Source organism: Malus domestica, chromosome 08 (assembly GCF_042453785.1).
Source record: "Malus domestica chromosome 08, GDT2T_hap1".
Taxonomy (NCBI): Eukaryota; Viridiplantae; Streptophyta; class Magnoliopsida; order Rosales; family Rosaceae; genus Malus; species Malus domestica.
In genome coordinates this window covers 7,174,195-7,284,791 of record NC_091668.1, presented here as the reverse complement: position 1 = coordinate 7,284,791, position 110,597 = coordinate 7,174,195, and the positions used below count along the sequence as shown (strand labels likewise).

At 36.5% G+C, this 110,597-nt stretch overlaps 4 protein-coding genes and 3 long non-coding RNA genes across 8 annotated transcripts; 3 read left to right on the top strand and 4 right to left on the bottom strand.

The window, feature by feature from the left end:
• Positions 1 to 29,950: 29,950 nt before the first annotated feature.
• LOC103441081 (probable isoaspartyl peptidase/L-asparaginase 2) lies at positions 29,951 to 32,585 on the top strand. The gene is made up of 4 exons (XM_008379775.4): positions 29,951 to 30,376; positions 31,024 to 31,257; positions 31,705 to 31,791; positions 31,888 to 32,585. The coding sequence occupies exons 1-4, from the start codon at positions 30,215 to 30,217 to the stop codon at positions 32,380 to 32,382; spliced, it is 978 nt and encodes a 325-aa protein (XP_008377997.1). The 5' UTR covers positions 29,951 to 30,214; the 3' UTR covers positions 32,383 to 32,585.
• Positions 32,586 to 49,225: 16,640 nt separating this feature from the next.
• On the bottom strand, positions 49,226 to 51,596 carry LOC103428759 (uncharacterized). Of its 2 annotated transcripts, XR_011583595.1 has the most exons (4): positions 51,565 to 51,596; positions 49,910 to 51,433; positions 49,441 to 49,813; positions 49,226 to 49,372 (listed from the first exon to the last, which is right to left on the bottom strand). It is a non-coding gene; the product is annotated as an uncharacterized lncRNA (long non-coding RNA). The 2 variants fall into 2 exon arrangements; XR_528494.4 differs by having other exon boundaries at positions 49,226 to 49,813.
• A 3,725-nt stretch (positions 51,597 to 55,321) lies between these two features.
• On the bottom strand, positions 55,322 to 57,310 carry LOC103441080 (probable carbohydrate esterase At4g34215). Its single transcript, XM_008379774.4, has 3 exons — positions 56,550 to 57,310; positions 55,710 to 55,914; positions 55,322 to 55,523 (listed from the first exon to the last, which is right to left on the bottom strand). Exons 1-3 carry the CDS (start codon positions 57,171 to 57,173, stop codon positions 55,501 to 55,503), a joined length of 852 nt encoding a protein of 283 aa, XP_008377996.3. The 5' UTR covers positions 57,174 to 57,310; the 3' UTR covers positions 55,322 to 55,500.
• An 8,839-nt stretch (positions 57,311 to 66,149) lies between these two features.
• On the top strand, positions 66,150 to 69,030 carry LOC139198376 (uncharacterized). The gene is made up of 4 exons (XR_011583829.1): positions 66,150 to 66,355; positions 66,484 to 66,648; positions 66,751 to 66,812; positions 68,765 to 69,030. It is a non-coding gene; the product is annotated as an uncharacterized lncRNA (long non-coding RNA).
• Positions 69,031 to 84,187: 15,157 nt separating this feature from the next.
• Positions 84,188 to 85,558, top strand: MYB5 (transcription factor MYB44-like). Its single transcript, NM_001300879.1, has one exon. The coding sequence runs from the start codon at positions 84,301 to 84,303 to the stop codon at positions 85,258 to 85,260; it is 960 nt and encodes a 319-aa protein (NP_001287808.1). The 5' UTR covers positions 84,188 to 84,300; the 3' UTR covers positions 85,261 to 85,558.
• Positions 85,559 to 86,151: 593 nt separating this feature from the next.
• On the bottom strand, positions 86,152 to 87,728 carry LOC139198242 (uncharacterized). Its single transcript, XR_011583594.1, has 2 exons — positions 86,679 to 87,728; positions 86,152 to 86,570 (listed from the first exon to the last, which is right to left on the bottom strand). It is a non-coding gene; the product is annotated as an uncharacterized lncRNA (long non-coding RNA).
• A 2,586-nt stretch (positions 87,729 to 90,314) lies between these two features.
• LOC103441078 (protein MRG1-like) lies at positions 90,315 to 93,842 on the bottom strand. Its single transcript, XM_008379772.4, has 10 exons — positions 93,386 to 93,842; positions 93,206 to 93,256; positions 92,912 to 92,925; positions 92,409 to 92,554; positions 92,000 to 92,040; positions 91,793 to 91,894; positions 91,623 to 91,702; positions 91,133 to 91,305; positions 90,848 to 90,932; positions 90,315 to 90,702 (listed from the first exon to the last, which is right to left on the bottom strand). Exons 1-10 carry the CDS (start codon positions 93,599 to 93,601, stop codon positions 90,612 to 90,614), a joined length of 999 nt encoding a protein of 332 aa, XP_008377994.1. The 5' UTR covers positions 93,602 to 93,842; the 3' UTR covers positions 90,315 to 90,611.
• Between the last annotated feature and the right edge of the window lie 16,755 nt (positions 93,843 to 110,597).

The window sequence follows — 110,597 nt, the reverse complement described above, 5'->3', positions numbered from 1 at the left end:
AAAATTGTGTTTATATATATATATATATATTTAGATCAGCATTCAGTAGGGAGGATTAGGAAAGGGAGGGAGGGGTTGAATGTAGAAAATTTTCAATGTGTCAGAAATACAATTCAATATACCGAGTGTTATATACAATTGGTTGGAGATTTGTTTCTAAATTTACAAACGTATTATTACATTTGATATATCAGACCGAGCTTCTTACACATTAAAAAAAATCTGACGATTGAATGCATCTAGTTAGAGGGAATTGGATCCCTTCCGGATTTTAGTGTTCGGAATCTATGAATCAATTCATCTGGACCATACAAATTCAATCCAACGGTCTCCATTAACTTATTTTCTTGGCTCATCACACAAAATCAACGATTCTGATTTCTTTTATACACCAATCAACGACTCAAATGAATTGATTCTTAGGATCCGGGCACTAAAGCTCCGAACGGATCCAATTCCTAGTTAGAGAAACATGTCGTCGGCCAATAGTATTTTTGGTGTTCTAAATAAGGTTTGACCTCGATGGATGAGCTAAAATCTTGTATGACTTGGGGTTTGAAATTTTGCCCTAACGCTGGAACAAAGACCAACAGTTGTAAACCACCCAAATCTGCAGCAACACCGTCCACATCGTGTTTCAATGCACACCTATTTGACTAGTATTGTTGCCTATTTAGCATTTATGCTCTATTTTAGCTTAATTCATGATATAATTACTTTAAAGCGCATACGGACTAAGGGCTCGAATGAAAATGCCTACGTGTAAAACGCTTTTGTGTAAACTTTTGCTTTGAGCGCTCTTAACAGAAGCACAAGAAAGTTTTTACTAGCTAGCAAAACAAATGCTTTCTAGAAATGTAGTTCGAAGTGCTTGATGATCTGTGTAATTTTTTAAAACACGATGGTGTGTTTTTATTGTTTAGTAACAATTGTAGTTATTTATGTCAAATACTGTTAGAAACGCTTTCTGATAATCAAAAGAAATATCAAACAATTGCCCTATGAGTGACCCTTCAATATTTCCAAAGAGCAAAGGGGACATGTAGTAGCACACCCCCACCAAACAAGTGAAGACCTTTGTACTTCATTATGGTCATATATATATACATATATTTTCCTCAAACCCTTTAGTTAACTTAGATTTATATATGACCGTTGTAACTAAATATTAATATCCACTTACTTAATGTTTTTATAAGTTCTATCCCAATCTTTTGTTTGTTCATTAGATTGCTGCCACTTGTAGTTAAGAATTGAATTTACCAATTGATCTCACTAATTAATTGTCGATAATGCACAAAAGACACTCACAATAAGCTGGTAATGTTAGGAAAACTAAATTTGGAAAGAGTTTTGAAAACTAAAGGACATGAAAGTTGATGATTGATTTATTACTTAAATGTTGATAGACGTACTTATTCTTATTGGTGACACATCATTTAATTTGTAAATTTAATCTCTCTAGCATTACTCTTAATCACAATAAGCACTGCATGTGCTTTCTACTTACTTCCCCTTTTGAGAAAAATTGCATGCTTAGTGTTTAAGCTTAGCTTAGGCACAATTGAATAATTAAATATGTTGATTTGCTCATGCACCGCGATTGTCGGAGTATTATAAAATATGAAAGATACAAAATTTTAAATGAATGTTGTAGAAGAATAGATTTTTTAATGTGATTGGTACATAAGATGATATATCACATGCTATTATGTAATTGGAGGAACACTTGAAGAAAAAAAAAAAAACTTTCTTTAAGTTGTATAATGATATGTGATGTATCGTATTTCAGTTACACTGAAAAATTTCTATTGTAAAACATGTTAGTTAGACATTGAGAGATGTGCAAGTGCAGTGCATGAAAGGTGGGAATTATGGGAAAGAGGAACCAAAAAAGAAAGTGGAGAATTAAGCCAGATTATCAACATAAAGGGGATGGATTAGCACTTATAAGAAGATTAAAAAGAAATAATTTTACATAACCAAAAGAACATGGATAGAAAAAGCAGAAAAAGGTGAAAGGGTGGGGTGGAGGGGGAGATTGCTGAAATCAGGGAACAATATTTTTTGATTTTGTATGAGATGTCTTTGTTGTTCCTTACACTTTGGTTTGCTTTTAGGGCAAAGACTGTAGCGTATTTCAACCTAAAAAGAAAAAGGTAGCAAGACAATGATAAGATATGAATTGTTGATAAATGTCCAGAGAGAACTCAGAGAGAGAGAGAGAGAGAGAGAGAAATGGGTTCCAGAGGTATAATATCTCTTCTTTTATGGCCGATGTGCTGCTGCATGCCATCTTTGAACTCTTCAAAGTTTACCCTTTTCTTTTCTTTTCCCTTAATCAGATATTCAGCATCCAGATTAACAATTTGCAAGCTCCTTGTATATATGTTTACTTTGTTAAGTACGCAATTAGTAAGTATACTACATGCAACATTATACTTTATCGAGATTCAATTTATATAGGGTATATTGTTGCATGCATATTCAGTAAATACTATATATGTAACATTTTTTTTTATGTTAAGATTAAGTTTATGATGATATGATATGATATATGTAACTCGCTAGGGTTTGACAAGATTGTAAGCTCTATTGTGTTTCATGCTTATTAAAACACCATAAGAGAACACGTACACGAGGATAGGGTAGGTGAGGGTTCTTTTATGGACTTCTGCTCCTTAGTCACGAACTTATGGGGAGTTCTAGGGTTTGTGATTATAATAGCGGTATGCATGGGAACCTCTTCCTTATCCAGTGCTCAATCCTACCCACCAACGGAATGAGCCTATAACTAGAATACTAAAGTCCATAGGATTACTTTCTTTACAAGAATCCCTTATTGCCTTAGTAATTAAAACCAGTCATCAATATTACTTGTGGCACCAAAAATAGCTAACCATATACAACCCTAACTCTTATTTATCTCGATCACAACTATGTAAATCAATTAGAATTGAGCTTTAGAGTTCAATTCCAACAAGGGTGAGAACTTGATAACTATGTACCCTATAATATGATACATACGTCTCATAAAATGGAAAGTCACGTAAACAATAGTTCTAAACACAAAAGAAAAGATTGCGTATGTACCGTATAAACATGATCCAACAATCATATCAAATAAGGTTGTAAAATTTAATGAACAATTGGAGGGGATAAATATTTAAAACGTTTTTTTTATTGTTCTATTATTGTTCATGCTGATTAATTTTGCCATGCATGCAGGTTCATTGGGTTGCGAATCATATGGAGAACAGTTGTTGAGATCAACCAAAAGGCTAGCAATTTCAATCAGTTTCTATGATCATGCAATTATTCGATTAGCATTCAATGTGAGAACTAATTATTTTCTGAGTGGATACTGAATTATAACTACGGAGATTGGAGACCCTCAATTATGTTTAGAATTATGGAAACGGTGAAAACATTGTCCTTGATTCAAAACACTAGTAACACGAACGCGTTGCAAAGTAGAATTGGGTCAGAAATGATCCTCAAAGACAGTTTTAGAGGGAATATTTTTGCTCACCATCCTGAAGTGGTGATGATGTTCACTACTCTATTTAATGCCGTTAGATGAATTTAAATTTCGAGATTTATGTCGAAAAATGTGTAATGGGTAGATACAAATCTCAAAATTTAAACTTATCCAAATATTATAAGTAATGTAACGAGCACTACCACTACTTGAGGGCCATGAGAAAAAAAATGCGACAAATTCAATCACACTCCACCAGCACACTACTTATTAATGAGGAATGCCAGTTATGTTCTCTTGTGTAGTTACTACCTTCTCCTTTCCAAACAACAATGAGACACTTTAATCACACCAATACCTTGGATGCTTATTATCCAGCATGATCTATGATTCTCTACCTACTAAACCAGGCACGTCTGTTGAGGTTAACTATATGAGTCACGTATTTTGTTGAAGATTATCTATGACAAAATTCAACCAAATTTGAAATCAATTAAATGCAATATTTCGATTAAACATTGGATTATCACAATATTAATCAAATAGTTAATGATTAAGAATTTTATGAATGTTATTGATCAATCTCTTACCACCATATATTGCTACAAAAGGTTCTTCAGATTGTGATATGAACAACATTATTGTAAAAAATTTATTATTAATAATCTCATGTTTATGCATACATGACTTTCAATTATTGATGCAAGTGCGAACTATGTGTGCATGGTCAACTATCCCATGCACGCACTATCAACTTAAAATTTCTATATTTTCAATTAATGTTCTTAAAAATGAATTGTTTCAGTCATCATACCGCCACTAGAACCCTAATCTAGATTCGAAAGTGCATGCACGCAGTGGACCCATTGTTCCATAAATTATTACAGATATGAGAGACGAGACATAGGACATTGAAATCCATGAATATTTTGCAGATGAATTTAGAAGAAGAATGCACATTCGACTCGTGAGTGGTTAATGGTATACTTCTTCTATGTTTTATCCCTCCCAAGTATATCCAACCGGACGGTTTAAATTTGCCATCGATCTTTATTCCAGGTTTTGTTGCAGTCTTGCAGTTGTAGCAGAAGCAGCAGATAGCCAGTTGGATACGACACAAACCGCAGGATTGGTATCCAATGGCCTTTGCTGGGCTGGCTCCTTAACAAGTCACTGTCTCATGAAATGCCAAACGTACAATTTTATAGAGTCCATAGGGAGGGAATGAAGACAGCTCTGCAATCCTGCTCTGCCTTTCGCTATGGTTGTTCTTAATTTGTTGTTTTAATGGAAGATATGCAAAATAAAACAAACTCCATTATTTCTTGTACAAACCATGCGCCCAATGCCATCGACAGTACGAGGTGGTCCATATGACATGATTATGATTTATGATAGTGTTGTGGTCCAATATTGCTCTCGGTTTAGGTAATTTTCTGTTTCATTTTATGGGTTTCAAATTTCCCAACAAGCATTTGAATTGAAATAAGTAATCTGAAAAATGCGTGTTAGATCAATTGGTTAGTCTATGGTATAGTGTTTGTCCTCTTACATACAAGTTTGAATTATTCTCTTCATAAATTAAGGTAGTTTCGGGAAATAATTTTTGCACTCCGTTTTCTCCCCCCGTGCTTCTCCTCTTTTCTTATAGTCGTTGAATTGAATTAATCAAAGAAAATCAACCGACATAAATTAGTCAAACTCCTCCTATTTTTCTTTTCTTATTTAACATTTTGCTGTAATATATGAGCTTTTTTCACAAGGAGATTCAAGGTAAAAAGCATACTAATAACAAGTACACTAAAACAGAATCATAACTGAGTGTTATGGGGGCAGTAGTGTTGTACTGTGGTGTCAGGGATACAAAATTCGAGCTAGTACCATCATAAAACTCTATCAACTATCTCTCAATTTAGCCTTCTCAAGTGTTCAAAGGAAAAAGAACGCAAAAGTACTGAATTTTATGTAGGTGTTTCAAGTCCACCTCTCGGGATTAGGATATTGGTGATAAGCAATAACCATATATATTTTCCATAAGGTCACTGTGCTAATTCAATTTGGCAGCTTGTCTGACCCTGTATCGGTAATTATCTCAAGGGTATATGTGCCCCACAGCCTTGTGCCTTAGGCCTTATTGAACGTATCCTGTGTCTGTTTTCTCACTTTTCTCCATCCTTCTCTTTGTCTCGTGCTTGTAAGTTCCGATCTAGAACCCAGAAACCAGCCAATTTTCACTGTCAGGCTAGTGATCATAAATTTACAAATATGCAGAGATCTCGAAAAGCTGTCCGTTTGGATTGTTTGTGAGGAATACTTGTCTATATAAGTGTTTTCCTAAAAACATCTTAAAAAGAACTTCTATGACTCAGAAATATAGGTTTTTTGAGTAAATGTGAAATTACTTTTAATTGTCAGAAATCGTTTTTATCTCTTTCAAAAGTAGTCTCACGTAAGTTCTAAAGCATGTTATAGTTAATGTGATTAACAAAAAAAGAGATGTAGATGTAGTTCTATTTTTGTGAAAACCATATGATCATGAGATATTCCGTATTTATCACTTATTCAAATTTTTGGGATCCGACACTGAATTTGCCCAGCGATTAGTAGAGATAAAAGAGCAAAAAAATAGAGGGGGCATCAAACCGACCAAAGTGATCGATCAGAACTTTTTTGGTCAGTTTAATTTGATTTTGACTAAGAAAAATGTCAGGCAATTTAAAAATCAAAGCGAACCAATTTTTTTTGGTTTGATTCATTTTAATACTTTTGAAACTGACCAAAACCAAACCGAACATATAATATATCTTTTAATCATTAATTTTATTTATTTTACACATATTATAAGTTATTTGAGGTCTTACCCTACACATTATTAATGCCAACATAAGTAGTATTCACAAGTACGAGATTTGTTTCTATTTTATGTTTACGCAATTGTAACTAATACTTTGTTAGCTAGCATGAGATTTTATTTAGTTGAAACTAGTCTTACTTGATGACATTTTCATGTTTTGAAAAACTAAATCTATTGGTCGAATTGAAATGTATGGATATTTAAAAAAATTAAAAGCCTACAAATGTGGGACATTTTTATTGATGTGTTGAAATAAGCTTAAACCAACCGAACTACCAGTTTACAATAGGTCTGTTTGGTTTAGTCTTAATAATAGTATTAATCAAAACCAAACCAAAACGAACCATTAAATGTTTTAGTGTCAAACTAAATTAAATTGAATAGCGCCCATCCAAAATGTTCTAAAAGATGCCCTGCGGAATTGAATTAAAGCCCACGGAAATATATAGACATTCACGGATAAAGCACCAAACTTTGGCCACAAAATTGGTCAATAAAATGGTGTTGTGATTAGCCTCAGGTTGACGAATCCAAAGCCCAAACAGAGTAACGCACACTGAAACCTGCGCAGATGAATTAGACAATAGAACTTGGGCTTCACATGAAAGAAGAAAACTAAGGGACAAACTCCATCGATCATCGTTTGAAATGAGAATGTTTAAATTTGTAGTGTTGAGCCCATTACTAAGTCCAAGTACGCATTCATTGTATCCCTCGTCTTAACTATTTAGGTCAATGGACCTCTTGGTGCGAGGTTTAAACTTACAAGTCTTGATGCAGTTTGTAATGGATTACCTACTTTTAATCGGTAGATTGTTGTTGAATCAAACTACTCCAACAATCTCCAACTTAGCAAGATTCAAGCCAAGATAGCCCCTGTACCACTTTCCTTAAGAGTGACATGGTCCCTTGCTCCAGTTAGTTAGTCTTACCGCCCCTAGGATTTCCTTAAGCTCTGCTCCACCAGCTCTTGCTCAATTAGCATGCTCCAACTTTCTTCATCGGTTTGGGAAGTTGCTTAGTTGCCTCTGAGTGTACATGGTGAAGCCATGTAATAGAGCCATGCTCTAATCCGCCTTTTTAGGTCTGGTTTGGTAAACATTATGCTTCAGTTTTTTTTCACAGTTTTGGGTGAAAAAAAGTCAAAAACAAGAAGCTGCAAAACCCAGCTTTGAAAAACCGGCTTTTTTCACATCTGTTTTACATAAAAGTTTACCAAACACTATAATACTGTTTTTTTTTTCAAAAGCATTTTTACAAAAAAGTTTACCAAACACTCTACAGTTTTATTTCACAGCTGCTTATTCTTACAGCACAACAAAAACAACTTTTTTTTTTTAAAGTACAGCAATACCAAACCAGTCCTTAATCTAGTACGACTATTTGATTGAGTTGCCTCTGCGTGTACGTGGCAAACCCAGTAATCACAATTTCGAAGCAGGCTCTAATTAACATCCATTGTTGTGTCACGAGCCCGACCATAGTCCACTACTAAGTCCAAGTATGCACTCATATTCTCTTCACCTTAGTCATCTAGGTCCAATACATTGAACATGTTCTTCCTAAACAAGGGCTCCAGGTGCAACCGCCCATGGCTTCAAAACCAAAGGGGCTCCAAATTTTATTCGATGCAGAGGTCATTTGTTAAAACTGTTTTTTTGGATAGTGCTATTTGCACACATCTTTTTATATCTCACACACTCATGTGAATTTTTGTCCATTGATATTATTCAATATATTTGATCCTATGACTAGAAATTGGAAGGGGTGTGTGAAAGGAAAAAATTGATGTTTAGATTGCACAACCCTTTTTTTTTCTTTTAATGACCCAACTACAGGCACCACTTAGTGGAATAATGTTTTTTTTTTGTTGTTGTTGTAATGACCCAACTCTTATGTGGTATTCTTTTTCATTTAAATCATTTTATTTTATTGAAGCTATGTTGAGCCAAAGAATCATGTACGTATGAGAAATAAAAACTGTATTAAGTCTTTGCAGGTTTTCGTCCTGAGCCACTGGAAACTCATGAACATTCTAACAAACCTCTATGTGCGGGGTTGTAACTCAAAATGCTTCGTTGCAATTAGTAGCAGACCACCTATGTACTTTCAGACTATATATAGTTGACTAGTAACAGCACTCCTGTAGGACTTGCACACTAGCAGCAGACCACCTACCGTTAAACCCTAGGTTATTAGTGTAAGACATATTATGAAATCACAACAACAAGCCATTAGGATCACGAATAAATCAAATCAATATGAAATAGAGATCGACTAATTATATTGAACTTATCTGTAGAATTCGGAAGACATGGTTATGAAGGTGAAACCATTGATCCTTACGAACAAAGTAGAAGTAGTCTTCTACTTCCAGTACCTCTCAATGAACTCTACTATTGAAATAGGCTTATAGTTTCCGTGAGTTTCTATCGGTATGGAAGCAGGGACTGCTCCTAGGTTATATAGCTAGGGTTTCAATCAATTCCTCCCTATTATCGGAAAGGATATCAACCCAAATCATATCTGATCAATTATAGTCCCATCATGACTCTTATTCCTTGTATTTACTTAATAAAGGCCCTTAATTGATTGCATGTAATTAGGACTCCAATATGTTTATTTCCTTAAGGCACCGAGAGTTCTAGAGATTTCATTAACTTGATTGCCAAGTCAATATTCCCTCAATTATTCTCGGCATAATCATTGTCATTCACAAAATGGTTTTACAATTAGTACTCCTCCGATCTACGACTAATACACCATGGCTTCTAGTATCAAAGCTAAACTAACACCAACAAACTTCTAGTAAGTTAAGCTTGTTATACACCCTCCAAATTGTGCGGACTTCATCTTAACGTAGTAGTGCATGTAATTGGATGGTGAGGAATAAATCATATTAGTTGTGGGCTTGTTCTCCCACTGGCCGACCTCTCTGGCTGTGTTATCTTTTTCTTTCTTTCTTTGTTCTGGAAGATCCATGCTCGTTCAGTGTAGTCCACCGGACTTTGCCATTTCTGTTTCAAGCTACCTGTTCCGTCTCTTTCAAAATCTAAATTTTATCAGCTCCAACTATACTCAAAGATTTTAAAGAGCCAAGTTGCTTTGGATTGTTTTCAATGAAATTTAGTTATCACGATTGTTGTCCCACGTTTTGGCTCTTCGCGAACCCGACCGACCCACTAGCAATGTGAAGGATTAAGTTTGAACACTCAAAATTTGAGCAATATTGTACAAGTTGTTTTGTATATAATTATAGATAGTATATAATATAAAGCACCTGTCCTATTGTGTCCTATCATTGATAGGTAGTTAATTGCATGCGCACCTCACGCCTGCACACTGTGACAAATATGTATTGGGACCTTAGTGAACCATCCATACATGTGACATCCTATTGGTTCGTTCGTTGATATTTAGGTTAAACCAAACAAAATTGTCATTCCATGTTTGCCCTTTTTTTTTTTCAGAAGTCCAAGTGCAAATTCTTCCTTCTTTTTATTTTTCAGACGGTGATAGGAGAAATTGACATGCTTCATTTTGTAAACTGAGCTCTCTCTCATGGTCTTACCATAAAAGCGAGGGAATAAACTCTATTTTTGGAAGGCCAAGAACAAAACTCATATTTTGACATATATAATATGTATATAACTTAAATAAAAAATATATTTGATTTGTCACAAGAAGAAACCAAACTTAATTATTTGTCTCCAAATTTTAGATAGGATAAATATATACCTACCTAATTAGTCTTTTGTTTTTTCAATTTCTAATCCCCAGTGAGGTGAAAGTTAATGGTTCTTTCTACGTCCATCAAATTTGATAATCCAACTAGGTTACAACTCGCAATGTCTTATCTAATCGGGGATGATAATAAATCTAAGTTTTGAGCAATCACTGACACTCCGACCTAAAAGTATAGACCGGGCTTGTGGATGGCTCTATATAATGTGTTTGGTGTTTACAAACATCTTGTTGTAACATGTGTTTAGTGCTAACCAACATGGTCAATTTTGCTAATTTCTTGTTTACTTGTATAATCTAATAGGTCTCTTGACGCACTGTATAATCCTAATCAATTGTTAAAAAAAAAAAAAAAATCTGCCCATACATTTGAGGAAGCCACCATACGGTAAATTGTGTTTGGTTTTGAAAATTTTAGCTCATAAGTGAGCTATTATTGACATTCATGCACTCCTAGAGAATTTTTCAAAGTGTCAATTTCAGATCATAATATAAATTCTTAGTTTAATATCAGAATTAGAGTTGAGATATTTTAATTTCTAATGACAAAGACCTCTGGATTTTTCCAAGTAAAAAAGGTAGTGCTAATTTCGTTGAGTATGTGCCACTTATTAAGAGACTTAACTCACTCCTCACCCTATAATATAAATAATATCGTTTGTTTAAATAAATTAAAAAATTTCGTTAAGTACCTACGTCGAATATAATTGTCAAAGATCTGTGGATCCATTAGCAAATCAAGAATCTTACACTGCACATGAGATTCGTCATGAGTTTTTCATTTCCCTAATTACGGGTTTTGTTAAACATATCTTCTTTGTAGTCACTGTTTAAAGAGAAAAAAAAATAACTTTAATTGCCCCACCCCAAAGACACGAAAAAAAAAAGGAAAAAAGAATATAAAAGGGCCAGGATTAGGGGCCAAAATTAGGAATCCGGATCCTTCTTGTGAGGATCTGAGAATTCGCGAATCATATCCGTTCATCGTGTGGTTAGAAATAATTTTAAATATTTTTATTTAAAATAAAATATAAATAGTACCTGACAAAAATTTATTGCACAATGTACTTTGAACAGATACAATTTACGAAACTCTAAAATCTTCACAAAAAAAAATTCGGAAAGAATCCTGTTGGCAAAATTAGGAGACAAAAGACACTTTAGTTAAATTAATCAATTAATTAAGTTGAATATTTTAACTCGGCGGCAGAAGTTTCACACCGAGTAGCGGAAAGTTGGGAGATACTCTGCATGGCAATAAGACAGAACATGTGATGCGAATCTTTTGGAGCGCACAAAAACAACACAAGACAGCACACTGGACACTGTGGGGCCATCAGTTACACAGTAGGAGCCGTGGCCAACTCAGCAAGTGGGTCCTGAAAGCGATTGGGGGAGAGGAATCATCTTCGTGGATTCCGTGGCTGTCAGTGTGAAATTCTAGTGTACGAAACCTCAACACCGGATCTTTTCCACCCACATCCAAATAAAAAGAGATTTTTTTAGTATGATCGGTACATGATGTGATACACTACATATTATTATATAAATGATGAGATATATGTGCTAAAAAATTAATAACTTAAAAAAATAAAATTTCTCATCACTTTTATTAAAACACGTGGTATACCACTTGTATTCCCGTCATAATTAAAAATTTCTCTCAAATAAGGACCCACTCGTTAGTGAGTATTTTGTGTACTCTTTTTTTTTTAAATTGGTGTAATGAAAAAATTTCTCTTGTTCTCTTTTTTTTTTAAACTTAAGAAAAATTAATAATATATCTATTATTTTCTAAAATAATAAAAAGAAGTGTTGAAAGAGTTGAATATCAAAGTGCTACAAGACTACAAAATAATAAGAATATTATTAAATAAAAAGGAATGCTGAAACGGCTATAAAACTTCAAAATGGTACATCGTCTACCAACTTGTTATTCATCCAATAACCATAAAATACTAATATTTTTCCAACAAAAATATGATACACAAAATTAAAAGGTAAGTACTCACAAGTGAGTACCTAAGTGATATCCTTAATAACCACTTAGTATTATGGTAAAATGATATCCCTCTTCACTTATAATTTAGAGGTCTTAAAGTTCGATTCTCGCCAAAAAGGAATTTGAACCATATTATTGCTAGTTCATTGTGAGATTTAGCCAACTCCCCCACCAACCTTTGTGTAGATAATATCGTTTGTTAAAAAAAATTATTATCCTTAAAAAAAAAAAAACCTAATGAATAGTACTTGAAAAAAAATTACTATCGAAACCTAATCCGTGAACCGCAAACTACAACACATAACTATGAATTCCCAAACTGTCCAAAAAATGGGACAATTCAAGAATTAATTGGACCGCAGTCATGCTTTTGCATCCATGCACGAAATCCAACTAATTCTCAAACGGGAAACTAAGATTTTCTTGAAAAAAGTGTACGAAGTTAAGTAGTATTAACTTCGTACAACACAAAACAATTTTGTACGTGATGTACAAAAATATGTGCATACAAATAAATTAAAGGAGTAATTAGGTTTTCATCCTTATTTTTACTACTCTATTGTTTAAAACCTTGTTACTTTTCAATTTTTGATCAAGGTCCTTTGTATTAATAATATCATTAATTATTTCAATAATAAAATATTTTTTATTTATAAATATATTCATTTAATATTAAAAATGTTACAATTAGTATATTTATATTTATGGCTAAATTTTTTATCATATATTTTTATTTTTAGTTTGTACCCATTTTTAATTTGCAACCCTTTTTTAATTTGTACCAATTTTCCTTTCAATTTTAATTTGTACCCATATATTAATTTCTTTTTGTGCCCATATTTTTTAAAGTTTTATTTGTATTGTACCCATATTTTTTTTATTTATTTGTACCCATTTTTATTTTTGCTAAATGTACCCATTTTGAAGAATGTACCCATGTTTTGATACAATAATTTTTTGGTTATTTTTTATGAATGTACCCATGTTTACACACACACACACAATAGTATATTTATATTTTAATATTTTTAATCCCACAAATTATGTTTTTTATTTAAAATCTCATTAATATGAACAACTATAAATTTTAATTTTTAATTTAAAAAATATAGTAACGTACATAGAAATAAATTATCAATTAATTTTAGGGACTTAGATCAAAAATTGAAAACCAACAAAGTTTCAGTCAAAGATTGTTCATAACTAGGGACCGCATCCAAAGTCTCCCTAAATTAAATCACAATAACTAGTGAAACTAAATAAAATAGATACAAAATATTAATACTTCTAAACTATAATGTGATGGCCTTAGTTTTTATTTGTTTATACTAATTATATCATAGAATATACATATTCTAGTTAGTTACACTCGAGTAATTTTGGTGGTGAGATTAATGTATTGTTAGAATATGAACACAAGTGTACGCGTATTTTGGCTAGATATTGGTTCTAAAAAATCTTATTGAAAGATGTTTTGGTTGTCTTCAAGTTTACAAAGGATTGAGACTGAAAATGAATCCTTAATTACTTACTTGTATTAAAATTGGAAGACGATATTAATTTTCTACAAGGATTTAATAGGAGAATCGTAGCCATTGTTTATCTACATAAGTATGGCATATGCTCACAAAAATCAACCCCCTCATTATTGAACTAAAACATGTTGTCTTAGCATTGAGAATTTAATAGTGATGATAAGATTAGCTTTGAAGTTCATGGCTTTTGTAGGTTTTCTATATAATTCTTAATTACCTACGGTGCATTGGATTTACCCTCAATTCAACCGTATAGCACAAATTAAGGAAATTTCAAGGGGAAACCAACATTTCTTACAATTTCTTCTATGTAAATATATAAGTTAACCCATATGCAAAATTAATAAAGATTACTAAAGGGCATAGCAAGTAGGCAAAAGTACCTAATAGGTAAAATTAATAAAGATTACTTCAAAATTCAATCTCACAAAACTCAAACCATTACCAAAAAAGGGCATAGCAAGTAGGCAAAGGTACATATACAAAAATCCCATATGCAACATGAAGAAAATACCTTCAAATTCGTTCTTCAATGATAATTGTATACAAAAATCCTGTACAAAACAAATTTAGTAGTTTTAGTTTGAATTCTCAATTCAAAGTTACATATACAAAATCAAATCGCTTACCAGATAGAAAAAGATTGAGGAAATGAGAGAATTGGAGAATGTTTTGAAGAGAGATGGGGGAGGGAGGTAGCTGCTGCAACTAGTTTGCAGCTTCTACCTCCCAAACTGATTAAATGAAGTAAGAAAAAGTCGTTGACTTTGCGCGACGCCACTTACGTCACGCAAAACAGCTTTGCGTGACGTAGGTCAACCTCCGTCACGCAAAGCTGTTTTGCGTGACGTAGTGGCCTTGCGTCGCGCAAAGTCAACGAAAAAAGCGGCCTTTGCGTGACGACAAGTTGCGCGACGTCGATCTTGGTCGCGCGAAACAAGTTTGCGCGACGTAGGTTCAGTTGAGTCGCGCAAAACACTTTTGCGTGACGTCGGTCTTCGTCGTGCAAACTGCCGTCGCGCAAAGTCCGTTTGCGCGACGCTTTGTGTTTAACGTCACGCAAACATACTTTGCACGACGAATTTGGCTGCGTCGCGCAAGTTTTCGTCGCGCAAAGTATTTTTTCTACTAGTGTTGAGTTTTAACGATAAAGACAAAATAAAGGGTAAAGTGAATAGTACCAGGATTGACTTTTTAGTGTAAAAATATGATTTTTCATTAAAGTGAATAGTACCGAAAGCTTTTCGTTAAAGTTTCTTGAAAAAAAACCCCGACCTCTTTGATTTGAGACTCAGTCTTACTCCAACTTTTTACCCCACCTCTCACCCAATTCCCATTATGTCTTTCGCAGAAGAATCACTGAAGCGTTGCGAGAAGGGCTTATGTGCGGGAGACAAAGTGAGGATGGTACGAGAGAGGGTGTGATAAAACAAAATGAGATAATTGTGGGTCTCAATTCAAGAGGTGGGCATGGACTTTTTCTTAGTGTGCTGTCGGAATTCGGTAGTCCGTTTTCCCTAAACGCTAAAATTTCTCCTCACAGTGGCCATGACCGACGTGACATTTACCAATTTACAACGTACGTCTTCAAGTTCCCCTCAAAAGCGTTTGTAGTATTTATGTTTATGTTTATATGTTTATTGCCAATGCAGATATGCATGATTGGCTCGAATGCACCACCACCTTAAAGGTCTTTGGAAATGCGTTCTGCAGAGTTCTCCATTAAGTTTACAACTTGCTCTACTTATCTAGCTTAGCTTCTTGATGTTGATCGTAATAGTATTATGTATAATACATTACTTTTTTCCTAAGTTAGTGGAGATGTTAGCATCAGTCTCAATGCAAATGTATCTCATGCTAGCATTAGTCACGTGTAGCATCAGTTGTGCTTAATACAAGAACACAACCCTTATTTAATTTATTCGTGTTTTTATTTCCAAGTTTTTTACTAATTAATTAACCTAGTGTACGTACCTCTCACATTAATCTATGTACTATTACGTATGCACACTCTATAATGCATGATGTCACTACCATAATTTTTTTTCCAAATTGTATGGTAAATTTCAGTGAAAGTTCACTCCTTTATTCTTATTATTAATTATCATATGTTATGTTTCCACCATTTTACGTCAATGATTATGACACTACCCCATCTCCTTGGAACTCAGCATGCATGCTTACATATTAATAATTGTGTTGCGTGGTATGTTTAGTGCCGAGGAAAGTAGCACAAGGTCCAAACCCACGTCCGAAGACGGCTGTCACTCTCCAACAATGACCTTAGTTGGCAAAAAATGACGTACATACAGTCATACTTTAGTTGTGGGAAATACATAAGCTTGCACTAAATATAACGTGTGGATTCCAATTGGTCCATCATTTAGTGATGATTAGGTTGAAATTTGAGTTGAATTAAAAAAGTTTTAACGAAAAACTTGCGGTACTGTTCACATTAACGAAAAATAAGGTTCTAAAAAACGCTAGGCGCTAGTTGAATTAAAAAAGTTTTAACGAAAAACTTGCGGTACTGTTCACATTAACGAAAATCAAGGTTCTAAAAACGCTAGGCGCTAGTTGGGCGGCGGACTAGCGCCTAGCGCTTAGGTGGCTAGGAGGCGCCTAGGCGGATTTAGGTAAATTTCTTGTAAATAAGTGCATATTGACACCTAAAAAAAAACTATACTTGTATGGATAATAAAATAATGATAAAATGCAAATTAGGTACACTATTTCCATAAGTATTGGATGAACTTTTAGTAAATCCATCATTTGCAAATTAGATACACCATTTCCATAAGTATACCACCATGAAACCAAAAAAGAAAAAAGCATGCAATTAATAAAAAAATAAATTAAAAAAAAACCTCCTAGGACCGCCTAGGAGCGCCTAGGATCGCTTGGGGCCGCCTAGGACCGCCTAGGACCGCATAGCCCGCCTAGGACCGCCTAGCCCGCCTACTCGCCCAGCCCGCCTAGGCCCAACTCGATTTTTCCTCCCAATTTGGCCAAAAACGCCTCGGTTGCTAGGCGCCCAGCGCCTAGGCAGCCGCCTAGGGCGTTTTTTAGAACACTGACAAAAAATCATATTTTTACACTAAAAAATCAATTCTAGTACTATTCACTTTACCTTTTATTTTGTCCTTATCGTTAAAACTCAAAGTTTTCAAGTCATTTTCATTAGTTTTCCTTTGATTAAACCTCATAATACATCTGTAATAATTTGACAACAATTCATAAAAGTTAAATTTACGACGTCCCATTATAAGTGGAAGATTTATACGTCACAAGATTTAGCGGATGTTTACATGTTCAATAGGCATGCAACAATTCTAGGGAACAAGTAACAAGGTACAAAACGAAAATTCCTAACAGTTACAAATGAGGCTAGCTCTAATTTTTCAGGCTTTTCCCCCACCTATTGGAAAGCGAGGCCAAGATAAATAAACCATAGATGGCATACAGTATTACGTACGGGGCAAGATGACACTTCGATAAAGGAAAATGTTATTTTCTCAACCTACATGATCACACTACACCCACACATTTTAAGAGGAAGAAAAACTAACTGCATCGATCAACACATGTTAGCTGGTTACTTTGGTTGAGAAAAACAGAAAATTGTTAGTAAGATGATCGGGTTGTACATAAATAGCATTGAGTGATCATAATTTCCATGTAACACACATATTGTTCTACTAAATGGAGAGCTGGACACAAATATTGTTTTACTAAATTGAAAACTTGATGTTAGATATCCTTCTTCCAAAGTTATATTCAAGTTTTATTGTATGCATATAAGAAAAAAGGTTGACGATAATTTACATCCTCTATGTTAGGGTTTTTAATTATAAAAAAATAATGACAATGAGGTTTTTAATCTCTCACATTACACCCTAAGATTTTGAAAACATACTCGTTTATCTTTCGTTTGTTTGTTTCTAATCCCCCGTTAAACTGATGAGGATTCATTTATTGTGCAAAATTAAACCACACTTTCACCACTATAACCAAATTGTACCATTGTTTATTGTTTTTGGGATACGAAACGTCTACTATGATAAAACTTGATGATGGTTATTTTTGTTCCGGGTTGTTAATTCCACATTAACCTATAAATGAGTCCTCATGATCATCATGTCATCAACTTAACGAATGACCACAAAGTTCAACATCTAAACCGCATAAATTGATATGATTTTAAAACATCATAGTACAATGTTAGCAAATTAGATCCATTTCGAAAATTACAAGGTGTAGCATGCAATTAACCTTAAAAAGAATATAAGATATATACTAGAAAATTAACTAATTACAAAGATATCGTTTGCATTGGTTTAAAAGAGTGCAAAATATGATAGGCATGGATACATATACCTATATATTCATGTGCACAGATATACGTATACCTGTTAGATTTAGGTGATGTAATTCGGAAAAGAAGATGAATGCACTGATAGAAGAAAATGGCTGCTGCTTCTTCTCTCTGCAAATCACAGAGGAATAATTCTTTTTCATTGATTACTACTCTCACATCACACAAGGTGTGTAAAAAGAGAATAAAACCGTTAGGACTCTTTGCTGGATCACTCTCTCTCTAGAGGTGAATCACAACCATTCATTTAGCTAACAACTAGGATCATTACACATGACACTCATGACCTTACATATTTGAGCCCTACACTTGGCAGTTTTAGCACAAGTGAATACACAATTCAGCACATGGCTTATTTTCAAAATCCTAATCCTCACAGCTTATAATTCAACACTCCCCTTTAAGCTTTGAGCTGATTTGACTCCAAGCAAATCTCTGAGGTAGTTGAATCGGTCCTTGGTCAAAGCCTTGGTGAAGATATCTGCCAATTGTTCACTTGTAGGGCAGTACACCAGATCAATTATACCATCCTGAAATGCATCCTTGATGAAGTGATATCTCCTATCAATATGCTTTGTCTTTTGATGAAACACTGGATTCTTAGTGATGGCAATTGCATATGTGTTATCACACTGCAATGGAATTGCTTCAGTTTGAAGTTCTCCAAAGTCCTCCAGTACAAATCTTAGCCATATTGCCTAAATTGTAGCTTCTGATGCATTGATATATTATGCCTCTGCAGTTGAAAGTGCAACATAACTTTGTTTGACAGATGCCCATGAGAACACTCCGCTTCCAAAACAAAATGCATAGCCTGAGGTACTCTTACTGTCTTCAATTGATCATCCCCAATCACTATCACAGAATCCAATTAGAACTGCTTTCTTCCCTTTCACATACTCCAAGCCATAATCCAAAGTTCCCTTTATGTACCTAAGTACTCTCTTAGCAGTTCAATAATGTTTGTTAGTAGGACAATGTATGAATCTAGCAAGTAGACTAGATGCATACATGATATCATGTTTGGTAACAATGAGATACAACAAGCTTCCCACAATGCTTCTATATTGTTCTTCATTTGCAGATCCACTCCCATCATTTTTACTCAATTTCTCAGTTGTTACAAGTGGTGTAGTCACATATTTGCATTCATTCAAACCAAATTTATTCAACAGAGAAAAGTCATACTTCTTTTGATGAATAAAGATGTTGTAGTTAGTTTGAATAACCCCCATTCCTAGAAAATGGTGGAGTATACCCAAATCTGTCATCTCATAATTCATCATCATGTCCTCTTTGAATTCTCTCAACATCTCCATGATACTACATGTGTAGACAATGTCATCTACATAGATATAAACAATTATGTATCCTATACTCCCCTTGACTTGATATATAGTGTTGGTTCACTTACGCTCATTTGAAAACCACACTATGAGAAATATGTATCAATTTCCCCATACCAGGCTCTAGGTGCCTATTTCAGTCCATAGAGAGCTATGGAGCCTATACACTTTATCTTTCTTGCCTTTCACTACAAATCCTTTGGCTGATCCACATACACTTCCTCCTGCAATGCTCCATTTAAGAAAGAAGATTTAACATCAAGTTGGTACAACTTATAGTTCTTCTAAGCAGCTAAGGCAATGAGGGTTTTAATGGTGTCCAATCTAGCCACTGAAGCATAGGTTTCATTATAATCCAAACCAAGCTTCTGAGCATAACCTTTGGCATCTAACCTTACCTCGTTCTTTAAGACTGAGCCATTAAGGTTTAATTTGGTTTTGTAAATCCACTTAACTCCAATAACAGGCTGCATTGTTGGTCTGTCAACTAATTCCCATATGCCATTCTTTTCAAACATGGTCAACTCATCCTGCATTGCTTTTAACCAAGATTCATCTTAAGCTATTTTTGCATATTTTTCTGGCTCCACAATGCACTAATTGTATTGAGCAAGAACATCATTCAAATTCCTCTATTTCAAAGGTGTGTGATCATAAGACTGAGTGACATAAGTGATTTATTGACTGCTACTAGTTGATTCCCTTAAATGTGGAACACAACTAGATACTAGTGTTCATTCAATCTCATTCATTCTACGCTCAACTTCATTCTGACTTTCTAAGTAGGTTACAGAGAATTGGCTGCTACTAGTTAACTTCCAATCCTAGCTTGAGTCTTCATCAAACACTACATCTATAGACAAAATTAGATTCTTAGAGTTTGGATCAAATACTTTATAGCCTTTCTCACATGTTGCAGATCCAACAAACACCTCTTTTATGCTCTTCGATTCAAGCTTATGTCTTAGTTCAGTTGGAACATGTACATAACACTTTCAACCAAATATTCTCAGATGAGCAATACTTGGTTTTCTCCTACAATAAGCTTCAAATGGAGTGATGTTGTCCAAAGATTTTGTAGGAGACCTATTTAGAATGTAGACTATAGTGTGAACGGCTTTAGCCTAAAGATAGTAAGGCATTCATTTATCATGTAGCATTGATTTTGCCATTTCCACCACTATTTTATTCTTTCTCTCTACCACTCCATTTTGTTGAGGAGCGTAGGCTAGTGTAAGTTTCCTTTGAATGCCTAAATCATCATATGATTGAGTGAATTCAGTGGACATAAACTCTCCCCCTCCGTCACTTCTCAAGCATTTCACTTTGAAACTAGATTGCAACTCAGTCATAACTTTGAACTTCTTAAAACAGCTTAAAGCTTCAGATTTGTGCTTGAGAAAATACACCCATGTCATTCTGGTGTAATCATCAATGAGCAACATGAAATTCTTATTCCCTGCAACATATTCAGTTATCATAGGTCCACATAAGTCTACATGCACTAACTTCAGTGGTGCACTAGCTCTCCATGCTTGTTCTTTTGGGAAATCATCCCTATGCTGTTTTCCAAGTTAACACCCTTCACACACTTCACTGTGTTCTTCTAGGTATGGCAAACCATGTACCATATTTTTATCCCTTAACTCATTGAGCCCTCTAAAATGCAAGTGACCCATTCTTTTGTGCCAAATCCTTGTTGAATGAGACACATTGGTTTTCAACACCATCTGATCATTTGACGACAGTGACTAAGGATAACATCTATTTCACTTCATTTCTAACTTAACAATGAGACAATCAAGTGAAAGTCCATCAAATACACAACACATATTTCCTCCAAACAGTAAGTAATAGCCATGCTCATCCATTTGTCCAACACTCAATAGATTTTCTTTTAGGCCAGGTAAATACATAACTTCTATAATGTATTTCCTGCCTTTGTTAGTGTTGATCACTAGTGAACCCATTCTAGCTACATTCACCAGTGCTCCAGTTGGAATTTGTACCTTTTCTGCTATATTTATTCTCACATCAACAAGAAGATCTACATTTCCTGTCATGTGATTACTACAACCACTATCAATATACCAATGACCATTCACATTTGACTTTGAGATAACATTATTTGCATAGAAAAGGTTCCATGTCACTTCCACCTGATTTGCAGAGTTTGCCTTTTGCATAGTCTTTCCTGCAGTGCATTCTCTAGCCCAATGACCAAATCTGTCATAATTGTAACATTTTGGTTTCCCCATATGCCTACATTCTCCAAAATGAACTTGGAGCACACTTTGCATTGAGGTTTTGCACATGCTTGACTCATAGATTGTGATGAGTTCAAATTTTGTGCAAGTGTGCCAAATGGTTTTTGTTGAAACCTTGGCTTTGAATCCCATTTCTTGCCCTTCGAGTTCCAGTTTTTTTTGTGCCTGATAATTACTAGATTGAGTATTGCTCTAACTCTATCCATTGTTACATATAGATAAAGAAGCAAAAACCTTCTCAGTTGCATCAGATGAGTGTAAATCAAAACGATGCTCTTGACTTTTCAAAATTGCAATCACTTATTGTAGCTCAATAGTTTCAAGGCATTTAGTATTTTCAATCACAAGGCATATAGGATCATAAGCTTTACTCAGACAAATCAAAACTTTATGTACCATTCTTTCATTTGAAAATGTTTTTCCAGACGTTTTCATTTGATTAATCATCTCATTTAAACGAGTAAGATAACTAGACAAAGATTCACCATCTCGCATCCTAGCATATTCAAACTCACGCCTGAGATTTTGAAGTTTTACCGATCGTACCTGATCACCACCATGGTATTCTCCATACAATAGATCCTAAGCCATTTTAGATGAGTCTGTGTTAGCGATTCGAGGGAAAATCTAATCGGAAACAACATTTTGAATAATCTCGAGAGCTTTGGCATCCTTCATGAACATCTTAGCAATCTTTTCATCATCTTCATCCACAATTTCAGCTTCATCAACCTTCGTTTTCTTCTTCTTTGAGTCATTAGGAAGTGTAATCATTTTCTCTTCCAACTTCCACAGTCCATGAGACTTGAAAATCATTGTCATTTTGATTTTCCAGAACTCGTAGTTTTCACCGAAGAAGATCAAAGTCCTTACTTCTGAACTTTCAGATCCGGCCATCATGGGCTTCGATGTGATAGGAAAACAAACTCGATTTTGATTTCTATGGAATTCCGGCGACTTTACTAGAACGGGAGTAAGCTTGAATGTAGCTCGAATGCTTCAACGTCAATGACGTTTTCAGCTTCACAGTCTACACCCATATATCAATTGATCCAACCTAGTTGTAACATTCCGCATCGACCAACGGAGATGGGGTGATGTGCCTTATATGTACATGCCCACCTCCATATAGCACAAGGCCTTTTGGGAACTTACTGGCTTCAGATTCTATCGGAACTCCAAAGTTAAGCGAGTTTGGGTGAGAGCAATCCTAGGATGGGTAACCCACTGGGAAGTTCTCGTGCCAAAACCTAAAAACAAAACCGTGAAGGAATGGTAAGCCCAAAATGGACAAGATGTGACATAATGGTATCAGAGCCATTCTGTCTTGTGGTGCGATTGTGCCAACGAGGACGTCGGGCCCCTAAGGGGGGTGGATTGCAACATCCCACATCGACCAACGGAGAGGAGGTGATGTGCCTTATATGTACATACCCACCTCCCTATAGCACGAGGCATTTTGGGAACTTACTAGCTTTGGATTCCATCGGAACTCTGAAGTTAAGCGAGTTCGGGCGAGAGTGATCCTAGGATAGGTGACCCACTAGGAAGTTCTCGTGCTGAAACCCAAAAACAAAATTGTGAGGGAATGGTAAGCCCAAAGAGGATAATATCATGCTATGGCAGAGTCGAGACTGGGATATGACACTGGCTCTGATACCTTGTTAGGGTTAGGTGATGTAATTCGGAAAAGAAGATGAATGCATTGATAGAAGAAAATGGTTGGTGCTTCATCTCTTTGCAAATCACAAAGGAATAATTCTTTTCATTGATTACTACCCTCACATCACACAAGGAGTGTAAAAAGAGAATAAAACCGTTAGGACTCTTTGCTGGATCACTCTCTCTCTAGAGGTGAATCACATCCACTCATCTAGCTAACAACTAGGATCATTAAACATGACACTCATGACCTTACATTTTGAGCCCTACACTTGGCTGTTTTAGCACAAGTGAATACACAATTCAGCACTTGGCTTATTTTCTAAATCCTAATCAGCTCACATCTTATAATTCAACAATACCAACAAAGGCAAACCTTAAAGAGAGCTAAGCTAGGGAAAATATCATGATATTATTTATGAAGGGTACTGTTAAATATGGTCATGTGGCATTGTATAATTAGCTTATGTGCTGATTTTATAAATCAAAGATGAGCCCATCTATTCCGTGCATAATGATGTATATATTAACATTGTAAAAGTCTTGGTTTTTTTTTGGGGGGGGGGGGGGGGGGTTGGAAACAAATGTATTTGTTCATGTCCCACCGACGATACACAAGACAAACTATTAGTGGGTACGACGTCCATGAGCAATAAAATGTGTAGCTCTCGTCCCCAACTTTGGGAGTTGATGCATGTTGCATCAATCAATATTTGTTTAGTCTTATGGTAAGCATTTTAAAAGTCCCCGTTGGCAGGCCACCGTCATAATTCTTGGATGTTTAAAAAAAGAAAGTCGTTTAAATTTGTTTAGGTGTCCGTTTAGCTCGTTTAGACTCGTCTAAACCACATAACTAGGTCGCGACTTTCATTTAGACTTAAAATAGAAAACTTCCATTTTGTACTTTATTTTTTCATATATTGTAAGAGACTTATTGGATACTTGGATGGCGACTAAGCAGCCTAGCTAGGTTGTGACTCTCACTTAGATAGAAAATAAATAACTTCAATTTTGCATTTTATTTTTTCAATAAATTGTAAGAGACTTGTTGGGTACTTGGATGAATACTCATTATATGTTTAGTCCCCATGTTCTCAATATATTCTAGTACTTTATAATTTATATGTCAATTCTATTTTGCAATTTATAATGTATCACAATACAATTATGTATTTTTTTTAAGTATAAGTAAACATTTATTTGTATTTTATATGATTATTTTAATTAAAATTAAAAAACTGCCTAACCCTTCGCCTAGGCCCGGTGCTTTAGCTAAACCCTTGCCTACCGTCTGACTAAGGCTTAATACCTTTTAGAACCTTGATAGCAAGAATTAAAATTTTTTATTTAAAAACACTTTGTGTGTGTTTGTATGCAAAGAGAAGAAGTTCTTGGGTGCGTCTGCCTCTTAAGTGAGATCTTTAGGTTCCATTTTACCTTGATAGAACTGCTCCATGCAAAAGCTATAACAAAGAATCTTCCTATAGATATATACTTGATGCCCTAATATACGTACCCATGAAAATCAACGTTGTGGAGTTTAATTGATGTAATCTTTACGTAATTAGCTAAGAAGGTTTGAATGACCCTTATGTATATCCGCCAGCTTCATCCTCAATACATTGTCATCAGCCTAAGCAAGACCATTTAACCAATCATCATCAGTCTTATCATCTCATTATCCAGTGCTAATTAGATCGATTATGCTCATGTGGGGATATACTTAAACAAAATACAGAAATAATCCAGCACCGTTGGGACCCATCTCACCTTTGAATTTATGAGTAGGTGTCCGCCGCCAGGCCCGCCATACCTACTCCGGCTTTATATATGGAAATGAGTAGAAGAAAGTCACATGAAATTACCAGAAATTTAGAAGTCACATGAAATTTGAAATGTTTAAAGCAAGTGACTTGACAATAAGTGGTTAAATGATATGTAAATCCTCCAGGCAGAAATTAATAGGGTAGCACCTATAGCATGCAAGTCTAGGTCGGGGCTGGTTAACATCACTTTCATAATCAAATTCACGAGAATTAACATTTGACTGTGAGATGACAAATAGTTTATAAAAAGTTTTTTTTTTTTTTTAAGAGTCCACTTAACATTTCTCTTCATATTTAAGCATGAAGGCAAGATAAATTTTTTTGTGTGCTAAAAATACGGCTCTGTACACCAAGTGTGTAACAAACAATTGGTAATTTTTTTTTTTAAAGTTTCCAACAAATTGTATAATTACACTTGGTGTACCGGCTGTATCCCCGGCACACTAAAAAAATCTCTCCGCAGGCATGGCAGTGAAAAATTACAGATTTCTGTTTTCAACTATAAATTTATACAGAGAAAACCTACATATACTGGGCATTATATTTGAAATTAATGAAAAAAATTAAAATCGTCTTCAGCGATCAATATAAAATATTATCAGATTCTGTAAGAACTATAAATTAATAAAATAAAATCTGTTCATATATATAATGCATTTGCAGTAAAAATCTACATATACCAGGCATTATATAATTCGAGTCACGCCACAAACAAAGGAAGAACAAACGAGAAGAAAAAATCAACAAGGAGAAAAGAAAACAAAATAGTTTATGATAACGATGATTTTTCTACTAAACTATTGTAAAGAGTTCTTGTACGTATCTGCACGACATTCAAAGAAAAAATGTATTTTTTCTCAAAAATACGATTTACTTGCGTACAGGTGTTTAGTTGTTCATGACCAGACTGCCCTGGCCTGGCCACTCCATAAGCTGCTCCAAACCAGATCGCTCTCGTGAGTTGGAGAAAGTTTTATGAATTTGAAATTTGTAAAATCTTGAAATATATAGTGTGGATGCACTCTTATAGTAACGTTTATCGCCAAAGTATAACGTTATTACAGAGATAAACTTACATACACTATTCTATTTATAAAATATCATAATAATTGTATATCCGTTTTATGTAAGTTTTTATAGTGAAAAATAATCCTTTTTTCTTAATTGGAAAACCCACATAAGTCATTTCATTTAACTCGCTTCCTTATCAAGTAAATTTGAAATACATGCAGTCAATGGTAAAACTTAAATTGGTTCTCAAATTCCAAAATTACCTTCATTGCTCAATTTCATGCTAAGGAGACTCAAAAGTCTATTGATTATCCACCACATCATGTTTTTGGTACAATTTTAATGCTAACATTATAAAATATTATGTCAAAAACATGAGATGATGGAGAATCCATGATAATCCAGTTTTTAAGAGAGTCTCTTTAGCATTTCTCTTTCACAATTGGGTTGGGCTAGGCTACCCTTGCATGCTAAAAATTCATGACATTAGTGGCAAAAACAAATTAGATTAGAGCATTTACGTAAAAACAAAAGATGTATTGGGGCCGGCTAAGAGATTATAAGTTGGTTAAGGGCTAGTTTGAGATTGTGGTGCATTTAAAAAAGGCCAAATCGGATAAATGATCCATGTGGTCATAAAGTATTTAGAAAATAGCCCATGTGCTAAAAAAACTCGGATCTAAACCCCTGCGGTGTACTTCGTTAGCAAATTTAGTCCAAAAGTGATTTTTCCGTTAACTGTTTGTTAATATATGGGTAAAATTGTACTTTGATGTGTGCACCTTCTTCTTCCTGCATCTCCCCTACGCAACCCCCAAACCCACTTCGCGCAAGAGAAAAAGGAGAGACCATTTTCAGTTTTTCACAGAGCTACCACCGCAACCATGGCGGCCATCGTGTCCCTGTGGGTGCGCTTAAGTGAGTTTTCCACAATTGGGGTTTTTTTGAACCCCTGATTCTGATGCGATTTTGGGCGACTTCAGAGGAAATCGAAGCCGTCTCAGCTTGGGTTTTTTTTATTCAAACAATTACAACCTTTTGGGGTGTTTTGTTCTCGAATTGGTGTATGTAGCATAGGAAATCTCTGTTTTCGCATAGGTGTGATATATTAGATGTGAAATTTTCTATCTTCCTGTTTGGTTGCCTAGAAAGTCCAAGAAAGTAGAGAATGATCAATCAAACAATTAGAGGGGGGATAAAGTTTCTGGGATTGATTTTGTTCTGTCTTTATTTCTGATTTAGTAAACTTAATCAAATTATTATCTCGTTTCTACAAAATATATGTGTGCGTGTGACTTTGATTAATAATTTGGGTAACTTTTGTTTTCCAATTAAATTGAGGTTTAGTGTGTAAGATGAACAATTTTATGATTTTCCTTGGATCTGGAAGATGATGGGAAAGTTTATCTGATTCGTGATTTTCTTTGGTGGGCTGTGAAGAAAAAGGTGGATGCATGAAGAAGAAGATGCACATGTCAAAATACAATTTTACCCATGTAATAACATATAATTAACGGAAAAATCACTTTTGGACTAAATTTGCTAACGAAGTACACCAAAAGGGTTTAAATCCAAGTTTTTTTAGCACATGGGATATCTTCCGAATACCTTATGACCACATGGATCATTTATCCGATTTGGCCTTTAAAAAAACTAGCTTATTATAAAATCTGCAACATCAAACGTGTTTTGTAAAAAAAAAATGTTTTTTTTAAAAAAACAAAGTAGTTGTCAATAACAGTATAAAAGAAGAAGCTAAAAAAGTAGATTTTTTTTTCAAAGCAGAGTAATCAGTCCCCATTTAATGAAATTTTCAAATAGCAAATATACCTCACATGTTTTACAAAATTACAATCATTGCCCCTACTTTAGGTTCTTTTTAGCCAAAATGGTCCATGAGATTTGAAATCAATAGAAGTGGTCCCTAAGTTTGTCCACCATCAATCATTTTGGTCATTACATGAAAAATTATATTAAATACCAAAATGACAAAAATACCCTGAATTTAATAAACAATGGGCCAAATGATTTGACAAAAATTGAGGGTATTTTTGTCATTTTAGCCTTATTTAATGGAGATTTTTTATGGAATGACCAAAATAATTGATGATGGACAAATTCAAGGACTACTTCTATTGCTTTCAAATCTCAAGGACTAAAGTCAGGAATTATACAAATCTCAATGACCATTTTGGCTAAAAAAACCACCTACATTATTCTCTTTGACAATTATTATATCACATTAAATACCATATCCTTTTTAATCATTTAACATATCTACAACAATTTATATAAAAGTTTACCGTACAATCAAACACATTTTTTTGTTTTGTTAAAAGCACTTTTACAAAAAAAAAATTATCAAACATTTAATAACTTTATTTTTACAACTGTTTATCCTCACAACATAACATAAGTAGTTTTTTGTTTATTATTGTTTTAAACACAACAATACCAAACTAGAGGAAAAGACAACCCAAAAATATGGAAGACCGCAAAGTTTTTTTTTTGGGAACAAAATGAAGGGTTATTAAACCTTAAACACAGATGGGTTGGAGATTCGTGCGTCCCGTCGTTCCCCATTGGACACAGTTAACACTAGAATAACTTCCCGCAACAAGTGGGGCACAAAACAAATGCAACGCAGGGGAATCCTAATTAAGTTTGATTTTAATCGAGAAATCTTAATAAAATTAAACGAAAATAACAAATATGATTAAACATAGGTGTGTAAAAGGACATACAAATGTGATTTTGGACTCGTTTGGAAGTGCATTTAAAATGATTGAAATCACTTTTGATGAAAGTGTTTTGGAACCAATTCTTAGTAAAAATACTAATGAATCCTGGAAAATCAAATGACGTGCTTCTTGAAAGAAGCACATAACTGATACTCTTGCATAAAACACTTCAAGCGCTTTTCAAATCCAAAAACAATTTCATCAAAAGCACTTTCAGTTATTTTAAAACACACTTCCAAATGAGTCATTTGTCATTTTTCATTATTCAAAATATAGAGAATGAATATGAACTTGGAGACATATAAAAGAGCACATTGTGCTAATAAACTTAGTCAAGTCTAGGCCTATAGAAAAATCCACATATCCTATTGTTTTACTCCTTCATATTGATTTGTTATTTATTTTATTAGCAGAATGATAGAGTTAGTGGATTAAATAGTTAGTTATTAGGAACGAAGAGAAGTAGTGGGATTAAACTCCCACCAAGTACATAGTTATGATTTGTTGTCAATATTTTAGTTACAAGATGAGTGGGCATACATATGCTCTTTAAAACTAAGAATTATTTTCGCACGCATTTGATCTCTCTATCATTTTTCAAAGGCCTAATTGGATTGTTAGTCCTTGTGGTAATAAGGTAGTCGGAAGATATTCCATTAACTCTCCGTTAATTATTAGCACGTGAGCCACATATATAAGGCTAAAACAAAATTCTCCATTAGTTGTCAGCACATGAAGCTTACATGTAAATCTAATTTTATCTTTTAGCCTCACATGAGCCTCATGTGCTAACAATTAATGGATAATTGATGAAATTTTTAATTTTGGGCCTAAATCTTAACATACTTCACTACAGGGGCTTAAATCCTTAATTTTTTGGACTAGGTTTATCTCTCCTCCTCTTTCTATCTCCTTCTCTCCCCTCCTCTCACATTCTCTATTTTGTCTTTCTCTTTCTATATAAAATTAATATAAGATGTTGACGTAGCTTAACCGTGACCGTTCAAATAGAAGAAGTAGGAAAGGAAGGAGAAAAAAGATAGGAGAGAATCCTACCCTAATTTTTTTACTACATAAGCAATTTTTCGACCACCTGAGCTCTTTTCAAATGAAAAAGGTAAGCAGCATTCCCTTTTTATATTCGGGCCAAACCTTGGAAATCAGCACGCCCCAATATAATTAAATTTTAGGATCCGACCCCAAGAGGCAATTTGGAATCCGCCCCTGCCTATAAAATCACCGCAACCTGGCATTTCGTAGCCACAACACAAACAAAGCAAAAAAGAGGGCGCGCACATAGAGAGATCTAGAGTCGCACCAAAGCAAGTCCAGAGAGGGACACAGAGAGAGCTAGTAAGAGGCAGAAAAATATGGGTGGTTGGGCAATTGCGGTTCACGGCGGAGCGGGTGTCGACCCAAACCTCCCCATGGAGCGTCAGGAGCAGGCCAAACAACTCCTCACCCGGTGCCTCAATCTCGGCATCTCTGCTCTCCGCTCCGATCTCACCGCCATCGATGTTGTTGAACTCGTTGTACGTCTCCTCCCTCCCCCTCTTGACATTTCTCTCCATTTCAATCCCATAAAAATGGCATTCATGTTTTCCGTCATATCTTACAAGACGGTATTTTGAACTACCCTAATTTATAACATGATATTAAACTCAAACCCAGCTAACCTAACTTGCATCTGCATTTTTATTCTTTGCTTTTATCCCTTTGATTTTCATGTTCAATATCTTTTACTGCCGATTTAATCCCATTTCTGTGTTTGTCTTATGTGTTTTTTACATGACCAAACAAGCCGTAATGATTTTCCAAACACTGAAAACTTTCTTGTTATGTTTTCCGAGTTTTTAGTCACGTTTTTAGTTTGCCTGGTTACCCTAAGCTGGCGGTGCATGATGCATGCTGGAATTTCTCTTCTAGTTTACACTCCTCAAAAACTATTTTATTTTTAATTATTTTTTAGGAGTTTTAACAAAACACTTCCGGGGTACTGTTCATTTTTAATGAAAAGCCACCTTTATATATTTCTCTTGTACTATTCACTATACTTTTAAAAAAGATTTTTCATTAAAAGAGAAGTTTTTTTGAATTTTTCATTAGTTTTCCTTTATTTTTTTTCACTGAATCTTGGTTTTATTATTAATTTTTGTGAAGTGGTTTTGTCAAAAAATAGGTTCGGGAATTGGAAACCGATCCCTTCTTCAACTCTGGCCGTGGATCCGCTCTCACCGCTAAAGGGACGGTTGAGATGGAAGCCAGCATCATGGACGGACCCAAGAGACGGTGCGGCGCCGTTTCGGGCTTAACCACGGTTAAGAATCCCGTTTCACTCGCCCGCCTCGTCATGGAAAAATCCCCTCATTCCTACCTCGCCTTCTCCGGCGCCGAAGACTTCGCCCGACAACAGGTTTATAATATTTTCACTTTAACCCCTTTCATTATCTATAATAATATTTAATACGCAAATGCAGAACCAAAATTCAAATTTGGATTCTTGAAAAAAATAATAAATCCTTATACCAAGAAATTTGAATAAAATATAAACTCGTGTCTTGTACTGCAGGTGTAATGAATCTGAATCTAGTGCAAAGATTCCACCTTACTGTTCATAGTGTCACACGTTTACTTAATTATTATTTTAGTTGATCTCCTTCCACTACTATCTCATATAGAAAAATAATATGAACTTTATTTTTAGATCCTATTTTGTAAACTGAGTATAACGATAGTTGATTGTTATATTTTATTATTAATCGTTAAATCATGTGGTTTACAAATATAATCTGAACAAAGATTTCATTTGTATATATTATTTTTCTGTGGAATCTTAATGGGGTTTCGTGTAATATTTTAGGGCGTTGAGGTCGTGGACAATGAGTATTTCATCACGGAGGATAATGTGGGGATGCTCAAATTGGCCAAGGAGGCCAACACAATTTTGGTACGTATATTCTGTTTTCATCAAGGGTAATTAATTAACGGATTAAGTACTTAGTATGTTTTGGGTCCTATATTAATTAATTTTGGTCGCGTGCAGTTTGATTATAGGATTCCATTAGGATTGGAGAGTTGCAGCGCAGGCGTGGAGAGTCCGTTGGTCATGAACGGGCTTCCCATTAGAGTTTACGCCCCTGAGACCGTTGGGTGTGTGGTGGTAGATAGCCAAGGGCGTTGCGCTGCAGCTACATCCACCGGTGGGCTCATGAACAAAATGACTGGTCGAATCGGTGACTCGCCACTCATTGGTGCCGGTACCTATGCATGTAACCTTTGCGGGGTCTCGTGCACTGGAGAGGGCGAGGCAATCATACGCGGGACACTCGCGCGTGAGGTGGCAGCAGTTATGGAGTACAAGGGCCTGGGGCTGCAAGATGCAGTGGATTTTGTGATCAAAGAGAGGCTTGATGATGGCAAGGCCGGACTCATAGCTGTGTCTAACAAAGGTGAAGTAGCTTATGGGTTTAATTGTATGGGAATGTTTAGGGGGTGTGCTACCGAGGATGGGTTCATGGAGGTTGAGATTTGGGAGTAGGGAGGGATTTTGAAAGTGAAAAATCTCTCTGGGTTTGCTTTGTTGGGAGTCTTAGATACTAAATAATCCGTACCTAGGCTTTGTTTTGATGTTGGCGGAGGCTTATATCAGAAATGGATGCCTTTCATTAGGTGTAAACTTTAGTTGAAGTGGGACGTATTTTTCTGATTATCGTTAAATAAACAGCCAAAGCATCTCCGTAATCTTCATTTCTTTTTAAATCACAGCACAATATTAATTCTGACGGCGTATATTCTAAATTATTCTTATTTACAGAGACAGAATTTGAATTTGAAAATAAAAAGATCTGTTGGCAGACGTATTTCATTGACGAACTAACATGACACAACTTTTCGTAGTCTCTACTAAAATTAGATGCCATTTCGTGATTGAAAGGTACAGATTTTAGGTAGGGCATCCGAAAATTCTTGTTGTCAAAAGTAGCCAACTGAATGAAGATTCCTGAAACCACTTTTATCATGAACCTGCTGAGGCTTTGTGTTTGCCAGATTGCTGATGGTGATTCCTCTGACATGTTTGATAATTTAGGTCATCTTCAATCAACAGGACTAAAGGTTTAAAAATAAAAAAAACATCTAATTTGTCTAAAATCTTATCTCCATTTATAATTGGGCTATAAATTATGAAGCCCAACAGGTTATTATTTAGTCAAAAGGGCATCATGCTCGACAAATGTAGCCTTCTCTTAGTAATTTATTTGGGCCTCGCTCCTCATTTTCAATAATTGATTAAAATTTAACGATTATATTTGAAAACATCTAAAAACAGTATAATTAAATTAACCAATAAATTTAAAGTATAAACTTAAAATAATAAATTATCAAGAAGGCTATATGCAGTCATTCGGTTACCGATGATATACAAGACATGACACTATTTATTTACAATAATTTTTTTATAAAACTATGATTTTAAACATAACTATATTTAGCCCTTTCCGTGAATACAACCAAGGACCTCAAACAAGTTAGGCCTGAAATTCTCATCAGAAGAATATGAAAAAGCAGAAAGGGATTCACATGTATTGCTGGCCCATATTGTTTGTACTAGAGACTCACTCACACAATTTACGTCCGATGAAACAAAAGATTTCAGAACAATATGGTCCTTTGGACAGTGGTTAGTCGGCCATAGGCCCATAGCTTAACGTGTCAAGATTTCAGATGAACCTGCCAATTACCACATGCGCAACACTGCACGTGTGAGAACTACGGAAAAGATGGCACTGAGCTAAAAGTAGGAAAGGGATCTTCTCCAGATTCCTTCATCCTAATCCATCAAGTTCGGAGATCGGATCATTGAAATTTGATTCAACAGTTAAAGTTATTATAACTTTTATAGTATGTCCCTGTTTGTAGTTTTTGGATCAAATTTCAACGGCTCAGATCCCCGGACTTGGTGGATTAGAAGGAAGGAATCTGAAGAGGATCCCTTTCCGTAAAAGTAAGGTTTAGAAATACTAAGAACATCTTCAAATGAGATGTTAAAATTCTAGGTGTAATGCCACTATTCATATTTGACATCAAAAGTCCCTCCAACTGAAGTGTTATTTGCTGACTGAATTTGGAGGCTTTGTGTTTTGGAGTTAAATTTGACATCAATGTCAAATTTATTTTTAATTCATTTTAATGGTGGGTCTCTTATTCCACTAACATTTTAACCAATAAAAATTTTGTTTCAACATTTTTTTAATAATAATTACAACCATTTAAAGTTCTATTTAAATAACAAAATAACATTTGATAATTTAGTTGGAAAAGTACAAAATTTGACATAATACTTTAGATTGCCACATCAGTCATCAATTGTAATTTGACATTTCCTTTGGAGATGGTCTAATGAGACTCTCAAAAGTATGACTCTTTTTGGACTCTCTTTATAATAATAACATGTGAATTAACGTTAAATTGTGAAGTGTCAGAGAGTTCATGGAGAGTCCAATTTTAAGAATCTCCTTAGCATTTCTTAAGTAGGGTTTAGTAAAGTAGCCTAAATTTGAGAGTGACTCTATAGGCTTGTGGCTTATGCATGTCCTCTCTCACATTGGAATCTAATGCTGTTAATTAGGTGCTTACAAGAGCGTGGAAGAGATGATAGATGATTAACACCAATACTATCCTAACTTAATCATCTGCTAGCCCAATAAGAGTGGGGTTATATCTTAAATGGCCTGAGTGTCATTAGGAACAAAATCATATAATGAGAAGTTGTAAATTGTTTTGTCAAGCTTCCGATATTAGATTTCCAACAAAGAAGAAGATATGAAGCAATTGATTGAGAATGCGCTAATGCCATATGTACTGGAGCAAACGTAGAGGGACAAGGATTGTCTGCCTCCCTTTTTCCATGCCCTTCCATGCCCTCCTGTTTGTGTGGTCACGGTTAAGTCACGTTAACATTTTATATTACTATTCATTTTTGTCTTATTATCTTTATAAAAAAAATAATGTAAAATGTTAACGTGGCTTAACCGTGACCACACAAAACAGGAGGGCATGGAAGGGCATGGAAAATGGAAGGGCAGACAATCCTTGTCTGACATAGAGAGATATTTGATCTGAAGCTGCAATATGCCAGCACATTCGTTAGCTAGACACGCCCTAATAACTTGTGCTGCATAATCATGTCAATCTTCCGAAGTTCTGGCCTTGTATCATTTCACGTGAAGGACCCGGCTTCTCTGCCCTTCCACTCCTCATACATTCACATCCCCTTCTATTTTGTGCGATCACGGTTAAGTCACATCAACATTTTATATTAATTTTTTATAGAGATAATAAGACAAAAAGTAATAGTAATATAAAATATTAATGCAACTTAACCATAACCGTACAAATAAGAAAGGATGAGAATGTATAAGAAATGGAAGGGTAGAGAAGATAGATCCTCACGTCAATCCATGGAAACCAGTTTTACTAATTAGAAAAGATGACTGCCCATTTGTAACGTCCACGTACTTTCAATTGTTTGGGACACGTATTTTGACTGACATAAATAATAGCGCATATTACATTGATATTGTTGCATACTTTACCGTACATTCAATATTAGATTGGACATGCTCAATACACATCTAGGTGTAGGGTGTTCGTCAAAGAATCGTTGCACTACGGAGAGGGCAACCACATAATGTGCCCAGTCACGTCAATTTTTTTGAAGTACGACGGATAATCAAAGATTCCTTAAATCAGTTGCTATTTGGTACTGGATACGATCACGACACTCTTCATTAAGTGGTCACAAAGGAACATATTGTCATAAATACCCAATCTGAAAAATAAAAAGTCTCTACGATCACATCAGGAATGCAAGTGCTACCAATTTTACGGAATAAGGTAGGATAAGTGTATAAGGCTTGGGCTTTGAAGTATATTGAGTTTCATGAAGAAAAAAATGTTTATTTAGGCTCAAAGGGGCTTACTAGTGAGTAAAATAATAGGACATTGGCAAAAAATGACAATGGTGATAAGTCCTAAGTGCCTTTATTATCTTTAAGGTATCACAGGAATTGAAAGAAGTTCATGAGGTTTAAAGCAAGTTCTAAAGATATATAGAGTTAAAGATACACAATTTTGCATTTTAATATGCCATGCCACAAGGTTGTTTTTTTTTTTTTTTTTTAGAAGAAACGATAGTATTTCATTAACATAACCAAACACTTACAAGGATGTCAGACGGGTACATATACTTCAGTGATCAATTTCTTGATCTGAAGGTAATAAGCACAAATACAAATGATTTGAAAGACCCCTATACGGCCATCACACAAAACACACCACTGGAGTGAGGAGTTCCGAGATTGACATAGTAATGGCAAGAAAAAACAACAACGACATGGGTTGTAAAGGGGTTGCCAAGCCAATACCCCCCATGCCACTGAACCGCCATCCCCACCACCACCACGAACCCAAAGATGACATAGTGATAGATCTAAGGGCAAAGCCCTCGGATGTCCAAACAACCGAGAGAAAGACGCTGACAAATATGCACACTCACCCAACAGGAGACCAGAAGCCGCCACCGGGCAACTCCGTGAGCAAACCCCACCCATGAGTTACACGAAGCCGAAAAACAACACCCCTGGAGGCGAGACCGCCACCAACCATGAAAGAGGCCACTGCACAAATTTGGAGTCCTATCAACAAGTCAAAACAAGGCAGCGGAGCTGCACAGCGAGACCCCGATGACAAAGACCCAGATCTGGAACAACAGTGGACAGGCACAGGAAGGCGGAGCATCCAGGGGGCGGCACGGGGAAGGGGAGGGAGTGAAAACGCGAGGGGAAGGGGGCGGCGAAAGATGGTGGGAAAAGTCGAGTGTGGTGAGGGGTGGAGAATGGCTGAGATGGGGAAGAGGGGAAAGAGGAAGAGAGGAGGAGCTAGGGAAAGAAAGGGAGAGGCTACCACCGGCCCCCAACCATAGCCAGAGGCCGGCGTTGATGGGGAAAAACTAGGGTTTGGTTGATGCCACAAGGTTGTTTGCCATATAAAAGCATATTCCTTAGGTGCGTCCAATCCGTATCTGAATAACCTGCAATTTCAACATTAATCAAATGAATAGTAAATTTCATAATTCACTGTCCCACGTACATATCTTATTATTCTTTTCACAACAGTGAGATGAGATTCTTTGTGACATAATTGAAATCTAGCACAAACGTCAATGCTAAAAGAGATAACAGAACGACTAGTTGTAGGTAGAGTAAAGTAAACTCCATATCATACTCCTGTATAGTGTAGGAGAGCCATCTTTTCCGGATGAGTCCTTGTGAAGTTTGGATGTTGTGCTCATGCGATTGTTGTCTGATGGTGCATTTTCCAATCCAACTTTGATACTAACCTTTTTGCATTCTTAGATTGAGATAGAAACATCCCATCTTTTAATGGTTGAACCTGCAATCCAAGGAAGTAAGTTACTTCACCACTCATACAGTCATACTCATTTCAAATTTATTGTGCATAACTTTAGTAACTTCAGAAACTAAGGCATAAGAAGGTGAAAAGAAAAAAAACAATATCATCCACACATTTTTGTGCAACCATTAGATCATTGTCTACATTTTAGACAAACAAAGTTTTAAACTCAGGAATCTCTTTCTGAAGTAAGTGCAGTGATTAACTTGTTTTGGTTTGATGGATTGGACCTTATACCATTTCTAACTTTTCAATCCTGTCCTTTTCATTAGATTTTTCATTTTTTCTTTCAAATCAAAAACTGTGATTTCTGAATTTTTTTATAGAGGCTAAATAAAGCTCCTTGTATTCGCAATAACCTCATCAGCATTAAATCATCTGACTCTTCCGATTTATTAGAATTAGTGAATGCAACAGCGTCTTTTTCCGAATCAGTGTCATCGTCAGACTCGCTGTCACTGCAATTGTCATTCATTCATTTCTTCTTCTCATATTTTAGCCCTTCAAGAGTGTTTGCAGAATATTTTGCGTCACGACCATAACCTCAACACTTATAGCACTTTTTCGTATCTTGTTGATTTGCAAATTTTAAAGTCTTATCAACATTAAACTTTTCAGGTTTGGATTGGTTAGCTCCTGATCCAACGTTCTTACCTTTAAAGTTTTTAGTCTTCAAAAACTATAAAAATTGACGAGAGAGAAGAGTAAACTGCTCATCATCCAATTCCTCAACTCCCCTCATTTTCATTTTTTACAGCTTTTAAGGCCATGTTCTTACTCTTCTTACATCAAGAAACTCTATTTCATAGGTTTCATAGGTTTGCAAAGCACCATTTAAATCTGCAATTTTTTGTTGAAACCTAGTAGGCAAAGACCTAAAAACTTTCTTTACAACTCTAGCTTTAGGAATACTCTCATCCGAGTTAGCAAATGGAACTTAATTTTTCATAAAATTCCGCATAAGTTTCATTCTCACTCACCTTAATAGTTTCAAGTTGAGTTGTGAGCATTTGCAATTTTTAATACTTTTACTGTGTCATATCCCTTATGAGTGACCTGTAAGATATCCCAAACCTCCTTGGAAGTCTCAACCTTGAGATATAATTGAATTGATCAGCACACGAAGCAGTGAATAGGGTCTTCAATCCTGTTTTATTGCTTATGCAATGAGTTTTCTCATCAAGAGACGACTAGCAGTTTTAGGAACAACACTTCCAGTTATGATAACTTCTGCTTCACTTTCACCAACTTCTGTTTTCTTTTTCCCTTTATTTTCCAGAGTTTTCACAGGTGCAGTGATAGGCTTTTTACCACACGCACAAAAGGGTTAAAAAAAACCTATAATACTTACAAGAATGACAAGGATATTATAGTATAAATAGTTATAGCAAGGTCGTTCTCCACAAGATTATTAAATAATTCTTATCAAACCAAATTTCGGTTAATTATTGTAAAGCCAAGATTTTGGGATGCTTGATTTTATGACCTAACTTAATAAAAACGAATTTAATTAAAGAGAGTAGACAAATCTGCAATATTTAAAATGAGGAAAAGGAAACAGTTTTTTAGAAATCAAATTAAGAAAGCACTAAGGATCCGTTGTCACCTTAACAATCCTATATAGATCTTCCAATTACTTATGACCGATACATGCATATTTCGAAGGTTAGGTTTTCTTATTATATGCCCACCTGGACCCTTAAAATAGAGCATATATCAAACATGCAATCCGTCTGTGGTATTCAAATCAAATCTAAACATGCATGACTCATTAAGTTATGTGAAACCTTTTGAAAAACCATGCAACCATTGAGACGTGTTATTCATCCTAAGTGAACTTGCACATGTTAATCACAAGAAGCCTTCGTCAATTTTAGAGACCGGCCTTTGACCAAAATTGTATCAAATTACTTTTTTAAATATCCTGATGGTCACGAATCACTAAGACAAATAGATAGTTTAAACCAGTGATTAACAATTCAAAACATGCATGCATATAATCATAAGCAAATTGAAGAAAAACTACATATTTATGCTAAAGCTTGTGGCCTCATCCTAGCAATTATGGAATTAGTTATGCATATTCATAACAAAAATCATAAAGTTATTTATTTAAATAATAAAAGATCGAACGTAAAAGTCTGAAAATCTCTACGCTTGGTTAATTTCCTCTCTCAACATGACACAGAGAAGAAGAAATTAAAGTTAGGGCCGGCCAAGCTTATTTATCCTACTAAAAATTAAATCCTCCTAAAAACAGGCCTTCCAATAAGACTAGGAAACCAAATAATTAAAATAAAGGGTAAATTACATTTTCATACCTCAGGTTTGGGGTCTATTTCAATTCCATACAACAACTTTAAAACATTTCACTTTCATACCCCAAGTACTATTTTATTTCAATATAATACATCCGTTAGATTTTCCATCCATTGATCTGTTAAATGTTGACGTGGCTGCCACATATATGCCACGTGGCTGCCAAATGTCTGCCACGTGGCAAATAAAAATAATTTTTAATTTTTTTTAAGAAACCTGAATTTTCTCAAAAAAAAAAGAAAAAAATTGAAATCGACATCTGCAAGAAGAAGAAGAGGAGGGAGGAAGAAAGAAAAAGAAAAAAAAAATAGAAACCCACTGCAAGAAGAAGAAGAAGAGGAAGAGGAAGAAGAGGAAGAAGAAGAAGGAGGAAGAAAATTAAAAAAATAAAAATAAAAATAGAAACCCAGATCTGCAACAAGAAGAAGACGCTAGGCGCCGGGGGGGTCGCTAGGCGCGTGCGGGAGGGGGGGGACGAGAGGAGGGTCGTCGGGCAGGAGGGGGTACGGGAGGAGGGTTGCCGGGGGGGGGTTCTTCTTCTTTCTTCTTCTTCTTCTGGTTGCTGGGGGAGGGACAAAATTTTTTTTTTCTTTTCCTCCATCTTCTCCTTCTTTTCCTCCTTCTGATCGTTGGTTGCAGATGTGGGTTTCAATTTTTGAATTTTTTTTTTGTTGAGAAAATTCAGGTTCTAAAAAAAATTAAAAAATTATTATTTTTTGCCACGTGGCAGACATTTGGTAGCCACGTGGCACAAATGTGGCAGCCACGTCAGCATTTAACGTTATTGTATGGGGTTGTAATAAACCTCAAAACCTGAGGGGCTACTGTGTAATTTACCCTAAAATAAAATAGGAAACATTACCCTAAATTAAATGGTAAAATTTGTTTAAAATCTGCACAGTCACGTTTTGGACCCATATCTGCTCCAAAACTGGCCCAAAATAGCTAGATTTAAAGCTTGGAATATTATGAACACTTCTTTAGAAGGCCACGAACCTATCAGATGTCCTCTTGGGCTCCAAAAATCGCAATTAAGCCCATAAACGTCATTTTCCAACATTGCACACTGCTTCTTTATTCCATTGCCAGAAAATAACAGTTTGGTAGAAAAATCCCAAATTTTGATACGAACACATCAAGGGACACAAGAACGTCCTCCAATTTAAATCACTTCAAAATTCGTTCGTTTGACCATGTTTTGGTCCAGAGGAAGTTGAATGTTTTATATTGAAAATATAAAACAAAGTATTAAAATTCTACCAAAATATACTAAAAATAGGATAATTGTTGTAAACATTCCTAGTTTAAGTATGATTGTGTAAATCCTAGATAAGATTTGATTCTAGTTATCATTTCCTATTACAACTTGTATTACTTGGAGGAGAAGGAATATCTTCTCTCCCTTTACTACTATAAATAAAGGCACAATGTAGGAGGGATAACAACACACACATTCCCCTACAATTCTACAAACACACATCTCTCTCCTTTCTCTCTCTGCCGCCGGCCCTAGTCCCTCTGTCAGATAAAATAGACCACAACACGTTATCAGCACGCTCTTCACGCTGTGCTTAGAAGAATTTAAAGAGAATTTATTCGTCTACAATCAGGGGAGTATTACGTTTCAATTATTTTTAATTGATTAAATCTTGATTTTATTGAATTCATATATTGTTATTGATTCAATTTATTTTTCTTCTTATGTTGAACGTGATACAAGCTTGAAGATGAAAGCCGAAATTGAAGAAATAATTTTTCTGCATCAAACCAGTTCATCTATATCATCACGCAATCAGGTTCTTTCTAAACAACGGCTTTTAACTCGATATTTTGCAAGCCCTGATAGCATGAACATTCACCATGATGCATGACCAAACTTTACGTTTAACGTATTTTAGATTCTACATAAATTGTGTATGCTTCATAATCAAAATTGCTACAATTATGTGAATTTGATATTTGCCATGAATTGAATCTTACATATGTACATGCATTGAAACTATTATTTGCATATGCATCAACGTAAATATGTGATTCATTAAAATTATACATGCATATAATATAATTGAATACAAAAAAAAAAAAAAAAAAAAAAAAAAACGAAAAAAAAAAAAAAAAATTTTAGGGCTGCACACAGCAGCCCATTCCCTTCTCCTCACCCCGTGGGCCTGTAATCCCACCCGAGGGTTCTTGGCCTATATTTTTAGGCCCCGAGATTTTATTATTTAATTTTTTTTAAAATAATATGGGTTTTTATATTTTCACCCACACTTTAATTTGGCCCCGAAGACCAAAAATAAATTAATTCACTTATCATTATACAATATTTCTGCATATATTCTTTGCATATTTGTTTGCATATATATTTGTGTTTGCCTGCAGGAATATATGAACCTGAAGTTCATAATTACTTTGAAACCCGAAGTTTCTTCTAAACATGCCTTGTTTGAAAACCCGAAGTTTTCACTTAAATATATCACCCATGAAAACCCGAAGTTTTTCATGCAAAATTAAACCAATACATGTCTATTAGAACCTGTATGTTCTACTCCTATGTGAATGGATTGATTTTTCTCCATTACACTAACCACATCTTGTCCATCTATTTTGTGATAGGAACATGTCGAATTTGAACAAACTCGACTTCACCGCTTTGGAGGTTTCTGGAAGGAACTACCTCAAGTGGGTTCAAGATGTGAAGCTCCACCTCACTGCAAAGAACTTGCGTCCTGCTATTGAAGAAGCAACAGATAAACCTGTTGGCGAAGCTGAAAAAGCCACTGCTATGATCTTCATCCGAAGACATATCCATGACGCTCTACAAACTGAGTACCTTGCTGAGGAGGATCCACGTGCATTATGGGTCGCTTTGGCTGATCGTTTCGATCACCAAAAGGACATATTCTTGCCTGAAGCAAGACACGACTGGCAGCACTTGCGCTTCCAAGACTTTAAGTCTGTGAATGAATATAATTCTGAAGTTTGTCGAATCCGATCACTTCTCAAGTTTTGCAATGAAACTTTGACTGAAGAGGATCTCCTGGAGAAGACCTACTCGACCTTCTCTGCTTCTAATATTGTCCTGCAGCAACAATATAGAGCTCAGAAGTTCACTAAGTTCTCGGATTTGATCTCTGTTTTACTTCTTGCTGAAAAGCAGAACCAGTTGTTGATGAAGAATCATCAAGCTCGACCTACTGGGGCTACTGCTGTGCCTGAAGCACATTATAGCACTAATCAGCACCCAAAACGCCAAAAGAGGCGTGGTAAGGGCGGCCAGAAGCCATCCCACCAAGGTCAACAGAGCCAAGGCCCATCCAAGGGAGGAAACAAAGCCCAGAAGCGTCCAAACCTCGCTCCCAAGGCCCCGAACTTCAAGAATAAGGGCAAAGCACCTGCCACAATGAATGACGATATGTGCTATCGTTGTGGTTCCAAGGACCATTGGTCCCGTATTTGCCGTGCTCCCAAGAAGGTTGTGGATGCATATCATTCTCGTCGTACGAAGTTTGAATCAAACTTCCTGCAAGTGGACGAACCGGAGACTACAAAGATGGAGGTTTCTGACTTTCAGAAGGATACCACTCCTATGGAAGATTAGAATCTTAGACATAGACTTATTTTTCAGTTAAAATAAGACAATTGGGGCCGAATTCCACCTTGTGGCCGAACCCCACCTTGTTTTTTGGTTGATTTTGAACAATTTTCCTTTATGTTTTGGATTATTAGTTGGCGATTTATTTTGGATATTAAGTTTTTTCCTTGAATAAATGAAATTATTTTGAATTGATACTTGTTTTTATAAACTTTTATGCATGTGACCGATTCAAATTAATTTTTCATTCTAGGTATGACTAGTGGGAAAATTAGTTGTCTGGCAGATAGTGCAACCACGCATACTGTTTTGCGTGAACGCATCTATTTCACTAACTTCGTACCTAAGAATGCACCTCTGACAACCCTCTCAGGCCCATCCAACCTGATAGAAGGATACGGTAAGGCACGTATAATGTTGTCCAATGGTACAATCTTGACCATTGCTGAGGCACTCTATTCTCCACGTTCCGGAAGAACGTTACTAAGTTTCAAGGACATTAGAGATAACAATTACCACGCTGAAACCCACGTAGAAAACGAAGTTGAATTTCTGTGCGTAACTTCCTACGAATATGGCCAGAAGCGTATTCTAGAGAAGATGGAGCGTAACCCGAGTGGTCTGTATACTACGACCATACGCCCCATAGAATGCCACTATGTGGCCGGCCCTACCACAGGGACCGCGCACGAAATTACACTTTGGCATGATCGTTTGGGACATCCTGGACGAATAGCGATGCGCCGTATTCTCAAAACTTCACACGGGCATCCACTAACCCGAAGCTTAGGTTCGATCCATGAAATTGCATGTCAAACATGTTCTATGGGAAAGCTTATTACTAAGCCTTCTTATGACAAGATTCGTTCGAATCCTCCCATTTTTCTACAACGGATTCAGGGGGACATTTGTGGACCGATTCAACTTCCCTGCGGACCATTTAGATATTTTATGGTTTTGGTTGACGCTTCTACACGTTGGTCACACGTGTGCTTGTTGTCCACAAGGAACGCTGCATTCTCCAAACTGTTGGCTCAGGTTATCAAGCTCAGGGCTCACCACCCTGATTATCCGATCAAATCTATTCGATTGGATAATGCTGGAGAATTCACATCTAAAACTTTTGATGACTATTGCATGTCGGTTGGGGTTGAAGTTGAACATCCTGTACCCCATGTTCACACCCAAAACGGCCTGGCAGAGGCTTTCATTAAGCGTTTACAAATGATTGCTCGATCGTTGGTCATACGTACCAAGCTCCCGATCGCTGCTTGGGGCCATGCAATATTGCACGCAGCAAAGTTGATCCGCCTGAGGCCTGTTGCGACACAACCATTTAGTGCCCTTCAGTTGGTCACCGGATGCGAACCCGACATATCGCATCTGCGCGTTTTTGGTTGTGCGGTCTATGTGCCGATCTCGCCGCCCTTACGTACAAAAATGGGGCCTCAGCGAAGGATGGGAATCTATGTCGGATATGATTCTCCTTCGATTATTCGTTACTTAGAACCTTTGACAGGCGATCTGTTTACCGCTCGTTTCGCGGATTGTCACTTCTATGAGATAGTCTTCCCGTCGTTAGGGGGAGATAAGAACGTCAACGTTCCTAATGAACGACGCGAATTCTCGTGGACGACTCCCACTTTGTCTCATTTAGATCCCCGCACCGCTCAGTCTGAAGCTGAAGTGCAGCGCATATTAGATCTCCAGAGCATAGCTCAGAGCATGCCAGATGCTTTCACCGATCTAGCGCGCGTGACAAGATCACATATTCCAGCTGCGAATACGCTGCAAAGATGGATGTACCAAATGTACGACGGACTACCCTCCTGGAAGCCCGGGACGCCAATTCTGGTGATCCACGTACATTAGCGGCTAGCCAATCATCTGCCCCTACACAAAAGCGTGGCAGACCCCTTGGTTCAAAGGATTCACACCCCCGGAAGAGGAAAACCACGGCACAAGGTCCTGAAGAGCCTACCGTGAATCCGACTATCGCTTACTCATTTTACCCAACTCATGAGGAAATTCTAGATTATGGAAGCGTCCTTGAAGAGACGAATCCTCCTCCCGAGAATCGTGAGATTTCGGTCTATTATGCTAGCTTAGATGATGTGTGGCGTAGAAATGAGATGATTGTCGACGATGCATTAGCATTTGCAGTAGCTATTGAGATCATGTTGAGCGATGACATTGAACCGCGTTCCGTTGATGAATGTCGACGTAGAGCTGATTGGTCAAACTGGAAACAAGCAATCCAAGTCGAACTTGATTCACTTGCGAAACGTAAGGTGTTTGGACCTGTAGTTCCTACTCCTCCACATGTGAAGCCCGTTGGCTACAAGTGGGTTTTCGTTCGGAAGCGTAATGAGAAGAACGAAATTGTGCGTTACAAAGCTCGTCTTGTAGCACAAGGTTTCTCACAACGCCCCGGGATTGACTATGACGAAACTTACTCACCCGTTATGGATGTGATTACTTTTCGATACCTTATCAGTTTGGTAGTTTCCGAAAAACTGGATATGCAGCTGATGGATGTAGTAACCGCGTATCTCTATGGGGATCTTGATACGAAAATTTATATGAAAGTTCCCGAAGGACTTACATTGACTGGTTCAAATATTTCCAAACCCCGGAACACGCTCTCAATTCGGCTGAGGCGTTCACTATACGGTTTGAAACAATCCGGAAGAATGTGGTATAACCGTTTAAGTGAGTATTTGACTAGTCAGGGATATGTGAATAACGAACTATGCCCTTGTGTGTTCATTAAGAAGTCACATTCCGGATTTGCGATTGTTGCAGTATATGTCGATGACATGAATCTCATCGGAACTCCTGAAGAGCTCGCGAGAACTGCTTCGCACCTGAAGTCGGAATTTGAGATGAAAGATCTAGGTAAGACTCGATACTGTCTCGGTCTCGAGATAGAGCATTGTTCGGATGGAATCCTAGTACATCAATCGAACTACACCCAGAAGGTGTTGCGCCGTTTTAATGAGGATAAAGCGAAGCCTTCGAGTACTCCTATGGTCGTTCGTACGCTAGATGCAAAGCGAGATCCCTTCCGTCCGAAGGAGGATGATGAAGAGATTTTGGAGCCTGAAGTTCCTTATCTAAGTGCGATAGGCGCTTTATTGTACTTAGCTCAATGCACTAGACCCGACATCTCCTTCGCTGTTAATCTTTTGGCAAGATACAGCAATGCACCAACACGCAGACATTGGACTGGCGTGAAAGACATCTTCCGTTACCTTAAGGGTACTACGGATTTGGGCTTATTCTATCCCTACGAATCCTCGAGTGATGCCGCACCCTATGCTCATCGGGTTGATTCTCGCCTTGTTGGTTATGCCGACGCTGGATACTTATCTGATCCGCACAAGGCGCGTTCTCAAACGGGTTATGTCTTTACCGTTTGAGGCACCGCAATATCTTGGAGGTCAACTAAACAGACCTTAGTTGCCACTTCGTCTAACCATGCTGAAATTCTCGCCTTACATGAAGCAACTCGGGAATGCTTTTGGTTGAGAGCAGTAGTGGGCCATATTCGAAGCTCCTGTGATCTTCATCCCGCCGTTAATGCCCCGACGACGATTTTTGAAGACAACGCAGCTTGCATCGAACAGCTCAAGAAGGGTTACATCAAAGGAGACAACACCAAGCATATTGCGCCGAAGTTCTTCTTTACACGTCAACAACAAGAGCATCAGAAGATTGAAGTCACGCAAATCCGATCACAAGACAATCTGGCCGACCTCTTCACCAAATCACTACCGAAGGCGACGTTTCAGAAGCTTGTTCATGGAATTGGTATGCGTAAACTTTCTGAGTTGTAACTTTGCTATTTCTCTTTGGAATTATGTCAAACTCAGGGGGAGTATCTTCTAGATACTTGCTTGATCTTAATGTACTCTTTTTCCCTACGATTAGGAGCATTTTTCCCACTGGGTTTTTGCTACCTAACTAGGTTTTAACGAGGCACCCACCTTGGGCTGGTCATATCCCTGATGATGTCCTGTAGACGTTTCTTTTGACTTTGCATTTCTCACGCATTTTTCCTTAGACTATGGATTTTGTCCCTACTTGGGTTTTTGCCATAGCCTTAGGGTTTTTTAGTGAGACTTACTACTTATGCAAGTTCCTACCTTATTGAGAATAAGCGTTGTTCCTTGGAATCAATGCCGACGAGTCGACTTCCTCAACTTCTGCATGATGCTGAATCTACCTTGAGTATTTACCCACTCAAGGGGGAGTGTTGTAAACATTCCTAGTTTAAGTATGATTGTGTAAATCCTAGATAAGATTTGATTCTAGTTATCCTTTCCTATTACAACTTGTATTACTTGGAGGAGAAGGAATATCTTCTCTCCCTTTACTACTATAAATAAAGGCACAATGTAGGAGGGATAACAACACACACATTCCCCTACAATTCTACAAACACACATCTCTCTCCTCTCTCTCTCTGCCGCCGGCCCTAGTCCATCTGTCAGATAAAATAGACCACAACAATAATATATATATAATATGAAATTGACCCGTAATTTACCGCCCAGCGTAAATTCTTCGTTTTGGCTTTCCGTGCTACATAATTTTCACCATTTAAAAATGGTGAGTATGTGGCTGACCTAGACACTAGATCTATCATGAACCCCTAGGATCTCTCTAAAAGCACATTTACTAATCCGTAATTAAAATAAAAGAAATTAAATTGTAGAGGAATTGAATTGAGAAATAATCAGAATCAAATTTTTATTAAAGCTGTTTACTAAAACTTTATAAAATAGAAATATGAATAATATTAATTTATATAAATGGTTTACTAATTCACATGAATCGGAATGAAAATTAATGTTATTACTAAAATGTCCTTGTGCCAGGTAATTTTTTATTTTTTATTTTGAATTGAAACACCCCAAAACAGGGCCAGCCAGAACAAAGAGGCCATCAGTTTCTCCGATACCAGCCCTCGTTCTGCCGTCGCCACCACCACACACAAACTCTCTCTTATCCATACCAACCCTCTGTTTCGTCTGCATCTCACCAGCTCTTCTACCCGAAGCACCTCCTCGCCAATACCAACTCGCATCGTACTTCCCAATCCACCCTGCAGTCCTAACGCCCAATTCCTTTTCCATCAAATTTGACCTTTGTTTCACCAAATCATACACAAAATACAAGATAGAATTGTTACCAGGTCTTATTGACATATATAAGGTGGATTGTGCTGGGAAAGTGCTACAACTGGTTGTTGCAGGTGTGTGGGTCAAGATGGGTCATTGGTGGATGGTTGTGGACAAACAGAAAGCAGAAAGCAACTGTGGTGGCTAACGGACGAGATTGAATGGTCGACTCGGCGGATGAGTCGAATCAATTTTGGCGTTCTTGCTGGTGTGTGTAAGGGCAGTGTCATGATGGTGGTCAAGGTGCAAGGACTCGGCGGAGGAGAAATGAAGGAGAGGGTGCGCTGCTGGTGGAAGGTACAAGGGTATTTTGGGTAGAAATGTTTGATTCCAGAAGGAGACATCCTCCGGAAATTCAATTCCCACCTCCAGTAATTGAATTCGGGAAGATTAAGGAATTCGATTCCGGATTTTAAGTGAGCCCCACTTACTTTTTCATTCCCTGAATGTTTAATAAACGCTGGAATGCTTGGGAGGAATGCGATTTCGTTTCTTTCCGCTCCAAATCCCGTGTGGTAAACACGCTGTAAGTGCGTCCAGAGATGGTTCTAGTATCAATTAAAATCGCAGATGGATCGTGAAAATCAAATCAGACCAAACAGATAAAATACGTGGGATTGAAACGCAGTTCAAATCCTGCGACGCAACAACAAATATAAAGATAAAAATCATACAAAACAGAGTTTATGAGGGAAAAACTCTGCAGCAAATGAAGATAAAAATCTCAGAGCACATCGCTCGTAAACACATTCCACCAAGAAGACTCAAATTTGATAAGACACCAAAATCAAAGCTTTACCAAATCCTACTGTCTTGCAATACTCCATCTTGCTTTATTTTCTCTTGAATGAACGTCACGTACAGAAGATCCTCCTCACGAACACAGAGATGCACACAGCTTGATGAAGGAATGAGATGGATGATAAATCTCTTAAAAATTTGCAATCGCACAATTTCTAACAAATATTTGCAACAAAAGTAAACCATATAGGTTACCAGGTCGACATATGAACAGATCTTATGCCTAACAAAACAAGTACAAGGCAACACAAATATATGTGCACAGCGCCAATACAGTTTTTATTTCCGTCGAATAACAAGCACACGTTAATAATATAATGTCATCGTGCACCAGCTGCTCTCACTCATTCAGTGGTCTTATCATCTTTGGATTCTTTGGCATTGCCAGAGATGGCATCCTTCGCTGATTGAATGGTGTTTGCCACTGCAGCAGCTGCACCTGCAAAAGGGTGAACACCCTCACTCTTTGCTCCGCCGTCTCGAATCTCATGAACCACTTCAACGTCCTCCTTCTTGGCTTCTTTGTCTTCTCCCGCCGGTGATCGATAATCCACTGTCTCCACCCTGATTTCCTCTTTTGTTTTTGCCATTGATCCCTACAAAATTTAACCCAATTAATTAAAAAACCAGACGTAGAATTACTACGCTAACAAAACATATAGCACAAATAAAATGATGGATGAAATTCCTACCTTTGAAGCATCCATATTGCAAAATTCAACTCGGACAATTCTCAAACTTCCACCTACAGATTATATGAAATTAGTTGGCTAATGCACCTAGATATATAGTTTACTTCGTCGAGTTGAAGGCGTACCAGCGCCTGACACGTATCTTGTGAGCTGCCCGATTCGTGTCCACGTATCTCTGTGTAGCAGGTCCGCACATATTTCTTTTGCTTTTTTTATTTTGTAATGGACTGATGTCGGTAAGCAAGACATTGTGACGGAGGTTAAAGTCACAAGAGATTTTTTGAAAGCATTACCAAATTACCAATGGGCCAATGGAAATCTCGCACCTGCTATAATTTGGATACGATAACACAACTTTTAAAAGCTACCGGCCATCTACTTTAGGATAAGGATTGTCTGCCCTTTTACTTTTGGTGTTCTTTTGAGTTCTTCTGTTTTGTTTGATCACGATTAAATTAAGTTAATATTTTATATTTTTTTATAGAGGTAATAAGACAAAAATAAATAGTAATATAAAATATTAACATGACTTAACCGTGATCACACAAATAAAAGGCACGGAAGGACATCAGAAATGGGGGCAAACAATCCTTGTCCCTAGTTTAGTTCCCTCATCTGCACCAGGGAGGGAAGGGATTGGGGATGACTCGTAGGTACCGTGGAGTCTTCTGCCAACATCAACCTACTTTTTAGATAACTATCTTAATACAACTACTTAATCAAATTATCTTAAAACATGTAAAGCTTCAACACATGTATGCCAATCTTGGAACTAGTGTTTTGGCATATGCTTATAGAAATTATTTTTGAAACGTTTATAGATACTAAACCAAATAGATCTACTAAAATGTCTTCACTCTTTCCTTAAGAACTCACGGAAATATCTTCACAACATTAGTAGATTGTGGAAACTAGCTCGTGATTAAGGATTCAACCAACAATTTGACATCCTATAAATTTGATGCAAGATAATAAAATATAAAATCATCATACCTCACGTGGAGTTTCAAACAGTCGATTTGATGTTCAGCTTCGGACAATCGATTTCATCTTCCTTTTTTTTTCGCTAAAATGTTGTAGTCTTTGTGTACATAGTTGTAAAGATTTATTTTGTTATACAAAAGCAATGAGTATGTGCGGTAAGACTAATTTCAAAATTTAAAATTTAAAATTAAATATAAATAGTATTTAATGAAAATTGACCGTACGAACGATCATGAACGCTAGGACCCTTAGGAAAAAGATCCGGCGATTATCCTTTTCCATATCTAAAGGCCTCACTCATTTGGTGATCCTTGGCTGACTCGAGGGTATGTCCAACTGCAGCAGTTGCATCAAGATCAACAAAGTCACTACCTCCTCCTGCAGCTCCCTTATTTCCACCATCTCGAATCTCATGAACCACCTCAACCTTCTCCTTCTTGGGCTGTTTATCTTCCCCTGCCGGATACCGATAATCTACTGTGTCCACCTTGATTTCCACTGCTCCTGCTCGTTTATTTCTTCAGTTCCCTACCAAAAAAACTATTCAAAACAGAACGCAGAGTTAATAGATAAGTTACTTTAAAAAATTCAAACAAATATTAAACATATGGTATAAAATTAATAAAACGATGAATGCATACGTTTGAAATATTCATGTTGCGAAACTGAACTTAGTCTGAAACTTGCACCTCCAAACATAACATGATCAGCTGGCCAAGTCGTAGATGATAGATATAGTTTAGTTCGTCGCGGTCAAGCCATAGTGTGGAAAGAAGGGGGCACCAGGGACGGGCACGTATCATGTGAGCTGTCCGCTTTGCGTCCACATATCCCATGATAAAGAATACCTACTTAGAATAAGTTCATAGTCATGTGATATTCTTGTCTAATTAATAGTATTAGGTCGTTATAATTTTTTCACATAAAAATATAATATTAATAAAAATACTATGTGATAATGAACTCGTTTTATGTAGATTATAAAAAATTAGGTATTTTTATCGTTTTAAAATATTTACATAAGTGGATACCACAAAATCTTATGTTATAGTTAATGAAAGTATAAATAAACTCTAAGTGTTAGTGAATCTATCGTTTGGATGGGATACGAATTTTATGAAACTAATTTCAATGATCCAACCGTCAATCTTGTTTGTATATGCTTCGAGATCGCATATGCCAAAAATCACAAAAAACAAACATTCAGAGATCAAGTAATCAGACAAAACTTTTCGACGGTTATAAAACAAAAAATCACGATTTAACGGTTATTTTAACTTCGATTTTGATAATTTTTTACAACTACACTTGTTGACCCTATATGAATACAATGAATGAATTCGATCGTCAATTTAAAATATTTACACAAGTGGATACCACAAAATCTTATTTTATACTTTATGAAAGTATAAATAAACTCTAAGTGTTAGTGAATCTATCGTTTTGATGGGATACAAATTCTATTAAACTAATTTCAACGATCAAACCGTCAAACTTGTTTGTATATGCTTCGAGATCGCAAACGCCAAAAATCACAAAAACCAAACATTCAGAGATCAAGTAATGAGACAAAACTTTTCGACGGTTATAAAACAAAAAATCACGATTTAACGGTTATTTTAACTTCGATTTGCATATCCTTGCACATTTAACTTCGATTTAACGGTTATGACTCTTTCATTTTGTATATCCTTACACATTTAATATTTTGTAATAGACTAGTGTATGGATGTTTTTTTATTAGGCTCTTATTTTCGAGTGTAGATGTAGTACTTAAATGACAAATATGTTTTAATGTTTTGAAGTAATATTTATGTGCTAATGTGTGGTATGTGCAAATTTAAGAAAAAAATATATTTTTCTTAACGGGTCATAACGGGTCATAACGGGTCGGGTCATTTTACCCGTTGGGTAAAGTGACCCGACCTGTTAAGGACCTGTTAAGATAACAGGTGTGACACGACACGACCCGTTAAGATAACAGGTGTTACACGAAAACGACACGAACACGACAGACACGACTCGTTTGCCAGGCCTAGTTTTAATCAACATTTAACAAGTTTTTTTCACAAAAAAAAAATCGATATAATTAACTGTAGATAAACTTATGAACCACTTCTATCGATTTCAAATTTTAAGAATTAAAATGAAAAACTATGTCAATTTCAAAGATAGTTAAAAAGGAAAATTAATGAAAAGGGTTTGAAAACTTTGAGTTTTAACGATAAAGACAAAATAAAGGGTAAAATGAATAGTACCAAGATTGATTTTTTTAGTATAAAAATATAATTTTTCGTTAAAATAAACAGTACCGTGAGTTTTTCGTTAAAATTCCTAATTAAAAAGCGGTCCATCATCGTTCCTCGTCATTTATATTCCTAGTCTTGCTTGATGAACATACGTTGTCAGAAGCCAGAGACTTCCCATTATCCACAATACACAGAATTGTTAGGCCTCATTCGGATTGAATTTAATTGGGTATTTGGATATATGGGTTGAGTTCTTGTCGCTTTTAGAGCCAGCCCATGATCAAAGCAGGAACAGGTATATTTTTATGCCAAATTACCATACCAATCGTACCATATTAAAGTTGTGCAAAAAAATTTGTACCATTGGTAATGGTACGATATTTGTACCGTATTATATATTTTTGGTACAGTAATAGTATTCAAAATCATTATCAATAGTATACCGTACTGTACCATTATTATTAATATTATATCATTTATTTATTCATTTATATATAATTAGATATTATTATTATCATTATATATGCACTTTATATATATATATTTTTTCATTTATCCAAAATCATCATCTCACCATTTAACCTCTATTTTTCCAATAAAAAGACCTAAGCCTTCTTGCCTTTGCGAATTCATATTTTCACTCATTTTGTCATCGACTTCATCTCTGTTGCTCCCATTCCGGCGACTCTCTCTCTCTAGTAGTTAGGAATCTTTGTACTTTTTCTTTAGGAATGCTGAGTTCTTTCAGCAATTCTTTCATCTATTTACTTCTTTTTTTCTTGAATGAATCTCTATAAAATTCGCGTAATTAAATAAAAAAAGTTTTAGAAACCCAAGAGGAGTGGCCAAAACACGCTTGGGCCTTGAATTGGGTTGGGAAAAAAAACCAAATTTTAGCCCAAAACAAAGTGGTAATTGTCATTACTTTACCATGCCAACCAAACTATTTGGCATGCCGAAATTCGTTATACCAAAAGTTTGGCACGGTAATAGTAATAGATTTTGCCATATAGAAAATTTAGTATGGTATGTACATGGGTTTTGGTATGGTAATCGTACCAATACCACCCCTACTTACATAGGCACCCAATTGACTCGGTTTAATGAGGGGAGTTTTCACGAAACATTCTCGATACTGTTCATTTTAATGAAAAATCACATTTTTACCTTTTCCTGATACTATTCACTACATTTTTATTTGTCTTTTTCATTAAAACTAAAGTTTTTTGAACTTTTCATTAGTTTTCCTTTTAATGAATTGTTGGGCCTTTTGGATTTGAGTTCTTCATACTTTTTCATCTCAGTTGATGAATTCGTACCATTTGATAAGCGCATTAGAGCATCTCTAACAAAAATTCTATTTTTTTTTAACTAATAAATGAACAATATAAAAAATTATTATTTAGCTACTCAGTTGACCTTTTCACCTCTAACAACAAATTATTTTAACAACATGAACAGTTACACTCTAAATTTAAAGAGTGATTGTTCATTTGCTATAAGAGAGACTATTTTACAACATGAATTTTTTGAATATGACTATTTAATAGAATATTTTTTTTTAACAAGTTTAAAATAGAGTATTAGTTGTTTTACAGCATCTCTTGGAGATGCTCTTTTAGCTATTATTTACCATGCTAATGCTTGAAGCACAAGGATCATAAAACGAAATTAATTAGCAGAGATGAAACAATTTTATGGTCAGTTACTACTTATTGCATGCGCTACAAAAATAATATGTATATCATTAGTGGCGGAGCCAAAAATGCATTACATGTATAATTAGAAAAAAAGTAGTTACAAGTATAATTAATTGGAGAACAATCTAAGGTTTTTTGTTGTTGCTTTGTATTGTCATGAAAATTTTAATCAAACAAGAATGATGAAGCTTTAACATTTGTATGAACAAAATTAGTATTGAGTTCATTATATCATAAGAACAGAGCTTGTTTACGAGCTTTAATAATAAAAATGATTAACATATTAGATTTGAACAAAAAATTAAAGTCATGGTTGGCTCAAAACTGTTACTATGAGATTTTTCTTTCAACATAATTAGATCTTCCTCTAAATTGTATAGATGTTGTTTTATATGAATTGACAAAAAAAAAAAAGGAATTAGTTTAAAAAAATAAAAAGGTTATTGGCATCAGAAGGCTTATATGATAAAACAGAAGGCTAGTTATAAAGCTTGATGGTAAAAGAATCAGAAAATTGTTTGCATAAAAAAGTCTCAAACCCATGGCTCGTTGGAAACTTTAAACTCTACTCCACCAATGGACCATATACTCCTTATTGAATATACCAGGAAACAACACGTCTAAATGGGTGAAATTCCAAAATAGGTCCAGACATATTCTAGCCTCCATGTAGCTCCGCCCCTGTGTATCATAGTACAAAGTCAATCATAAGATAGTAGCCTGGCCATTACCCTAATAAATACAAACATTTCAATTTGTAAACACTATGAATCAAGCAACAAGTTAGCTAGCTCGTGGTGAGAAATTTCAGTAGCAAATAAAGTACAAAATGGAAAACATAATTAGGGTATGTTGCAGGAGCATTACTTATGGCGATGGGCAGGAACTGAAGATACGCATCAGCCAACATTTTCCCAAGTTCAACCTGGGCAGGGGTAGTGAGGTGTAAGCCATCAGGCTCCAGTGGCAGACCTTTGGCGTCGACGGTTCTCACGTTTAGAAGGTCGATTCCCAGCTGGGCTTCTCTAACTATCTCTATCAGTGTTGCTTCATACCCGGATGCTAGAGCCACCTATATAACCAACACACATCCCGCACTGTTATTTCTAGAGTTGCAGACACACCATTATCAACCAACTAATTAGTCCATCACTAATTTATATAAAGTCATATGCTATCTGACCGGAAATTCTCTTTGCAAGACGTCCATTGTTTTAAGAACATTTGAAGTTAAACGCGTTCGTAACATCAATTCAATTATGTCTCTTCATTTCAACTCTAAGCTTAGATGTGAATTCCCTTATTAATTTTTTTAACCAGTTCAATTGGATATAATTCATATCACACTAAGAAATACCAAGTTGCACTAGGTTTACCTAGGAATCGATCAAACTTGTAATTAAATTAGTTAACAGTGATACCGACTTCAACAACTTACATTTTAAAAATATCTAAACCTAGCTAACAACGTGACATCATACAGAAATTAGGAAAACCTGCCTTTGCTAAATTTGGATTAACGAGATCAAGGAATAAATGGAAGCTGAGGCAAGAAGCTGAAAATCTAAAAGAGCAAAACCAAGTATTAATGTGAGTTGCGCGAGTTGCCGGTGTGTTCGTACTCTTACATTCGAATGCCACACCAGAATTTTATCGTTTGTATAAACAAAAACTGAGTACTTAATTAACAATACTAAGTAATCGTACCTGGATTACTGGGAGATCAGGAGATTGCAGATCCAAACGTACATCCCCCAAAAAAGTTACCAATCTGTTTTTATAAGACAGAGCGTCTTCTCTACTAGCTGTATCGCTCTCGCCCTGATACCACAGAAGTGCTCTGATCGAACCACCATTCTGCAACGAAGCCTTGGCCCTCCTGATCATCTGGTTGTACAGAAAGGAGCCACGTCTCCACTGGGTTATGTTAGTACCGCCGATCGCACAGGGAACTAACCCAATCTGACCAACGGTACTAGAGTGATTGGCCAATACCGCATTGGCAAACGCCATGCCGGGTCCAATCCCATTGGTCTTCTCCACGTCAATGTCGGCATGGAGAGGCTCGCTTGCTTTAACCCACGTGAGATTCACATTGAGCCGGAAGACTGATGGGTTGGGGCGGCACTCTGGCGGCACAACACCGTCCCAGGTGGCAATGCCTGTGGTGGTGTCGTTAACCACGCCGCCTCGACCCGCCATGTTACTCTGTCCGGCCAGGATGAATATGCTTTTGAGATGTTGATCTGTTTTTTTGTTTGGTTGTTGGGTAGTTGGAGATGCTGAGCAGGCTTGAGCCACAAGAGACAAGACCAACACGAAAAGCAGCATTGTGGGACAGGAAACTGTGGCTTCTTTCTCTCAAGCTTGAAGGCATTTTGAAAGCAGAGAGTCTTGCATTTTTAATATTTTTATGTCCAGTGATTATTCAGTTGAGGCAGGAATCTTACTCCACACTCATATTTGACATTCAGTCGCATAATCAATTGCAATTTAAAAAGTGCAGATCAAAATTTTAAATTAAATTTTGTAAACTAAATTATGTAGTTGTTGGTTATTGAATTATTATTGAAGTGTTGGTTAACGTATTTATTGTATTGTATAAATATCACCTCCTTATAAGAAGAATAGAAGCATTATTCTCAAAATCGACTAGCACCAACGCCTGTTTAATAAAAATAAATTAAATTTCAAAACCCTAATCCTATGTCGTGTTGCTCTGTTTGAGCGACCAGCCCAAAAAACGCAAAAAACAGCCGTTGCTTGATTCCTCTTGTCTTCGATCCTCTGCTTTGACTGAGCAGGTCTACTCGATTCGATCTCCAGGAATCGATTGTTTACCGCTCCAATGGTAGAGAAGTCCAACACCGATACCACCGAAATCCAGTCTTTCGTTGCCTCGGTTGTTGTTCTGTCAAACAACTCAATTTTAATATTAGAGTGTTGCAAGATGAACACAACTATGACCTATGAGCACTTCTCATTGAGATGCATATAGTCGGAAGTAGGGATAGGCAAAATACACATGAGTTTGATGGGTTTGGATAACGACGGTTACCCGTCTATTTAAAGTTCACGATTATGGTTATGGGTAACCTTTTAGACGAACAAACGGTTATGGGTATAACTGTATATCCTTGAAATTTAAATTGGCGGTTATAGGTATTAACCGTAGTTATAACGGATATTAATCGGTTATCGGTATTACCCGCGGTTATATTATGTATCCATTTACCCATTTAATTTAATAGGCCTAATCGGATAAATAGTTCCCGTGGTCATACGGTATGCGGAAGGTAGCCCCTGTGGTAAAAAGATTCAGATTTAAACCCTTGTGGTCTAAGTCTGTTAGGATTTATACCTAAAATTGAAACTTCCGTCATTCCTATGTTAGTATCATGCATGTGAGTATCACATGTGAGGATAAGATGGTCATTTCATCCCCCATTTCATCGCTTCCATCTTGATTGATGCTGTTACTCCTTCTTCAAAGGTAACCGACAAGCGATGGAATGTGGAATCCAAAAAAGCAATAAGATTTGTTCTACTGCTATTAAACAACTAATTGGGTTTTTGCCTTCTAGTTTGCTTTGTTTGTTTCCTTTTTGTTGCCTTCTTCTCTTTCAAAACCCTACACATAAACCCCTATATATACCACTAAGAAGGAGACCGACTAGAAAAAAGAAAAAACTTTCAAGCATAATAAGGAGGAGACCGACTGGAAAAAAAGAGAAACCGACTGAAAAAAGGAAAAGCCTTTGAAGCATAATAAGGAGGAGACCGACTGGAAAAAAGAAAAAAACTTTCAAGCATAAAACTGCACATGGTGGATATGATTACGAACAAACCATTTTCAAAATAGAACAATCACCTAAAGTTATCAAGATTGCAACAATACCTGAGTATGTTGGTGCGCCGTCTCCCTCAATTCTTCGCTTAGCCATCGATGTGGCTTTTCAAACAGGAACCAAACCTTTGATTTCAATAAAAGAATTTTGTTCGTGCTTTAGAATTGGGAACGTCATGAGGGTTTTAGCTAAGCTATTGGCATGCTACTAACTATGAAATGACCATCTTATTCTCACATATGAGACTCACATGCATGCTACTAATGGAGGAATGACAGAAGTTTTAATATTGGATATAAATCCTAACAGACTTAGACCACATGGGTTTAAATCATAATTTTTTTACCATAGGGGCTATGTTTCGAATACTTTATGACCACGGTGACCATTTATCCGATTAGGCCTAATTTAATATATGTAAAATTTTAAAAAAAAATTAAAAACCCTAAATTTTCAATCTTTCCGCCAGACTCAGAGTCTCAAATGCCTCGTCCCTCGCTGCCCTTTCCCCTCTCCAGATCTCACTCTCTATCTCAACATCAAGCCGAGCAGAGGACTTCAGCAGGGATTCCGAGTGGACCAGCACAGCTGATCAGAGCCCAGGTGAACACGGGTTTGTCTATGTCGTGTTTAGTTATTTTATTATTGCTTGATGCGGTGCGTTTTGATTCCCTGCCTGAAACGTGCAAACCCCATGAATATCATCAACTTGCTTTGATCAATTGCTTGTTTCCTCCTTAATTTAATTACATTTGAGTCAGTAAAGTTTAAGTATTTCAAGTGAGAATTTTCATAATTTGTGTATTTGTCAATGTTTAATGTTTAAGATACATTACTGCATGCTGGCATGAGTCAGTAGATGAGCTAGAATTTTATGTGAGAAGGGGCCTCATAACATGAAAAGTTGTAGTATATTGCACATTTGGAAAACCAATCAAATTTAGTACAAAGAACTAAAAACATTGTACAAACTCAAACACTTGAATACGAGTAAGAGTTAAGCATGAAAGATTTGAAAATATAACAAAAGGACTAAAGAAATGACAAAGAAAAGTTGATAGCAAAAGGAGGGGAAATGAAGTCTGCACTGAAATAAGAGTGATGGAGTGAAAAACGGGGCATGTAAAAGGAAAAGAGAGTTTAGATTAAAAAGGGGCACACTTGAATTTAATAGTATTCCACTGATAAACAGCAGCAACAACAATATGTTATTGTATCAAGAAAAAAGGCAGAATGGGCCCATGACTATTCTGGTCCCTTTGTAGCTCCGCCTATGGCATGAGTGTAACCACATTGACTAGAATGGATGTGCTCCCTCGTTGCACCTGGATAAGCAAACTTGTTTAATGTCAGAAAATGAAAATTATGACAAATTTTCTTTTGTAATTTTCAAGTTGTTAAAAAAAAAAAAAACATGTAGACGGGTGAAAAAAATGGGAAAATAGACAAAAAAAAATTGATAAATGGGTTCAAAAATGGGTAAACGGGTATGGTTATGGTTAAATGGGTAAACGGTTATGGTTAAATAGGTACACGGTTTTAAATGGGTACATGGTTATGGGTATGGTTAACTGTTTATAAACGGTTATGGGTATGAGTATAACTGTTTATGCAATTACTCAACAGGTAAACGGTTATACGGAACAGTTATGGGTAAATAACCACGGTTAACCTCCCACCATAACAGTTGTCCATCCCTAATCGGAAGAAAGAAGTTGCGATATTTTTGTGGCTCAAGTAAGGCTTCAGCCGAAGACAATCCTATGTACGATGATTGGTACTCTGAGGACCAGAAAGTCAAGAACTGGCTTCTATCCTACATGAAGCCAAAACTGATAAAGCAATATACTCGATTACCGACTGTAACTGACATTTGGAAAGCCTTGAAGGTTGCTTTATTTGATGAGAAGAATGAAATGCGAGTTTATACCTTGAGCATCTCACCTCCAACCAAATGGGAAGCCTGTGTCTACTTACTTTGGTGAAGTCACTGAAAATTTTCAGGAGTTAGATCACTACAGTAAGGTATCCATGAGTTGTGAAAAGGATATTAAGATTTATCAAGAATCATATGAGCATCAATGAGTTCATCCTATCCTGGGAGGCCGTGATGATAAGTTTGAACAAGTTCGTGGTAAGGTTCTGCACAAATAACCAACCACGAGCCTTCAAGCATCCTATGCCTTTGTACGTCGCGAGTCAGACGGATGCTATAAAGGGCGAGGGGAAAAGAGGGAAGCGATGGTAGTTTGTAACCGTCCTTCCTCAGAACTGTCCAATTCATTTGGTTTAGGAGGTCGGCCTTATACCGATTCATCCAAATGCACTATGCATAGCAAGTGTGCCTATTGCAATCTTCTTGATCACTAAAAAGCCAAATGCTACGTGTTGGAAATTTTGAGTAGAATTTCATTGTCCCACATTGCTCACCACCATAAGGTTCCCTCACTTTATAAGACTTTGTCCCTTATAGAAAGTGATTAGAGTGATGGATCGTGGAGAATAAAATTAGGTTCATCCTTGGAATTGAGCTTTGGGATGTGATAATTAATTATAATTAATATATAATTAAACCCTTTAATTATATATTAATTATCAAAAGATGGGCCTTAGGCCTTTGGGCTCGGGCTTTAATAATTAAATACGTAAATTAATTATTTTCGGATTTAATTAATTATTTTAATTGATTATTTATTTATTTATTTTAATTAATTAATTATTTTTAATTAATTAATTAATTAATTATTGTTTTATCAACATACTCATCCTTTCAGATAAAGTCTGAAGTGTGAAAGAACGCAGAAAGAAAACACACATATGAGAAGATGTCTTCGAACACATACATCCTTTCCTCATACCTGTTGCGAACATGCATAATCATATTATATATACATCCATCTGCATGGCATTTAGAACACAGAAAATCTAGATTATTCTTCTACAATCACAAATATCTTTTATGAGAGAACCACACAGAAATTCGTCAGAAGTCAAGTTTTCCGGTGCTGGAATTCTGACTTGATCGTTGAATCCTGGTGAATCAGACGTCCGTATAACTATAAGCACTGAGTAGGGATGAAATTTCTGTTTCAAGAATATTGCGGTACGCAAGCCTCGATCTTCAATATTTCTGTTAAATATTATCTCATTTTTCATACATAGTTTGCATTTTATTATTTATTAGCATATATAAATTTTCAAATATATATATTCAAGAAATCCTCAAATATTATTTGATATGTAGAAATCTTGGAGAGTCACTAGTAGAAAAATATGTTTGCGCGACGCAAAACACAAAATGTCGCGCAAAAGGCCTTTGCGCGACGAAGACTGGCGTCGCGCAAAACAGCTTTGCCCGACACACAAGTTCCTGCGTCGCGCAAAACAACTTTGCGCAACGGCATCCTTCGTCGCGCAAAGTTCCGTCGCGCAAGATCTTGGCGCCAAACAAAGAATGCTTTACCATTTTTTCTCCAACTTTGCGCGACGTTGATACAACTACGTCGTGCAAAGTCTTTTTTTTGGGGGGGGTTCTTGCATTGCCTTTTTCTCTTGTGGTATCCACTTGTGTAAATGTTTTAAATTGATGATCAAATTAGTTCATTGTATTCATATAGGGTCAAAAAGTGTAGTTGTAAAAAATCATCAAAATCAGAGTTAAAATAACCGTTAAATCATGATTTTTCGTTTATGACCGTCGAAAAGTTTTGTCTCGTTACTTGATTTCTGAATGTTTGTTTTTTACGATTTTTGGCGTATCCGATCTCGAAGCATATACAAACAAGTTTGACGGTTGGATCGTTCAAACTAGTTTTGTACAATGCGTTTCTCATCAAAACGATAGATTCATTAACATTTGGAATTTATTAATACTTTCATCAACTATAGCATAAGATTTTGTGGTATAAACTTGTGTAAATATTTTAAATTGACAATCGAATCAGTTCGTTGTAATCATATAGGGTCAATGAGTGTAGCTGTAAAAAATCATCAAAATCGGAATTAATATAACCGTTAAATCATGATTTTTCGTTTACAATCGTCAAAAAGTTTTGTCCCATTACTTGATCTCTTAATGTTTGTTTTTTTTGCGATTTTTGGTGTATGTGATCTCAAAGTATATACAAACAAGTTTGACGGTTGGATTGTTGAAACTAATTTCATACAATGTGGTTCCCATCAAAATCAATGATATATGTATTTACTAAGTACATTTTCATTTATTTATTTTGTACTCATAAGCAAAAGGGTAAAAAAAAAAAATTTAAAAAAAAAGACCTTGCACGACGTAGGTACAAGGTATCCACTTGTGTAAATGTTTTAAATTGATGATCGAATTAGTTCATTGTATTCATATAGGGTCAAAGAGTGCAGTTGTAAAAAATCATCAAAATCAGAGTTACAATAACCGTTAAATCATGATTTTTCGTTTATGACCGTCGAAAAGTTTTGTCTCGTTACTTGATCTCTGAATGTTTGTTTTTTACGATTTTTGGCGTATCCGATCTCGAAGCATATACAAACAAGTTTGACGGTTGGATCGTTCAAACTAGTTTTGTACAATGCGTTTCCCATCAAAACGATAGATTCATTAACATTTGGAATTTATTAATACTTTCATCAACTATAGCATAAGATTTTGTGGTATAGACTTGTGTAAATATTTTAAATTGACGATCGAATCAGTTCGTTGTATTCATATAGGGTCAATGAGTGTAGCTGTAAAAGATCATTAAAATCGGAATTAATATAACCGTTAAATCGTGATTTTTCGTTTACAATCGTCAAAAAGTTTTGTCTCATTACTTGATCTCTGAATGTTTGTTTTTTTGCGATTTTTGGTGTATGTGATCTCAAAGTATATACAAACAAGTTTGACGGTTGGATTGTTGAAACTAATTTCATACAATGTGTTTCCCATCAAAATCAATGATATATGTATTTACTAAGAACATTTTCATTTATTTATTTTGTACTCATAAGCAAAAGGGTAAAAAAAAATTTTTAAAAAAAAAGACCTTGCGCAACGTAGGTACAACGAATGTGATCTCATAAGCAGTGGCACCTACGTCGTGCAAAGTCTTTTTTTTTTTTTTTTTTTTTTTGGGGGTTCTTGCATTGCCTTTTTCTTTTGTGGTATCCACTTTTGTAAATGTTTTAAATTGATAATCGAATTAGTTCATTGTATTCATATAGGGTCAAAGAATGTAGCTGTAAAAAATCATCAAAATCAGAGTTAAAATAACCGTTAAATCGTGATTTTTCGTTCATAACCGTCGAAAATTTTGTCTCGTACTTGATCTCTGAATGTTTGTTTTTTACAATTTTTTGGCGCATGCGATCTCGAAGTATATACAAACAAGTTTGACGGTTGGATCGTTCAAACTAGTTTTGTACAATGCGTTTCCCATCAAAACGATAGATTCATTAACATTTGGAATTTATTAATACTTTTATCAACTATAGCATAAGATTTTGTGGTATCCACTTGTGTAAATATTTTAAATTGACGATCGAATCAGTTCGTTGTATTCATATAGGGTCAATGAGTGTAGCTGTAAAAAATCATCAAAATCGGAATTAATATAACCGTTAAATCGTGATTTTTCGTTTACAATCGTAAAAAAGTTTTGTCTCATTACTTTATCTCTGAATGTTTGTTTTTTTTCAATTTTCGGCGTATGCGATCTAGATGCATATACAAACAAGTTTGACGGTTTGATCGTTGAAACTAGTTTTGTACAATGTGTATCCCTTCAAAACAATAGATTCTCTAACACTCAGAATTTATTTATACTTTCATTAAGTATAATATAATATTTTGTGGTATCCACTTGTGTAAATATTTTAAATTGACGATCGAATTAGTTTATTGTATTCATATAGGATCGAGGAGTGTATCTGTAAAAAATCATCAATATCGGAGTTAAAATAACCGTTAAATCGTGATTTTTCGTTTATAACCGGCGAAAACGATTGTCTCGTTACTTCATATCTGAATGTTTGTTTTTTGTGATTTTTGGCCTATGCGATCTCGAAACATATACAAACAAGTTTGACGGTTGGATCGTTGAAACTAATTTCATACAATGCGTTTCCCATCAAAATCAATGATATATGTATTTACTAAGTACATTTTCATTTATTTATTTTGTACTCATAAGCAAAAGGGTAAAAAAAAAATTTAAACAAAAAAAATGACCTTGCGCGACGTAGGTACAACGACGTCGCGCAAAGCCATTTTGCACGACGCAGTGGCACCTACGTCGTGCAAAGTCTTTTTTTTTTTTTTTTGGTTCTTGCATTGCCTTCTTCTTTTGTGGTATCCACTGGTGTAAATGTTTTAAATTGATGATCGAATTAGTTCATTGTATTCATATAGGGTTAAAGAGTGTAGTTGTAAAAAATCATCAAAATCAGAGTTAAAATAACCGTTAAATCGTGATTTTTCGTTTATAACCGTCAAAAAGTTTTGTTCCGTACTTGATCTTTGAATGTTTGTTTTTTTCAATTTTTGGCGTATGCCATCTCGATGCATATACAAACAAGTTTGACGGTTGGATTGTTGAAACTAGTTTTGTACAATGTGTATCCCTTCAAAACAATAGATTCACTAACACTTGGAATTTATTTATACTTTCATTAAGTATAACATAAGATTTTGTGGTATGCACTTGTGTAAATATTTTAAATTGACGATCGAATTAGTTTATTGTATTCATATAGGATCAAGGAATGTATTTGTAAAAAATCATCAATATCGGAGTTAAAATAATCGTTAAATCGTGATTTTTCGTTTATAGCCGTCGAAAGTGTTTGTCTCGTTACTTCATATCTGAATGTTTGTTTTTTGCGATTTTTGGCGTATGCGATCTTGAAGCATATACAAACAAGTTTGATGGTTGGATCGTTGAAATTAGTTTTGTAAAATGCGTACCCCATCAAAACAATAGATTCACTAACACTTACGAGTTTATTTATATTTTCATTAAGTATAACATAAGATTTTGTGGTATCTACTAGTGTAAATATTTTAAATTGACGATCGAGTTCATTCATTGTATTCACATAGGGTCAAGGAGTGTAACTGTAAAAAATCATCAAATTCGGAGTTAAAATAACCGTTAAATCGTGATTTTTCATTTATAACCGTCGAAATGTTTTGTCTTGTTACTTGAGCTCTGAATGTTTTTTTTTTTGCGATTTTTAGTGTATGCAATCTTGAAGGATATACAAACAAGTTTGATGGTTGGATCGTTGAAATTAGTTTTGTAGAATTTTATAATAATTTTTAAAATATATATGTATAACTTGCGCGACGCCTAAATGGGTCGTTCCGCAAAACCACTTTGCGCGACGTCGAAATGTATACCTGCGTCGTGCAATGTTAAAAATTTGGCGGTAGTTTTGTAAAAATTAGGCGCTTGTTTTTATTTTCCGAAATTTGGTCTCACACGGTCTCTCACATCTCGCGTAGCAGCCTGAGCCCTGAGCCTTGAGCCTCCTCTCTCTCTCTCTTTCTTCAATCACTCTCTCAAACTCTCTGTCTCTCATTCCCAACACCATCTCTCGATTTCTCTCTATTTCTGCCTTCATCCAAAAAAATTTCACACACCTCCACCTCGGCCAAGCTCGCGCCCCCGTCAATTTCGATGTCCTCTTCAGGTTCGCACATTCAATCTCATTATTTGCATATTTAATTTAATGATTGTGGTTAGATCCATGGTTGAAAAGGATGGGTCTGCAAAGGGAATTGTTTTCAGCCAGTTCACATCGTTCTTGGATATTTCAAGGTTCGAATACACCTAGATGAACAAGTCCAACGACAACGATTGGTTCCGAATCTCCGCCGCCAATCCCAAGGGTACACGATGGACTGGCAAGTGCTGGTACGTCTACAACCTCCTCAAGTACGAGTTCGATCTCCAGTTCAATATCCTCATCACCTACCCCAAAAGGTCGGCCTTATTTTGATTTTACGATTTTCCCTCTTCCCTCATTTTTGTTTTCTTTTTGTAATTCAAGTCCGTTAATTTATGGGTAATTTTGGATTGGTTCAGATGTATAGAGGGGGGAAGATCTGCTTGACAGTGCATTTCAAGCCGCTTTGGGCCAAGAACTGGTGATTTTTCTATCTTGCTGTCTTTAATTTGTTGTATGTGTCGAATTGTTGTGAATTTTTTATCTGTTTGGTCACTGAGAAATTATAAGAAATGGAAGGAAAGTTGTTTTTCTTTTTTTTTTAAATTTTTTGTTGGGAAATTTGTAATATTTGGTTTACTTGAGATTTCGAAATCAGCTGTGAACTCGACTCTTAATTTGCTTTAGAAGATATGACATAACAGAACAATAAAAACTCAAATGTTGTTGTAACTGACAAAGAAAACCCGAAATTTGTTTGGCTTTTTTATTATTTGCTTCGAGCAGAAAATTAGGATGCAGGGTTTGTATATTTCAATATGTTAGTCTTCTGTTTCTGAAATCAATTTATGTATTTAGATTAAGTATCTTTGCCTCTGTGAAAGGAATTTCTTTTCGCATAACATGACTTACCTTGCATTTTCCTTGTGGAAGAATTATGCTTGTATTCTTTTCTGTGGATGAAAAATAATTTGTGTAAAACTTACGCAACGCATTTTCTTTTTCCTTAATTTGAATTGTAGTGAGAAACATCCGTCTGTGGAACTTTTGTTTTTCATGGCATTCATATGGTAATTGATGACCATGAAAGTGTTAGTCTCCCTTTAATCTCCAACAAGGAACGTGCTCTAATCTCTTCTGGAAAGCATTAATGCAAACAAACAACGTGCTCATTTGTTTAATTAAACATGTTTGGAGTTATCGGCTAGTAGTACTTATGATCTTTCTCATGTTATACAGTCCAAGTTTGGTATGGCACATGCACTTTGTTTGGGTCTTGCACCATGGCTTGCTGCATTCATGCTTATAAGAATAGCACATGGTTTTTCTTTTTTATATGAAGTTTATGAAAAGAGGATTGTGGCTGAAGCTGGATGCTTCACAGTATCGTAAGAAATAATGTTTTAGCATAAATTTTCTACGGTTTTGCATCTCAGTTATTAATATTAGAACAGAAAAAAAATTTGGGCTTCCAATTGCTGGTTTTAACTAGTTAAAGGTCAAGAATCATATAGTTTTGTTGCCTAATGACCAATTTTAGATATCTTCAAATTTGCACCGTCTCCAACGACCCTTCTCAGTTAATATTTGACATACATATGCACATATACACCATACAGAGGGACATAGTCCAACTCTTAGAAACTTTGTTCGAGTATTAAGCTCTAGTGATAAGCCACAGGATATAGTTTCCATAGCATAATCAAATTTTCGAGGTTTTGATTTAGAGGCAATATATGCATCAACGTTAAGGCTTATGTGATCAGTTAATATCATCGAACGTTAAGGCTTATGTGATCAGTTAGTATCTTTGAATGTTGAGGCTTTTGTGATCAGTTAATTTCTTTGAATTTCATCATATCTTGATTATTCTAAGCCTTCAGTTGAATACTTGAATAAGATATGTGGATTAAACTTTGAAGGTTGACATTTTCTAGAGGGACTTCATCCTTGATCCTTATTAACTGAGAAAGGATAAGGTGAAGGGTGCTAACCTCATGTGGCTTTACCCACATTTGTCTGTCATACCATCCACTCTCTTCGTAAGGTATAACTGCTGATAGTAACCTATTTACTTGCTTTAAAGATTCTACAATGAGAGACGTTCTACTAAACAAATATTAAGCATGAAAATTTCTTGAATGTGCTTGTTTTTCTTTCTTATTGCTTACAATACTACTGTTTAATGTCTCAATATGAAATTTCAAGCCTTGCATTTGTTTTCATGCAATTCATACATACCGGGGAACCTGTAGTAATATATGTTCTCTGGTATTCGGGGCTGGTAGAATTGAATGCATGGCTGTTTATCAAGTTCATAATCTATCATGTGTTTATCTTTTCTCAAAGGATCCCCCTTAATATAATTTTTCAAGAGTTATACCTATACAAGTACAAATTTTTTTCTTGATCCATATGCTTATGTCTGTGCAGATAGAGAGAGGCAACAATTGATGAGGCTCAAGCATTAGGGGCAGTAGTTCGTTCTCAAGGTCCTTTGTTTGGAGGTGTTAAAAAAATTTGAAGGCTTCAAGTGACAATGTCCTTATTTGTTGGTCTCTGGATAGTTTGATATTTCTTTGTATATCTTATCGTTTTATTGTTTATTTTAGAAGATTACTTGTTTTTTTCTTTTTTGTTCAGACATCTTGTATGTACATTTTCATATATGTTATAATTAAATACTTTTGGTTGGTTAATTAATTATTGTTTAGAATTTAATTACAATATTTATAAAAAATTAAAAAAATATATATATTTTTGACCAAAACAAAAAAAAGGGTTTGCGCGACGCATGTCCTACGTCGCGCAATATTTATAAAAAATTACAAATTTTTACCAAAACAAAAAACAAGGGTTTGCGCGACGCACGTCCTTCGTCGTGCAAAGTCACTTTGCGCGACATAGGACGTGCGTCGTGCAAAGTGACTTTGCACGACGTAAGACGTGCGTCGCGCAAAGCCACTTTGCGCAACGCATGTTACTTGTTCGTCGCGCAAACCCTAGCGTCACTGCCTTGGCGCGACGGTTATGCGCGACGAAGGTTGCGTCGCGCCAACCTTTAGGCAACGATTTTTTACAGTGTGATCCGTGCCACAACAAACGACGTGCTGCATTGGGATGAACCAAATATTGTTTTATATTTGTTTATATATTACAAATTTTCAAATATATATATATACAAGAAATCCTCAAATATTATGTGATATGTACAAATTTTCCATGTTTAGTTCAACTGAAAATGCATTCCAATCATCGCGGGGGGGTCCAACTCCTACATTGAAGCACTTGTAGAAGATCCAACGGCAGGGTTTCGTGATCAATACGAGTGTTGCTTCCTATACGGCTGGATGTTTCCTTTCCTGTTCTATTTCACCACTTGTCGAAACGAGTGGACCAAATCGCAGCATTCGCAGAGCGATTGGAGCTCCGGACCTGGATTCGTATTATAGGGCAAAAATGAATAATTTGGACGATGAGTTTGCCTTAGAGTCACTGCTTAGATCTGGTATCCAAAAGACTAAGGATAATACATGTAAGCTCACTCAGCGCCAAACCCACAAAATCCAACAGTTAAAAAGAAAATGGGATATCCACCAACTGGACGCAACATGGCATCGTTGCATGAAAAGAGTGGACGCTGCATGGGAAAACTTGATTCTGAAACCAAGTTTGACCATCGTCGGCAATTTCTTGAAGAAAAATAATCAAGTTGTTTCAGAAATCCATTTTCAATGTCATGTTTAGGCCCCTGCCCTTTACAATAAAGCTTTTTATTATCAATGGAATGCTTGTTCCTTGTTTCCTTTTCCCTACAAATAATAGTATTCATTTTTTTATCACATTTTTTTTTGTCAAATTCAAATAAATATTACGTACTTGCACGGAGCCAATGAAGGTTTACCGGGGGCAGATGCCCCCACTCAAGTAATTCATTTGCTAAATTGCAGAATACAGTTATAAAAAATACACACGTTATCTTTGAAGTAAATATAGTATCTAATATTCAACATACCTTCATACTACTTCACTCTATATCAAATATTATATGAGCAAAAGTGCTCTTGTTTTGTCATTCAAACCAACAAACCCCTCTCCCTCGCCTATCTATAGTAAAAAATTTCTCATCACTTTGCTACTTTCCACTACTAGTTTGAAATTTTTGTAACATTGAGATTGTAATACATCATCATTTGAAATCACCCCTATGATCGTATTGGGTATAAGCCATTCTATAATAAGATCTTCTTAATTGTTTTTCGGATTGCCCCCACTAGGAGAAATTTCTAGCTCTGTCTTTGCGGACTTGTATCATGTTTTGACAAAAAAAAAAAAAAAACTTATAACGAGATAACACTACTTGGCTCCTTAACTATAAAATAAATATTTACTCGTTCAAGTGAAACCCACACATCCCGGGCTCAACTCCACCGTAGCACGATATTGTTCGCTTTTGACCCCAACCATGCCCTCACCGTAGCCCTATAAAATAAATATTAATCGTTCAAGTGAAACTATGAGTGTCAAATCCCGGCCCGAGCCCCCACCATATTCCTGGCTCGGCTCCACCGTAGCACGATATTATCCGCTTTGGACCCCAATCACACCCTCACGGTTTTGTTTCTGGGAACTCACACGAGAACTTCCCAGTGGGTCACCTATCCTGAGATTGCTCTCGCAAGAACTCACTTAACTTCGAAGTTCCGATGGAACCCGAAGCCAGTGAGCTCTCAAAAGACCTTGTGCTAGGTAGAGATGAGAATATACATATAAGGCTTACATGATACATTCCCCTGGACGATGTGGGATGTTACAACGAGTCTATAAAATAACTCCTTAGTTTAGAGCATATCCACCAATGGCAGCTAAATTTGTAATGAGATTGAATCATTTGGATAACTGTTCACAAAGCGAGATCCGGATAGTCCATTGAAGAGGTTTATTAGGTGTGTTTGAGGAGTCAAATTTCTAGTAAACAACCTTCAGCTAGTCTGTTAGAGATGCTCTTTTTAAATTCATACATTTCCAAAAAGGTATTGGTCGGTTTGCCCCCTAAACTTGTGTAGAGTTGCCAATTTCTCTCATGAACTTTAATTTTAGCAAATTACCCCCCCCCCTAAATTTTTTTAATTTTAGCCAATTACTCCCCCCAAATCTAAATTGCCAATTTTCCTCTAGTTTTAGATTTTAAAATTTTCATCCAAATTTCATTTTTTTTGCGACCATGCAGTTGTCATGTGTTGTTTGCTAAATAGATAAAAAAAATTGGATGAAATTTTAAAAAAAATCTAGCGTCATGGGGGAAATTGACTACTTATAAAAGTTCACGGGAGTAATCGGCTAAAATTAAAGTTCAAGGAAAAAATTGACTAATTAAAAAAATCAAGGAATAATTGGTTAAAATTAAAATTTAAGAAAAAATTGACATCTTAATACAAGTTCTTGGGGGAATGGAGGGTAAATCGACAAATATGTCATTTCCAATCTATGCTTTATCCATCATGTCATGCTATTATGGTCTGAGCCCCTTATATATCAGCTTAATTTTAAGTTGGACCTGTTGAGCAAATACGTGTATCTTGTTTCATCAATGTACTGGTTTGGCCCATACTAAATTTTAACAAAGTCTTGGCCCAATACTAAAACTCATTTCGAACTTAAAGTCTAAAACACTGTTCATAGAACAGTGTCCTACCACATTTGCCCTCACATTTTTACCCAATCTCGATTTTGCCCTCCTTATACGTGTTTGTCATAATTTCCATTTGCAAATCTGCTTCATCTCTCTCCTGAAATGGGGAAAAGAAAAAAAAAACTGAGTTCATCCAAAGAATCCCGAAACCAAAATTCATCCAGATCGTTTCCAATCTCCAACGACAAATTGAAATACCCACTCACTGGTTTTCTTTTTTGTTTTCTTTTTCTTCCCTCTCCCTCGATGCTCTCTGGCTTCTCTCTCTAAAATACCCACTCGCCATTTTCATTTTTATTGTCAAAATAATTTTGAGCTATTGCTCCATCCATTATTCATAATAAAGAGAAATGCACATATTTTGTCATTTATAAATAATGTATCTTCACCATATAAATGTCATACTCGAAATCGTTCAATTTCTTAAGCTACATTAAAGATCATCTCTACATAAAAGCGTTAGAATTAGAGATGGTTTATTCATTCAAATGTATCAAATAAATAGACAATTCATTGAAAATATGTTACTTGTGTCCCACAGTCGATAACAATCTTCAATTCAAAATTTTTTTAGTAAGAATTATCTTCAAATAAAGATTAAAAAATTGAACGATTTTGATTATGAAATTTGTATGATTAAGGTTTTGCAAATGGGTGGGGTAACTATATACAAGGACTCTCAATATATAGTAAGAGGATTTATTTTCTAATATAAGAACATCTTGTTTCAAGGATGCAATCAATCGACTACATTATAATTGTTTAGCTATTTAATCATTTACACTCTTATTTCATCCTTATGATAATTTTGTTTAGATAACACTTACATGAGAAACTAAAATAAAAATGGTTAAGGCTTTTTATTTTAAAACCCCACATAATATTAAATGCACCCCACATTAAAATTCAATATTAAATGACTTATGTACCCTACTATGCAATGATAATTTCGACCTTATTAGATTTTAAAAATATAAGAAATTTCTAAATATACCCCACATCACTTTTAACGTGTTATTTATTGCGTATTTGGCATTCATGATATTCGAATTTAAAAACATTTTATTTAAAAATGAAAAAAAAAATATATTAGATTGTAATATTAAGTGACTATCATTTATGCCGTTAAAATATGGGGCGTTTGTTGCACCGGACTATCTCGGACTGGACTAGCTGCAGGGACTAACCTGGACTGGCTTAGACTAGACTAAGCTGGACTAGCTTAGTGAAACGTTTGGTGCAGTGTCGGACTAAGAAGTAGGATAATAAAATTCTTTTTCTTTTTTTTTATTTCTTTTTCTTTTCATTTTCTGGAACTCTATCTGTTTTTCTTTTTCTTTTCTTTTGTCTTATTATATTTATTTTCTAGAACTCTCTTCTGTTATCCGTCTGTTTTTCTTTTTCGTTTTTTTTCTTCTCTTTTCTTTTCATTTCTAGAACTCTATTCCCTTCCCCCTTCCATTTCTTCACCCGTATTCCCCAAGTTAGTCACAGTGCACATATTGATAATTACAAAATGGAAACATGCCTCACCTTCAATTCTCAATTCCTATTTTTTTCCCCAAATTTCCAATTCCCACCAAAAACCCCAATGTTGCTTCTTCCAATTCCGTCGGCAGCCATGGTGAGTTTTCCTATCCGACAACCTCTCTCTCTCTCTCTTTCCTTTGTTTTCTCATCTAAATCCATCTGACCAAATCCTTCTCTCCCCCAATTCCGTCGGCAGCCATGGCGAGTTTTCCCGTTTGGGTGGTTCTGGTTCTAAGATTTTTGGGAGTTTTGGGTCGTAATCGGATTCTGGGTAATTATGCACTCCTTTGCGATGCAAGCTTGTGGTGGTGGCTGGAGGGATTCTGGGAAGACAAGAGGCAGTGACTTAGTCCTAGCTAATACCAAGGTTTCAGTCGGGATTAGCTAGCGACGCTTAGCGAAGTCCGGAGTCGAGACGAGTCCGACTTAACGTCATTTAATCTTGTCCCTTGCTACGCCAAACACAAGACTACACGAACTGTTAGTCCAATCTTGTCCAGTGAATGCTAACAATGTCAAACAAACGACCCCTAGTAGTATTATACATGGGTTTGGTGGTTTCTGGGTTCTATTGTAATTTTCATTGAAAGTTTGGAGTTACGTGGATAAATTTTGTTTGTGCGTCTAAATTATAAAATTGATGTGTTCAAATAAAATTTATCGTAATTTGACAAACAATATGATCTATAGTATACTAAACTTATCTAAACTACCACAAGGGTGAAGGATTTGAACCCCAAACGCGACTAGAACGAAAGAGAATTCAATTCTATCAAAGTTCTTAGCTATCAAAACCTCTCTCACCCTCCCTTGTTGAGCAAAACTCTAATTGACACACCCTGATCGAAATCAGAGCGTGTTGGCCGTCATGCGAGAGTGACGTAACCATATGCACAGTGCGGAAGCAAAATTGATATAGAGAAATACGAGTGAATAAAAAACCAAACTACTAGCAATACTAGCTAAGATAAAGTGCTAGTGCGAGATTAAGTGTGCAATACACAACCATAGCATAAATAGCCTAAGTGCAGTCAAGCAGGACAAGTACTAAATATAGAACACCCAAGGGTGATCCTACATTTCTTATGTTCTGTTAGAACCACCGACGAAATCCTAGTGATCCACCATAGCACTTCTACCTAAAACCTGGAGGGGCGCAAAACAGAAAGTGTGAGTGGGCAAAAACAAAGCTTTTCAAAATCATTCTGGAGGGGCGCAATTTGAAATACCCACTCGTCGTAAAACCGGTATAATTTCCCAGAAAAATATAATATATGCTATATCAAAATTCAAGCTTAGGATGAAAATCCATAGAAATATACCATGCTAAAGTATCTCAAAGAAATGCTATAAGTAATCCAATCAAAATGTATTAATGCCAAATATCATATCAGCCAAATCCATCTACGTGACCTACACGGTTGAGTCTATAGCTCATAACCAATCTCAACCATATCAAATCCTGTACACGAGTTGGAACTACCTAAAGTGGTTTGTACGACAGGACTAGGTGTAAAATAAATATGTTTTAGTGCTACGATCACGTGAAGGCTGTGCGAATGATCGCGGGTCACCTACGAATCGGAACCACCTAAAGTGGTATATACAACAAGCATGCGCACCTAACTTGGATCAAAGGTGAGCATATGGTGCGGGAGGTGAACATCACGTGAAAGACTGTGCTCTAACTCTGGGCGGGGGCACTAACACCGGGGTGCAGGTTTATGAGCTCTCAATGCATCACATCATATCTCACATAACTAAAGCAATTTCATATCATATCTTTAACTTATGAACTTACCTGACACTTACCTATACATCCGCATCACCAATCATAAATATATGCAACTACTAATGCATAAATAAAATAGGCAGATACTTTGCATGGCATTTGAAAACATATAATCATTCAAATTCATTTTCTGGGAAAATATCAAGTATATAGGTATATACGGAAAACCAAAAGCCCACTCACTGGTATGTCGAAAGGTCGTAGCCCCCGAGCCTCGATTGATGGCGCTTGTCCTCAGGATATGTCTCACCTATATGCAAAATAACTGAATAAACATTATTTAAAGCACATATACAAAACTAGGAATTAACTTCTCATACATTTCTCAAATGGGGTATTTGAATATACCACCATGACCTACTCAACCTCAGGAACATCCCCATATTTTTAGAAAAAAATTTCATGACCCCACGCGCCCTCACACGCCAGCCAAGGCACGGCCAAACGTGTGGCTCATAAGCAGGCACGTGCTTAGTACAGGGGACAAAAGAGTTAACGCCGTTAGGGAATATTCCGTTAAAAACTAGAATATGCCGTTATATTTACCTGACGGCGTCAGAATATTCTGTCAACTTTGACGAAATATTCTCCTCCTCTTTCCTTAGATTGCCGGAGCCAGGCGCCGGTGCCACTGCTATCTCTGGAAACTGGAAAATTATTCAAACCTTCATATCTCTTTCATTTCTTAACCGAAACTCATGAAATTTGTCTCAAAATGAAGCTTAGGACTAGAAGAACAAAACCTTATCAATTTTAAACCCCAAAATCCACAAAATCTCACCGGAGAAACCTCGATATTTCGTCCAAAATTGAAACTCGCGAACTGGGACTTCCCGACGTCCAAAACACTCCAACTTTCTTCCCTGAGCTTCGTGAAGATGTTTTAAGGCTTCCTAGAACCTTAAAACTCCCTGAAAACTTCACAATCATGATCACATGAACTATGCACCAAATCGGGGTTCCTGGTTCTCGGATTTTCGAAGGTTTCACGTCCAACCAATGGCATGGATGAGCTCCTAGACTTACAAGGAACACAAAGATCACTTCCCCAACTTCGATATGTGACTGGAAGTGAAGGTTTGAAGTTTGTCCGTACACTTGTACGGAAATGGCAGAAAATGCGAGAGGGAGGAAAGAGAGAATCAACGGGTTACTTTGGGAGTGTGTGTGGTCCAGTTTAGGGCATCCAATCACAACAAACAAAAACTTAAGTTCTAAATGGGTCCAAACACTTAGGAACTTATCATATAGGTCCATTTCTAAAAACATGCCGCACATAACACATCTCACATCCAAGGGTACTTTAGTCTTTTCACACCGCTGTTGAAATAATTTGGGACGGGCTGTGACACTAACTAGTGAAACTATAAACACGTTAATTAAGAAAAAATATTTTAACGAATAGAACACGAAATCAATATTTCGGAAGCTTCATATGAAGTAAGATTTCATATCTTTTTGGGATTACTTTTCCTCTGTTAGGCTCATTCTAGTAGAATTTGGTGATACAACCTCTCTTCCCGCCACTAAATTTCCTAAATATACCCCAATACATTGTGAAAACTGCTAAAGAAAATTGTGAAACAAGGAGGTTTGTGTTTGATGCCTCAAGGATTGCTGCTCTCCAATCCGAAGCTGCCAGTGCCACAGTGCCAAGCCCAACGCGTACTTAAGCCATTTCGACACATTTGGAAATGCACAATGGAAGCATGAGGATCCAGACTAGGTTATGGAAGATATATAGACTACTACAATTGCAACAGTTGGTTTAGGTTGCAAAAAAAATTAGGTGTTCGTTGAGAATGTGGGTTGTAAAGGTATTATGGAGAGTATTTGGAGTTTATTAAGATAATCAAAACCAAGGATTTAAAAATCGATATTCGCCGATATTATCGTTTTTTTCATATCACGATATTTCGTGAGTATTCCTTTAATTTTCGTTAATATATCGCGATATTATATTATGGATATTATCGCGATATTATATATAATATCGCGATATGAACCTAAAAATATTTGAAAAATTCTGAAAAGTCTCAAACATGCACATAAAGGGGTTCGAACCCCTCCCATCTAACTTCTTCAGTGACTTGACCACCATACCACTTACGTTTTTATGAAAACATGCTAAACTATTTATATATATGGTTTTGTTTTGAATTCTTTTTGCAAGAAACAAATTTGCACATATTCCAAATTTTTTGTGGTATTATATTTTAAATTGTGTCAATTAATTACTTAGTCAATGGCATGTGGTTTTTAATTTTTCTATTTTTTATTTGGTCACTTACATGTATGGTTGGAAAAAATTCCCGAAAATCCCAAACCAAACCGAAAAAGTCCCAAACCAAAACCATCCCGAAAAATACCGAAATTTTCGATATGGGATTGGTTTCCAAATCCCATTTGTTTGGTAATCCTGAAATCCCGAAAAATACCAAAGTATTCGGTTTCCTATTGACTTTTGGGTTTCGGTTCTTGAAAGCCATTGCTATGGTTGCTGACTACTCTTCACAATACACTTACTCTACACATAGTGATGATGAAGATAGTGAAAATTTTGAACCTCATAGGAACTCTATGTGGTACTTAGTCACTCATGTATCTTACCATGCAATGTATAAAGTGTAAAATATTGTACTAATTCATTATATATAAACGATTATGGTGTGTTTAAACTTCTTTCATTAATTATTATATATTTTCTACACTCACAATATTTGCCAGCTCGCTATATAATCAACTTAAATCAGTTAAATCCATCATGCAATGCATTTCCTTCCAATTTTTTATGATAAATTAATAGATAATTGACTAAATAAACATCCTGTAAAGTTTCAATAAAAATTTCCAAATTTTTCTTACAATTTCCGTGGTTTCCATGTAATTTTTATCGATATCGATATTATCCCGATATTTCCATCGATATTTCCGTGTTTTCGGACTACCGATATTTCCGATATTACCGATATTTTCTTCCTTGATCAAAACCACCAATTAATAAAACCCTTGTTGTCAATCAAAACTCCATGAAATTACCATTTTAACCTCCTCATCAAAACTGAACTCAAGTAAAAAATATGGGCAATTTAGTAATTACATGAACCTGCTGTTTTTACCTCAATTTCACAGTCAAGTTAGTATGACATGCCCTATTTAAAAATAAAAAATAAAATAAAATAAAAAGTAAAAAGTATTCACGCGTTAGAAGAAACCACTCATCATTATTCCAATTTTCATAACTGATTTTTTTTTTTTAAGAATTTTAAAAACTAATCCCACTTCATAATAAAAAGCAAAATGAACACATTGTGCGTTGGCATCTGCTAGTTTTTAATTAAAAAGCAAATGTGAAGTGGCATCTACTAGTTTATAATTTAAAAAGCAAATGTGAAGTTTATTCACAACATGCGATATGGTCAATATAAAAAGTCAATGATTAATTATCGTACATTTTTTAACGTAACAAATCTCTATACATACATATGGTCAATATAAAAAGTCAATGATTAATTATCGTACATTTTTTAACGTAAGAAATCTCTATACATACATATGCAAATTAGACAATAAAAAATTCATACTCAAGGACTGGGAAACATCGTTGGGTCTTTCTATAATATGCAACTAGGAACGTATTAAGCATTATTAAACAAGATTCCCACATCAAATTGATTTGATTATCCTCAAAGACTCGACTTTTCTTTTTGTTTAATAATTAATCTGCAGATCGAGAGGAGATGGGAGGAGAGGAGATGAGGGAGCCGAATGTAGTTGCACTTTGAAAGGTACACATTACAAAAACGAAAAGACCGCCCACTGCCGCATTTGTCCCACAGACGTACGTAACTAAACCCATTGGAGAAGGTATTGCTCGTAAAGAATCCAAAGTATATAATTGAGTTGTTGCATAAAACCATGCAATCCATATGTGTGCCCACGTTTTTGGATATTTCTTCCATCTGCAATATTCTCCAAAATCCCCCAATCACTTCTTCTTTTGCTTTTTAATTATTTTTTACTTTTTCAATACAAGAGATATACTACGACGAAAAAAGCAATCTCGAGACTTTAGACGTGAGAGTGAAAATTCATATCAAACTGAACTACAAGTTTTTAACCAAAAAACACGATTAAAGTTTAATTTTCCCTTTAATTAAAGCCCTAGTATTAGGAAGATATAAATTCAACTTTCGTCGTAAATAATTTATCATCTTTATTCAATTTTGGGCTCTCCATTTTTATGTTTAACAATGTTACAATATAATGACAACATTTAACATCTGAAATATAAAAAAAAAATATTTAATGATGATGAGTAATATGAATGACAAATAAGAAGGATTACACCAAATAGGAGAAAACTTAAGAGTTAGTTTGGAATTGTTGTGCTTTTTTTTCAACACTACTTCTGCTTTACTGTGAGAATAAATAGTCATGAAAAATTATTAGGTTGTTTATTGTGTGGCTTCCGAACTCTTTCTCTCCTTAGTGTAAAATATATCGTTGTACTAAAAAAAAAATTATGGATGTAAAATAGTGGAAAGCACTACCCATGATTCTAAAAAAAACATTTGCTCAAACTTACACCCACAATTTAAGCAATCACAAACCAACCCTTAATCAATATCATAGATGATTAGGTGAGTCTAATTACACATCAAGATTCAAATTGCGTTTGTCAAAGCAACCTACACCTTTTCTTGTCTAGAGCCATTGGAAGGGGTCATGCCACTATGATACGAGCTAAGAAAACTCAATTACTATTAAAACCCATCATTGAATATTTAAGGTTACACTACAATTATCAAACTCTCAATCCAATACTACATAAATGATGAGGTTTTACTTATGACACAAAACATTATTACTACTATAACAAAAATAGTGTGACTATAAAATTATTATTACCTAATGACACAACATTATTTTACGATGCTTTGTACGTGAACGTATGTGTCTTATAAAACAAGTGGTTATTTACTACCGTGGTGAAAAAGTGTTAAGCTATGGTGACGTGAGTTCTAACTCTATTAGTGACTTATCTAACATCTAATTTAACAAAATATATTGTTTGATAAAAAAATAAAAGAAAATAAAAAATAAAAAGGCAAAACTCATTGCCATTGGCATAACTTTGAGGTGGATTGTCTGCCCTCCCATTTCCATACTATTCCCCTCCCCTTTGTTTCTCTGGTTACGGTTAAGCCACGTCAACATTTTATATCGATTTTTTTCTAAAAATAATAAAACAAAAACTAATAAGAATATAAAATGTTAACGTGGCTTAACCGTAACTACACAAAATAGAAAAAATTAAAAAAAGTATGAAAATTGAAGTGCAGACAATCCACCTCCTTGCAAGTTGTAATATATTAGGGGGCCACCTTGGGCAGGTGGTGACTTGACCAGTACCGACTGTACCTTCCAGTTCCCCTGTTTAATCAAGTGGTGGCCGTGCGGGGCGTGTGGGGGTGCGCATCTCACGTGAGGTGCACTCGTGTGGCAGAGGAGGTCACGTGAGGAGTACGGCTAAAGGACAGGGTTAGGTTGCGAAGGCAGGTGAGGGTTGGCACGTGAGCGAGTGTGGGTAACAGTGTGGTCCTACGTGTACGTGTTTGTTAGACAGCTGTTTCCCGCGTAACGAAATTTGCAAGTTGGTTTAAGTTACAGAAGTGTTGAAGGTAGGGGACTACTCACTAACCTCCCTCCCTCCCTCTTTTTCTTACTTTCTGTTTTTGTTGCTTTTCTCTCTCTCCTTTTCCGGTTTTTCTGTTTCTCCTTTTCCGTTCCATCCTCACTCTCGTCTTGCCACACCTCACACGCACCTCGAAACTTATAAATTAGGCTTATTTTTTTGCTACACATTCTAGAAGTCGATTTTGATTTTATTTTATTCTATAAAATTCAAAATCGTCATTTTACTTTTTAAAATTTAAAGTTCGCTATATTTTACTCTTGAAGTTCGATTTTACTCATTGAAACTCGAAAGTCATTTCTACAAAACTCAAAATTCATTACATATTGATTTAGATCTGTTAGTTTCTTATGTGATTTTGACTTGGGTGTGTTAGGCTAATTGATTTCTTTTTATATTTTTGTCATTCCTTCAATTTCTCTTAAACATAATATTCTCTAATTGTTGAATGTTAACTTGTAATGGAAACTTGTAATCAAACTTATTTCACATACATCATAGTCTTATTGGGTCCCACATATGTTTTAAAAGACGACCATAAGTTTCAGGGAGAAAATAGAGTTCACAAATTAAAATAGAAACAATTTTGAGTTTCAATTAGTAAAGTAATGATTTTTTAGTTACATGGGCATAGTAAGATTAAAATAGAGTTTCAAAAGGCGTAGCAATAAAATAAACTTATAAATTATTGTGCAGTCTAAACACGTGTCATGTTCAACTAATTTCACTCAATACTTCCCAAATTCTCTCTATATGTTTTATATGTACATGATTTTAATTTTTGTATCTTTGTTATTTCAAGTCAATTGAACAAAAATTTGATGAGTTAAATTTTTAAATTTAACTCTTAATACATTGTATTGAGGGGTAGAAGAAAACATATACGTTAGTTAGATTTTCTTTTCAGTATTTAATGAGCGAATGCTAAGTCAAACCTGTTAATATTAACTGTACCTACCTTATATAAATTTTAGATTTCCAACCAATTATATGCTACATGTCACACCAAACTAACTTGTTAAACCATTATTTGATGGATCCATTACATTCTATATATTAATAATTAGATTTGGTTTAAGTTGCAAAGATGTAACACGTTACTATAATTATTTCCTACCAAAGTCCAAACGGATGAAAGCAACCAGGAAGGAAGCAAACAGCGACCCATTAAATTAAGCCGGTTAGACGGTGGAGTCGGTTATGGCAGTTCGGTTCCAGGGGAGAGGTGTGGTGGGAGCGTGACCGGCACGTGGAGGTTGGAGAAGTAGGCAGTTAGGGAGATAGGCACTGCCCGCTGGCGTGTGGGCCTAGGATTTTACAGGCTGGACCTGTCAGTTTTGCAGTACGTTCATCACCCGATTCTACTGCTCAATTTTGTCGTTTTGTGAGCCAGCTCAGCAGTTCCGTGCGTCCGTTTTCTATTTCAATTAAAAAAATCATTTTCTCCCCCGCCCCAAAATGCTCGCCAGCCTGGCTTTTGGTCAAAGTCATCCGTTTGCTTACGCTCCCCATCCATTTCCGACCCCACCTCCCAACTAAACCATACCGTACACCTTCCTGTTAATTTAATCCAATTTCATTTTCCAAAATTTCAATTTATTTATTATTATTATTTTTTTTTGCGATAAAGACGATAAGAGTTATCCAACAAAGTTTAACGAGTGCGGTTGTCGTACTGTTACGTGATGTTCGTACTATTATTTTAAGATTTTGAGATTATTTTGTCTCATCATATTATATTAGTGCGTTATTGATAAAATGTGATTGCTTTGATTGCGACACTCACATATATCCGTTATCTAAAATTCTACATTTAATTTTAATTTAATTATTAAAGAAAATGAGTTTTTTGTTGTTGTAATATTTAACAAAATAAGTTGAACGAAAAAGAAATTCTAATAACACCACATTTCTGGTCCTTGTCTAACTTCCAAAACGGTCGTTCAACAATTAAATGCCGCGGTTTTAGACGTCACACATCTCAACTGCTTACTGTTACAGTTTCCACCTCTCACTTCCCATTTAAAGTTACTCAAATAAATATTTATCTTGAATGTTTATGTTAAAATTTATATTAAAAACAAAAGAAAAAAAGTAATTAAAAACATATAGTGAAATTATACCCGCTGTATTCACAAAAATACTAAAATTATACAAAATAAAATTTAGGAAGGTGTATTCAATTGAGAATTTTAGAGATTTTGATGGATTTATAAATCCATGGAATTTTATGGAGTTTAATTGATTTGTAGAGATTCCATGTAAAATTTTGATTCAATTCCCTCAAAAAGGGAGAGATAAGATTTGTGAATGCTTAAAATACACTACGAAATCTCTCAAAGTCCCTCGAATTTCTTAACTTTTTAAAATTCTTTAAAATCAGTTTTTAATTGAATACACTCAGAATGTTATAAACTGCTTTAAAATCCTAAGTCAATACACTCGAATTTCTAAGGATTTTAATTTACTATCTTAAAATTATGATTGAATACACTTGAAATTTTAGAGAATCACTTACAATCCTAATTAAATACCTCTACATTTATTAAAAGAATTAAAATATCTCAAAATCTCATTTGAATACAACCCCTTAAATTTAGATATAAAAAACGAAAAACGATCTTAATCAACTAATACAACTCATGTTTATTTGTTAAAAAAAAAAAAATACAACTCACGTTTAAAACATCAGTAAAATGGACGGTGATAAGAATTATCCACTGAGCGGTTGAGGGCTCCACCATTGATCATCATCTCGTAGCCTATCGTTCAAATTTGAGATGACTTTGTAAGGTTCTTACTACAAACAGTAGGGCAAAGAGTAGCCGAAGCTAATTTGTTTTTCACTTTTATTTTAATTTTCCATTTGTTTTTTTTCACATATAAAAAAATAAAAGGGCAAAACAGATGGACTGATTATATTTTTCTGCGTGCAAGTTAGAGGGAAAAAGAAGCGACGCGTGTTAGTTATACAGCTGTATGCTAGTAACTGCCTTTGCCTGGAAGAATCCCTACTCGCAACGGCTTAGACCGGTTACTCAGACCGGCTATCCCCGGTCACCGCTATCCCCTTCCTCGTATACTATATATACTCACCCACACCTGCATGACCCTCTTCTCTCTCAGAACACGGTGAGGCTCCGCCTCAACCACCGCCGGCGCCGCTTCCTCCTCCTCCTTGAACCCTCCAGCCTCTCTCAAGAATCTAATTTATCTTTAGTATTTATTTTTAATTTGAAGATTTTGGATTGATTTCTATGGCTTCCACAAAGAAGGTGGTGGATCGGATAAAGGGTCCATGGAGCCCCGAGGAGGACGAAGCGTTACAGAATCTGGTCAAGAACTACGGCCCGAGAAACTGGTCGCTGATCAGCAAGTCGATTCCCGGTAGATCCGGCAAGTCTTGCCGTCTGCGGTGGTGCAACCAACTTTCTCCGGAGGTGGAGCACCGCCCCTTCAGTCCTGAAGAGGACGACACCATAATCCGGGCCCACGCCCGGTTCGGAAACAAGTGGGCCACCATCGCCCGGCTGCTCAACGGCCGGACCGATAACGCCATAAAGAACCACTGGAACTCCACGCTTAAGCGCAAAAGCTCCTCCATGTCGGAAGATTTGAGCTCCGACGTCCAGGCCCACCCGCCGCACAAACGATCCGCCAGCGTCGGCGCCGTTCCGGTTACGGGTCTCTATTTCAACCCCGGTAGCCCGTCCGGATCCGATTTGAGCGATTCGAGCTTGCCCGGCGGTGTGTCTCCGTCGTCTCAAGTTTTCACTCCCTTTGCGAGACCCCTACCTCCACCCATTGCTCTGCCGCCGATGGAGGCCGTGACATCGGCTATGGCCGTTGATCCGCCCACATCGCTCAGCCTTTCCCTTCCCGGATCCGAATCGTGTGATGGGTCGAGTCATATGGCGTCCGGATTCGGAACCAATTCGATTGTCGGGCCCGCCCAGATTGTACAGCAAGCGCCAGAGGTAACAGCTCCACCGCGGGCGGTTGGGTTGCCGCCAGCGCCGCGTCAGAGCAACCAGAACAGCGAGACGGGGCACGATCAGCAGTTTTTCAGCTCGGAGTTCCTGGATATGATGCAGGAGATGATCAGGAAGGAGGTGAGGAACTACATGACGGGGATTGAGCAGAAGGGGCTGTGCATGCACACCGAAGCCATCCGAAACGCCGTCGTAAAGCGTATCGGGATTAGTAGAATCGAGTAGCGTGAGGAAGGAAGGAAGGAAGCAGATATAATGACGTAGTAGTCCTAGTGATGACGATCATCAAGATGATCGAGATGATGAGTCCACTCCGAAACCAAAGGAAAAAGATCGAAGCTCTGTTATTAAATTTCCGTTTTATTTTTTTTGGTTTTATTTATAATTAGTGAAAATAATTTGGGTAGTGTACAAAGGGACCAACTGCGGATGTTGATTAATGGAGGGCAGAAACGGGGAGTTGGAAATTTCAAATTTTACCAATCGCAAGAACTAATTTGTTTTCAAATATATTAATCAGTTTTAGAAATCAATTATAAAAGACTTCTAAAATTGTTTTTTATTAGCATAATTTTTTACTTTAGCTATGAGATTTAAAATTAATAGAAGTGATTTTCGAGTTCGTAATATTAAGAAGATTAAATTTTAAAAATTAAAGGATATGGAAGTCGATGATTTGTTTATTACAAGTGTTGATTAATATATTATTTAAGCTTTGATAAACGTGTTCATTCTTATTGATGACATATCATTTAGTTTATAAATTGTCTTCAAATTTAGTTTTCCTACCACTGCCCTTCTGAGCTTGTGGTGAATAAACTCAAAGACGAGTTCTATAGATGTTAATTCTTAGGAAACAAAGTGAAGAGTTATGTGAGTCTTATTATTTTGAAGAAAAAAAAACTAATATAATAAAATGAGTAAAAATTAAAGTTTGTCGATAATTTACATTAATTTAGAATAGAACATCGTTCGTGAAAAACAAATTATTAAGTTTAAGGATTAAATTCTGTTTACTATACTCATATTTCGTGGTTTTCAACATTTAGTAAATCAAGTTTTTTTCGTCCCAAAGTCATACTAAAGTGTTAATTTTGAGACAGTCTCATACATTCGTTAGTCAAACTGTTAAGTATATTGTTAATTGATGACGTGATGCCTATATGGACAATGACTGAGCGTCACGTGTCATTAAGGGATCCACGTGGATTCACGTGAATTTTTTTTTTGGTGAAGGGGTTAAAAAAAAATTCAAAAATTCAAAAAGAATAAAATAAAATAAAAAATCCAACCCCCTGCGTCCTTTCCTTCCCTCATCCTCTCACACCATCTCCCTCCCTTCTCTCTCCTGCAACCTGCACCCTTTGCGTACCTTCTTTCTTCTACAACCTGCACCACTCTCCTTTCTCTCCTCATTCCTCCCTTATCCCTCCATTCTCTCTGCAACCCGTCGCGGTCGCAGTAATCGCTGAGGAAAATGATGAGGGCGGTGGAGAAATCAGATAGGTCGATGGCGGATTCAAGATCGTCGATCCCTGCACAAATCCAAACCTTTCAATTCATCACACATCCCATCCAATTCAATCTGATTCGACTCAACAATTTGTGATATCGGGATCGAAATTCAAAATCAAAGATGGTACCTTGAAATCGGGGCCGGAGAGGTAGAGGGCGAGGAGCTTGACGGCCTGGAGAGGTGTGGCGGCGGAGGCGTCAATCTCATTGATTACGAGCTGGCTGCTTACACCTTTGGCTTTGAATCCATAACCAAGCACCATCCTAAAACTTATAACCCAGAACCAGACTCCAGATTTCCTTCTTAGTCATCGTCGATTGATACCCTACTTTTTCACCTCCTGCCATCCCCAGCATCTCTCTCTCTCTCTCTCTCTCTCATTAAAGTCTGCAATTATTTTGAACTTCAAAGTTCCAAACCTCTTGTCTTCCATAACCTCCAATGTCACGGATTTCCACAACCTAATTTTACTAAGCTAAGATCTAGGGAGGTTGAAATTTGAGAAATAGGGATTATAATTTGGGGAAGTTGAGGTAGGCTATGGATCAGAAGGGATGAGGGTTGCAGAGGAGAGAAGGGAGGGTACAGGTGTTGACCGGCGGGGGGACCCCCTTAAGGCCCAAAGCAGATCTGGTGCGGTTTGCAGAGGTGAAAATGGAGGGTCTTGCAGGTTGTAGAGAGAATGGAGGGATAAGGGAGAAAGGATGAGAGAAGGGAGGGTGGTGCAAGTTGTAGAAGAGAGAAGGGAGGGATGGGGTCCGGGTTGTAGAAGGGAGAAGGGAGGGAAATGGTGCGGGGGCATGAGGGAGGGAGAGGGCGGGGGGTTGGGTTTTTTTTTTTTTTTTGTATTTTTGAATTTTTTTTGAACCCCTTCTCCAAAAAAAGAAAATTCATGTGACGCTCAATCATTGTCCACATAGATGCCACGTCATCAGTTAACGGCAGACTTAACAGTTTGACTAATGAATGTATAAGACTGTCCCAAAATTAACATTTTAGGTATGACTCTGGAACGAAAAAAACTTGATGTACTAAATGTTGAAAACCACGAAACATGAGGTAGTAAACAAAGTTTAACCCTAAGTTTAAATAGAATATTGCTCGTGAAAAATGAAAAGTTGGGTAACATTATTGGATTGAGAGGGATGGAAGAAAATTCGAAGTGTTGTGTTTGATTGAGGTGCAGATTAAGACCCGGATAGAATTTATGGAGTTGTAATGGTGATGGCAGGGTTAAGTAAACGCAGTTGTCAACGCTTAATTAGGGGATGGCCCCCAGTCAAGTCATCATGTTTTCAATCTCGTTCACGTGATTTGTACCTCTATAATCTTTTGGGGAAAGACTATGCATCTACAATTTTGTCACACCTTTGGCACTACATTTTGTCACGAGATTATTTGGGTATGAAGCTTGTGTTTATTTTATGGGAACTCAAATTTCACGGCGAACTCGCTTATGACGTTTTATGACATTAGCAAAAAAAAATCATGCATATGTATTTTGTGTGAGTTCGATTTTCATCGATTCTCGTCTTCTTACAATCAAAATAAAAAATTTCATTTTTGATGTCATCTATCTAGAAGTCATTCGTAGAGGAAAGGAGATTAGTGTGTTAGAGATTAGAGATATTGGTGAAATGAGGCTCATGTAGATGGCCACTCTCTTTCAACTAGTCAAATATTCAACACTCATATTAGGTCTAGCACCTTTGTCTTCCTCCAAACTCTGAAGAGCCGCTTTCATTAGAATTTCAATTCTACCCGGTTCTCCCACCTTGCTCTCTGCCTTTTCAAACGATGCGGTCTAATATTTTAATGGATAAGGTATTTGTGTTTCTACCTATGTGTCAAGGGTTCGAAATTCTCTCTCTCCTTAAAATTATTGTAATAATTTCGAACCCTCTCATCTCCCTTAATAATAGAAAAAAAAAAAAAAAAAAAAAGACGACCTATTCATCTTCTTTTGCGTCTCCCCTCCACCTTCTGATGATTGAAAACCTTCTGCCGGGTTCTTTCCGATGAGCATTTCCAACACCACAATCCCGTAGCTGTAACACTTTGTAAGTGATGGGTATGTTGTGAACCCACTCTGGTTCCATATAAACCTCTGGTTTCTCGTATCCTTGAAAATTTTGAGTTTCTAAGCTCACTTCGGTTTAACAGGTTGGACAAGCCAAAATCCGCCACTTTCGGGTTCTAATTCGAGTCCAAGAGTACGTTTTGAGGCTTCACATCGCAATGTAAAACCCATTGGAAGCACTCCTCATGTAAATAAGCCAAGCCTATTGCAGTGCTTACAGAAATTTCAAACCTTTGCTTCCAACCAAGCACATTGGAAGATGACTTCTCGGCCAAGGAACCAAGATCTCATACACCAAAAGCCTATGGTTGTCTTCCCCACAATACCCCCACATTTCAATCAAGTTCCTTTCGTAAAGCTTCCCAATGAGGCTCACTTCTGCTAAAAACTCTGCTTCCCCTTGGTTTGCAGCATTCAATTGCTTGATCGCCGCAACGCGCTGATCAGACAATGTGCCTTTGTAGACAACTCCTCCCCACCTCTCCCAATCTCTCCTTCGAAACCTCGTGTCGCCTTTTTTGGCTCGGAGTAACTAAACCTACTGAATCCGGTTACAGCATAAAGGTAACCTTGTGAAACTACACATCCGGCTCTTCTCTCGTTTTGCTGCTTCGCGTCACAAAACACCACACAATAAAGATGCAAAGAATTTCAGGACCCCTCAATGCAGAAGAAGGGTGTCGGTTGGGGAATCAAAGTTCTGCCACAAAACGACATAATCGTCGGAGTTTCGTAAAACCAGATTGCCGGAGCTGTGGAGGGTTAAGGGAGAGCTTTGAGCGTTTTCCATTGACAGGACGGTGGAGATTGGCCTTCCAGACAACGGTGGGGTTTTGGTGGCTGTCGGAGGATGGTGAAGGCTCGGAGAACCAAACGGCAAAGCAATATGAATTGTTGCCAACTTGGTGAAAGACGGCGGTGAAAACTCCATCAGGTGAAATCTGAACATCTTCTGGTTTCTCGACACAGAGGGAGGAGGCTCTACTCAGAGTGTCGGAGGTTGAAGATGAAGTTGGAGAATTAATGGTGAGAAAGAGAAGAAAAACGAGAAACATAGTAGCCTTTTGAGATGAGAGGGGGGGGGGGATTGGCTGCAGAGAGCTGAACTAAACTAAGAGAACATGGTCATAAACTATCGTATGTACATACGTAGTTGTAGGATACTAGGATCACACCCACATAGATTTTTACTTTCAAACGATCTCGATCTTGACCGTTTGAGAGTTCGCAACAGGCAAGACAGTCGTACGACTCAAGCTACACGGCTTCGAATTGGACGATGGGAGGCCATAAGACCCATTACCCAATTAATGTTCCGCATCTTGGGGTTCAAGTAGCAGCTTGTGGACGGTCACAATCTCACAAGGATCAAAAGACAACGAGAGGTACCTGTCACAAAAGAATAGGACAAGACGGCAATTTTGACGAAATGATCTGCACAAACTTTTTGTGTGAGTGCAGGTGACGGTGTTGAATGACAAAGTTCCTCAATTATTTGATGTGTGGAATGAAAGAGTTCCAAAACTATTTGATGTGATAAGATAATTTCCCACCCTTCATTATCATGGAGGTGCTAGAACATTAGACACACCCAAATCGATCAGCACGGTTGCATAATTTGACAAGAACGTCGACGTATCGAATCTCCCGGGCAAGAAACTGATTGTTTGTCCCTGCCCCAAATTTGCAAACCAATTTTGTTCCTAGATTAATCACAAAAGATACAACCTCAACCGCGTAGAACCGCAGACTTTTACAAGGCATCGGGCACGAACTAACTAGATATTTTACATATGATAAATTACTAGATTTTTGAAGTATCAGTTACAGGAACAAAAAGGATTATAATATGTGCACCACGAGCACATTCAGTTTCAACGGCTTTTCGAGCTGATGAAAAATTCAAAATGGTGCCGAGCCATCATGAACTGCAGTTCTTTTGCGGTATTATGTACAAAAATGTAGCAAGTGTGCCCGCGCTTAGACACCTGGTTTGTTGGTGCTGGTTTCAATGTCGTCTGGTACATGATAGGTAGAGAGGAAAAACGCACTCTGGTTCTTCTGTAGGAACCTTCATGACAAGATGCATGATCAATCAGCAAGTGTGAAAATGATGTCGAAAAAGAAGAAACTCGTGGGATTAAGAAAACCTGCCTACTATTATGAAAAGATAAAATTTCGGATATTTATGTAGGAGAGCAAGTAGATGTACGTACTTGAGAAAGTCGACCAATTTTTTCTGCAACACTTTCAGTGTCTCCTCTTCAATGTTTGCATCCAACAATAACTCGGGTAGTTTAACTGCAAAATATCAAAAAATTACATCTCAAGTCCAGATCCTACGATGATTAGCTCTTAATATAACAAAAGCTTCAATGTATACTATTATAATTACAAAAGCATGAGAAACCACAAAATCAACAGCATGCCCAAGAATGATATGCATTTTTTGATACAATTCTATTTAGAAATACACCATTTGGTTACGCAGGCGCTCATACCAAAGAGACGTAATAGATGCTCAGCACCATAGACAGATGAAGGAGAGACATCATCTGTGATTGCTTTCTCATACTGCTGACGTTCATTTTTGTACAAAAGCATCGCCGGCAGTGCTTTGTCAAAGTAACAACATAGTCCTTTCAGAATTTCTTCAATAGATTGAGCTTTCTTCCTGGATTCACATTAAGAATGGTCGATCAGCTAAAATCAAGTGCATATCTGCAAACCTGATTCTAGAAAATACAGAAGTTGAAATTTATGGATGTTTAAGGTCCAAATTAATTAAATTAGACCCCCAAATTCCAGTTGATGACCGGTAGAATGTATGAGAAGCAGCATTGGTCCCTTCCATCTCCTCACTCTTATGAGAATAAAATTTTAATTTCCTCTCAATAAAAAAAATTCAAAATGGATATATTTGGTAAAATGGAACCCGAGAAAAGAATTTAAAAAAAGTAGGATGCCAAGAGATGGAAGAAGGAAACTTACATACTGTCCTTCTTTGATCTGTAGTCGAGATACTTCTTGAATATGTCATTCACATTTGGAGTACGTGGAAGTTTAACAAGCTGAAATACAATATTTATATCATCAACTCGGATTTCATCACGCATGAATCAAAGGTATAAATTCAAGTTTGAGTAATGAATCCACAATACCTTGCCCAGATCAGTAATGAATTCACAATCATCAACTAGTTGTTTCTTTAGTGGTTGTGGCATCTGAAGCAAGAGATCTTCCATCGGTATGGCATCTTTGTCCTAAAATTTGAAAACAAAAGAACTCAAAAACTGCAAAAGTTCATGCTGGCTTCTAATTTAAATACAATCGAAGGATAGATTACGTAACAAATGAACAGTGAATACCTTATTAACAGAGTCATTCTTTCGCTTCTTCCCTCTTGACGCTACACATAATACCAACAATAAGAACAATGCATATTATATACACATTCAAATTGCTAGAGAAGTTAACAAAAGAGGATATATTTTCAAACCTAAGCTCTTATCATCCTAATTCAAGAACCATATTCAAGTTATAATCATGAACGAAGAAAGCATGTTGTTAAATTCGTTAACTACATTGTTACTTTTGAAGTTTCCATAACCCTTATATTGACTCCTGCAACGACTTTCTTTCCACCTCTTCATAGTGTAACACTTATGTTCATGTGACATGCCAGAACTTCCACACCCTACATCTAACATACAAGAATAAATCCGAATATCAGGATTGGGCAACAACAAAAGAAAAGTTAAATATTATAAAGCCAACCATGATAACTTTTTGGTTTAGTCTGCGACATGTGTTTTAGCTTCGCATTCTTGTCTGCTCCCTGTTTCTGTTTGATGGCCTCTTGTTTCTTCCTATTCTCTTCAGTGTTTTTCATCAGACGATCCACCCCTACCCACTCATCCCAACTGTTAGAGGAAAATAAGAGAGAAAAGGTCAATAAGATAAATGAAATTCAAAGTTTTGAGACATAGTAATTACATGAGTAACCAATGAAAATCACAGAGAAGCTTAAGCATTAGCCTTCAATTCCGATAAACCTCCATCATCAGAATCTGCCGTGGTCTAAAAAGCATATCTTTCAACGACATTACACACGAAATAATTAAGGTGAAAAACCACTTAAACTGAAGCGAGATGGCAAATGACAACTGAAAAATAAAAAACACACAAACTAAAGTAGAGCATGCTTCCAACGTCCACCATCTTGGTTCAACCAACATGAAACCAAAATTCGGAAACTGTAAGCAGGAAGGCGGGCTCACTTTTTGCTCCATCCCTGCAGGACAGAAGAATATACAATCAAGAGATGCTACAACAACAATTATCCGATCCTACACGAACCGAGCAATTACAAGTCTATATCACCTACAAAATGCAACCACATACAAATGGAGGAAATGTCAAAAGAAGACTAATCAAAATCCGAATGCATTTCACTTCCGGAAAAGACTTCAAAAAGTACAAAATTTGAGCTTACAAATGAAACGATCGCTCATTTAATACATGTTTGATCGAAGAAAATGAGAAATTAATAGAAAATTAGCGTTAATACTTACAAGGTAATGAACATAAAACTCCCATTCCATCTTGTATCGGATATTGGTCACCTTGCAATCAAAACGCACAGCATCAGCGATCAAACAGCAAAAAGTTGCAATTATTGTCGCATTTGGGCAAACAAAACCCTAAAATATCATACAGAATTGCAATTCAAACGCCGGCAGGAAAGCGAGTACCTTGGCCGCGTACAGTCGATGGTTGTGAAAGGCGATGACCCTCTCGCCCTCGGCGAAGGGGCAGGAATCGGAGGAAGGGGAGGAAGCGTCGTCGTTTTCGTTGTCGACCATGTCGGAATCGGTCTTGGTGGCGGAGCTGTCGGACTCGGTGGCGGACGAATCAGTGTCAGTAGTATCACTCACCACACTCTTGGACTTGGAGCCTCTGCGTCTCATTTTTTTGATTTAGGGGCGCTGCTGCTGCTGCTGCTTAATTACGATTAGTTATTAATCAATTAATATTAATCACTTGTCTTGGCGTTAATCCTTTGCATCGCGAACTGTGAGGTATTTATAGTTATGGCGGTTGTTCCTAGTTACAGATGCAGAGAGCACGAGAACGATGGAGTAACTGAAAAACTGGGGTTTTTACTGTTTGGTTTTGGGTTGTCGTTTGGTTTCATCGGTTTCCTGGTCCGACCAAACGACGTGGCTTAATGGAATTTATACCGCGATCAGGCTAAAAAGCCCATCGCGTCATCACAGACAAATTGTATGAGTGGTGAGAAATTATATTTTTTAATTTATTAATTTTTTTGCACATATATTTTATTATTAGTATAGTGACTCATAAGTACTACTTCGTGTTTCAATCATATTAAACAGTAAAATTTCTCGTGAGCACTTGCAATGCGAGGTTGTAGTTAGAGATGGCAAATCAAGTTATTGAGTTGTTAATGGGACCTCTTCAGACTCGTTTTATTTGATATCAGCGTAATATAGTGGTGTAATTGGTAGTAGTAATGATGGTGTAAGGTGAAATCAAAATAAATAAATCTTAATGGATACTCATTACCAACGACAAAATTGTGATTAGTCACCTCTAGCTGTAGCGTAATTACGAACTACGTGGCAGGTGGGATAGCTGGGGCTTTTCATCTTTTAGCTATAGGCGTGGTTCGATTCAGTTAGAGCTTAAATTGCGATTGAATCGTTTTTTTTAGGTTGTAGGTGTGGACTTGATCCGGTTAGTTAGATCTTAAACTGCAAGTAGACCAGTGCTAATGTCAAATTTCCCTCAAGCGTTAAACTAGTAGCGTAATTGAAACAATAAACACTTTAGTAATCGATTTGATTCGGTTTAGGTTTTTAATTGCAAATTGATTTCCTTGAGTTAAGTAAATATTTCGTACCATGAATTGAATAATGGTTGACACCTAGACCCCATTTTTAACTTTTCCCGTGATGAAAAAGTTGTTAAACTTATCATGCTTGTTGTGCACCCATTACAATCTTCTATGTCAAGAAAGTTGGGGTTTTAAGAATCTCTCTTTCGTGAGAGTTCTTCTCACTTGTGTGTGAGTTTTTCCTTCTTGTCAACCTTGTTGTAGCCGCGGGCCCAGTGGCAATCCACCTTATGCTCTTTCTTTTCCCTTTTTTCTTTCTTTCCAGTTCCTTCTGCTTTCTTTTCCATCTGTCTGCCATATCGATCGTCGCTGTCTTTCAAACCCAATTGTTGCCCATTTCATCATTCTAAACCCCCGCATCAGATTCCCTTTCTCTTTCATTCCTTGTCGTCCATTTCCATGTCTTTCATGAATCCTTCTCATTTCGATTCTTCCCTTTTCTTCACTCAATTTCCTATTTTGCTCTGACCTTCATCGTTTCTACCCCAATTCTGATCTGCATACACTTTTCTTCACCGTGCTTTGTTGGGGTGCTCTCTGAGATGTGTAGAGCTCTGGCTCGGATGTTCACATTCATCACCTTCACTCGGTTTGCCTTTATTGGCTCTGTCACTGATGGGTTTCTTATTCCCATTGACTTCTTTTGTTCTGTGGATGCGATCAGAGGGGTGTTCGTTGCAAGATGCGGGAATCTCTCTTTTCTTCACTTCTGGGGAGTTGATTTCTAGTAGCCGTTGGGGATGCTGTCTAGCGGGGATTGGGAGGTACTGTTCTGGTGGCATCGTTGGTAGCAGGAGGCTAGGTTTTTTATTTTGGTTTGTTTTTGTTTTTGGGCTTCAAAAGTGTGTTTTGAGCTCTGTCTTGTTTTGCTTTAGGGTTCATATATTTTTCTTTGTGTTAAACATGTAATTGGATCTTGTTGATGCACAAAACTAGAGGGGTCTTGGAACAATGTAAATCTGACCATGAATCTGCAAGAATGTAAATAACATAAGATGTATCGTGATTCATCCCAATGTTTGGGCTACGTCCACATTGATATTGTATTTCTCTGTTTGTGAGAGGATTGAGAGGGTGAGAGCTTTGCTCTGAATACGAGAGGGGATGTGAGGCCTCTGGGGGTGAGGAGGTTGCCCCTAATTGTGAGGGTGAGGAGTCACTTTTATAGAATAAGGGCTCCTCACTTATTACATATTTGCCCATTCATTTATTACATAATTACATTTGAGTCCTTCCGATTATTTATACGAGGTCTAAATACGGAGGCCCTAAGTATAGTACAAACAAACCTCTTATGTATATTTGCTTTACTATTGTACTTTGTTGGATTTTGCCATAGAATGCTATTTGCAGTTTACCAAAAAAAAAAAAAAAAAGAAATTTGGGGTTTCCCATGAACCAATTAGAGAGTACACACAATCTCTTATAAATCTTTGCAAGATTTCTCTATTCATCGATGTGGGACACTTTTACCTTCACATCCTCATACACCCCTGATATGTGGTGAATTTTCAAGCCAAAGATCTAATTACAGTATTGGCTTGCTAATTTAGTTTGGAAGAAACGAACTTAGTTGCCTATGGAGAAGGAATGAAACGAGTTCATTGTTAGTGTGTAAGTTTCTCTCTACATACCATTGCATTGTTGGCTTAGAACACTGCAAGACGATAAATTTGCTCTATGTAATTTGTTCTCCTGCTCGTGGGATTCAATACTTCACTAATTCATTCTAGATAAATTTTAGAACCATGCAGGCTGCTGGTGCCAATCCATTTGTCGGTAAACATAATTTGGATAATACCTGCACTATTTTCTTGCAAATGACGTATACAAACTGTATAAATTTCATAATCGGTACTATTTATTTTCTTAATTTTCATTTAAAGATCACACTTTACAAAAATCTTTTCAATTGGAAATCACCATTCATTCAAATGTATAGAACAAATCGACGATATAAGTACTAAGTAACATATTCATGACGAATTGTTCATTTATTTGATACGTTTTGATGATTAAGCGATCTCTAATTTAAATGATTTTTTGTAAGATTGATCTTCAAATGCAGATTAATAAATTGAATGACTTCGATTGTTGATTATATTTAGCCAAGATATATTACTAAATTTGCAAACCAAATGATGTGGTTGTGGATGATTGAGTTATTAATTAAGTGTCGATTAACATGTTTGTTTCTTATTGATGATACATAATTTGGTTTGCAAATTTAATTTAAAAATTTGATCTCCCTAACATTATCCTTATTGGTACATGGAGGAATACATGCATCACAACAACGGCATGCAAGTATTGTCTCCTACCAACCCATAGATAAAGAAAGCGTGGAAAATTCTTCAATTTCCAGGCATGACTTCAAACATTAATGGATCTATTATGTTCTTACACGACTTTGACAAAACCTTGACATAGCTTCAGTATGGGATACTTAATATTTGAAGAATCCTCTTACAACATTCTGCGACAGAATATATTTATTGAAATCAAAGTGTATTTTGTAACCAAGGCTACTCTGTTTCTCATTTTTCTTCTCTCTAGCTTCTCCACCTTCGTCTTTCAACCTCCGACACTATGATTAAAGTCTCCTTCCTCTCCATCGCGAAACCAGAGAATGTTCTAATTTCACCTGATGGAGCTTTCACCGCCGGCTTTCACCAAGTTGGCAACAACTCATGTTGCTCTGCCATTTGGTTCTCCGAGCCTTCACCCTCCGACCACCGACAAAATCGCACCGTTGTCTGGACGGCCAATATCAACCATCCAGTCAACGGTAAACGTTCCAAGCTCCCCGTCCTCAAAACTGGGTATCTCAACTGATGCCGGAAAGTCCACAGTTTGGGCCACCACCACCACTTCACTCTCACCGGCTCACTTAACCCTCCATAGCTCCGGCAATCGGGTATTACTAAACTCCAATAATCATATTGTTTTATGGCAGAACTTGATTCCCCAACTGACACCTTTTTCCACTCCAACCCTTCACCAGACATGCAATGCTTGTATCCGCAAGAAGCCACAGCAACTTCTCCACGCGTTTCTATAATATTTTATTCTACGATGACAACCTTCTCTTCTAGTTTTCGAGGGTTTTGAGATTTCCAGTGCCTATTGGCCCGACCCTTCTCGCGTGAGCTGGGACAATGCAAGGTCCACCTACAACAACACCAGAACAGCCATGCTGGATTCGTTAGGCAGCTTTGTCTCATCGGACAACTCGACTTTTGAGTCAACTGATTACGGTGTGAGGTTGCAGAGAAGATTGAGGATTGATATTGATGGCAATGTTCGATTGTATAGTCGGGAAAGGGCAGGAGAAAAATGGGTGGTTTCAAGGGAGGCCATTTCGGATCCATGCACGGTTCATGGGATTTGTGGGGCTAACAGAGTGCAGCTACGCACTGTTTTGGTAGGAAATGCTCATGGGTGGTTTCAAGCGTGCTGCCTTCTTGTAATTTTCTTTCCATCATGTTTACTTGTGTTTTCAACACGAACACGATTAGGGTCAACTCAAACACATGTTATCTGAAGATGACAAGATTAACTTGTTTAATATACATAAGTTCAAAATTTCCCATAAAGTTCATATTTAAGTAAAAACTCATAAAATAAGTTTAAACTTGTAATTTCGCTTTCAATTTAAACAATTCATCTCACATTTATAGGGGTCGTATATAGGTTTACATGTTATAGGATTAAGTAAATCATTTAAAACATGTCATTTTAGGGTTTGGCAGGTTGACTCAAAACAACAAGTACTTAATAATTGTGTTAATCGAGTAACACAATTATGACACAAAGCATCATTAGAACTACTCCAAACTTCCTTATTTCGTATCATTTTTTAATCCTATTATCGTGTTGGAGGCAAAATTGTCACTCTTATTCACTAATAAGGTGAAGGAACAATAGAAACAAGTTTTTAAGAAATTACAAGAACTAGTTAGTATATGATCTAGAGTATAATTAAGACAACCTCCTTCTTGAACTGCCGTCTCAGGATGGCATTAATATCCCCCTCCGTGTTCAACATCGGACACTACTTCAAACTAAATAAAAAAAAACTCAAAGCTAATTTTTGGACGATAGAAATTTCATTCAATACGGACGGAAACGTTTCCATGGACAAGTGAAGTGACATGGAAATGAAAACGAGATTGTTATCAAAAGACTTATGAGTTATCATCATGGGCAAGTGACGACATAGGATTCATGAAAACTTTTGTTCTTGCTGATTGGTTGTTTTCATGGTGGCATTGTAATAAGTAATTACAATAATCAATTACAAATTTACTTATCTGTAGAATAAATACATGACTCTCGTGGATGATAAAGGAGTCTTCTACTTTCAGCAAATGAGAGTGTTCCATCAATAATAAGGTTTGCACGGAATGGAATGTATATTTTGTGAAAGTGGGGGCTGCCTATATATAGTGATGAGGCTCACTATAATCCGGCCTATTAGCTAATTATAAGCAATATTCCAAATCAATTAGGATTTCATTTGAGTCCTAAATGGTATTGAACTCTTTACAAATCAAATAAGGTTTCTTGATTAATTGCAAAAAATAAGAACTCTTAATCTTAACCAAAACAAGACACCAAGATTTTCTCAACTTAATAACTCATTGACCGAGTTACTTGCACGTCAAGAAACAATAAGATCATGTTCTTTGACACTAACAACTTACAGGGCTGTTATATGGACAGGTGTTTCTTAAGGTTTGGTTTCTTCATTTGACGGTCGAAAGCTCCATCCTGACTGAAGCAGAACCGCCCCACACTTTGTAGGTTCGGATAAAGTTTCCATAAACAATTGATCCCAAAATTTCACGGCGGCATGCTTGTTGTTAGGAATCCAATTGGACCTGAACCATTTGCTATTTCACCTCCATGCCAATGATGAAACTACGTCCTCTTTTAGGAGAATTTATATATCAAGAATATACTACCATGTGGTATTCTGTATTAATAAAAAAAATATATATGAATAAAAATACTTTATATAATTTTATTTTATTAGCATGGGACATCATTGTGACAAGGTACTCATGCTGTATATGTCCTCCGTTTTAAGAGTAATCCTACATCCATGGATGAAAGTCTAGTAATAGAAAACCAACTTATGTGCCTAGACATAGTCTAGGTATTACAAATAAAACATACTTTTTTATTATTTTATGATGAATATTACATCATAGCTGCATTACATTACATACAAATAAAAGAAGCGGAACTTGTTTAGCTAATGCTTTATTATAGGGCTAGACAACATGTTCTACATAAAAAGGTTGTACCCAGTGCACAAGGCTCCCGCTTTACGCAGGGTCTGGAAGAGGTGAATGTCGGCTAGCCTTACCCCAATTTATGTGCCTAGACATGTCGACAACATGTTCTACATGTTACACGAAAATACACCTTATTATTGGGATACAAATATTTATCTTAAACATAATGAAAGAATCAATCACTAGTACGCAGCGGCGACAATGACAAATGGCTACCGCAATCAGTGTCCCTCACCGCTAGAGCTAGGACCAGATTTGTTCCCTCCTAGGGTTTCCGACTCGGTGAACGCATGACCCTGTCCGTCGCTCGGACCATTCTTCATAGTTCCAATATACAACCCATCAAACACACTCTCCATCTCTTTGTCTATGTTCCCCAACTTAAGAGAACGAGCCTCCGACGTACACAAAATCAAAGAGCTTACGACGAGGACAGCAACAAGGAAGGAGTACAAGGGTTTCAAACTTTTAGCCATCTGGAAGAAGAATATATTGCTAAATGATCGATGATGCTTGATCGGACTATGCTTCTGGCTGGTGTTTGAGTTTTCGGTTTGATTGGTTTGGAAGAAGCGAGTGGGGATTTGGCTGCTATAAATAGTAGTGTCCGAGTGTGTGGGGAGGAGGTGGGAATGTGAGCTTCGTATTTTTGACTTGGGAAGGAGGAAATGAGTGGGAAAGTGCATGGCTTAGTTCAAACTACACGAGGGTTGGTTAAAGACTTGGACGATTCATTTGGAGGACGTAATCGGATGGACTCAGATACGGCAAATTTAGTCTAAGTTGGGAGGAACGTAGATGTTGAATATTAAATTTGTGTTGACCGGAGAAATTTTTTGTTACAGTTAACTTTACCCTTTGTCTTGATTCCGCCTGCCTAACTGCCTGTGTAAGATTGAAGGGAAAGAAGACTGCAAAAGGGTCGGAAGGCCAAAGCCCACAAAATATTGATCGGAAATTAGTTGTTTCTGAATCTGCACATAACTTGTGCGGGGTAGCCCAGCTCAACTAAGTATATTTAAAAGAGAATTTTAATAAAAAAACTCATGTTACTGTTTACTTTAACGAAAAACCATATTTTTACATTAAAAAGTCAATCCTGGTACTATTCATTTTCCCTTTATTTTGTCCTTATCGTTAAAACTCAAAGTTTTCAATCCATTTTTATTAGTTTTTCTTATTTAAAATGTACAAGAGCGCACATGAAACTGTAACTCATGCGGTTAGGAGCACTTAGCACCAATTGCTGTTTTGTTCCCGTCTACTCGATCTTGAACGGCCAGGTGGACTAGACTTGAAGATGGGCTGAATCGAGTTTTTATCTAATTTTCTATTGGTTGATGTCAAACCTTAAAGCCTCAATTAGCTATGGACAACTGGGCATTGGTTGACTCTCCCACGAAAAGAGCCACCAATTTGTGCAAATCATGGTTTGTAACATGCACAAATAACTCGTCAAAGTCATAAAAGGATTTTTTCTTAAGAAAACTAATGAAAATGGCTTGAAAATTTTGAGTTTTAACGATAAGAACAAAATAAAGAGTAAAGTGAATAGTATCATGTTTGACTTTTTAGTATAAAAATGTGATTTTTTGTTAAAGTGAACAGTACCACGGACTTTTTGTTAAAACTTTTTTTTTTGTTTTTGTTTTTTTGTTTTTTGTGTGCAGATGTTTCAAAAATGTGATGAGAGTATTTGTTTGACTAGTCTCATACGAGTGAGATCAACGTAGAATCAAGATATTATACTACATAAAATCAATCTTATTTTTGTGAAAGACATCTTACAAATGACGTTTCTACTCAAAGAAATGAGCCAAAGAGTCTACTTCATATTTGATCTAAACTCTTGAATAAAAAGGTGAGCGGAGAACCCCTTTCCACAAACAGATTTGAATTACGGGTCAAAATTTCATGTTATAAGTAGAATCCGTACCATATAACAAGCTAATTTGACCTACCAAATTGGACAAATTTGTGATTTTATTTCTATACCAAGAATATTGTGACATATGGAGTTACAAAAACAACTTTAGAATCCTGGGAAGTTACAAAAAGTAAGCAGCGGTGAGTTTAAACATTGACATATGGAGTTACAAAAACAACTTTAGAATCCTGGGAAGTTACAAAAAGTAAGCAGCGGTGAGTTTAAACATTGACATATGGAGTTACGTGGCAAGTCTTCTTACGGTGCCGGTGCCGGTGCCGGCGAATTCCAAACGAGCACAATCCACAACTGGTTCAGAATTCAGAAGAGCAATGAGTAATGGTCTGGAAATTCTTGGTCCAAATGGAATAAAAATACACCTTGAAAGGTATGCTTGCCAACTTGCCAACCAGAAGACCAAAGAAAATATTTGCTCATCACTCACCACATTGGTTATCATTACCGCGCGCATTGGTTGAATTTCGAGTTTTGTATAGTAGCAACAATTAATATAATTGAAAATATGACTTTAGTCCTTGAAACTTAAGTTTCTCCACATAAAATCCGACATAAGTTTTTTACTGGAATAAAACCCATTGACTAGATTCCACATCAGCAAATTCCTTAATTATATTTGATTTTACACATTTAAAAAATTTTGATGCCCAAAACACCCCTATTTGAATGTTTGATTTACACAATTAATTCCATACAAATTGTAAGGGAAAATTAATGATTTTACAAAAATAATAAATTCATTGCATAATATATAATAACAATAAAACATGCCTAATAAATGTATTAATACATGCTTAGTTAAGTCAATAACATTATATTTTACGTATAAATGTAGGTAAATTATTTCACACACACACACACACACACACACACACACACACACACACACACACACACACATATATATATATATACACACATATAACAACAAAAAAAGCATGCTTGACATACATAAAATTCATGCAAAATAATTTACCTACATAATAAAGCAAACCCAAATATATGCAAAATAATATACCTACATGAAAAATGTTATTATTTTATTCAATACTAGTTTACCTATTATTTGTTCATATAATAATAAAATGTGCCCAATATATATAATGATACATACAAAATAAAATACCTACATAATGAAGAAATGTTATTTGATTCAAAATTAATTTACTTTCAAAATAAAGCAATTATTTTTTTATTGAAGATTAATTTACCTATTATTTGGACATATATCTTATAATAATAAAATGTGCCAAATATATGTAATAATACATGGAAAATAAATTACCTACGAAATAAAAGAATGTTATTTGATTCAATGTTAATTTATCTACAAAATATATGTTATTTGCTCATCATAAATTTAAATATAGGTAGATTAATTAGTTTAATATGTTTCATCATATATGTAGTACTGTGCATGTATATGTATATGTATGTGTGTGTGTGTGTGTGTGTATATGTGAACGTATAGTAATATTATATACATAGGTAAACTATATATGTGTACATATATATATATATATTGAGCTTATGGTAGTAATATATACATTGGAACGTATATATGTGTGTGTTTGAGATAATAATATATGCAATAATTATATTTTCATTGTAATTAAGGTGAGTAATAACATTTATTTATTTTTATTTTGAATATTGTGGTACAAATTGTAAATATTTTGTAATTATAGGTCAATTACTTCTATATTTGGCAGTCATTTTTAAATTTGGGTTTTATTTGGATATTTATAACTAGGTGAGTTTTTATCTAGGAAATAAGAGTTGTAAGGATTTATATCTAAAGAACCCTTAATATAATAATGATGCTCATCACCAGCTTAGATCGGTGAGCAAAACTACACTAAAAAACTAAATGCGAAAGAAAACCAAAAGGAAAATAGAGAATCTAACAAAAAACTAATTTCTAAGGAGACCAAAATTCTGGAAGTTATACCGGCCAAGAAAAAAGAAAAGGGGGATTGAGCAAAGGGACGGCACAAAAGACTAAACAGTGAGTTCACCAACATCTATCCATTCTCTCTGTTCTGTTGTGTCGTAGGCTTCAACGCTTTGCTTGCCGTCAACGAAGTGCATCCAAACCTCAATACATTACCAGTAAAAATAACCCATCGCCTGTTGGTCACGGGTGAAGATACTGTAGCTCTGAGTTTTTATGCAGTACATACCCATGGAATGGAACATGTAATCGCTTATCCACAGATAGTGTTTATGCCTTTTCATGTAAAAGCATAGAACTTTGCATGTACAAGGTTATTTTCTTCTGCAAACTTGAGAATTGACGTTTCATATCTACGTCCTATCCATGTGCCCATACCATGCACTTCATATTAGAAGGAAGAGATTCGCCATGTGGCAAATATTATTGGACTGGTGACTCACTTTATTTATATGTGACAAACGTTTATTAAACATATAGTGCAACTGGCAAGGGAGAATTTATGTATTAAAAAGGAAATTCTTGGGTCCAAATACTCGAACTACGTAAGTCATGTGGCTCTACTTACATAATCAAAAGAGACCCCCTAAATTTTGTTTCACCCGCTTGAAGTTAGTCACACATCATACGTATGATGCAGTCCACCAGAGGACTAAAGTTCATGCTTGTGAGCTTATGTCTAATTGTAGAAGCGCATATGTACTAGGTTAGTTCATAAAAAAAAAAATTAATATAGCGCTAATCACTTGTTTACACACAATGTTGGCCCATCATATGAAAATCACCTTGCACAAAGTTAGTCAAATGTCTTTTATAAATACCGTATAATGAAGCTTTACCCGTTACAAGAGTATTTACCTAATTTTGTGCACAAACCTTTGTAATATTATATAACTATCTTCCTAGATTTTGCCTATTGACATAACTTCTATTCTTTCTTATTAAAAAAGAAAAACTTTGTAGGTTTACTTCATTATTAACTTTAAATGTGTATGATTGTACCATCCTGAAATTTTTTACAATTGTCAATCAGTGGCCAGTCGCTTTGAAAAAGTGAATTCGTTATTGGTTCCTGCAACATACATTCTCATAAACCAAAAACAAATTTTAGGGGTGAGTTCAAAAAAATCGAAAACTGAAAAAACTGGCCCGAACACCGAACCGAAACAAAAAAATTGAAAAAAAAAAACCAAACCGAAAAAGAAAAAATTGAATTGAACCGAACCTTATTGGTTCGGTTTCGGTTTTGGAGGTTCGAAAACAGAACCAAATCCCTTTACACTTTATGAATGTATGCCCATTTTTGTGAAACTTTGTTGCCAAGTTTGAAACTAAGCCTAGGGCTTTTTTAAGGAGCATACTTGGTTCAATTAGGGAGGATATTTCATTGGTTATGGAGGAAAGTTTTAGAAGGTTTTAGAACTTAGAAGAGCTTCTCTATTTGTTTGTATTTCGAATGGATACGGTGATCATTTTTCTTTGCAATTGAGGTTGTTGATAGCATAGGATTGGTTTATATGGTCTTCTATATATACAACTACCTTCCCACTTTCCCACTTTCCCCATTTTCTTATTATTAGTCTACCAATGCAAGCCTTTTTTTTCTAAATTCCATATTAAAAAATGATCAAGTTTTATAAAATAAAATAAAAAACCAAAACTGAACCAAATAAAACCAAACCGAAAAAATCGAAAGAAAATTGAACTGAACTGAAGTTTCGGTTCAATTTCAATTTTGGCAAACCCCCCCCCCCCCACCCCTAACAAATTTATGGGAGCAAATTTACAATTATCTATGTTGATACACAAAATCAGTGAGGACTTTGGTACAACAGAAAATGTTAAGTTTGTGACATTCGCTAGGTTGCTCCGGTCACTAGTGTGGATAAGTGTGTAAATGGATAGAGACATGGAAGCAAACACCAGATGTACGTGGTTCACCTAGATTGGCTACGTCCACGGAGTAGAAGAGTTCTCATTAATTGTGTGGTTTACACAAGTACATAGGTTCAAGCTCTCATTTTGTGAGTACTAGTGAATGATTTAGTACAAATGATATTAGGAAATATTGTGAGAGAATGATCTCTATTTATAGAAGAGAGTTTCTAGTTTCATTATGACATTAACACATGTCGTGTTGTGATTGGCTTCTGATGTTGACACGTGTCGTGCTATGATTGGTTTCTGATGTCGACATGTGTCGCGCTGTGATTGGCCTCCTGGTTGGAGGGAAACTCTTCTGGGTCCTTGACGGTATAACGTTGACCGGTGCTCAGTAGTTTCGGGATTGGTCAAGTATGGTACAAACAGTGCTCCCCTAAGTTCCCGAGTGAGGGAAGCTCATCTGTTAGGGACTTGCAAGATCCAAGCAATTGAGTAATCACAAAACTTCTAAGTACCAAAGTGTGGTATCATTTTCACTTGAAGCTTACTTGTATTTTCGGGCTTGGTCAAGTGCGATACAGACCCTATAGTAGGAGTCCCCCAAGTCGCCGAGCTAGGAGATTTGCCGAAGGAGGTAACAGACAAGGTAAGCAATCAGACTTCCAAGCAAGCAACCTGGATCAGAGGTTCAACTTCGGCTTCCAGTTGATTGTTCTCATTCTCCTTGTGTCGTAAATAGAAACAAGGATAAGGAGAAGCAAATGGAAAAGATATGATATGAGATACTTTTGCTTTTGAAGAAGTAACTTTCCACAGGCTTATTCTTGAACTGGGGTGGAGGGTTTTCTGGTTTCCTCTAGAGTATAAGGCTAACTCAAGAATTTGAAGGTCAAAACAAGTCCATCAAAAATAGAGTACGTTCGACCCTGATAATATGAGATACTTTTGCAGTTGACAAAGTAGTGGATGTATCGGCACGTGTTCTGTTACGCTTGTCTCCACATGCTTCCTCATATCCTTCTCACTTGCCCTATCTGTTCCTCAGGCAGATATGGTATCTTCTCTGGAAGCATAAGATGTTGAAGATGAGTACTCGAGAGCAATGCCAGGTAAGTAATCAGGCAAGGGGTTCTAGGCAGTCAGTTCCTGATTGGAAGCTTGATTCTAAGTGCTGACTGATTGCTCACTTTCTCCTTGTCTTGCAGGTAAGAACAAGGCCAAAGGAAAAGACAGGGAAAAAGCATGATATGGGATACTCTTGCTTTTAACCCTGATGATATGAGATACTCTTGCTCTGGTGTGGCTTGTTTGCAGAGGTATTATCGGGATGAAAAGAAGCTGAGTATTTCGAGAGACTCTGCTGAGAGTGCCCTCTCGGATGTGAAGAAAAGTTGAGTATTTTTTTTATTTGCAGGTTTGCCTGGCTGTGGAGGATGAATGTCGACATATATAGGAGTCTCCTTAACAACAAGTAGTAATGTTATTCAATTACCCTTCTTGGTCATAGCAATATAGTGGGAGCTACAAACTTCACGTGTTTTAACTTTGTCAGAGCACTTTGGAAAAGTGGTCTGTGGTATCTAGAAAGCTGATGTTGCATGTGAAGATTGCAGACAAGCTTTATCCAATGAAATCTGGCTCTCGAAGTTGGAGAGTGGTGCCTCTTCGGTTTTCGAACAAGCAATCCTGTTGGGGATCTGACTCTCGAGATTAAGATAACGGTGCCTCTTTGATTTTTTAGAAAGCAATCCTGTTGGGAGTCTGACTTTTGAGATTCGGAAAGCAGTGTCTCTTCGATTTTTGAGAAAGTAATCCTGTTGGGAGTTTGGCTCTTGAGATTCGGATGACGGTGTCTCTTCGATTTTTGAGCACGTAATCATGTTGGGAGGAGTTTGGCTCTTGAGATTCGGAAGACGATGTCTCTTCGATTTTTGAGCACGTAATCATGTTGGGAGTTTGGCTCTCGAGATTCAGAGAGCGGTGCCTCTTTGATTTTTTAGCACGTAATCCTGTTGGGAGTCTGGCTTTCGAGATTTAGAGAGCGGTGCCTCTTCGATTTTTGAGAAAGCAATCCTGTTAGGAATTTGACTCTTGAGATTCGGAGGGTGATGCCTCTTCGATTTTTAAGCAAGCAATCTTGTTGTGAGTGTTTTCTCGAATGTGAGTAAAGGTTGGGCATTTTTGTCAGTCTGCCTTGCCATGGAGCACGGAGGTTGACACACATTGGGACTTTCTAATTATCAAGCAGCGGTGCTGTTCTTTTACCCTTGTGGGTAATAGTAAGGTAGCTGGACCTTCAAAATTTATGTGTCTAAACTTTTTCAGAGATCTTTGGCAAAGTTATCTGTGGTACCCGAGGAGCTGATGTTGCGTGTGGAAAATGGTGCCTCTTCGGAATCCGAAGAGTGGTGCCTCTTCGATTTTTGAACCAACGTCCCTGTTGCCCTTTCTTTTATAAAGGCACCAATTGTGTGCAAGAAGTACATTCAGAGAGTTATTGCTTGTAGGAATTTTCCCCTTACTTCAGAGATTTATTGCACCTCATTTCTTCTTCATCATTTCTAAGAATGTTTGGCCAATCCGACCGTCGTTTTGACTTGAACTTTGGTGAAGAGGTAGCCATGCCTTCTCAAGATAACATAAGGCGCCCATCTTTTTTATCCTCTACTGGTCTTCTTACCGTTGGAGACTCTGTGATGAAGAATGATATGACCGCTACGGTGGTGGCCAGGAACCTTCTCACTCCCAAAGATAATAGACTACTTTCCAAACGGTCTAATGAGTTGGCTGTTAAGGATTCTCTGGCTCTCAGTGTTCAGTGTGCAGGTTCTGTATCTAATATGGCCCAACATCTATTTGCTCGAACCCGCCAAGTTGAATCATTGGCGACTGAAGTGATGAGTCTCAAACAAGAGATTAGAGGGCTTAAGCGTGAAAACAGAGAGTTGTACGTGCTTGCCAATAGTTACTCGACGAGCATGAAGAGAAAGCTCGACCAGCTGCAGGAATCCGAAGGTCGGATTCAAAGTGACCATCAGATGTTTGTGGCTTCACTCTAGAAGCACCTATTGCCTTCGTCCTCTAGAGTTCTACTGTCTTGATCAAGAGTCTGTGAAGTTTTTGAGAATTATGGTTGAACTCTTTTGATGAAGCTTTTGTTGGCACCATAAATTGCTTTTGCTTCACACTGTCTTGATCAAGAGTCTGTGAAACTTTTGAGAATTGTGGTTGCCTTCCATTGATGAAGCTTTTGTTGGCACCATAAATTGGTTTTGCTTCACACTGTCTTGATCAAGAGTGTGTGAAGCTTTTGAGAATTATGGTTGAACTTCTTTGATGAAGCTTTTGTTGGCACCATAAATTGCTTTTGCTTCACACTGTCTTGATCAAGAGTGTGTGAAGCTTTTGAGAATTATGGTTGCCCTCCATTGATGAAGCTCTTGTTGGCACCATAAATTGGTTTTGCTTCACACTGTCTTGATCAAGAGTGTGTGAAGCTTTTGAGAATTGTGGTTGAACTCCTTTGATGAAGCTCTTGTTGGCACCATAAATTGGTTTTGTTTCACACTGTCTTGATCAAGAGTGTGTGAAGCTTTTGAGAATTGTGGTTGCCCTCCATTGATGAAGCTTTTGTTGGCACCATAAATTGGTTTTACTTCACACTGTCTTGATCAAGAATGTGTGAAGCTTTTGAGAATTGTGGTTGAACTCCTTTAATGAAGCTTTTGTTGGCACCATAAATTGGTTTTGCTTCACACTGTCTTGATCAAGTGTGTGTGAAGCTTTTGAGAATTGTGGTTGCCCTCCATTGATAAAGCTCTTGTTGGCACCATAAATTGCTTTTGCTTCACACTATCTTGATCAAGAGTGTGTGATGCTTTTGAGAATTGTGGTTGAACTTATTTGATGAAGCTCTTGTTGGCACCATAAATTGGTTTTGCTTCACACTGTCTTGATCAAGAGTGTGAAGCTTTCTACGAGTTGTAGTGTTTGCATTGTTATAGAGAGGAAATGTCTGAAGCAGATGCAAGAGGGCTGAATAGCTTGATCTTCGTATGCCATGCACTGAAGTTGTTGTTGGCTTGCAATAAGACTTTGTTGGTGAGTATAACTCTTGTTGGGCATAAATGTTCCCTTAGTTGAGTTGTCAAGCTTGAGGGTTTTTGATTATTTGTGAATGCTAGGAGTTCATATGTACAAGTTGTACCACTCGTCTTCTGGTAGGTGGAATGAATGGTGAGTTGCTTTCATCACTTGGTTGGTGGTACGAAGGTCAGTTCCTTCATCACCTTTCATCACATTTCATCATCTGGTTGGTGGCACGAGGATAAGTTCCTTCTTCACCTAGTTGATGGCATAAATGGCAAGTTGCCAAATGATATTAGAGTACGAGTTGTACATTTCATCACCTGGTTGGTGGCATGAAGGAGAGTACGAGTTGTACATTTCATCACCTGGTTGGTAGCATGAAGATGAGTTCATTCTTCACCTGGTTTGTGGCACGAAGATGAGTTCCTTCTTTACCTGGTTGGTGGTATGAGTGGCAAGTTGCCAAATGATATTAGAGTATGGGTTGTACAGTTCATCACCTGGTTGGTGGCATGAAGGAGAGTATAGGTTGTACATTTCATCACATGGTTTGTGGCATGAAGATGAGTTCCTTCTTCACCTGGTTGGTGGCATAAGTGGCAAGTTGTGAAATGATATAAGAGTATGGGTTGTACAGTTCATCACCTGGTTGGTGGCATAAATGAGAGTACGGGTTGTACATTTCATCACCTGGTTGGTGGGATGAAGATGAGTTCCTTCTTCACCTGGTTTGTAGCATGAGTGGCAAGTTGCCAAATGATATTAGAGTACGGGTTGTACATTTCATCACCTGGTTGGTGGTATGAAGGAGAGTACGGGTTGTACATTTCATCACCTGGTTGGTGAGAATAAAGGCAAGATGTCGAGGCAC

Coding starts and splice junctions, on each gene's coding strand:
- LOC103441081 (XM_008379775.4), top strand. CDS start 30,215: ATGGGTGGTTGGGCAATTGCGGTTCACGGCGGAGCGGGTGTCGACCCA. Junction 30,377..31,023: donor TCGATGTTGTTGAACTCGTT/GTACGTCTCCTC, acceptor GTCAAAAAATAG/GTTCGGGAATTGGAAACCGA. Junction 31,792..31,887: donor AGGAGGCCAACACAATTTTG/GTACGTATATTC, acceptor GGTCGCGTGCAG/TTTGATTATAGGATTCCATT.
- LOC103441080 (XM_008379774.4), bottom strand. CDS start 57,173: ATGCTGCTTTTCGTGTTGGTCTTGTCTCTTGTGGCTCAAGCCTGCTCA. Junction 55,915..56,549: donor CTGATCTCCCAGTAATCCAG/GTACGATTACTT, acceptor TTGGTTATATAG/GTGGCTCTAGCATCCGGGTA. Junction 55,524..55,709: donor GTTCCTGCCCATCGCCATAA/GTAATGCTCCTG, acceptor TATGATACACAG/GGGCGGAGCTACATGGAGGC.
- MYB5 (NM_001300879.1), top strand. CDS start 84,301: ATGGCTTCCACAAAGAAGGTGGTGGATCGGATAAAGGGTCCATGGAGC.
- LOC103441078 (XM_008379772.4), bottom strand. CDS start 93,601: ATGAGACGCAGAGGCTCCAAGTCCAAGAGTGTGGTGAGTGATACTACT. Junction 91,703..91,792: donor TCATTACTGATCTGGGCAAG/GTATTGTGGATT, acceptor ATTGTATTTCAG/CTTGTTAAACTTCCACGTAC. Junction 90,933..91,132: donor GCATCTATTACGTCTCTTTG/GTATGAGCGCCT, acceptor GATATTTTGCAG/TTAAACTACCCGAGTTATTG.